Source organism: Grus americana, chromosome 1 (genome assembly GCF_028858705.1).
Source record: "Grus americana isolate bGruAme1 chromosome 1, bGruAme1.mat, whole genome shotgun sequence".
NCBI classification, from domain to species: domain Eukaryota; kingdom Metazoa; phylum Chordata; class Aves; order Gruiformes; family Gruidae; genus Grus; species Grus americana.
Window position 1 is genome coordinate 124818317 of NC_072852.1, and position 139977 is coordinate 124958293.

The following is a 139977-nucleotide window of genomic DNA, read 5'->3' on the forward strand; positions in this document are numbered from 1 at the left end:
CACTTGGGCAAGTCCCGGTGCCCGGCCAGGGCCTGCCTTGGTTTTGTAGGCGCTGATGACACCCACCAAGCACAATACGGTCTGATCTAATACAATTTCACACAAGGAGTCGCTCAGGCTTGCAGTTGTAAAAGACATATAGACAACATCGCCCTTTGACAGTCACTTCATGTTCCCCATCTAACACAATATGGTTAAAAATAAACAAACAAACAATCTGATACTAAACATAAGTAGCTGCAGCAGAATGTATATTTCATTTTTACATTAAAAACTACTTATGATGATAGATGGTAGCACAGTACAATCCAGAAATCAGCTGCCTATATTATGCATTATATCAATATTTATTTTAATTCCGAAGAACTGTCATTTGGGGACTTTTACTAAAATAGACACTGTAAATGGTATCCTGATGGATTACATTTTGCTCAAAAAGTAACTTTACTTGGACACCTCTGAATTCTGTTTGTCACTTGTTCTTCTCTGCGTTTTTCAGCATGCTGAAAAAAGAAACGATAGACTAAAAATAGAGCTAGCTGTGTATCTGTGGTTAGAATTATCTTCCCTGGCAATGGAGCGCAATTGGTCTCCAATCATAATTACTGCCTTTTTATTCTCTAACAATAGATCTGAAATTGTGTTTCAGGGATATGGGGCTTTCCTTTATAGAGCCTTTGGTGTGTAAGTCTCTATGTTAAGGGATCGTGCTTTTTCCCTCCCCCCCTCCCCCTGGCTTAAACCTTTCCCAATACTAGTAACGTACCGCCTAAGCAAATACATATATAGCATATTGCTATATACAGAGCGCATCGCCTAAGCACATAACCCAAGCTGAGGCTCTGCCAGCGCTGCTGACAGTGCTAACTCCACCGGGAGCAAAGGGAGCCAAGGCAGAGCTGAGCCCAGCCAGCAGCAGCCAGAGCCCTGCGTGCCCGGGAGCTCACGCTGGCTCGGAGTGACCCAGCGGTAGCAGTAGCCCGGGGCCAGTTCTCTAGAATAGACAGGGAATCAGAATTTCCAAGCCTCAAAGACCATAAATAAGGGCATTTTGCTCTATTGCTAACCTGCAAGATTTTTACACTGCTCTTTCCTTGCAGAACCAGGAGCGAGTTATGATAGAAAATGCAACTCGAGAGTTATCAAAAAGGAACATGGATCATTTTCATTCCTTGAAAATATGTTTGTATTTTTGCATCTTTTTCAATGCGTAGTCGCCCTTTTTGATGGGCCACGTGGTCAAAATGTGGTGTTCATTACTATTAGAAATTGAAAACAATGAGTTATTTCTCCAGAGCAGCCCTGTTTATTTGCAACCGCTTGATTCCTAGAATGCAGGAGGAATCAAGCAAGATGAGGCAATTTCTTTGCCTACAGCTTCAACTTTTTTTTCTGGAAGCACTTGAACCCCAGAGCACTTTCTCTGAGCATTTTCTCAGGCCTGTTACGAGTGGTCCCATGCTTGCTTGCCAACTTTCCTGAAGCCGTCCGTGTGGTTTCTCTTACCTATCATGCATACAGGCATCTTCTTCTACCTATTTCCATAGCTACCCACTTCAGTTGAATCGATCTCCTAAATGAAAGATGGTGGGTACACACTTCATTTTCCCTATAACTGTATCAGCCAGGTTAATGATAATATCTAAGACGCAGCACGGTGTTAGGGATACTCAAATCAATGATCATTGCCTTGTTATTGCCATTACTGCAATGATCAGGCATCGGTCAGCCTGAATCCTTTCGGGAGACCACTTCAGAGGGAAGCAGCCACTGCCGTATGCTTTACCCAGTCTGTGCTCCCCTCTCTTCTCCAGGATGACTCCTATACACGGTGCAGTGCCAACATCCTCCCTGCTCCTTGCTGAGCCCTTAGACTGCTGCTTCATGGGGAGCTATGGCAAGACCGGGGTATCACCTGCAGCCCCAGCACTGGAGGAGGCAGGGCCCACCACGACAACGGCTGCATTGCCAGGAGATCCCAGGTACTCCTATCGCAGGGAGCGAGTCTGAGGCAGATGCCTGTGGTGAGACACAATTTGACTTTCTTTTGTCTTGGCTAGTTTGCGGCAGGACCAGAACAAGCTCGGACCCTGGTACGAAAGCCGTCATCATCTTCAGACTGCTGGCTCCAGCGATAAGCATTTCTAAAACTCTCGAGTTGAAAAGATGCCTGATCTTCCAGCAAATCTAAGAGAATCAATCTCACCTCAGAAACAAGTTTACTAAAATGTTATGATGCTTTTAGTATTGACATTAAACTCCAGCCAAGTTTCACCGGGAGGTGCTCAGTAGTGATGAGGCTTTTTCTGCACTTGCATTATTTAAAGGTTAACAGTAGAAGGGCATATTACTTAAGATATAGGACAGCATATATATATGTAAAGTTAATGATTCTTCAAATAGTGAGCCCTGAAAAGGACTGTGCAGGTGTAGCCTAAGGAACCACATAAACATCAACCAATTATTTTTATGTTTTTTCTTTCTTAGTCTAAGCTTCAGCAGCTGGGTCCCATATGAATATGTCATGACAGATGACAGTGATATGAGCAGATGAATCCCAAGGCAACCCACTATCCTGTCAAGGAGAGGGCAAAGCTGGGTCCCCTAAATATGCATAGGTTATGTCACTGACAGCAATTTACGGTTGTGGTCAAGCACCTGGAATTTATAGTCTTTCCCAAGAAGCAGGGTTTAAAGTATTTTTAGACATGAATACCATTAAAGTTTGTCTTCAGTAAGAATGACTGACAAAGGAGAGCCCAATCTTCCACAACCTGGTAAAATTTCACATTTTTTTGAATCTGGCATTTAAAATGATGCTTAACTAAGCCCTGCTAGCCTTCTTACCTGTCCTGTACAGTCTAAGGTCTACAGCAACATTAAGCTGTCAAGAGAGAGGAAAAAAGGTTACCGGAATGATTTGTCACAAATGTTTACATTCTTATAATTCCGCTTACACCTGTGTTTTGTCTGGCTCTGGCCACGCGGTTCAAAACACTGAAGATGGTGGCAAATACACAGTGTCTTCCCTTAAGGTGAGGCCACAAACATTTGTAGCATCGGTAAGGTGCGAAAAGAGTGGCTAATCCATTGCCTCCATTAGAGGCTGTATAAACAAACCAGCCACCCTGCGATGCTGGTAACGGACAGCCTGTTGCTCGAAAGCTTGGATCGGTTCCTCTTCTGGCTTGCACCACAAAAAAGGCACGGTGACTGATACAGAGGTGCGTATGACAGTGCAAAGTGAGGGCTGAATCTCGCTCCCGGTGCCTCTGTAATGGGGGGAATGCAGAACCTGGTTTAAATATTAAATCCTTCTTTTTCTACATCCTGTTTTCAGTGATATTCTCCATTTGAAATACCTTCTCTGCTCTCAAGCAGTGACCAAACGCTTTCCGTGGCATTTCAAGGGGATGTCAGTGATTTCTTATGGCAGGGATTCATATTAGGGGAAGCTGGTGTACATACTAGCTAAAATAAACTGTGCTCAATCAAATTAAAAAGAGGATGTCTGTATTGAGGCCATGGTTAAAGCTGGTTTGGAATTTGCAGCCAAACCAGGAATCAAATCCCTCTGTATCAAACTTTCCTGATTGAGCTTAATCTCCAGATTTGAGAGACTAGTTCTTGCATAAGTCAGGGAGGGGTTAACACATTGCTTTCTGGCATATCTACTAATTTCTAAATGATGCTCATTTTCTTTCATATTTATTTCTACATAATTGTAAATACCAGACTTTACAGATGGAAGATGTGATGGTGTTTCAAGGTTTCTGTTGCTTTGTACCTTGGAAATTTCAGGCACCACAAATCATTCCTCCTGTTCCGGGTGGCAGATCCGAGTTATGCGGAGTTTAGCCAACAGGACTGGTTGGGTTTGCCGACAATGTGAGTTTAAAAGCCTTCCACCTCTTGCATTGCTCACACGATAATAGAAATGATGGAGGTGGATTTTCAAGGTAACAGGGGAGTGAGATGAGTGAGGTACGCGTGTGTGCGTGCGCACACAACGTGACGTGCAAGTGGCTGAGCACTGGATGTGTGTAAGTGGTTAAGCCCTGCTAAGCCCCAAGTGCTCCAGTGTCTCTGCAGTAGAGGAGGAAAGGACTAAGCCTGGCCCCAGACCCTGAGGTACTGCACCAGATCAGCAGCACTTGAGCAGCTCTCCTTGCAAATGTCTCACTCCTGTCACCTTCCACTCTTCTGCGCTCAGCTCGTGCCAAAGGAGCTGTGCCTCTGTGCCGGTGCACACCAGCCCTGACTGCACCACAAAGCTGAGGCAAGAGCGAGAGGCTTCCTCTGAGGGCTGCCCCTGCGGGGGTACAGGCTCCTGGGCTTTGAGCCCCCCAGGAACCCAGCCCTGTTTCTGCTCCCCCAGTCTCTCCCCCCAGCATATTGGCGAGCTGCACCACATCAGCTCGGCTGGCAAGGGCAGAGGGGATGCAGCTCAGCTGCAGCAGTGGGGTTGTGTGGGGCAGCGTGGAAAGGAAGGGAAAGCTTAAATGAGAGAAGTTCAGACGAAAAGGGCTGCCCAGGCTTTGTCAGAATGCGGTTCCTCTGTTTGTCCCTGCTCAGGTACAGACTGACTACAGAGCCAGTTTTCTCACATCTCCCTCCCCCTTGGAGCTTGTCAGTCCCGCAAACCCTCAGAGCACATTATAGGCAAGCCCCCACCCACATTTCAATATCTTTACCACCCCTCCTCGTGCTGCCCCTCCTTACTATCCCATACATATCCCCTTTCCCTTCCCTGCTCCCTTGCCACCTTTATTTTTTTCTAGGTGCCCATCTCTCATCTCATATGGCTATATCTCCAGTGATTCTGTATAAAAGAGCAGTGAAAGAGCTGACTGAAGAGTCAGAAAAGAGAAGAAAAGGGTTACTCTGGACTCTAGGAACAACAGAATATAGAATTAATCCAGGGCATGGTCTGGAAAAGGAGACAGAGAAGGGGAGTCAAGTAAAGAGGTCGTACAGAAAGAAAGGTAATATGTGAAGATTTAGGGCTTTGCAAGACACTACGGGAAGAACAGAGATGAACATACACGAGCTACCCATGCCATCTGTCAATGTTTGCAGAGAAATCCCACCAAACCAAAACTATTGTTAAAAATCCGTTAAAGTTGCTCATGGCACATCCCACCAACAAAAACATTAGAAAGCCATGACGTCCCTAGCCAAGCCTTCGCTCGGGTTTTGAAGCCCTTAACCGCAGTTTCACCTTCAGCACGTCACCCCACCAACTTCTAGAACCCACAGGCTTCCTCCCTCCCTTCCCACTCGAAACCTTTAACCTGAACCCTGCACACAAACCTCTCCTGCTGAGAAAACAAAATGCAACACCGTACTTCCTCGGTGCACCGCCTAACTCACACACCAGCACAGGGAGCAGGTGAGAACTTCTCAAAACCATCAACTCTCCTACGACTGATTCCCACTTACAAGCAAACAAATGATTTGCATCATCCACGATCCTCTTACATAGCACCCTTCCACCAGCTGCTAAAATCATACACCCTGAACCCCAGCTGCTTCACAGGACACCGCCGATCCAAACAACTGCTCCTCTTGCAAACCACGTCGCACGGTTTGAGCTTACGGTTATGCAGCTTGTGTGGGGACGGAGGGAGGAGGTGTGTGGGTTGTGGGTGGTGGATGTGGCTGACGTAATGTGGAGAAGGTGAAATCACGCTTGCAGATTGCGAGAGCTGGCTAAGGACTACACTGGCTAAGGACTTCATTGATTATTTCTATGGTTCTGGTAGTGTCTGGTATAGGTGAGACTTCTTTTTGTTTGTTTTCAGTAAATTTTGAGAGAAGGCAAGAGTGGCAGTAAGGAGTGACCACGAAAACATAACAAAATAATATGTTGTTGTCATTCTTTCCAAACTGTTGTTTTGTTGACACCTTAAGATCACAACTATTGGCTTCACTAAGTTTTTCCCCCTCCCACTTCTCATCTTGGTGTGAATACGTAAGAGTCCTTTTATGCCATTACGCTGTGCGTTGGCTAGGTCATGGCCCTATCACCGCACGAAGCTCTGGGCTGCTGCAGGATTGGGTAGGAGGAGAAGATGGCCTGAGAGAGTGCAATGGTTATTTAAACACAAGAAATCAACTGTACTTAGCAAAGGTACCAAAGTAAATTGTTGTAAAATGGATAAACTTATTGTGCAGAAGCAGAAGAAAATATCTTAAAGTGCACCCTCTGCTCACAGTTTTCACCATCCTCCAACACTACTGCACTTAGCCTGCATGTCTTAGCATTTTTATCCATTTTTGGCCAACCAGAATTAAGATAGGAATTTTTTTTAAGTAGCTGCTGATGGTAAGTGCACCTGCTTTTGCATACAGAGCGTAGCTGAGTGCCCCAAAAATAAAGGCTTTCGTAATAAGTGGCTATTTCTCAAAGCATCTCCCATAAGATACCTATCCAGCGCACCGAACTCTTTCTTCAGAGAACTTTACAACGTGGGGAAGGAGCAAGAGCACCATTTTTCTCCTGATGTCAGTATCTGTAATGAGCATCGTGATCCCAGTGGTATCCCAGTTCAAAATGTGCACGACCCCTGCTGACTAGGTGCCAGTTGGTGTGATACAGGCATGAGCGATACCTGTCTTACGCCTGCTGGGAGCTGCCTTGCTGCCTAGCCTTGCTCTGCAATGCCCAGCCTTGCTGCACCTCCACCTCCCCTCTGACTTCCCCAAACTCCCTCCACCGCGGTTCCACTCTTCCTCGGATACCTTCCCTGTCTGAGTAGCAGGAAGCTGCAGGAGCTCTGCACCCTCCATACAACTCTTCCTTCCCCTGGTGGCATGCCAAAGCAGAAGGGATCCCCAAAATACTCAATGTCTGTGGCTTCCGGGAAGCAAATGAGTGAAAGAAGGCTGGGGAGGTTGTTGGGGTAAGCAGTCCTATACCCTGAGGAAAGGCAGGGTAGGAAAAGAAGCCTAGGTCCATCTTGCCTTGGGAGGCAAGCCAAGCCTTTTAACTGAGCTACTTTAATCCCAAGGTGAGATCACATCTAGGAGAGAGTGAAATGGGTAAGTACCTCATCTTCTACCCATAGCCTTCTGTGACTGGAGAGATCGTGATCCTCCTTGCACCACTATAAAAGAATCAAATTATATGATAGATGACTATTTAGTAGGGTACAGTCTTAAATCATTGGCAGCAAACAGAGAGGTCAAGAGCAGAGCTCATTTAAACATTAGGAGCAAAAGACCCTGCATGAAATCCGGCAGCCCTGTTCTTTGCAGCGCGGGCTGGCCAGGCGCTTTCCTCTGGCAGCCAGTTCAATGCTTCCAGCCAGACGCTGCAATCAGAGGAGCGCTTCCCAGCAAATCACAAGGCTCCAAGAGAATCTCCTTGCTCATCAAATACTTGGCTTTTCTGCCAAGGTTGCCCCAAAAGATACCAGTTGTGATTATACTGGCTACCCAGTTCAGCTTAGCTCATTTAACAGAAACCATAAAAAACTTTAAAGTAATCCTGGACATGAAGTTAGTAGTGCACAGGTTAGAAATTACCCTGTGTAAGAGTTGATCTGATAGCCTCTGAATCTTTATAACGTGAATCTTTCCCGGATACTGATTTCCGCAGATTACAGGAAACTTTGGATCAAGCCAAGAAATCCTGCATCTGCTAAATGTTACTTACAAAGTGCCAAGTATTGTCAGGGCAGTGTTGGTGTTACTGGGGCTGGGACCCTACACACGGCACAGGAGGGGTCCACCGTTTTGGGGTCAGCGTTTGACCAGGCTTCCCAATTGCATTGGGCGGGAGGGAGAAACGTGATGGCGATAGAGAACTAGACCACACAAGAGCACTTGAACTAGGTGCCTAGCGTGATTGCTGGTGCAGGGATCACCACTTTACAGGTAAAGTAAAATAAAATAAAAATAAGAACAATAACATAGTGTAAAAATAAAGTTATAACACAAAATAAAATAATAAAATAAAATCTCTTGCGTGCTGGGGGGAGGGGGTTGGGTTCCCTACCGGCAAGAAAACATTTTTCCAACAGGAGGAGCTCTTCGCTTTGGTGAGACGATGTCAAAGGAGTGGCCACAATTTTACTCCAAACCCCCTCCTCCTCCTCCTTCCTCTCCCGCCCCCGTTTTATAGGAGAGCGGCAGCTTAATTGATTTGATAAACAAAATAAACAGCAGCCGAGGGCTGCCCGCGGGAGACGGCAGAGCAAAGTGAAGAATGCCCGTCGTCCAGCCCATCGCGACTTTTCCCCGTCGCCACTCTCCGGCCCCGGGGGAAGCGAGGTGCGAAATGCCCCTGTGCATCCCGGTACTCCGCGGCACACCGCGGGGGCGCAAGCTGCTCCTGGCTCCGCACGGCTTCGCAGCCCGCCGGGAGGGCTGCGGAGCCGGTAGCAAAGCTTTCCCTGCCCTTCCCCCGGAAGAGAAGCGGGGGGATGCCGTGCAAAGGGGATCGAGTCAAGTCCTAGGGCTCCTGAGCGGAGCTCCGAAGGGTCAGACGCTGGGCTTTCCCCCGGCGCTACGTGCGGGTGGTGTTTTAGGGTGCTTGGATCCCCTAGCTGTGCGGAAAGTTCGCGGGGGAGGGAGATAACGGGCAGCGCTGCCCGCACATCTTATTAGTCTGGGGGACGGGGGTCCTCCCGGAGTTCGCAGGGTAACTCTTGCCTTCAGGGAGGTCGCTGCCGTCGCCTTAAACGTCCTAGATGATCCCAAACTCACCGCGGGGAGAAGCTGCCCGCGGGTCACCCGTTAAGCCCCGATCCCTCCAAATACGGGCGCCGTGGGGCTCGCAGCCGGCCTCGCATCTCCCACTTAATTACCCACCCATGCACCAACACCCCCACCCCGCAGAGGCCCCAAGCGATGGCAACTAACTTTGCGGCACATATTAAACTCATCGCCATTAGTGCGCTTCACTATATTTTCGGGAAGTAACGCGCCGAGTGCATTAGGGAAGGCGCCCGCTGCCGCCGAGGGAAACCGCCGCTGGGGCTGAACTTGCCCGCGGGGCGTGTTGTGACGGGGAAAAGCGGTTCCCGAGCAGCCGCAGCAGCAGCAGCAGGAGGAAGAGCTGGCGAAATAACTGCGGTAAACGGCGCTCGGCGGCACCCGTCTCCTCCCGCGGGGACCGTCGGTGACCCTCGCCTCCCGGGGAAACCGCGGGCTGCGCTCGCCCTCCCGGGACGGTCCCCACGCTGGCCCTCGGGAGCCCGTCCCTGCCGCGGGAAGGTCACACCGCGTGTCGTGTGTCCCCCCCCATACCCTCCGGTGTCCCTTGGGCAACCGCAGCGCCGCTTGGAGCCTGATGACCTTGGCCGGGGGCTGTCGGGATCCGCCGCGGCTACCCACGCGTGTGCGCGCCGTCAGGCGTGGCTGCCGGGTGCGGAGTCAGAGGGCAGGGCGGCGGGCGAGGCATTTATTTGCTCTCGCCTGCAGGGATTAGCGCAGCGACGAGCAGCAGCAGCGTGGAGTTTCCAGCGCCTTGTCCGCAGTTTCAGCTTGTTTTTCTTCCTAATTATTTTTTAAAGACTCGATGACTTCTCTGTGTGGGTTTGGTTTTTTTTTGTTGTTGTTGTTGGTTGGGTTTTTTTCTGGTTTTGTCCGCTCTGCGCTGCAATGGGGATTTTGAGCTGTAGAACCCGAAACCAGGAACCGTGACTAATTTAGGGGTGTATTTCTTCAGTGCATTCATTTTAAGAAAGTAAAACTTCAAAGATGGGCTGGAGGGGCTATGAATCTGAGAGAGGTGGGAGTACACTGCTGGGGCTCTGCGTGAAGTTTTAATGCACCCCGAGCCACAGTCCGGTCAGTGTGTGGTGCGGGGGGGGGGGGGGGGGGGGACACGACACACGCAGCAAGTAACAAGAAGATTGCCGTATGATTTAGAGCGATGATGAGGTTTATCATTTGAACACTGATGAATTCAGGGAACATGAGAGCTGCAATCGACATTCCTAAAAACAATTAAATCGGTGGGGAGTACTGCTGGAAAATCGATACGGCCCAATGTAATACTGTTTGACTATAAACAGATTCCTCCTGTAGTAATAAACCACGAAGTGAGTGTGAAGTACCGCGATTCCCCGGCTGAAAAGAGGTCTTTTCCCTTCAGCGCCCCAAAACATATTCCCCCTCGCCCTCGGCAATGCTGCTCGACTCCCGCGGCGTGTCCTGGTGAGCCGAGGCGACGGTACCAAATACCCTTGTGAAATTCTCCAGCAGCAAACGTTCATGTAACCTCGAGGGGAGGTCGGGGGAGGTATTTAAATAGCTTCCCGAATAAGTAGCGAGCGCCTTTGGTCTAGGACGAAAATAAACTGGGAGTTAAGCTTTAAGTATCCTGGCTTGATTTAAGAACGAGATGCACTCCGCTGAGTGCGTTCTCGGAGTGGCCCCCGAGGGGGGGCCAAGGAAGGGAAAAGGGAAATGCGAAGGGAAGGGAGAGAAAAGGAAGGGGAAGGACGCCCGCGGCCCCCGGGCCCCGCTCGGGCTGTGCCGTCCCCGCTGCTCGCCGCTGAGCGCGGCGGGGACGTTTCCTGCGCTCAGAGGAGGCGGCCGGGTCGAAGGAGGGGGGGTAGGGGAGCCCCCCCGCCGTGACGGCCCCGCACTGCGCGGCGGTTTCCAACAGGGGGCGAGGGAAGCCCGGCTGCTGCCCGGCTCCGCGGCCGCGCTGGGAGCCCCCCGCGGGAGTGGGGCTGGCGAGGGGGCCTGGGAAGGACTCGCCTACCCGCCCCCCCCTCCCCCCCCCGCGGCGCCGGCGTCTCCCGCTGGGGAGAGGCCCGCCCTTCCCCGGCGGCTGCAGGGAGGAAAAGGGGAAACCTGCGCCCGGCAAACTCCGGGGGTGTTTGTGGAGCTGGTTTTTATTTTGGCTTTGGCTGGCGAGCAGAGCGCTGCGCCCGAGGCCGCCGAGCCCCGCTGTGGCCGCGGCTTGGCACGGGCAGGCAGCGCCAGCTGCCAGCGCCGCGCCGCCCTCCGAGAGCTGCGATCGTGCGGTTTGTAAAGCAGCGGCTGCACGCCGGGGGCCTTCGCCTGCGGGCGGGAGCCGGGCGGCGGCCAACCCCCCCTCACACCCCCACCCCACCCCCCCCGGCGACGCCTGGCAGGGCCCGGGGGCCGCCGCCGTGCGCCGAGCGGGGGCGGAAAGCGCCCGCTTCCCGCGGAGCTGCCGCTCTCCGCCGGCTGCGAGGGAAACAGGATCCCGCTGCCGTGCGCTGCACGGGAGCCTGTTCCTGGCAGACGCCGGCTTCCCGGTGCCTTCACGGAAGAGGATACAAGTTGAATATTGTTTGTACGGCCGGGACAAAATATCCAGGGCTGGCGGAGGGGGAGGGGGGGAGGGATTGTGTTCGTCCGCCCGTGATGAATAATCCGGGCCGGCCTCCCGGCTGTGGCGGCCAAATCGCTCTCAGATCTGCCAAGAGATCAGCCGCTACCTCTGCCCGCGCCTCGGGCGCTGTTGGCCTTTCCCCGGCTGGCTCTGGCAGCACGCACATCGCAGCCGCCGACCGCACGGCGCTGCCTCCGCCGGGGCCACCCGCCCGCGGGCCGGAGCGCAGCCGTAGCATCAGCCTGGGACGGAGGGATGCGGGGGGAGGATAAAGCGTGGCAGCGAAGGAGCAGCGGGGCGAGGGCATCCTCGAGGTGGGGATGCCCGAGGGCAGGTGGAACCCCCGCCGCTGCCCCGCGCCCCTCGGGCCCTGCGCCCCACGGTGCCCCACGCCCCGGGGCCGTCTGACCTTTCCTCCCCCCGCACGGCCGTCTGGTGGGAACAAACACAAGCTGTGCCGGACCGGGGCCGCGCAGCTGGCCCGGCGGTGGCGGCGGAGCGCTGCCAAAGGGGCCGCAGGGAAGGTCCTCGGGTTTCCCGCAAGCGCACACACGCGGCCGCCCGGGCACGGCGCTGGGGCCGCCCCCGCGGGGCCGCCCGTCGTCCCGGGCGTGAGCGGCGGAGGCTGTTGGGGGGGTGGGGGGAGCGTGTGTGTGTGTGGGCGTGTGCGAGTGGCGACGTGCCCGCGGAACAGCCGGGGACGGCGTGCTGCTCCGTGTGTAGAAGGCGGCGGCGAGTGCCTGCGAGACGATGCGCATGGGGGTTCGGGAGCGTGCTGCGAGGGAGCCGGCGTGCGTGTGCCTGCGTGGGAAACCCTGAGCGTGTGCGATCGCGTGTGCGGGTCAATGTGTGTGTGTGGCTGTGTGACAGAGCCCGGGAATGAGAGAGGGAACGTGTGGTTGCGTGCGAGCTCCTCGGCGTGTGTCCCGGGTGAGAGAGGCGGCGTTCTTCCCCGGGGGAGGCAGTGCCCGTGCAAGGCAGCGACTGTGCGTGGGAATCAATGTGCTGTGACACGGCGCGCGCGAGAAGCGGCAGTGTGTGTGCCACACGGAGCGTGTGCGTGACACGGTGTGCGAGAGGCGGCGTGCCCGTGTGACTCAGCGTGCGTGCGTGTAAGTGCACGCGTGGGCGAGAGCTGCCGAGTGGCGCGGGGGGCGGGCGCGCCGCGGGGCCGAGGACGCCGGGCAGAAACTCTGCCCCGCTGCCGTGCCGGCGCCTTGCCCGGGCGATCCACGTTCCCGGGACCGCCCGCGGAGGCCGCTTCCCGCCGGCGGCCCCGTCCCTTCGCCGGACGGAACCCCCGGGCCCCTCCGCCTCCGCGCACTGCAGCGCGGCCGGCGCCCGCCGTGGGAGGGAGCTCCTGGGGCAAGAGCCGTGGCTGGGCGGGCAGCGGGCCATGGAGGAGGGACCCCACGCCCTTCCCCTCCCGCGTAGCGCCGAGGGCCGCTCTGCCCGTCCCCACCTTGTTTATGTGCGGCAGGAACTGGGATTTTCCATGTGCCTGCTCCGCTGGTCGTGACCTCCGCGTAGGGCTCGCAGCACCAGCCTTCCTGAGCGGGGTCAGGCTGCACGGGTAGCCGGAGCTGCGGAGGAGGCAGGCTGCTCCTCGCACATGCTGCCGGTGTAGAAAAGGGGACGATGGCAACGGCGCGGGGGGAAGGGATGGAGCTGGCGGTGGGAGGCCCTGGAGACCTGCCCTTCCCGGGGAACCATGCCAGTGTTGTCCTGCCTCTGCACGTCCAACTACTTCGACACAAGTTTGCTCTTTCCCTGCCCTGGCCCGATCTCTCCTGCCAGGGACAGCATAGGCCCTTAAAGGGGTTTCGGTTAAAGGGATTTCGGGGTGGGGGATCCCCAGCTTCCCTGCTCTGGGGGGAGTAGGCAACCCCGATGCTGCTGTTGGAACACTGCTGGGAGAAAGGCCTTCAGCGCGGGGGGCTGCTCCTGCTCCGCTCGATCCCAGAAACACGGGCTCCTCCATGGGAGAGACGCTGCGCAGGCGCTGGTTCCCGCTTGCGGCTGTGTGACCCTCGCCGACCGTCGCCCAAGGGGAGGACACGAGTCCTACTTGCCCTGACAGAGGGGGGGGCTACCGGGGGGGGGGGAGGTGCGGGCCGGGGCGTGGTGCGGCCGCGCTGCCCGAGAGCTACGTCCCCGCCGCCACACCGCGACGCCAGCGCCGTGCGGGAGCACCGGGGAGCCGCGCAGCCCCGGTTGCGTCCGGGTCTCGGATCCGGCCGTCATCGCCCGTTGCCGGACACGGGCGAGCCGGCGCTGTCCCGGTGCTAGGCTTGCTCCTGGGGGGGGCGGAGGGGGTCCCTCGGGAAGCGGCCGGGTCGGGCAGGGGGTGCCGGAGGGCTTCGCCTAGAGGCGGCACGGAAGCAGCGCTGCGAGGGAGCAATGGCTCTCCTCCTCCGGCGCTATAAAGCAGAGGCTGGCTCTGTCTGAGCAGCCAGCAGTGATAAGAGCTGATTTACAGGTAGGGGTGAAACGTGCTCTGAAAACCTCGTGACACTTTCCTCCGGTGGATTCAAATAATATATAAAGACCGTGAGGTGGCGATCTCCCGGGTAGCTTCTAGGATGCGTGGCGTTGTTGTTAACACATGTTTCAATTTTGGATTGAGACTGTCAATTACCCGCTGAGCTGCGAGTCTTAGCCTCAGGCGGGCTGGGGAGAGGGGACGGGTGTATTTATTAACCTCTCAAGCCTGGCGGAGCTGCGCTTCCAGCTTCTCCCTCGGGCTTTCTCGCACCTTCCCCCCCCCCCCCCAACCCAGCCGGTGCCACCCGGGCTGCTTCGGCGGCTCCCGCTGCCCGTGGCAGCCGTACTTTGCCTCCTCCGGCCCCTGCGGAGGAGGCTTTCGGTCCTCACGGCAGCCGAGCGCCGCGGTGAGCCCCACAGCGAGCCCCACAGCTGCGAGGGGCAAGGCGGCTCTCCCTGGCCGAGCCGGGAGCGGCTCTCTTGGCCAAAACAGCCCCAGGCGGAGCGGGGAGATGCACGGGCAGCGTTTCCCGGCTTCCCAAACACGCTCGCTGTCTTTCTCGGTCGGAAAAACAGGCCAGCTCTGCTTGGCATAGCCGATTAGGTTTAGGTTGTTTTTTCTTCTCCAAGCGGAAGAGACCCCCGTCTCCCCCGGAGCAGAAGCAAAGAGCTCCGAAAGCCCGTTCCAGAGGCAGAAGCGGAAGGGCTGACAACATTTCATCTGGTAGCAGAGATCTGCAGGCAGATCGCTCAGGAAGCGCATCGCCCCCCTCCCGCGGCGTGCCCTCGCCGCATCGCACGGTGGCCTTAGGAGAGGTTTCTTTCTGGGGGGAACCCGCCCGCTGCCCCCAACCCTGCCTCGCACCGCCCCGGAGACGCTCCGCCAGAGCAGCCCGGGGAGGCCCCCAGCGTCGCGGTTTGCCCTATTTGCGCCTCCGCCGCTTCCCCTCCCGTCACCTGAAAACAAGCCACCCTAACTCGCTAAACGCGGCGCCTCTGCCGCTTGCTTTTCCTTTTCCTTTCCCCCTCCCTCGCTGCCCCGAGCTCCCAAACTTCGCTGGCCGGGGCCGAGCCCGGCGCCCCCCCCCCCCCCGGCCCCGCACGCCTCTCCGTGCTGGGAGCCGCGAGTGTGCCTCTCCGCACCAAGCCTCCGTGACGAGAAAGGCATCGTAGGCAGCCTATAAATAATTTCCATTATGTTCAGCTGACAGCGCGAGGCGATTAATTTTAATAGCTGTATATTTGCCTGTTTCTCCTAATGCTCTGTAATGAGATGAGAAGCCATCCAACCCCAGATGGCTCCAGCCGCCTCGTTATTTATTTATTTTGTGTGTGTGTGTGCAAAAGAGGGGAGAAGGGGAGGGGGGGCAGCGGTTCCTGCGGGGCCGACAGATCCCCCTCCCCGAGCTGCCCGCGTCCCTGCCGCCCCCCGTGCCACCCCCGGTGCTGCCCGCGGGCCGTGGGAGCCATCATGACAATGCACATTCAGCCGCCGGGGACCGGCCACTCGTGCGCACCTCCGCGGCCGCGGGGCCGGGGGAGGCAGGGCCGGGGGTCGCCACCGGCTAGGTATTTCGGGGATATTTATTTATTCTCTCCGGTTGCGCAGAGCGTGACTGCGGGAGCGCCGGGGGGCGATCGGCGCGGGAGTAAATGCAGCGGATCGATGTCGTTCGGGGTGAGGGGAGGGCGAAGGGGACCACGGATCAAAGCCCATCCTATTAACCTAAATTTGGTCTCTGCGTGGCCTGCGGTCCGGGGGCCGGCGGGAGGGGAGCGCTTTGTGGGAGCCGGGAAAGCAAACACGCCGCCCGCCGCCGGCACCAGCCAGCGACGTGGTGGTGTGTGTGGCAGTGTGACAAAGCCTCGCCGCGCTGAGCAAGCTGTCCCTCAGCCCGGGCGGCGGGCGGGGGAAGGGGAGGATGAAGGGAGATTTCGAAATGTAGGAACGCCGGAACGAGTCCCAGATTTGGGGATTACAAAGGTGTGTGTTGGGGGGGGGGGTATTCCCTGGTAGGACGAGGCTGCTTAACCAGGTGGAACAGCACCGAAGCGAGCACCTGTGTCTTTTTCTAAAAGGCGTGTACTGATAATTACGAGAGTTAATTGCATTGCTTTGAAGGTCATTTGAAGTTACGGGGCTGTGTTTTCTTTTCAGGCTAGCAGACCATGCCCGTGCGCTGTTTTAAATGTAAATCAGAGGGTATCCGCATAAACCTGTATTGTAGGATCGAGGCGTAATGGATTCACTCCGGCTGTGCCTGAGCTCGCCACAATACAGCTGAGCCGCCGAGCTGGGAGCGCGCCGGGGTTTCTCTGTGGAAACGCAGTTGCCGAAGAACATGAAAAGCATTAAATCGTGACGGGAAGGGGGCGGCGGCGGCGGGGGATGCGTTTACGCTCGGGGAGGGGGGGGGGGAAGCTCGGGACCGGAGAATGCGTTGCGGCGGCACAGCCACTCGTCGCTATTAGCAGGGAAGTTTGTCATCTCGAAGAGGCACGGGGCTGGCGTGTCACGCACCGGGGCACAGGCGGGGACGGCCCCAGCATCGCTCCTCCCGCGGGCGGAGGGGGCACCGTCCCTTGTGTCCCGCCACCCCCCACCTCGGGCACGGTAGTTCCCAAAGCCTGCTTGGTCCCGGGGGGGGCGGGGGAGAGGGTCTGCTCCCCCGCCTGGCTAGGGGACCTCGTCCCCGCCGTCCCACCCCCTCCCCTGGGGAGGGGCGAGTCCCGGTCCGGCCCGGCCCGATCCGCAGGAATGTGGCACAAGGGGGACCGGCCCGCAGCCCATCCCCGCTGCCTCTGAGCCTTCATTAATCGCACCGCCCGGGGCCCGGGCGTCCCGCCGAGCTGACCTGCCATGCGATTAGCCCGACGCCCCGGGGTACGGCTCTCCCCGGCGGCGCTGCCAGCCAGCCCGGCCCCCGCTGCCCCCGCGCCGGCACCTGCAGGCGGTACCGCCGGAGGCGAGAACGTGCAGCACCGAACCCGCGGAGAGCCTTTCTTCCCTCCCCCTTCCCTTTTCTCCGCTAATAACAGGGCATCGCTCTGAAGACGGTCGCGCCGCACGGAACAAACGCTCATTGATTTCCAGCGCTGGGCTGCGGAGGGACGCAGGGCGCCCGGGGAGCGCGGAGCCGAGCCGAGCTCCCCGCCCCTTACCGGGGGGGGGGGGGAGCACGAACCGGGGATGTACCCGACGGGGGGTGTGCTCCCTCGGGCACACAGCGCACGTCCCCGGGGCCGCCTGTGGGTAGGACGCTCCTCTCCCCCAAGATGTGCCGGTGACTCGGGGTCGCCTCCCGGGCGGGTAGCCAGTCGGAGGGGCCGCGAGGCGAGCGGCGACCACGGGAGAAGCGGCCGGGGGACCGCCGCGGTCTGTCCCTTCCCGCGACGCCGGGCCACCCTCGTGCAGATCGCACCGTGTCACCTCCCTGATGGCAACCACCACCCGCCTCTCCAGAAAAGTCGTCAGCCCGGTACCGCCGCTTCCCCCGTTGTCCACGGCAACCGGCGTATCTGATTGAACCTCGTTGTAGGCAGTGACACCCGCGTAATGGATCATCCTGTCAGTGCTTTTTTATCACAGGCATTTATTTTGGTCACGGCTGGTGATAACTTTGGTGTTTATCCCTTGTGTCGTTACGGGCCCGGCCGCGATCTCCCTTCCGCCTCCCCTCCACGGCAGGCGAACGGGGGGGGGGGGGGGGGGGGGCGCCCCGGTGCGGAGAGGACCGCGGCTCCTTCCGCCCTCCCCCCGGGCTGGCCGGGAGCCGCTGCAAGGGGCGCCCCCGACTTCCTCCCCCCCCCGCCCCGAGCTCCCGCGGCCCCGGTTAGGGACAGATCGATGTGTTTGGTTTGGTTAAGCGCCCTCCCCCGCTCGCCCCGGCCTCCCCGGGGCCGGGTTATCTTGGGTCATGCGGAGCTGGCGCGGAGCGCAGGGTGCGGTAAGAGGCTCCGGCGGAGCCCTGGTGCAGGAGGGAGCCAGGGGAAGAAAAGTGCCGTCCGCAGTTCTCCATCAATCCAGACACTTCAAAAGTAAATAAAGCAGGGCAGGGAAGGGCCTCCGGGGAGGGGAGAGAAGAGGCCTCTGACAGGCGACTGTCCAGGGCGGAGCCAGGGCTATTTCCAGCCCGGGAATAACAACACTTGGGCTGCGGTGGCTCCGACCCGCGTGTCCAGGAAAGACCGGATCGGGGTGTTTGTTTTGCTTTTAATTATTATTTTGACGGCGGGTTGGCGCAGCGCAGGCAAACAATGATCCCAAGCTGTCAGAGAGGGGCACCGGGGGGGCAGCGCCGCCCCAGCCGGGGGGGAAAGGAGCCCAGCGAGGGGGCGAGCGCGGCGCCAGGTTTGCTGCTCCCGCCGGAGGTCGGGGCCGGGGCCCAGAGGCCGGCAGAAGCCCGCTGGGGCTGCAGGCGGCGAACCGGGCCGAAGGCGGCCCCGCAGCCCCGCGGGGAGGCAGCGGGAGGCGGCGCAGCGGGCAGGGAGGGCTGGTGGGAAGCAGGACCGGGGCCTCCGGCGCGCTGGCGGTGGGGGGTGGGAGGGGAGGCCGTCGCGCTTATCTGGGTCACTGGGGTTAGAGGGAGCAGCTGATAGGAACAGAGGAGCTGAGCTCCCGCTGCTGCAGAGATAGAGCCGCGATACGGGCCAGGCAGGCACCGAGCTGGAGGAAGGGCGGGAGGGAGGGAAAGAGGGAGGAGGAGGCGGAGGCGGCAGCTCGTTCCGGCTCCCGAGCCGAGCCCAGGTGCGCTGTGGTTTCCCTGCGCTCAGCGCTGTGCTCGGCAGCCCCCCCTCCTCTCGCTCCCCATCCCCCGTCCTCCCCCCTACCCCGTCCCCCTCCAACGTTTAACCCTTTCCCACCTCCGCGGGGCTGGAGGCTGAGGCGTGCGCTGGCCCGGCCGCGTCCCCTGCGGTTCCCCACTCCCTCCGTGGCAAAGACTGATCGCGGTAGGGGAAAAAACGGGGGCAGGGGGGGGAAGAGAGGCTGGCCTTGTGATGCCGAGCACCGCCCTCGGGCAGCTCCCGGGACCCGGCTTTGTACACACACACACACACCCAGCTGCGCCGAACCGAGCCAGCCCCGGGGCCAGCCCCCGCCTGCTGCCGCCGCCGCTGCTGCTAACGCGGCCGATCTCGGCTACAGTCAGCCACCCAGCGGGGTTTGCTGCTGCAGCCGCCGCCTTCCTCCCCTCCCTGGTCCCCGCCGCCCTTTTCCTTCCTGCTCGGGCTGGGCTGCCCCGGAGCTCCCCCGTCTCGGCGGCGGCGGCTAGTCCCCGCTCCCCGGCCGCTGCCGGCGGGGAGGCGGATGCGGAGCAGCCGGGAAGGGGAAGGGCTCTCCGAGCGCCCCCATCGCGCGCCCAGCCCTTTAATCAATTTCACCCTATTAATTATTAATTTTACGCCAGTCAAGCTTGCCCAGGAGGAGCGAGGAGGGGGGGAGGGGAGGCTGATGTCAGTCGGAGGCGGCGGCGAGGCCGTGTGCCAGGCTCCCCGCTCAGCCCCGGCCCAGCAACTTTCGGCTCCGCTGGCTCGGGCAGCTCCGCTCGCCGAGAGCCGGGGGAGGCGGCGATTCCCATTCCGGTGGATGATGCGCCCCCCCCGCCCCCCCTTCACACACACATCCACACACGCTCTCCCTCTCTCTTTTCCGCTCCCTCCCCTTCTCTCCCCGCCCGCCCCCCGTGTAGACACATCCATACAAGGGCCCATTGCATCGTAGCGATGATGGATCGTGCCTAGCGGGGGTGATTTGGTGTTGATCGCATATTATCACGGGCAGGTTGGACTGGTTGCTGATGGACGGCTTTCTAGCAAGCCGCTCCTTCCGACGCTCGGGGAAGCAGCTCGATCGAAAAAGCAGCTTGCTTTTAACTCCTTCTCTCACCAGCACGCGTAGGGCAAAGCTTAGCATCTGTCACAACAGCTCTCCGGGTAGCACTTTTCCCTCCTCCCACTCCATTTTCGCCTCGGCAGCCCCGCCGCCGGCTGGCTCTCTCCAGCACCGGGCGGGCACCGGGCAGGGCTGGGGGGAGCTGGCGGCGAGGGCCACCCCATCTCTTCCATGGGCAAGCTGCCTGCCGGGCGGTGCGGTGCCTCTGCGGAGGGAGATGCCCGTGGGGGTCCCCACGCCCGCCCGGGGAGAGCCCCCAGTCCGCCGCCCCGACTCGCTCCCCGCCCGGGGAGTGCTGCTCTCTCTCCCTCGCCTCTTCCTCGCCTTTTTTTTTTTTGTGTGTGTAAGTGTATGCAGATACAAAGGCGGTTTCGTAATGCCTCCCGTCTGCAAGAGCCGGGGACCTTGGCTAACCTTTCGAAAAACTGATTGCAAGTGCCTGTTAACAGTCCTTACTGACCGCACGGGGCACCAGGGGAGGGTCATCATTTCAGTGACAGCGAGTTAGCCACGGATCCACGGCGAAAGGCCTGCTCGCAGCCTGCCTCCCCAGAAACGCTTCGTGCGAGCGCTTATTCTCTGGTGAGAGAGGAGGGCGGTGGAGGGGAGGCTTAACCCTTTCGCTCCGCGCCGCCAGCCGCCTCACAGCCGCCCGCCAGCTCCAAACCGCGCCGCGCCGGCCAGCCCGGGGCTCCGGGCAGCTCCCGCCGGGGCCAGGAGCCAGGTCGGGCGCTGGCCCAGGACAAACTGCCCCTTCCCCACGTGATTGTGCATGACGGGGAGCCCCGGTTTGCATTTTCATTTTTCTTTTTTTTTTTTTTTCTTTTTTCTCCTTTACACAGGGCTCTGAAGAGATGGTGCAGGGAGCTGCCTCCTTATCTCGCTCTTCGCGGCCAGTTTAACTCCTTCCTGCAGCCCCAGCACAGGTTCCTCTGGCCGGGGATTGTTTTCTGTTTGGAAACCGGAGAAGGGGGGAGGCTATCGGCAGGGAAGCAATAGCTCGCTCTCTCTGGAGAGCTGCTCTCCAACAGGCAGCGCCTTGAAATCTATTTAAAGAGAGGGAAAGGCGGGGGGGGGGGGGGGGAGAACAAAGGGGGAGGAGGAGGAGGGGGCCGAACCAGAGCCAGCGAGAGAGGGAGAAAGCGATGGATCAGCCGGTTTGCAGTGTACATCAAGCTATCACATCTGTATATGCTCCGATCGATGAAAAGGATGGATAATATTTGTCAGCTGCAGACCTTTTTCTTCTCACTTCCCAGGGAAAGGACGGGCGGGGGGGGGGAGGAAGAGAGGTAAGAGGGAGCTTCAAGGCCAGAGGCACTTCCTGATACAGCCAAATAGAAAAGAAAGGCTGTGGATTATTATTGTTATTAATTATTTTTATTATTCTACAGCCGCCAAAGGGCCGATCAGAGGACCATGCATGCTGCTTGCTTCTTCACGCTCCCACTCCTTTCTCCCCCCCATTTTTTTCTTTCTTTTTTTTTTTTTTTTGAAACTCAGCTTGCATGGTTCCGAAGATTTAACCCTTTGCCCGCGGAGGTTTGAGGTGGGTGAGCACAAAAGCAGATCGTGAAAGCCCTGGACTGGGGGGAAAAAAAAAACCAAAAACAACACGCGCCCAGCGAGAAGTCAGTAAAACGCACCGTTACACACACAGCGACGTGGTTTGGCTTTAGGGAAGACGAGAAAAAAAAAAAAGCGAGAAAGAAACGCAGCCTCTCTCTCCACGCCCCCGGCTCTGCCAGCCCCTCGCCTGGTGCCTGCAGTTGCACTCTGAGTAAATAGTTCCCACACATGGTCCACATTTTGCACAGCAGCAGCGTGTTTCCTCTCGGTCTCTCGTTGCTGCTCTCCGAGCAAAGAAAAAAAAAAAGAGGTTTAGAGGAAGTTAAAAATCAGGCGAGCTGAGAAAAGACTCCGTGTTACACACATCCTGAATGAAAGTGAAAGCCCAGTATTTCGGCCCTGTGAGCGCCAAGCCTTCGCCTCCTTAGTAATGTCACTAACATACATGTTGGACATATCACAGTAATTACTTACACCCGGAGAGACGGGCTCTCGGGCGCTCACAATAGCTGGGCTGGCTACGGAGCCCTCCGGGGGGGAGGCCGGCCGGCCGGCTGCCCGCTCGCTGCCGGCGCGGCGGGCCGGGCTGCAGCTGCCGGGGGGGAGCGCCCCGAGGGAACCGGGCTCCTTCCCCGCCGCCGGGGGATTCCTCGCCCCTGGAGACAGGGGTGCCCGGCAGCCAAGCCGTGTTTGCAGAAACGGCAGTGTCCTAACCCGCCCGGCGTTTGCTCTCCCAGGGCACCGAGCGTTGAAGGGCGGCGGGACGGGGGGAGAAGGGATGCTGGTGTGCCGGGCGTGCTCCCCGGAGGGTCGGGTCTGTCCCCTGTGCCTGGGTTCCCCTCGGGCCTGCGAACCGCTGCCCGCTCCGTGCCTGGGGAGCTAGACGCCGGGATACCGGAGCGGTGTGCGCCGCTGGGAAACCATTATCCGGCGTCCTCCTTTTCTTCTCCAGTCAGGCCTCAGCTCCGTCCCCGCCCGTCCCTGAGCCGGGATCAGCCAGATGATCCTCCGGCCGTCGGCTGAGTGGCAGCCGTTTCGTGGGTAGCATTAGGGCTCGGCCACTCCGCGCTCCCGTGACCCCGCCGCGTCTCTCTCCCTCCATCACGGCCCCTCCGGAGCCCGGTGCCCCATCAGCTCTCGCTGTGTGATATTTAAAAGAAGGGTTGCATTCTCCCCAATAGAAGCCCACTCGTTTCCTTGTTGCCAGGAACAAAGCGTACATTCAGAGGGGTGGCTGTTGACGGCTCCCTCTGTATAGCACTGGAAAGCGGGTGGCCTTTGGTTACTGGCAAGGAAAATTCTAATCAGGGTGCTTGTAAGCGGGGCTTTATAGAAGCTTAGTTACAAAAGGCTTACACCAGAGTAATGCAATAACTATAATAACAGCCAGGGAGCCCTAAAGAGGGTGGAATGTGCTTGTGTCTGGATGATTTTCCCCGCTAGCACAGAGAGGGACTGTTTACCGCGAGTGCCATTAAGTATCGCTGGAAACTCACCAACCGCAGACTTATTTCAATATACTTTATTGTTGTATCTGCTCTAAAAGCAGCTTGCTCCGGACGACTTTTAGATCGTCCTAGAGAAGAAGGGGAGAGAGGCCGCCCTCGGGTGCCGGAGGAGGCTCGGAGCGGAGGGGCAGTACCAAGGGTGAGGGAGCTGCGAGCCGGGGCCCGGCCGGGGCTGGCTGACCGGAGCGCGTCCCGGCGAGCAACGCCGCCGCCGAACAAAGCGGCGAGGAGAAGCGGCCCCCCGCGCCCAGCGGCACAAAGCCGTCGGGCCCCCGCCCCCGGGGGTGGGCAGCGACGTCGCCTCCGCCGCCCTCCTCGGCTGACGCGGCCGATAAGGGCGAGGAGCCCCGGGGGCGGACACCGGGGGGGGGCGGCGGGGAGGCGAGCATCGCCCTCCCGTCGCTCCGGCCGGCGGCCCGGGGCGCCCCGAGCAGCGGTGACCCCGCTGTTCCGGCTCAGGCGGGCTCCGGCTCGGCGCGGCTAATGGGATCAGCCGCTGCCCTCCGCCACCGCCGCCGAGTGTTGATTTTTCCAGCCCGCCGCCTCTCCGCTCGGTCCCGCTGCTCGCCGTCCCCCAGCCAGACCCAGCTACCGCTTAGCCGCCGGCGAGGGGCCGCGGCTCCCGAGGGCAGGAAATGGCTTGGCCGGGGAGCCAGGGCGGTCACTCCGCCCCGCCGCGATCCCGGGGCACGGCGGCAGCCGGCGCGGGACCGGGTTGTGCCGGGAGGCGCCCCGGGAGACCGCGGCGGCCCCGGGCGGGACGCGTGAGGCGGCCACCTTTCCACCCCCACCCCCATCATCCCTCCGCCTCGGCACCCCCGAGCAGACTTTGCAGCGCTTTATTTTAACGGAACAACGGAGCGCGGCGAGCAAACTGCTGCTCCGCGCAGGGCAAGAAAAATGGGTTTTTAATAGGCAAGGTCGGCGTGCTTGGCAGCCGGCCATCGGGGCCGGGGAAATAAACAAACAGAGGAGCTGCGACTTCAGGTCGGAGCAGAAGTTGCGCTCCCGGCGGGAGGAGCCCGCGGCACGATCCGCGGGGCGAACATGCAGCCGCGCACGGAGCCGCCGCGGCGAGCATCTCCTGACACTTCCCCCCCCCCCCTCCGCACCCGGCCCCCCACCTCGCCCCGCTCCGCGGCTCCGGGGGCGGCGCGCCGGCTTCCCGCGGCCCCGGGACAGGAACGGGCCGGGGTTAAGCAGCCGCCGGGCGCTGCCGGGCGCGGTGCCGCCGGGCTGGCAGCGGGCGGAGGGCAGCTGGCCGCCCTTGTTTATCGCGCTCCGGCGCTGCTGCACGCCTAACCGCTGCCGTGCGGCACGGCTATCCCCGGGGAGGCAGGGAGGGAGACGTGGAGGAAGGGGGAGTGGAGCAGCCCCATAGCGAAGCGGCGGGACGGCGTCTGCCGGAGGGTTTCCAGCGTTGCCGGCGGAGCTCCCGCTCCGCCGCCGGGTCGGCAGGGCTCGGCGGTGCCGGCCCCGCCGGCCGCACCGCGGGGGCGCCGCGCTCCCGCTCTCGCCGCGCGTTCCGGGCTCGGTGCCGAGCACTCCCGGCTGCCGCGCATCAGCCTCCCGGCTGCCTCCCGCCACCGCCTCGCTCGCTCCCGGCTCTGCAGGCGGCAGGGCAGCGTGGATCCCGCGGTCTCCCCAGTGGCACTGGCAGCCTTGCGTCTTGCTGCCGCTCGGGGTGCGGGCCTAGGGGGTCAGTTCCCCCACTTGCCAGCCCCTCAGGTCCCTTCCCGAGCTCTCTTTGCCAGCGCTGTTCCCTGCAGGCCCAGGCGGGGCGAAAGGCGGCCCCCACCTGAGCAGGGGCTGTGCAGTCCCTCCGCCTGGGGAGGGTCGGCGGCCACACGCGTCTCTTTAGCACCCAGCGACAAACGGGGACGGAGAAGCCCCGGCGCCCTCGGGGGCGGGGAGAGAATGGCCCGGTGTGCCCTCAGGAGAGGAGGGCGAAGGGAGCCGGGACAGGAGAGCCGAGAGCGAAGTTCAAACCTAGGGAAGCTGGACGAGTGTTCGGGGAGAGGCCGGCAATCCCCACCCCGGCGGTCACAGCACTTTCCCGGCGCAGCGGGGGCAGGGGAGCACGTTTCGCCGCTGCCCTCAGCTCCCACCTGAGCACGGCCCGGGTTGGGGCCCCGCTATGTCGGAGGAGGCACGGGAGCGAGCCGCGCACCCCAAGTTCCCACGGGGCCGCGGCTTGAGCTCCCAGCTCTGCTCCATCATTTCCCGGCCACACCGCGGCAGAGGGCAGAGCCCCCCCGGTCCCGTGTCCCACCCCTCCCCCCAACGCAGGGCTCGCAGCTGGGCGCGGAGACAACGGGGGCTGCGACCGGGACGGGCGCCGGGCAGGGCGGTGGCGGCTGCCAGCGGCGCTCCCGCTCCTCGCCTCCCGGGCAGCTGCCAGCTTTTTGGCTCATCGCTCTGCAGACGTCTCCCAAGGACTCCTGCAAGGGCTGAGAGGGGTCACGGGGAATAGCTGAATAGTGCGAGAGGCCGGGCTAACGGAGGGCAGATCAAGTGAGGCAGGGAGAGCGGGGACCGGCCAGGGTGGGGGGAGAGGTGCAAAGAGCCGGGGGGGACAGGGGGGAGGGTGGTGAGGCGAAGCCACCAGCCTACAAAATGCTGAGTTGGCAGCATACCGAGGAGCTGGGGCACACTGCAGTCCCGAGAGCCAGAGAAGGGGCGATGGAGAAGCAAAGGGGCACAGGCTGTCTCTTACAGACTTGGCGTGACCTATCGCTTAAAAAAATCTGGCTTCCCCTTCTAGTGCCAAGGTGTACCTGCAGGGTAGTCTCTGCCTTTCTGTCTCCCGTCCCATTATTCCAGTACAGTCTAATCCTTGTGTTGTGACCTACAGCAGCGCTCTGATTTATTTTTAATGCATTCCGATTCCTGTTCCGTTGTCAAGAGATGCATTGAGATTCATTTTCCATCCCCTGCTTTTCAGACTTCTGTTCTGCTGGAGGGACCCGCCAATAGAATTTAATTCGATTTGATATGATTTAATGAACACCTTTATCTTTTGTTTTTAGCAGGAGGATAAAGAATACAACCGCATTCAGCTTTTGCTAAATCAGACACGTTTCCCACCGAAATTCTATCTGGTGACACACACTCACTCTAACATTTCATTAACAACCCCCTTGATATATTGATTTTTAATATTTGTATTAAATGTTGTGTAAAATTGAACTCAGGCGTTAGAAGAGATTGTGCAAGTCACAAGACATGACTTCTACTTAATTGTTATTTTTTTCGGTCCTGGAACAACAGTTGGAAAGAGGCCAGCAGGAGGGGGAAAAAAAATTAAAATAAATTCTCCGGGGGGGGGAGAATAAAGGGCAGTGCCCGGGAAAGCGCGGTGGAGATGGAGAGAAAGAGCAGCCCGCCCGGGAGCGTGGGCAGCAGGGCCCGGCCGCCCTCCTCCGTGCCCCCCAGCCCCCGTAGGCCCCACCGGGGCCACCCACACCCACCCCAGCGCCCCGGGCCGCGGCGGCCGCCCGGCTCCCCGCTCCTTCCCATGCTCTCCCGGCTCGCCCGTTCCCCGTCACCTCCCTGCATCCTGCTCCATATGGTTCCTCCCCTCCTCTTCTCCCCCCCCTCCATGTTGTCTCCGTGACTGTCCCCGCTCCATGTTACGCCTCCGGCCCCCGAGGGAGCGTTTCCCCGCCGTGGCGTAGAGGGGCCCCGCACCGCGGCCCGGCCGAAATGCGTGCCGCGCTCAGCCGGGCCAGCACGCAGCGCGGAGGGGCGAGGGGGGGTGGATATCAGGGGAAGACTGGGGGTCAAGAGAGGGACGTGGGGAGAAGTGCCAGCCAAAACTCCCGCCCAGAGAGTTTCCCGGGTGTGTGAGAGAAGAGCTGGAAGAAGTTCATCTCCCCTACGCCTCCTCTCGCTTCTTGTTTTCTATCTTTTCCTCCCCTCCCACCCCCCAGGAATACGAGGCTTTCAGAGATCAACATAATTCACCTGCATCAAAAAAAACCTCGCGAGCTATAAACTAGCGGCTGATCCTCCGCTTAGACTAGTGTTTAGCCGTTCATGCATCATGAGTGTCAAATAAATGCCTGATTGAGGCCCTCAGCGGAGGAATTAGCTTTCCTTGTGCTGGAAATGCATAATAGAGAAAGTGCTGAGGCATCCTCCCCGGAGTTCGCTCGGGCTCCGCTCCCTGCGCTCCTCGTTTCGGGAGCTTTCCCTCCCGCACCCCGGCTCCGTCCCCCTGCCCACCCTTATCAGCGCGCCCAGCTGGCCAGGGGCGAGGGGAGCCCTCCGGGGGGTCCCGGACCGAGGGGGCGGGGATAGGGGAGGAGGGAGCAGTCGAGCATCCCTCCCGGTGACCGGGTCCCCGGCGCTGTCCCGCCGGCACTGCGGGGGCTCCCCGGGGAGTGCTGCCCCCGGCCGAGACAGCAGGAGCGGGCTGCGCCGGGAAGGGGGGGCGGGAGGGGCTCCTCTCAACGAGCTGCTTGTCGCTTGGCCACCCTTCCGCGCCGGGGGCCTCATCCTGCCCGCGGGTACGACCCAGACCTGAAGTTTGGTAACGAAGCGCGGGGGGGGGGGGGGGGAGGGCGGAACCGGGCTGATGCAGCTCTCGGATCCGCCGCCCCGGCCCCTCTCCACGGCTCTGCGCCGGGCTCGCTGCCCGGACGGGGCCGAAGTCCCTCCAGGCAGGGGATGCCGGCGGCGCTGGGCTGGCGGCCGAGGCACACAGGGGTTAACCGCGCCGCGGCCGGGAACAGCAGTTAAAGTGCACGGGCTGCAGATGCTTTTCAGGCCTCAGTGTCTACCGTTTTAAATTAAAAAAATACACCCGGCCCGACCACGCACCAGTGACCTGCAATTTCCCCTTCTTTTCAAACTGAAATATGGCCAAACTATCTTCAAGTTAACTTAGGGGCTGGGGACGGAGGCGGGGGGGGGGGCGGGAGGAAATCGCTCTGGGTTGAGATCTCTGTGTCAAGTTTCATCCCCTCCTGACATTTCTGGCTCCGCGCCAAAGTCCTGAAAATGGAAAATTGGGGAAGGGCGGGAGGTGGGGGGGGGGAGGGGAGCGGGCCAGACCTCTCGGCGGAGCGGCAGTAGCGAGAGGCTCTGGCCAAGAGGGATGCATGAGCGAGCCCGTCTGAGCGGAGAGCGGCGGCATCTTCCGCCATCCATTCCGCCGCCCAGGCGCGTGGAGAGCCGCCGGCCGCTGCCATTGTTACCGGCGGGCGATGCGGGGACTAGAGCCGCCGCTCCGGCGAGAGATAAATAGCCCCTGACAGCGCCTCTTCGCACCCACAGCTCGGCAGATTTCACTCGGCGGACGGCCGCAGGTCTGTGTCGCTCCCGTTCGCGGGAGTCCCTTTAAATCACCGCTTCCCCCCCTCACCTCTCCCGGGGGATGCTGCCGACCTTCCCCCCCACACCCCCCCGGCTCCGCACGCCCTCCCCTGCGCGCTCCCCCTCCCGCAGCCGGCTGCGGCCCCGCTGCCACGGCTCGGCACGGCTCGGAGCCACCGGCACGGCGCGGAACCCCGCCGAGGGGGGAGTAAAGTCTCTGTTGAAATACTTTCAGCAGGCTGCGCCTTTGCCAGGAGGGGTCTTAGCGCCGGGTCTTTTGTCTTGGGGCCTTCGCCTGCGTCCCCTGGGGTGGCTGGAGGCTCTCCTGGGAAGAGCCTCCGGGGAAGGCGCCGGGGCGTCCCGGGCTGCAGCCGCGGGCTGCAGCGCCCCGGCCCCCCGCTACCATCGCCCGGCCGGCACTTCTGGAGGTTCGCCCGCCTCCCGGTTCCCCTCTCCCGCCGCAGGAGCCGGGGGGCTCAGGCTGAGCCCTGCCCCCTCCGGGGCCCCGTTCTTCCCGCGCCTCCCCTTCGCGCGGTGAGCGTGACAGTGGCCCAAGGGGGGGGCCCTCGCCAGCCGGGGTGCTCCCCTCCCACCGGCCATCCCGGAAAGGGGGCCGGGGGGCAACTCCAGTAGCCAAAGCGCTACTTTGTAACTGCACCCCACACCCCCCCGTGTCCGGCGGCAGCGGGGCGAAGCGGCCAGGCACGTGCGCTCTGGAGCCCCTGGCACGTCTCCGGGCTGCCTTCCCCCGGGACACGGGGGAGCGCCACGTCCCCCGCGGGCGCTTGCGAGCGGCTCCAGCGTGAGGCGAGCCCGCACTTTATTTTTTCCAGCATCCTTTTCCTTACCCCTCCGCCCCAGCCGGGGCCGAGCCGGTGTGGGCGTGCGAAGGGAGGTTATCGCCAGCCCGAGTCATTATTTCCAGGCCGGCTGCCGCGGGAGTCTCTCCTAGGTGGAGCCGGTGCGGGCGGCCGGTACCCGGGGAGACAAAGGCGGGAGCCCGGGTTGCGACCGAAGCCCCGCGGCGCGGACAAGTGCGGGCGCTGCCGACTCGGCCGGGCTCGGCTCGCCCCCCCCCCCCCCCGCCAGCGGCGGGGCTCGGCCGGGGCCGCAGGGTGCTGCCGCCGCCCAGGGAAGCGCGGGCTGGGTTTTCCGAGCGCGTCTTTCCAGTTGCATTGAATGCACTTTTAGGCGATTGTTTTCCCTTTCCACTTGTTTGTCTCCTGCTAGCCTCGTAAACTGCCTCATGATTTATTACCTAGGCTAAGTGCTTAATTTGTGAATATGAAACAGATTAAAAGGAGATCGGCGTATTTTAGCAGGCAGGCCAGAGCAAAGCCCGGCAGCTGTTTCGAGTTTGTAGGCATCTCCAACCTCGTGTTAAGCAGGCTAGCCTGCTAGTGATCAAGGGGGTATCCCCGGGCTCTCTCCGAGAGGCCCACCGCCACCGGCTCCCCGTGCGCAACGGCTGGCGTGGACCGACCGCGGGACGGGCGCTGTGGGTTTGGTTTTTTTTTTGGGGGGGGGGGGGAGGGAACACCGATGCCGTCCGTCAAAGCGACACCCGCGGGTGTGGGATTCAGGACCTGCTGAGTCTCCGCCGAAGGCAGGCTCTGACGGCGGAGGGCCCAGCAGGCACGCAGAGGGTTAACGACGACTCTGCCCTCTCCTTCAAAGGACTCACTCGAGATAGAGTAAATACGGTCGGGGCGGGGGGGGGGGGGGTGGGTGCCGCTCAGGCCACATGATGTAAAAGTAAGACAAGCACACTCCGGAGAACAAAGGCTTCCTACCCCCTTCCTCCCCCTCCCTCCAAAATCTGTCTTAATTCTGCAAGTAAACTTGAGCAGCTATAAAACAAAGGGGAACGATGGAAGTTATAGCCAAGGGACAATCAAAATAAATACCTCTGATGCAGTCCAAGCACACACTCGGTATTTTCTGGAGCACCCTCCTACCCTCAGCCAGGTGGGACATCGCGGGCTCTCCCCGTGACAGGGTTGATGTGCACCGCTGAGGTTGTGACTCGGACTGATTTAGGCCATGTCCCATGGTCCAGGGAACACCCACTGCCTGGAGCCAGCATCATCTTGCAGCCCTGGGGGAGGCAGGCCTGGCCCCACCGTGGGGGCCGGGAGCAGCAGCAGTGAGGCAGGGCTGCCAGGGTGTCCCACGGGACCAGCTCGGTGGGAGGACTCCGGAGGCTGGAGATGTCCTGGTGAGCCATGCCCGGGTCCCTGAGGAGGCCATGAAGCATGGTGTGGGGCTGGGAGTGATGTCAGGCTCCACAGTGAGCTGTGCCCTGGCCCCATGGAAGCCCAATGGGAGCCAGCCAGGATGGTTTGCCCCCGACCCGGTGGTGGCCCTGGTCCCAGGTCATGCAAGTGACACCTCCCTGCCCGGGACCCCCTGTTCCCAGCGTTTGCAGAGCTGGCTAGCTACTTTCATGCTTCTCACCAGCACCCTGGGGCAATTCCCAGCCCCAGTGCCCCACCGAGCATACCTGCTCCCTCTGCACCCCCCCTCCTTGGCCCAGAGGAGGTTTTAATGCATTGGGGATGGCAGGGAAAGCGAAGGGGGAAAGCAGCAAGCCAGCAGCCTGTGCAGCCAAGCAGACAGCAAGACCTGCCGAGTACAAAGCACTGCTCTAAGCCAAAAAGTTAGAGAGGCAAAAATCTACAACCTGCCCTGTACCTCTGAGCACTGCTTAAGAGGCAAGAGCACTGTGTCACTTCTGCCAGAGCACAGCAGACAGGGTTGGCTAGGAGGAAAATGACTCATGTGCCCTTGTTGCACCTCAAGTGGTTGCTCTGGTGCTGCAGACGTGGCTGGTGTCGGAGCTGTGGAAGGAGCGGGAGATGGGGACAGACCTTGGGCAGAGCACAGGGACCAGGTGTGTGGTGGCACATGTCTGGGCAGGCTGAGCCCCGGTCTGCCAGGAAGCGGGAGAGCAAAAGACCATGCACATGGCATTCAGAAAGATCCCTATGTGTGTGCGTGCATGAAGATGTCTGAGTAACTCTTGTCTGGGGAAAGCTGTATATAAGCTGTGGCTGGGAATCAGTCTTGTAGATTGAGGTCTTGGGGACACCCCCTCCCACGGCAAGGAAGCACCTGAAGGAAGAGTGCAAGAATGAGACAATAGCGGATATGTGTGTCTACGCAACTGTTTCAGGTTGGCTTGAGACAGGTCCTTCTTCCGTATTTGGGGCAAGGCTTGTGGCAAACCAATGCTGGAACCCATTTCCCAGGGGCCTGATGGGGTTTGGGTGTAGTTGACGGGTCCCTGCCTTGTGACAGGAGATCTATTGAATAGGTATTATACACCATCGCTGTTTCTAGCCCTGGGCCTTGTTCACTGACTGAAGGTAGGACCAAAACTTTTGAGCAACCTGAAAAGCAGTAGGCAAAAATGGCCCCAGGGTCTCCGCACCTTCCTCTAGATCCTGCACAGAGCTGTTCTCTTGCTAGGAACCTCCAGCATTTTGGCAGGGAGAGAAAAACACAGGCTTGTGTCATGATTATAAGATACAGTGCTTTTCTCTTCAAGCAGTATACATAACAAGAAGCCAGAAAAAAAAGACAGTGGCAATCGAAAAGGAAAAAACTCTTTCCAACTTGTTGGTTTGGCCTTTGCAGTCGTCCCTACCTCAGGGAGGGCTATGGCCACAACGTTAAGCCTTGGTTACGCTACTGAAATTCAGCACGCTAAAAGTCACCTGGTCCCTCGAGCACTCTTGTAAAGCAGCCCAGGTCCCCATAGAAAATGGTTTGCGTGTGCTTAAAACTATGTGAATTGGATTTGCTTCCAACAGCGCAGAATGCCAGTTTCAGCCTGATCCTGTCTGGCTTTCACCGAATTAACGCCTGGGTGGATCTAAGTCCAAATGTCTCAGACCAAAGTGGTTCAGATAGTCCTCCTGCTGCTGTCCCCAAAGGCATTTTAAAATCTCCTTGGAAGTGCTCTTATGTGGTGATGCCTAAAACTTGGAAACAAAGCAGTGGAGAACACTACTAAAGCAGAACCGGCAAACCCCGATGGCTTGGAGCAGTCGGCAGGGACACCGAAAGGTATGAAAGCTGCCTCAGTTTGGAGCACACGCGCACCCCAGGCTCCCTGTGTAGCCCCAGCCCTTTCCTGCCAGCAGCAGCAGGCTGCAGGCACCCCGTCCCCGCCAGCCCGCAGGCTTTCTTGCAGCTGGGCTTACACCTTTGACATTCACCCAGTAACAGTTTGTCAAGTTGCAACATTTCTCTTTTTCACCACTTCCTAACACCTCGCCGCCTCCAGAATGCTCCCGAGAAGGGGAGAAGCGATTTCAGAAGTCCCATTGCTGAGAACTCTTAAAGACCTCTACATGACCACCTAAACGATGGCTTCATATTCTTATAGTCTCTGTTTATGCTGTCTGTCTGGGCTGTTTAGATTTCTAGGCTCTTTGGGGTATGACTCTGCCTTGCATCGTCTAATATACTGTGGCTATCATCTAAACACAAAACAGCGAGGTGAAGTTTGGTCTAGGGTAAGGCTCAGGTTGTGTAGAGATAAATGGGGGGATCAACGCACGCTAAATTTCAGTGGTATTTTATCTTTCCAGGTTTGCAAGTATTGTGTTACCTAAGAGCAGCTTCAGTGTGCTGGGCACTCTGTATGCACAGAAGGCAGATTGTTCCTGCCTGCCCAAAAAAGGGAAGCAAAACTGTAAAAACTACAACGGCAGATGACCAGGAGAGCGATGCCAGTGGTACAGGGAGGCAGGCGAGCTCCCGGCTTCAGCCACGGGCTCCTTTGCCACAGCTCTCTGAGGCCACCGCTCCCAAAGCCCGTGTCCCGCAGTTAGAAGAGAACAGTGCGCGTTTGTATGCGTGTGTTCATGTGAATGTAATTTTGTTTCTACATAATGTGGATTATCTTTCTTTTAGCGGCAAATCCGTTCAGGGGTTTAGATAAAAAGAGAAATCCTGCAGCCGTTCCCTCTCTGGGAAAGGGCACGTCTTCTGTCGCTTTCTCTGGTCCTTGTTCCGAGTGGTCCCCAAACACCCTTTTTTCCTAGCTCTGCATCCGATCTCACCTTGAGAGCCTGCCCACTCTCAGGGTGAGGCGCTCTCACATGGGGAACAGAGGGCAAACACAAGGCGTAAGGCACAGCAGGCGAGGTGCTGCTCGGATGACTGGGAGGAGAAGGGAACCGTGGTGTAGGGCGTGGAAGTACTGGTGCAATGCACAGAAGGCTGGTGCAATGTGGGGGTTACACCTCCACAGCTCCCCTGGCACGGAGATCAGGTGTGCCATAGGTGCAGGACACCTAACGGGCTCTCTTCTTCTGAACCACGGTAGGACTGCTTGGCTTTACAGTGTGAAGGCAACCTTGTCGGGAAAGGGAGCTCCATTGATTTAAATGCAAAATTACCCTCCCGCAGTTCTAATTTCCCAGGCGAGGGTTGTGCAGGCTCTGAAAACATGAAAGTTGTTGATGTATTGGTTCAATTAATTTTTAAAATAAGTTTGAATGCCATTTGTTTCAAATTTGATAGGAAAGTGCCGTAGATTTTTGCAAGCAAAGACCGAGGTAAGCGTGAATGGGGTGTGTATTTCACATAGCCTTGAAAAGAGGGCTTAAATGAGGCATTCATTTAGTACCAGGCCTCTGCGCAGCGATGAGTGAGACCCGTGGTGAAAGAAAAAGACCTGAACATCTGTATTTGCTAAGTGGCACCGGCAGCAGTCAGCCAGCTTGCAGAGAAGAGCAGACATGTGGGTGTGAGGCCCAGCAGACACTACTGGGTCCCTGGTGCTTTTTTAAAGGAAATAATAGCTTGTGGGGGAACTCTTTCTGGTGGCCTTGGCTCCCGTGACCCCCCTGTGATGTATGATATTTAAACAAGGAAATGTCAATATTGGTTTTCTACATACAGCCTCGTTCTGCTCTCCATGAAAACTAATGGCAAACCCCTCGGAGAGTTAGAGGAGGACAGACCCCAAAACAGTCGCTCAGACCCAAATACAGTTGGCTGCAGCAGCCTGGAAGGAAGAAAGAGCAGGCTGTCATGAGTGGCGGGGCGATGTGCTCTTGCAGGTAAATTAGAAAGAAGAGAAGCAATCCCATCCTGCGGTACGCAGTGCCTCAAAGCTGCAGGCCTGATGGTTTGAATGATTATTGCTTTTTAAAATTATAAATTGCATCTGGGTACAGCGAGTGAGGATTACTAGAATTAAGTACAACTCAAAGGTGTTTTGTTATAACAAAGGTGACTTCTCTGTGCTCGCTTTTTCATGGTCGAGGCTAATGGGGAATTTGATTTGAACCTGATGGCTATCTAGCAGTGATTTTGGAAAGGAGCGACACCAATTGTATGAGAAGATATCCATAAACTGGGCCATCAGATGTATCTTCTGATATACATGTCCTCTGAGGTAGGAAAGTGTAAGTCATAGGAAGAGAGGGCAAGTGTGTCTGACTCATAGTAAAACGAGGACACGTGGAAAGTACAAACGAAGGGAGGACTGCTACTAGTAGGACATGAAGGCTGTGCCATGTGTCATGGGAACAATATTTTTATTGGGGATAATTTAAGCTTAAAGGGGCAGTTGTGGTGTAAATGCGTGGCACAGAACGTGAGGTGGGGCATACACACAAAAGCAAGTTAACCCTTAATCCTGTGCTGCCCTCGTCTTGGTGTTGGTTTATGCAGGCTGGGCCTCTCCAGGTGTTGCAGTAGCAGCTTCAAGATCCTCTAACATAATGTGAACTTCATCGTAGTTCACCCCAGGGTAAAAAACGTAGCTACACAGGCCTTACTCTGTATTGGCACCATGTCCCTGGAGGCAGTAGTAGAATAAGTGGTGTACAAGTCCCTTAATCAGCTCTGTGCAGATGGAGAATCACTCCCACGTGGGGAACAGCTTTCCTGGGTAGGTTGTAGCTGCTTTTCCACTAGAAGGTGTCGATGGTGCAGGCCCAGTACACTCACCCCGTCTCCAGTATGTGCCATGACCTCTGTTAGGGCGGAGATGTCAGTAGGAACAGCCTGGGGAACTGAGTGAGCTAGAAGACACCATGGGCCGGTATGATTGCCTTTGGTGAGAAATGCACCTTTGGTCTGATGCATGACTGCGACTGTGAATCTCCAGCTGGGACTATGGAAAAAGACATATCATTTGGGAGGACAATAAAGAAAGGAGTGTCGCTCAGGTATGAGTCCTGTTAGGAAGCACAGGGACCATGTATGAAGCAGAGGCCCAGCCATTTCCAAGGCTGTGTCTGCCCTATATGATTTTCTGCTTTTGAGGATACAAATGTTATGGAAAGAGATCTTTGGGACACAGACAGTTTCACCATCATTATATGATGCCCAGCACAATGCAGTCCTAGCTAGAGCTCAGGCTTTTGGCAGTCAATCTCACTCAAATAATCTAGGGCAACTCAGGCCACGTCTCACGCAGAAGAGAGTCCAGGCTTGCCAGTGCAATGGCATTCACTACATGCAGTGTTTCCTGGTGCAGCTCGAGAAGATCAGAGATTGGGAAGATACTGGAGCAGTGTAGTTAATGCTTCTGTAACACATGGACCTTGGTCCTCCAAGATCCTGCAGTTCCACACTGCCTTTGCACAGCAAGGCTATCTCAGAAGCTGAGATAGACTGAAAAATGGATGGGCATCACCAGGATGGGCAGAGGAAGGGCAGCATCTATTTCAGAGGTCATGTTTCATCTGTAATCTAGTGGGACAGCTCTACCCTGCTTATTGACTGTCCTTTGGAGAAGACATTCATGTGCCTCCATGAAGGGGGGCCCAATCTCCTCCCCCCCCCCCCCCCGTGAAGCAGACCGTGTTCCATGGTTGAAGAAGCCCTCATGGAAGCTGTCTGGCGAGGAGTGTTTCAAAACTGAGCCCCACCACGGCCACTGAAAGGACTAAATTACCCTGAGTCTTGCTGGAACTTAACCGGGGCTTTGGAATTGCAGGAGAGGAAGAGGGAAAAGAGGGAATGGTGTAGTGGAGCTCTGTGTATGCGCTTCTTAGCCAGCACCAGTGCCATTGTGAGAATACGCAGCAGTTGGTTCTTACAGACAAAAGAAAAAAAAAAAAAAGAAAAAAGAAGTCCTACTGAAGGCTACGGCTGATGAAGCACTGAAAAAGTCCCAGCTAGAAAAAGTAAGCTAGCTCTGCAGTTTGGTCAAGCGACGCTCAGTGTTGTGAATTTGATGAACAACACTAGTCTGCATGAAGACAGGCGACTTTTTAAATGGGGTTTTAATAAAGTCAGTATTGCTAAGGCTATCTATAAAGGTAATCTGCATAGGGTTTTAAAGAAGTAAACTTAATGATGCCATTAACGCTTCCGACATGAATGAGATTGTTGCTGAAATACTGTGTCCGGCCCTGTTGTGGTGTTTGCATGTTAAAAGTGCATTGGCAAATTAATACAGGATCAGAAAAGAGCCACAAGAGTGATTCAAGGTCTGGGAATCACATCTTATTGCAAAAGACTAAAGAAATCCCATGTATTAATTTATCCAAGAGGAGGCTATGACTTGGTTTGATCATAGTCTTCAAGTGCCCTAAGTGTCTCTATGGGGAGATTTCTGATAGTAGAGATCTCTTTAATGTAGCAGACAAAGGCATAATGAGATCCTACGTTGGAAAATGAAGGTCTATGAATCCTGAGCAGAAATAGGTGCATTTTTTTAAACCAGTGAGGGGACGTAACCACTGGACCAACTGAGGCAAGCAGTGGGTTTTCTGTTACTTAAAAGTCTTCAGAGCAAGACTGGATGCCAGGCTAAAAGCTCAGACAGAATTTATGAGTCTGATACAAAAACGTCTGGCTGAAATTCACTGGCCCATGATATGTAGCAGGTCAGACCAGCTGATCACAATGGTCCGTTCTTGGTTTAAGAAAAATCTATGAATTAGGTATTTCAAGTCCCATGAGACCCGATATTACTGGAGGTCTTGAAGGAATGCACTATAAGCTGTCATCATTTAATTGTAAGCAAGCAAAGGGATTGTCTTTTTTTTTTCATTAATAAAACTTCTTTTCCAAGATCCTGTTAGGGACTGGAGTTAAGCAGCTGTTAACAAACATGACAAGATTTTAAAACCAGTTCAAATAATTCTCCCATTTGCTCAGCTTTGTTTCGCAGCAGCACAGTTTCATTATCACTGTATCTACTGGTGCTTCTTTCGACAAAATCTTAAATCCCAGCAAAATAAAATAACCTACGTATTTTGGTTAACCCCTTTACCCCATGCTCTCCTTCACACGCATCCCTTCGTCTCACAGATACGTTGCAGGCACTGCGTTCTCTCCACACTGTACATGAGCAGAGCAGGGAAGAAGTCCATCCGTTTTCTAGTCCAGGCCCCTCGGATAACTGGGACTCCATTGTCTGTCACAGGACCACTTGGTCTACACAGCTCCTGGCTTGTCTGAATGAGTGGCAGGGAAGGGGGAAAAGGTATTAAGGAGACACCTGGTATTCCTGAAATTATGCAAGCTATTAACCTCCTTGAGGTTTCATAAAATGGCCTCCAGCAAATGGTCAGAATTTTTTTCTTACGCGGGAGGAGTAGTTTTCAAGACAGCACAAACTTTCTTGATCTCTCTTCGAAGGAAAAAAAAAAAAAGATAACAAAAAATGGCAGCCATGGCTCTCGGGAGTCTTGAAAATCATATCCACGCTTGCGTGGACATACTAAACCTGTGATACATTCAGTGCCTCGTTAGTCTCAGTTATCAAAACTGAAACAAGAGGTGGTAAGGAGCGCAACAAAAGATGGAGTTTAAAGTCGCTCGGGGACTGCGCTCCAGTCGGCGGGAGTCCTCACCCCCTCCCTCCGCCTCCGCTTCTAAACCCCGCAAGCGTTTGATATGCAGGCAGTGAATCAGAGGGACGAGGCACCGGGGCTGGGCGAGGTGCTCGGCGGGGCGGCCGGGGCGGGGGGCGCCGCTGCCTCCCGGGGGCGCGGGCGGGGAGGTCGGCGGGGAGCCGAGCAGCGGGGGGAAAGGTGAACGCGGAGCCGAGCGGGGCACAAACCCATTAGTCGCACATAACTTGGGAAGACGCTTGGTCTCGCCATGACAACCGGCGGCCGGGGCTGCTCCCACGTCCCGCCGCCTCCCCCGGGAGCCCCTTTCCTTTCCCTTTCCCGGCGTTTGGGGAATGCGGGGCTGGAGAGACCAGCCCGGTGCGGGTAACAAAAGGGGATGAAAGGAGCTCTGTAGTTCACTTTACACGTCCGAGAGGCATTTTCATGCTCCGTAATGAGAAGGGATCATTCCGAGGAAGTTCAGATCAAAGGGGAGAGCATCCCGGGCATTTGCATAATTGCCGGATTTCGGAGCACGGGCAGGCGAGCGGCGGCTGCCCAACCTGGGCTCCGCACCGGGGACTGCTCCTCGCCTCGCCCGGGGGCCCCGGAGAGGCCCGAGGAGAGGGGAGGCTGGAGACCGTGCCCCCGCGGGGAGGCGGCGAGGCCTGCCCCGGGAGCGGGGATACGGAGGCCGCGGGGCCCCGGGCGGGGTGCTGGGGCACGGCTCCGGTGCCCGACGGCAGGGAGCTCTCGGGGGCTCCGAGGGGCGAGGATCCCCAGGTATGCGATCAAGCGGTGCCCGGGTCCCCGGGGGCCGCCTCCCCCGCTCCGCTGCTGCCGTTGTGAAGGTGGTGCCGGTGCGGATCGGTTCCCTGCTCCCAGCCGGCGACATCTGCGCCGCGGAGCCAGCACGTCGCCTCCCCGGGCGGCTGGCGGGTGGCTCCCCGCCCGGCGGCTCGCACCGCCACCAGCGAGCGGGGATAAAGGGATTAAACGGCACGCTCGCTCCGCCGGGTGGAGGCCACTTGGCCGGTTCCAGCCTACCGCTCCCCTCGCACGCCTCCCCCCGCCGCCTGCACCCCCCGGCCTCGCGGCGCTGCCCCCGGCCGGCCCCGGCAGCGGGGAGGCACCGGGCGCGCCCGTGGTGCCTCATTGTTCCCGTAACCAGCCGGGGCTGCCGCGGTGCTCGGGGCGACGGGGCTCGCCGCTGCTGCTACCGGGGAGGGGATGCCCGGGGACACCCTTTTCAGCCATTTTAAAGCGGGCAAAGCTGGAGTCTCGCCGCGGGTGCCCCGCCCCCCCCCCCAGCCGCGGAGACCACCCCGCGCCCGGGCCGTCGCTCTCGGAGATGCGGGGGTCTCCCCGGGTCCCGAAGCCGACACCGCCCGCAGACATCCCGCACCTGCGGCCCCCGGGTGAAACCCCATCCGCCACTCAGCGGGGACACCGCGCTCTCCCCGCGCTTTGTCCAGGTGATGCGGCCAGCCCTGGACCCTGCTCCCGCTCGGGTGCAGCCAGCTCCTGCCCCAGCCCCGGCTCGGGGTGCAGCCAGAACCAGGCCGGGGGGCAGTCTCCCCGCAGGAGCCTCGGCTTCTCGCATGGCCGGGCCGGCTGGCCGGGCGTCAGGGAGGTGAGGTTAGCTTCGGAGCTGGCTGGTGGATGGCATGTTGTGAAAAGCGAGTGGAGAAGGCAAATAAGAGCATGGCACCGTATAGGCTCGCCACGTGACCGAAATGTGTTTATCTCGCCCCGGAGAAGCCGGGCTGCCTGCGGAGGCCAACCTTGCTTTCATGGCACAGGCACAACTCCCGTGGCTGCGGACGGGGCTGGGCCCTGCGAGAGAGCAGAGACCACTTCTGTTTGCTTTTGCTGTCGCTTCGGCTCTTATCATTTGCCTTGTCATTCATCATCAACCTCTCCCGGTCTCCCTCCCCCTTGCACCCCCCACCCACCTACCCCCCCGCCGCCTCCCCCAGGGTCAGTCGGGAAAAGACTGGGAATCCATCTGAGGAGTGAAACGTGGGAAGAAGGGTCGGATGGAGATGTGGCCGGGGGGGGGGGGTTGGGATAAAAGCAGCTGCATGCAGAACAAAGGTGCTGGAGGGTGGCTTTTGGTGGTGGAGCAGAACCTCGTAAATGGGAGATTTCCGTTCACAAGACTCCGCTTGCACAGTTTCTGTCCTGCCCTTGAACTGACAAGTGAATATCTGCATCGCAACCAGAAAGTAAATCACACCGAGCCTGGCTCGGGGAGGGAGCGCACAACGCTTCAGTCGGTTGCTAAGTACGAAAAAGTGGAAGATTTCAGCTTTCCAGCACAGCCCCGCTTCTCCGATACAATATTTACTTTGGGAGCCCGGCGAAATGCGCTCAGCGTTTATTACGGAGAGTGCCGGAGCAAGCTCGCATTTGCGTGATTAGGAGCAAGCGGAGGAGCGGCCGTGGTGCGGAATATCAAAGCGAGACCGCCTTGGCAGGGCTCCCAGGCAGGGCTTTACTGGCACCCGCAGGATTCCGCGGGGCAGGGCGAGCGCGGTCCGGGCGGCGGCGGCTGCCGCTCCCCGCCGCCCGGGCGCGGGCACGGGGGGAGCCAGCAGCCCTTCGCGGGAGGTCAAAAGCAAACGTCGTTTCTGCCGTGGGCTCCGCGTTAACGAGGCGCAGCGGCTGGGCCGGGCCGGGCTCTGCCCGTGGGCTCGGCGCTTCGTAGCATCAGCTGCGGCCAGCCGGCCGGTAATCTCATTAGTGCCGTCGCGTTTGGGGAGAAAAGCGCCCGCCGTCCCCGCCCGGCCTCAGGAGAGCAGACAAAGGTCTGCGAGGCAAGGCCCCGCGGCCGTGCCACGGCGGGCCGGCCCTGTTAATGTTCAATCGGGAGCGGGAGAGCCGTGCCTCTCCTCCAGGCTCCGCGCCGGGGGGGGGGCGGGGAGCCGACCCCCACCCGCTGCTGCTGGCCGGGCTGCGCAGAGGCCAGTCCAACGCAACGCGCCTCTCCATCTTGCTCCACCGGGATATTTTCTCCTTGGAAGTTATGCTAAAATAACATTTGTGTGCACGTTAATGATTTATTTATGTGGCTAATAACGCTCACATTCTCGCTGATATTTGTCTAGGCCAAAGACCAGCTGCGAAATGCCCCGCAGCTGTAGCCAGTGCTAGAACAGAGTGCCTTGGAGCCAGAAATCAATGCTCCTGAAATGAACAAGTGGACAACTTATTAGGCTCAGTCACTCCACACGCCGTCCCCTGATAACGAATAGATGAAGTAGGCACTGGAGGAAGGACGCGTCTGGGAAGACCACACATGCCCACTCCTTCGCGGCAAGGCCAGGCAATTCCGCAGTGCGCAGATGGCTGCACGGACATCCCCGGGCTGCGCATCACCTACTCGAGGCAAGGGCTGAGACAGGGCACTCGCAGGCGACCTGGGGTTAGGTGGCGATAAATACGGCAAGCACCCAGGAGAATGGCTCCGGGAGTCATTGGTAAAAGGTGTCCGGTTTTCCTGCCGCTCCAGAAAGCACAACCGACAGGTTCAGCGAGATCACATAATTGTGGCGTCTTCTGCCTAGAAACTGTCGCGCTAATTTTGCATTTTTACCATCCACGGTGAGGAAAAATACCTGTCCTCCCGCAATGCAAATCCTTACGCAAATAGATCTGCGGGCGCACAGGGAGCCGCTGCCACCCAGACCTCCTAGCCCGGATTGAGATGGGCCGACTGGCAGCAGCACGCCCCGAAAGCACACGGTATCGTGCAAACTCCTCGGCAGCCCCTTGCAACTCGCTGCTGGCTGAGAAAAGTCCGAGCAGGAGCCTGCGGTTAATCTCCGAGGCCTTCATGCATCCCTGGCGAGCAGTGCCCCAGCGATAAGTGCAATTAACATAACAGACACTAAAATAGGAGAGAGCGGCGCTGAATTTAATTTGCAGGCTTAAAAAAAAAGGGGGGGGGGACACCAACTTAGCACTTGGAACGGTCTAGTGATGAACGCGGGGAGCGAGGGGAAGGCGGCGGAGCAGCCTTCCTGCCTCGGAGAGGGACCGCGGCCGGTCCCGCGGACCCGCTCCGGGAGTCGGGACCACCTTAGTGCGCGCAGCACCGCAAAACATTTCTAGACAGGTAAACTCCTCCGACGGGAATGCCTCCCGCCGCGCCGCCCCAGCGCGGCTCCCCCCTCCCCCCCGCGGGCGCTCCCGCGGCGACGGGGGCAGCCGCAGCGCGACCAGGTCGCCGGCGGGGGCAGGCACCTACCGGAGCCTCTTTCCTGCCCTCCCCCCCCCGACAGGCACACACCTCGATCCGGCTCGCTTTCCTGTCCCCGCTGCCTCGGGGGAGAGGGAGGAAATAGATCGGGGGGGGGGGGAGAAGCGACTCGGTAACCCCTTCCTCGCTTTTCCTCGTAATCCCCCCCTCCGCCTCCTGCAAACTGCCTCCCATTAGCAGCTGAAGTTCACAAGAGAGCGAGACATAAAGAGAGGGAGATCGAGGTTTCCGAGAAAAGGGAGAGGCGAAAATAGCGAGGCAGAGATAAAAAAAAAAAAAATCGTCGCAACCGAGGGACCCACCGATCGGCTGGGAAGCTGGTGGTATCCGGCCGAGGGAGCGGGCAGGAAGGAAGGGAGAAAAAGAGGGCTTTAAAAAACTGGAAGGCAAAAAGCTGTTGGGGAGGAAGTGTAAGCCGAGAGGGAGGCTGGGGGAGGGGAGAGAGCGCCATCTTTTCATGTCACAGTCACAGAGACAGCGCTGGGCTCGGCCACAGCGTCTCGGTTTCTTTTTAACAGCGGAAAACGTGCGATTAGCAGGCAGACGGGCGGAGACTACGAGCCCTGCGCGCACACACGGCCCGCAGCTCTGTCTCCGCGCCGTGTAATCCCAGCGCTCAGCCCTGCTGCACCCCCTCATTAAAAACCCGGAGATTTCCTCCTCCTCCTCCGCTCTCCGAGGAAAACAACGCCTGCCACCGCCTGAACCCGGGCAGCGCCGCCCGCCCCGCAGCGCCCTCCCTGGGGCCGCCCGGGGGCCCCGCGCTCCCCGCCGCCCTGCCCGGCCTTGCCCTGCTCGGCCTTGCCCTGCCCTGCCCGACGGGCTCTGCAGTCCCCGCCGCTCGGCCCCAGCCTCCCTGCGGGAGGCTGATGTTCACCACCCCATCGCAGAGGGCCACCGCCCCCGGGGGGGGTGTACACGCCGGGGAGGGCCTGGCTGTAGCCCCCCCGTCTCCCGTCCTCGGGGTCTGCTGCTTCCCCGCTGCCGGGGCGCCTGCTCGCTGCCTGCCCCCCGCGCCCTCCCTTTATCCATCCGAGGGCGAGGGTGGGGTGCGCCGAGCCGGAGCTTCCCGCGCTGTGGTCGGCGGCGGGGAGCAGCGCCGGGATCCCCCGGGACCCGGCGATCCCGCGGAGGAGCCGGGCACCGCCGCCTACGGCCCCATGAACGGCGCTTTATTCCGCAGCGCTCAAACCCCTCATTGTGTTTGGCAGAATCACCTGCCTCCTCCGGAGCCGGGCGATTAATTTAATGCGATACAGAGCGCGCTCCGTCCCGGTCCCTCCTCGGCGGGGAGATCTCCGCCGGGCGCTCTCCCCGCAGCCGCGGCGCGGAGGAGGGGCACGACACGGAGCGGCACGGCACGGAGCGGCACGGCGAGGCGGGCTGGCAGGCATCCTCTGAGCACCGACTCTCCCGGCGGCACCCGGGGAAACCTTCCCCGCCCGGTAGCGGCAGCTCAGATCGGAGTCGCACAAGCAGCCGCCGCGCAGACCTGCTCGGTGCCCGGGGTGGGGGGGTCTGCGAGGCGGGCGGGGGCCGAGCCGTGCCTGGCGAGGGGATTTGCTGGGTCGTTGGCTGCGCCTGGGGAAAGGCGGGCGGGGGGGGGGATTGGCTGCGCCTAGCGATGGGGGATTTGAGAGGGAAGGGGAGGGGGTGGCTGGGCTCGGTGGAGGGGGGGGGCTGGCTGCCGCGACTGCTGGGGACGGCGGCTGTTGTTATTACTGTTATTGTTATTTTTAGGGGGCGGCGGTGGTGGGAGCGGGGGGGGGTGGGGCGGGCCGAAGTCGGCGGGGGGCGATGTGGAAGGGGGGCCGCCGGCTGCGCCCGCGGAGGGGGCATGAGGTGAGGGCGGTGGGAGAAGCGTCTCCTCTGTTTCTAATAAAGGAAACGACTTTTATTGAACGATAAATGCAGGGGAACGAAAGTCGTGTGGGTGCGCCTGGTGGGGGCGATTGATTTGGCGGAGGGGGGGGAGGAGAGAGGCGCTGCCCGTGCCGGCGCGGGGTGTTTGGGGCTGGGGGCACGCAGCGGCGAGGGGTCGGCTGGCCTCGGCTGCTCCTGCCCGGGGGGTATCTCGGGGAGGGGGCGTTGGCCGCTCCGGTGGAAGGGGGCGAGGGCTGCCCCTGTTCGTGGGGGGGCTGGAGAGGGGGAGAGCGGCATGCTCGCGGTGGGGGGTCCGGAGGGAGGGGGGGCGTAGGCCGTGGGGTGGTGCCGCCTGCCCCTCTCGGGCAGGGGGGGCTGAGGGGGAGGTGTCGGCTGCGCCTTGCCAGTTGGGATTTGATAGGGGCGGTAGGAGACACGTCTCCTGTTTCTAATAAAGGAATCGGCTTTTATTGAAGGATAAATGCAGAGAACCAAAGTCGTGTGGGCTGCAGCCGCCGAGCTTCGTTAGCTGCCGATGTGACTGTGAAGATAAAACGCTCCACAATAACTCGAGCGCGAAGAGCGCCGGGGATGGGGACGCGCACTCCCCGCCTGCCCCGGCCCCCGGCCCGGGCCCTCCCCACCCCCGCTGTGCCCTGCGCCCTCGGCCCCGGGCCCCGCGGCGGAAGGTGCCAGGGGAACCTCAGACCGTGCTAACGGCTCGGCCTTGGGACTTCGCCAAGTTTCTCTGACTTAGGGGAACTCTGGGGATGAGTAATCGCGCCAGGCTAGGGTTTGGGAGGGTGGTTGGTTTTTTTTTTCTCTCTCTCTTTTTTCCCCTTGTCATCAGCTGCTGACCCACTCACTTCGAGAGCACGGTACCGACGGGTTTCTGAGAAGGGCGGCGGGAGGAGACCGGGGATGCGGCGAGCCCGGGGAAGCCCCTCCACCATCTCGGCTCCGCACCGAGCCACCCCGGCTCCGCTCCGGCCCCGAGCACGTCGGGGCCGCGCGGGGTCCTCGCTATCTCGGCTCCCATGCGGGGCCCCTGGATGCGGCTTTGCCGGGAGACGAGGGAACGCACGCACGCCCACGCCACACACACTCCGCTGCCTCGCGTGGAGGCCCGTGCGGAGGTTTCCCAGGGCAGCGAGGACACGCCGCGGCTGCGCCTTGCCCTCGGGGAGGTGTCGGGAAGCCTTTTCTACTCGGCATGTCGGTTTATCGCAGGCGGCGACAGCTCAAGGACGGGAGGGGGAAACTCCGGGCCTGGGGGGAGGCCCCCGGGGACAGGGAAGCAGCGCGTAGTCCTGGCCGTGGCCGTGGCGGGCGTGGGCACGCCGAGCCCCGCTGCCCGGCGGGCGGGGAGGAGCGGCGCTCGCATCCTGCCTGCCGGCCCCGGGGCGGGCGCGGCGGAGCCTTGCCCGGTGCCGCGGAGAGCAGGGCCACCGCTGTGTGCGCCGGGCGCCGTGCCCGCCCGCGGCCTCTGAGTGTGCCTGCCGGGCGGCAGGGCGCGGGGGCGGCCGCGGGGTAGGAAGCGGCTGGGGGGTCTTGGGGGGTGAGGAGAGGAAGCAGAAACGACTCGATGCCGAGCGCGGCCGCCGACAGCGGATCCTGCAGCTTGGCTGGGGGCAGGCCGGGGGGGATGGGAGCATCGCCAACCTCGCCGCCCCGATGCCGTCGGGGGTGCTGCAGCGAAACGATCTGGAAAAGGCAGCCCGGCTCTCGCTCTGCCTCACCCGCCGCCGCATGTGGTGCCGACGTGGGGCTCTCCCCAGCGCAGCTCCCTGCTCGGTTTACGGGCAGCGAGGGGCCGGTAAGGCGGGCCGCGTCCCCCGCCTGCAACGGGGGGCGGCCGGCGGGCACGGCCGGGGAGCGCCGCGGAGCTGGGCGCGCTGCTAATCTCGGCGCCTGGCAGGTTTCAGTCCCCTGATTACCTGCGTGATTTGGCTTCCGAGAGGCGCGCTAGGAAGCGGCTGCTGCCCTGGTTTGGGTACCGCGGCGGGGGGGAGGAGGGGGGAGGACACAACCTAGGGAGATGAAGTGAGGACGGGGTTTTAAATGGCATTTCTGAACGGAAAATACTTTTATTTTCCCTTGGTTTTTTGAAGCTGCTTTCGAAATGAACATTTTCAGCGATAAGAGGTGACCGATCAGAATCGCTGGGGGGAGGTTGTAAGCAGACGTTTTGCCCCAGCTTACTGTTATCTTATCTTTCACACTTGCAGGGCGAAAAAGTGGCTTATCTTTATACCCACCCCCCTCTCGCCTTAATTGCTAAAAACACTGTGAAGTGTTAAGTACAGGACTAAAGAATCTCTCCGCGTGTCTGCCATGCGAGTGAAGGGGGGGGGGGGAAATCTGATTTGAAAAATTAGGGGCTTTTCTCTGGAAAAGTACACACGTGTACACACCGAGAGCCCCTCCCTGCCCCTGCTCCGCTGCCGCTTTGATGTTGCAGGCTCTCATTTCATATGTATGCACCCCGGCGAGCCACCCGACGCTGCCGGGCTTCCAGCCGGGGCGCAAATCCCGCTCCGCACGCCGGCGAGGCCGGGGGCCGCGCTGCGGGGCGCGGGCGCTGAGGGCGGCGGAGGCCTCCGCTGTCACCTCTGGGGCGGAGTGAATAACCCCAGTGTTTATCAACCCGGGCGCGGAATTGGTATTCAGCGCCGAGCCATGGCATCGTCTCCTCGTTTTCTCTCCCCACCCCCTCCGAAACAAAACACAACACAAAAACAAAACCAGAAGGAGGACGGAGGTGATTCATCGACTGTATCCAATTATTAACATACAAGCTGTAGTCTGCACAAACACACCTTCAAACCATGGCGGTTCCCCCGGCCGCCGTATTATATTTAAACTCGGGAGCGTGGTGGCTGCCGTGCCTCCGCCGCTCGCTGCCACTCCTCCCAGGCCGCCGAGGGACGGGGACGGGGCGCAGCCCGCGACCCCCGGGTCTACGGGTCCCCACCGGGAAAAAGGGGTGCAGCCCCCGGCTACCGCGCATCGCCTTCAACGGCGAAGGCTCAACCTCGCTCGCACCGCTCTCCGGCTCGGACCGGGGTTTTGTCTTGCTTCGGTTCCTGTCGTCCCCCGCCGCCTTCCCCGTCGCCCGCCCGCCGAGCCCCGCCGCGCCCCCCGCTGCCCCCCGCCGGGCTGGGGGGGAGGCGAGGAGAGCGACAACCTCGCCGGCGCTATTTTTACTCCTCTCCAGACTTGTGCGGCGCACGCCCCCTCCCCTGCAGGGCCTTGCCTAGCGGCTGCATCTCCCCGCTGACAGGAGCGACCGGGGCTGCCGGCGGCCCTCCTTTCACCTCCTCCTGCCTGGCCGGCCCGCCCGCCCCACCACCGGCAGGGCCCGGCCTCTGCGCCCGGGGCAGCGCCCCGCTGCAGCTCTCTGCCCGAGGGGACAGTGCGGGGGCGAGGGGGGGTGGGACACAGGCGCGCCGCAAGCAGACAAAATGGCCGAGGTATGCAAGTGGGAGAGGTGGAGGGGGCAGCTCGCAGCCAGCTTGCCCTCCTCCTGCAGCGGGGGTGCCGGGGCTGCCGCCCCCCCCCTCCCCCAGCCCGGGGTAGGGGCTGTGCCTCCAGCCCGTTCTCCCGTGGCCGTCCCGGCGGACTCGGCGCCTCGCCTTCCCCATCGAGCTTTGCCCGGGCCCAGCGAGCGCTTCCCCCGGCCGCGGCGGCAGCCGGCCTCGGGCCCCGGGCGGCAGGCCGAGCTTCCCGGCTGGAGGATGGCCGAGACGTGCGTGTGTTCGTGTGCCTCTCCCTCCCGGGCTGTCCGCTCCGAGCGGCAAACGGGACCCGGAGGACCGCGGGCATCTCCGCTCTTTTGTGGAGCGGGGGAAGGGTGCGGAGCAAAGCAAACACAACCGGAGAGATTTGTCATTCGCCTTTGTAAGAAAGATAGCGGCGCTTAGTCCGTGAACCGAGCGCGTCTCGGGCTCTTCTGGGGAGAGGGAGAGAAAATAATGGATCTCCTGTCAACAGAGTAGCCCTGAACTACGAAGTAAAATTATAGTACTTCTGCTATGCAAAACCCCCTTGATTGCACGGGGAGTTTGCATGGCGGTGTAACAATATGCTGGCACCGTGTCAGGTCTGAAAGCGCTGCAGACCCTGTATAACGCCAATTGAGGCTTGTCTTGTTTTGTTATTCAGATTTCTACACTTCCATTAAAAACAGCCTTACAATAAGCAATGATAAAGGTCTGATTTAAGACACACTCAAGCAGGGCAATTCAGAGCTTAGGACAGTGATCTGTTATTTATAGGCTTTTCCTAGCACTCATCACCAGGCTGTCTGAGCACCTCGCTCGCATTAATTCATTTTACCTTCGCTGCGCCCATCTCCCCTCTCTCTTTCATTTCCCGTGCCCGGGAGACACGCGTGCTCCGGTTGCCGTTTGGCGGGCAGGGGAGCGGGGCGTGGAGGGGGACGGAGGCCCGGCCTCGCCGCTCCTGCGGTTTAACCCCCAACTTTCTGAGGTGTGCGGGACGAGGGCGGGGGTGTGGGGGGCTTCCAATTAGAGGCGGCGCTGGAGGTAAATGAGAGCCAGCGTAAAGCCATCCCACTTGGAAACCTCCTGCGAGAAGCCCATTCTGCCATTAACAATGGATTTGTCTTTACGAGGAGGTTAAGTACTTAGCATTATCGGAGCAGCCGTTTCTGCGAGCGCATCCTCGCCCGGCTCCGCGGCGGCAGCAGCGGTAGCGCGGAGCCCCGAGCATCTGTGCGCGGAGCTTCCCCCCCCCCCCGGCTCCCAGGGAGAGAGCAGTGTGCAGCGGCCTGACCCGGGGGTCAGCTCCCTCCGGAGCGTGTGGGAGGGGGGAGGCGGCCCGGTAATCCGCAAAGCAAGAGCATGCTCTGCATTTTCCGGGGTTAGCTCGGCGATGTCCGTCGCACTCGCGGCAGGGGAAGGCGTCGCGGCTCGCAGCCGGGCCGAGCCAGGCCGCGGGAGGAGCGAACTGAAGCCCCAATGTCTTCGCCGGGAGCCGCCAGCCTCCCGCTGCAAAGCTCGGGGACCCGGGGAACAAAAAAGGCACAGAGGCAAACAAGCGCGGGTCTGTTCCTCCCCGTCACGGAGGAAACTGCGTTCACAAAGAAAAAGTTGAACTACGGTTAAAAATAAAAGTGGAGCGAGTTTATCCCGAGATAACTTGAAGTCATTAGTTAAAAAAAAAAATCGAACCCGGCCCCAACCACCCAGCCCCACGCTGTAGGCGCACACATGTGATCAGGAGTTTGCAGCCCGGGGGAAGGGAAGCGGACGACTTTTGTGACGCAAGTGCGGGCCGATGGCACCGCGGATCCAGACCTGCGGGGAGAGACAAAGCCCAGATCAATGCAGCCGGGGAGCCGCGAGTGCGGCCACCACGTCGGGAGATGGGCTAGTTCTGTTTTCGTACCGAAAGAAGCAATTTTAATGAGGTTTTCCCTCGGAAAGGGGGGAAAAAAACCCAACAGAGGCCTTTCCTCCAGCTGCGTGCCTGTAACTCACGTGTGTTCAGTCTAATAACTTTTAATGTCTAGCCCTAAAACATCTTTATAAAAAATAGCTTTACAGCGTAATAGGCCAGGTGTCCTTCTGCTTGTTATCGGAGATTAAAAAAACGTGTGGGAGCCTTTTCAGATGCGTGGCTCGCCGCGCCGGGATCAAAACCAGTCGCTGCCCGGGGCCGTGCGTCCCGCCGTCCGGCACGGCGGGACCGCAGCCCGGCCGCCGTGCTCGGCGGCTCCCCGGGCTCCCCTGCGAGGAAGCCGAGCAGTGCGGCTGGAGTTTCGGGTTTCAGACGGTGGATATTTCACTTCTGCTTTGAGACGGGTGAGTTTTTAAGAGAGACGTGGCAAAAACCCAAAGCCCCGTGATGGCAGTTTCGTGAAATGCCAACCCTCTGGTTGTGACCCGGCTGCGTGTGTATGTGGGGTGTGCACTCCGTGTCCCCCTCCCCGAGCATCTGGCGACTCTCGCGGGTTTTTTTCCAGACGTTGCTTAGATTCTAGATTAAAAACTTCTGGATTTTTTTTGGGAGGGGGGAGGGGGTTGCGCTATGGTAGCTACAACTTTGGGAACTCCTGCTTTTCCATCTTCAGAGATAAGCAGCAGCGGCGGAGAGCAGGCAGGCAGCCCCAGCAGTCCTGCTCTGGCGCTCAATACTCATCGCTTTGCTTGCTGCTTGTGCGCTCTCGGCGAGGAAAGCTCTCGTCTCCGCAGCCTTTTCGCGCAGGGTCTTGGACGTGGCGATTAAAAATCCCCCCCGGGGCGAACTGTCCGCGTTAATCTCCTGGCGTTTGGCTGGCAGTCGCTCCCACACGGAGCGGCGGCGAGAAGGGCTCGATACGGCGCCGGCGGCGCTGAGGTGGCAAAACTCCCGCTTCGCCGGGAAGGCGCCGGGCGGTGCGGGGGAGCTGCGGGGCCGCGGGCACGGTCTGGCCCTGCGGCCCGGGGCCGCCCCGGGAGCCTGTGAGCCGCGGGCTCCACCGGACCAAACCTGGGAGTATCGGCGGGGATGGGCGTTATGAACGTGAAATTTACGAGTCGAGCTCGCCGAGCCAAAAGTTGCCTTGCCAAAGTAAATAGATGCAGCCGATAACTACCAACCCGGAGATTAAAGGGCTCCTCAACCCGGGCAGAAATCTTAAAGCAGCCGTAGAAATGCCAGCGAGTGAAACGGCACTTCAGTCACCACCCCACCCCGGGTTGCCACACAGCTCACACGCGATAAAAACCGCGTAAAGGGCTGCCAAAGCCGGATCAGGCGAAAACGCGCTTTAATAAGGTCCCTCCCGCTCCCCCCCCCCCCCGCTCCGCGCAATGCAGACGTTGACAAACGAGTGGCTTTTTTTCCATCCCGATTCAGAGCTCGGAGAAGGGGACCGGGGGAAAGCGCGGAAATCAGCGCGGCCGAGCCGCGGAACACGCAAAGTTGGGGGCGGCGGGTGGGACCAGAGAGGGGCCCCGGGGCTGGGGGTGGGGGAGAAACCCCCTCCACGCGTGGAAGGGTGCGAACGAGAGGTTCCGTGCGCCCTGTGACCCGTGCGGGGGGTCAGGACGGCTGCGAGCCCTTGGCGGGTCCTGGGGCGGCGGGGATGCCCTTGCGCGACGGGGGGAACCCGGAGCCGGCGGGTCTGGGTGGGGGCGCGATCTGCACCGCCGGGGGGGATCCCGTGCGGCGGGGCGCGCTGGGGGGAGCGGGGCGGGAAGGCTGGGGGCATCCGGCTGAGGGGCCGGGGGCGAACGGGGCGGCGGGGGGTGGGCAGCGCGGCGCAACCCGCCGCGGAGCCTCGCAGCGATGTCTGGCAGCGCCGCCGCCGCCGCCGGGGTTTTGACAGCTTGGCGGAGCGGAGTGAGCGGAGCTTTATGGTAATTGCGGTTCTCCACTGGCCTTCTGGGTAGCGAGTGAGGGGAGTATCGGCGGGGCGGGGGGGCGGCTTTCCTCTCCCTGCCGGCCGGGGAGCGCGGAGTCCCCCCGGGGCGCCGCAGCTTGGCAGCGACCTGTGCCAGCCGGGGGGAACGGGGGAGGCGAGGCGAGGGGCCGGCAGCGCGGCAGGGGAGGGGGGGCAAATCAATTAGTCAGGGCAAGCGGGAGGACCGGGCGAGCGGCCGGGCGAGCCCTGCCTGGGCAGGGAAACGCAGCCAGGGGAGGGGGGAAACTTGCAGAGGGAAAAAGCGGTGGCGGCGCTGCTGCTGCTGCCGCTGCTGCTGGCGGCGGCTCCCTCGGTGCAGCGCCTGCCCGGGGGGAGGGGAAGGGAGGGGAGGCGGCGGCTGGAGGAGGAGGGAGAGAGGGAGGGGGGATGCGAGGGGAGCGCAGCGTGCAGCAGACGGAGCCCGGTCTCCCAGCGGCAAGGTGAGGAAGAGCGGCTTTCCCGGCGGACTAAAGAGGGGGGGGGGGGAGAGGAAGAAAAAGAGAGAGAGAGAGGAGGAGAAGAGGAGGAGGAGAATTAAATCCCCAGCCACACACACACAAAGCCGCGGCGGCCAGGGCACGGGAGACGGCGGCGCGGGCGAGATGTGTGGAGCGCCGCGCTCGCCAGCGCAGGAACTTCGCCCGGAGCAAGCCAGCAACATGGCGCTGCCAAACCAGAGCCGGCAGCCGGAATGAGCATCGCGGGCTGCCGCTCCCGTTCCCGCCGCTGAGCCCAGCCGAACCGAGAAGCAAAGCTTTTCCCGAGGGCACCTGCCCCGTCGGCGCAGGCGACGGCTGCGCTCCTGCCCCAAGCGCCCTGCAGCTCCCTGCCTTCCCATACCCCTTCCCCGGCCCGCCCGCGCCGGGGCAAGCCGCGGCACACGCACCCAAGGAGAGGGGGAGGGGGTTCGGGAAACTTTTCTCGCCCCCCCCCCGTCTCCGACGGGGCTGCCCTTCCCGGGAGAGCAGCAGGGCGAGGCGACGGTGCGGAGACCCGCGGCGCGGACCGCGCACGCCGCAGCCCCGCGGCGCGGCAGGAAGGTCAGTGCTCCGCTCCGCGAACAGCTCCCGTGCGGAAGCGCCGCCGCCGAGTCCCGCGGCGACGGGGCAGCCCCGGGGCTCCCCTCGCCCCATCGTGGGGACGGCAGAGCGGCGACGGCGCCGCGGCCGAAAGTTACGGCGCGGGGCAGCAGGGCTCAGACGGGGGTGGCGGGCGGGCGGCGGCGGGGGGAAGAGGGGTCCCCCGGTACGCCTCCGGGGCTGCGGTGGCGGAGGGGAAGTTTGGAGGCAGTTGCTTGTAGAGATGCCTGTTTGGGGCGGTGGGGGGGGCGAAGAAGCCGCCGGTCTCGCTTTCGGCTACGGTGCGCCTGGTGGGGGTGGTGGTGTTCCCCGTCGTCTCGCAGTCGACGATCGGGAAGGCACCGGGGCAGCGGTGTTGCGGGGCAGCGTCCCGGGGGACGGGGCGAGTAAGGAGCGGCGCTGCCGACCCGGTGAGCGGGGACGGCTCCGGAGCACGGACGGCTCCCGAGCCGGGCGGGCTGGGCTCCGCGCTCCCCGCCGAGAGCAGCGCGGGGTCCGGGGCGGGCGGGCAGGTGAGCAGCGGGGAGAGCCCGCTGCGGGCTGCCTTCTCCTCGCCGGGAGAGCCCGGGGCGCCGCTCCCCCCCTTCCCTCTGCCCCGGCGGGGCGGGAGCCGACGCGCACGTGGGGCAGGGCGGCCCGGGGCTTTCCCGTGCGCGGAGAGCTGTGCTGGCGTGAGGTCCGGCGTGACACGGAAGTTTAGTCAGCCCTAAAATGTAGTTTGGAGTTGGAGAGCGAGCCGGAGGGACGCTCGGGGCTTGCCATCAAAGGGCCGGCCGGAGGGGGACGGCCAGGCAGGGAGGCAGCGGAGGCTGCTTTGTGAAGCCCGGGCCAAGTGGGGCGGCTCTGCGCAGCATATGAGGCATGCATTTGATGTTCGCGGAGCGAGTCCGGGGGCGAGGGCTGCGGATCGTTCACGTTCCTCTTTCTTTCTCGATGTGTGTTGCGTGTGGTTTCCCCCCACCCCCCCCTCTCGTTTCCGCGATGTCTGTCGGATCCCGTGTTTGGTGATCGCGGAGGGGGCGAGGGGGAGACGAAAAGCACCTCCCCCTCTCCCCCGACAAAAAAAGCCCCGACGGTAGTGAGCGGTGTAAAACTGACAAAGTGTGAGGACTGGCTTTAATGGTATCGCCTCGGAGCTCCTCAGAGCATTAATTCCCACTAATGAATCTTTTCCAGAAACTCCGTTCATTGCTTTCATCTGCTCTTTGGAGCCTGCAGCTTTTGTATTCGTATTTGTATTAAGGGGGGGGGCGGGGCGGGGAGATCCCAGCCCGCACCACGTAGCCCCGTAGCAAAGCCCGGATTTTCCAAAGGTTTCTATTAACTTTTTTTTTTCCGCGCCCTCCCCGTTGGCCCTACCGCGGGGGGCGACCGGGGGGGAGCCGTGCCCCGCCAGGGCCGCTTGGGAACAAAGCTGGGGGCGAGAGCGGGCGGGCGGTGCGGGATCTCGGCCCCCGGGACAGCGCCCGCACACCCCGCCGGTGGCTCCGCCGCGCCCGGGTCGCCGCCGCCCGCGCTGCTCCCTCCCCCGCCCGCCCTTCCTTCTCCCGCAGCTTTGTGCGCACCGCTGCCCGCTGAGCCCGGCGTACCGCTTCCTCCGGCCGCCGCTCTCGCCTACTTTCGTCCCCGAGACGCTGGTGCTTGCCTGTCTGGAGCCCGGTGCCGCCGCGCTTGCGACACACCGATTCATTTCCTTTCGGTTCTGCTGTCGGAGCCGCTGTGTGGGTTTTTTTTTCTTCTCTTTTTTTTTTTTTTTCCTTCCCGAGAGGTAGCCAGCGCAGCGCTCACCCTAATTGCTTTTAGGAGGATTAGGAGCAAATTCCTCTCCCCCCCCCGCCGCCTACCCCCGCCGGTTGCCTTCGCGCGCCGGGGTTGCAGTTTATCCCTGGTGCAGTTCTTTGAATTGCTGTCACAAATAGGTGACTCAGAGTTAATTAGGAAGTATGCACCGGATCAATGGGCTGCACAGCTCATTAGTTATTCCCCAGCCTTTTGCAGCGTTGGACCTCCGGCTCCTCGCCCCGTATATACCTCTTTAATACGCAACCCGGAGGGCTGGCAGGGACCAGGGAGCACTTCGGGTGAGGGGGGCTGGGTGTGAAGGGGAGTGATGAATACGGACATTGAAGTTTCCAGGTTGGGAGGTTCCGTGGACTAGCGGCCGGGTCGCTCCTGACGCCCTCCCTCCCCCCCCGCAGCCCCTCCCGCCCCGGCTATCAAACCTGCCTCCCCGCACGGGCGTGGAGGGCCCTCGCCTGCCCCGAGGTCGGAGGGACGAGCCCGGAATGTTACCAAAAACAAACAGGCACCAAAAAAAAAAAAAAAGTGTATGTGTGTTTATTGGAGCGTACGCTGAGAGGGCAGACAAAATCTCATTTGTCAGGCATGAAGGTGGGCTGTGTGGAAGGCTATAAATATACCGGCGAGGATTGTATCGCGGTCACTTTTCTGTTCTTCGCCATTTCTAAGGTGAGTGGCGGAGGCTGAGGGACCGGGCAGGGGCTTCTCCTGGTATTGTTTGTCCGTCTGTGATAGATCGGTCTAGACAGCCGCTCAGGCTCCCTGCGAGCTCAGGAACCGGAGCCTGAAAGGGAGAGTGGGGGAGTCGGAGAGGAAAAGGTCACCGTGATATTTTTTTCTTTTTTCCTTTTTTTTTTTTTTTTTTTTTTTGGTGGTGATGGTTGTTAACCCCTAAAGCCGAGAGGGGATCGCGACAGGCAGCTCCGGCCTGAAAGGATGCGGGAGCAGCAGCAGTCGCAGGGATGCTGCTAAAGCGGGAGGGACAGAGCAGCGAGCCTCGGGCCCCGGCGCTGCCCTGTCCATCTAATGGCTTTATAAGAGCTGTTTCCCACAACAGGAAAAGAGTTCACGAGGCAAGCGCCAGATTATTTAGTTCCCAGGAGTTTCCTCTCTCTGGAAACTCCGAGGAGTGCTTTGGACCCAGGGTCGAGGGCCGTGGGGCCAGGGAAGCCGATGCAGCCCCTCGGGCTCGGGGGTGGCAGGGCCCCTCGGATGGCCGGGTGGGTGAGCCCCGGCAGCGGGGCGTCCCCGTTGGCTCTCTGCCTCCCCCGGCCCCACCGTACCCCCCCCTTCCCGCGGGTTGCAGTGGAAACCCCGCGGCGGAGGTTCCCGACCCTGCGGGGAGAGCGAGTTTCCGTGACCGCCTTCAGGTCCCGTCAACTTCTCCCCTGGCAGCTCGGTGCCTTTCGGCCCATGAGGCCGCGTGTGTTCACAGCGTGGGGCAGCTCTCGGCTCATGTCTGTGCACGCAGAAGCCGGGCGTACCTGCCTCAGGGTGTTTGGAAGCCCACGGGGGCACGCACGCCTCGTGGAGCACAAGGGCAGGTGGAGAGCGGGGGTCTCCATTGGGGCTCGGGTGGGTCGGGGGTTATTTGCAGCTCCTGCGTGCGTGCGTGCTTCCTTTTGTACTGAGACGTCCTCGGTGGATGAGATGCGATCCTGGCGTGCAAGCCTGGGCGGTACAGATTAAAAGCAGTTAAGGCTTTAGAGCGATAGATAAAAGCTGGTTTTGTTGGATTCGCCTGCAGCGCAGACCATTCCCATTCCTCTTTGTCTGAGCCCTGGTTCCGGGCGCTACAGCCTTATTGGAAATGCTCCCGAGCAGTCCACGCAGCCAGGGCAGCAGGCAGCTCAGCGCTTATTTACACGTCACATCTAAATACATCTCTAATTAGATAGAAGCAATGCCGGAAATGGCAGATTTGTTGCATATCTAATAGGGACCAGTGCAAACAGACTCAGCAGGGTTTCCCTCTCTTCCCCCCCCCAAAAAAAAGGACCAGCAATACCAAGCTAGTAATCTGAGACCGAACAGAAATTACTTCTCCCATTTGAGTGCATTATGAACCACATTGGCAAATGTCTCTATTCTAATATTTAAAGCAATACTTAGGATGTGTGAACTGAATGCCCAAATATGGACTGGGTCTTGAAACAATACTGGTGCCTTGGCATTATTCCTGTGCTGGTGGACAATCCAGGCTCCGTGTCACGCACTGTATCTGCCTTTACCAGGATGTGCCAAGAACTGCAGTTTCTCAGGCAATTTGAAATTACCATCCCTTTTCCCTCCTCTTCCACCACCCCATGATAATTCACTTTTTTTAAGGTTGATAAAGAAGCCAAGGTCCCCTAACAGGGATGCCAGAGGCAAGGCGACTGAGCTCCAGGGGCTCCTGTACAGTCTGCGCAAGCAAACTTTGTGGATCTCTGCAGCTGCGAGACCACACAAAGTTGTTGACATGCTTTCGGGTCTCCGTTTGCAGAGAAAATGGACCCAGGCCACCACAGCCCAAAATAATGAGTGCTGCGCATACCAAAGTAGTCTTAGCAGTCTGTGGCTGTCCTTTAAAAGGTCTCTCAACTTTGACCGGTGAGTGGCCCCTGCAAAGACGGGCAAAAGGCCTGCTCCAGCTCAGGTCATAGCTCTAGCAGCCACGTTGCTCTCCGAGTAAATGTGGCTTGGAGTAAATTGGTGCTCAGCATGCAGGAGAAGCGGGCTTTGATTTCTGCATGTCTTGACAAAGGTGTGGGCTCTTGCAGGGACTCTGCAGCATAGTTGGGTTGCACAGGTGATATGCGATACGCTATCTTTCCCCCAAACACCACAATAGATCACGTTTTAGTGCGGGCTTAGAAAGAGCAGCATGAAGCTGAGTTTAATACTTCCTCCTTAGGCTGGTGTCACTTTAGAAATAATTGATGGCCAGAGTGGGCCAGCTCCCCTCTTTCTTGGTTTTGCAGTGACCTGAGCGGCGTTGTCGAGCTGGCTGGCTGGGGAGATCCGGGCTAACCCCTTTTACCGAGCAGCTCTCGCTGGCTGTGTGTCTGCGCGCAGGCAGCACGGAGGCCTGGGCTGCAGGCAGGGGGAGTTCCCCTGGCCGTGAGCAGCTCCCGTTAATCCTCGTGTCCTTTCAGGGAACGGGGCTTACAGCGGACGCTGCTCCGGAGCGACCTTTCCCTCCGACCCGACCCGCTCAGATCCCGAGACTGCGGCGGGCAGGGGCATGTCTCCCAGGGGAGCACGGATTTCGTGGGGGTTTCTCCGGAGTGGGCAGCCAGCGCGCCTTTGAATGGCTGAGCAGGCGAGGTGGGGATGGAAAGGAGGAGGCCAAGAACTCATTGCAAATGTGGATTTAGGAAAGTTCTGCTGCTTTCCAGCAGGGAATTAATTTTTCCTTGTTTGCTGGACAGCAGTTCTTGGCCGAGCAGAGATTTTTTTTTCCCCTCCTCTCTTCCACCGCTGGAAAAGTTAGTGAGTGAGAGCACGCTCCAGTACCTGCCCGCCTATTTTCCTAAACTGTTGTCTGAATTATTTGGGACTCTTTCCCTCCGCATGCAAGTGCTCCTTGCACCCCAAACCTGCCTCGTGAGCTAATAGATTTGGTGCTGTGTGATTAGACATTCAAGGAAGTCCGCTTGGAGAAGATCCTGACAGCATGAAATATAATTTGTGATCTGAAAGACAGTTTCCAGTATAATCTCATTATGCACCACAGACTCCCGGTGTTATTTTGTAGAAGGCGGACAATGATCAATTTACATTGACCTGGGGCTGGGCGAGCTTTTAGATGGTAATTGCCATATTGATTTGCATGCAAAAAGAAGACCTGCTAAAATTAAAGACCGGAAGCTAAATTAAACTAAATTTATTGTCTAGGTGCAAACTAAAAGACTTGTTAAAGTCTAGGGTAGACTTGGAAAGCTGTGAAATTCAGAGAAAAATTATTCCTATCCCGATCGCTCCAGAAAATGAATCTATATGACGGAGACCAGGGCAGCAAAGACCCCATTGTGAGCAGAGGCACACAAGCCCGGGCTGTTCCGTGTAAGCCCCGACTCTCTAAACAATCGGAGAATAAAATATCTCCTCTGTCCAATGAAAATCTCGGCCTGAATGTTGGGATTGTCGTGCTAAGGAAAACAAAGCTTTATTTGGATAAGACAATTAAAGTGGAAAGCGCAGAATCCACCAGCCACACTGGGAATGGCTCGTATAAAGAGCTGAGTGTGTTCAATAGAGCGCTGGGGAAAGGGGGAGGCTTGGGGCTGCGCTCCGTGGCTGAGCCTGCACTAGGAAAGCCTGGCATTGTGCTTCCTCTGCCTGCTCCTCGGCCAGGAGGGGTGAGAGCGCTCCCAGCCAAACGCGCTCTCCTTTCCGTGGCTCCCGCTGCTCTTGAAGCAATCTCCCACAGTCGGGGTTGCTCTCGAAGCAATCTCCCCGCAGCTCTGTGGCGGGGTCGTTCCCTGTGCACTTGCAGATGGCCTGCAGTGGGTTGCAGTACACCAGCGTTGCCAGCCTGCCCGTTCTTTCTCAGAGCGTGTTTCGCTTTTCATTTTCAGCTGGAGTAGCTCTTGCTCTTACCCCAGGTGTTCAGTTAATGCTCTGGAATACCTCACCTAGGGGCCTCAGTATTTGCATATTACAAAACATTTGGGCCTGTATCCTTAGTTATAAAAGTCACATCTCCTCCGCCACGGGACTATCGGAGTAGCTGGTGCCTGGCACAGTTGATAGCAGAGAGAAGTACACCCGTACTTGCACAGGCAGCAGACGCCATGCCTGGGGCAGCCCGGTGGCTGTCCTTGTGCTTGTGTGGACCAGGTGCCGTGGGGCTGCCTGTCCCTCACCCACTGCTGGGTTTCCCCCATGCTCTCCAGGAGTGGGGCAGCACTACAGCCGTGGGTCTCCTGGAAAGGGTGGGAAAGCTTTGCAGGGCTCATTTAGCCACGGCTTGAGTATGGCATGTGTGCATGGTAGCAGGTAGGGACAGAGAAGTGAAATCAAAGCTGGAGGGGTGTATTCTCAGCTCTCCTTGAAATTCACAGATAACTCGCTAATGGCTCAAGAAGGGATGGGCTGAACTCTTTCTAAGTGTAAATTCCCTCCCTGAGCCAAACTTTCTCCATGTGAAAGCTCCTGGCTAGGGAGAGATCCTACAGGGATCCCTGATCCCCGGGGCAATTCCCTTTGCTCCCACGCCCCGGCGTGCTGGGTTGTGCTTTAAGCCTCTTGCCCACAGCAGTAGGAGGCTGGGCTGGGCGTTGGGGAAGCCCTTCCCACAGGCTGTGGTCCCCCTGGCTCACCTTGTTCTGGCCTGGTCATGCTCCCCGTGCGGTGTTTTCCTTTCCTCCCGTTTCAGTAGTCAAGCACAAAGTGGATTAGCAAAGCCCCGTGCAGAATTAAGCAGCCCGGTGTGAAGTTATGCCGAGCTGTGCCTGGGGGACTCGCCTGCCTTCTCGGCAGATGTCCTGTGCCGTGCCGTGTTTTGCCGTGCCAGGGCAGGCCAACGCCAGCGGGCAGGGGCGGATGCTTCCCGGGGTCTCCACGCAGCAGTGGGTGAGGAGAGAAATAGCTCCGGCTAAAGTTGCGAGCAGCAGGGGAAGCCGGAACAATACTCGTGAGCAGGAAGTGATCTCCCGGGGTAAACGTTTTAATGGAAGTGTAACCTGGCGTTGCACAAAAACCCAACCCAGGGCGGCTGCCGCAGGGCTCGGGGAGATGCGTGGGAGGCTGTGCTGTGCTGTGCCGCGCCAGGGGCGCCCACGGCAGAGCTGTGCGTGCAGAGCTGGGGGTGGCTGCGGCGTGGCCTGCCCTGATCAGGCGGCTGAAGGTTGTCTTATTTTAGCTACAGAAATATCTCTCTAGATCCGTTACTGCGAGATCTTGTTTGCAATAAACTGCATTGGCTCTCCTCTTTATACAAATTGCTGGTATGAAAGAAAGCCCAGCCTATATGCATGGAGGCAGGCATGAGCTAGTGAGATCAGGTTTCCTACTGAGCTCCCGGAGGAGAAGTCAGCATTTGATTGAAGCTACACTTGGTTCTGGGTTCCCAGGGGACAGCAGCCCTGAAACACGAGAGCCCTCCCTCCTTTTTTTCCCCCCCTTCTCTCTCTCTCTTCTTCCTCTAAAAGCCTTTGTGCTGAAAGAGCCTCAGTAGGCACGAATCGCCGGTCTCTCACAAGAGTGTGTTGCAGCCTTTGCTGACATTGTTTTGTTAGCAGTGGTTTTTACCAGGCCAGCAGATTTCTGGCTATGTATAGGCAATGAATAGTCGATGATACTGACCCGAGAGTACGTACTGGCATCGTTTGTCAGTGAACCCGATTCGGAAGTCGATTGGAGACGTATCACGTTGGTGTGAAGCATCTTACCTGCCTGGGGAGTGCTGCCCTTTGGCAGGAGTCAGACCAAGACGCGCTTCCAATAAAATCAGCTCTTTCCCCTTGCTAGTGCCGGCTCCCAAACTGCGCGTAAGCACCTAGAAAGTCCGTTTCCGGCTCCCGTGGCCTCTTCAAGAGTTTGCGTGGTACACAAATTTTAGAGAAAGTTGCCCTGTCGTGGTTTTCCTTTAGATGCACGTTTTGGGTAGTACTCGGAGTCAAACTGGGCAAGGAAATGTTTCCTCGAGTTGATTTATTTTTCCCTTGCTTCTCTTCACTAAATTCCACCTCTCCTCTAACTTTGCTGCCGATACAAAACTTAAATAAATGCAGGGAAGGAGGTACAGGGATTTACACTCAAAATTCCAGCTGTGCCCAACAAAAGGCCCGCTGAGAGTGTGCAGCACGCTCCTTTGCTGCCAGGTGGTTGTATCGCAAGCAAAGTTCGACTCGTGTTTTAGGTTAGTGGGGTTTTTCTTTCTTTTTCTTTTTCCTTACGAGGGGAAAGGCTGAAGGTGAAAACGCGTCTCTGCCGGCCGGCTGCGAGCGGCGGGGCCGGGGCCGCCGCGGGCTGCGAGCCGCGGGGTCATCGCCCGGGGCAAGGCCAGCGGGGGCGGCCGGGGGGGCGGAGGGGCCCCTCGGCGGGAGGTTTGCTGCGGTAACAGGTCGGAACGCTGCTGCCGCCGGCCCGGTGCGAGGCGGCAGGGCAGGGGGTGCGGGGGCGGGGAGCCCGGCCTTCCCGGGGAAGGGCTGCTCGGGGACGCGCCGCGCTGCGGGGGCGAGTCCGCCGTGTGCCGCGGAGCGCTGCGCAGCTGCCGGTGTGCCTTTCCCCGCTGCTGCGGGGCTCCCCCTCGCCCTTCCCAAAAGTCAAACCGAGAGCGGAGCTCAACTTCTGCTAAGGCTTTTCTTAGGGCGGGAGCGCGGGTTGGAAACCCCTCCTCGCTGCGAGGAGAGCCCCGCAGCGCTCGGGACCCCGCCGGCATCGGGCAGGCGGAGCAGCCCCCACCCCCGGCCCCGGTCCCACAGCAGCTCCCCGGAGCAGCGAGGCTCCGCCTGACCAACCGCCGGGAACAAGCACGTTTCTGGCCCCGGGGCGGGGGAGGTGGGTAGAGGGTGTTCCTTGTTTCGAGTAAACCAGCTGCAGTAGTTGATGGTAAAGCAGCGAAGGCAGACACAATGCTGCTGTTGTTGGTTTGATCTCTAACTGGGGATTGTTAGTCTGGATTTAACTCTGTGGCGAGGGGGGGAAGGCGAAGGCTGTTTACAGCCAGTGCAAATAATGTGACAGCTGTTGGAGCGCAAAGAGCCCGCGCCTCGCCGGCACTCGCACACAAAAGCTCTCGCTGCGGCCGGAGCAGCCCCGGGGCCGCCCCGCCGCTCCCGGAGGCACCGCCCGCCGCTGCGGAGCCCAGCAGGGCGCCCCGGGGCTCGGCGGGCATCCCGGGCGGCGGCAGGGCGGCGAGCCTTGCTCCCCTGCTGCCGGCGGCATCGCTTAAGCACACGCCGCTAGGCGGGGAGAAGGTGTCCCCCCCCCCCCCCCCGCTTCTCTCCTCCTCCGCTTGATTTACAAGCGCAGGGAGGCTGCGGGAGGAGCGGCCGGCTCCGCGCCCGACCCCGGCCGGCTTCGGCGCTGGGAAATCCCTCCCGGCGGTGGAAGCGACGGCGGGTTTGCGCCCGCTCCGCGGTGACTTTGCGGGAGAGGTGGACGAGGCGTCCCGGCAGCCCCGCGGGAGGAGAGGGCAGCCCCGCTCGGAGCCGCTGCTGGCCTCGGGCAGGGGGCACGGTGCGGTGGCTGGCAGTGCGTGTTTGCCTCCTGAGCACGTGTTGGCAGAGGAGAAGTTGTTATCTCTTGAGATGGCTCCACGCAACCCCTGATAACCTCGCCGTGCAGGCACCCCTGGTCCTTGGTGAAAAAAACTCCTCCTGCGTAAACAGCCCGAGCGGTTATTTTCTCCTCAAAGCCTCTGCATCTGAGCCCCTGGGTTTGCCTTTTGAGTGTAGGATATAAAATGCTGTCTGTTCTTGAAGTTTGCTCCAGTACCCAAAGTGATCTCCCGGCCTCTGTAAAGTCGAGGGAACTTGGAGAACTGGGATCCGGCCTATATTTGTACCTGACATAGTTTTGCTACCTACGAGAATCGCTGTTTTATATAGTAAGTGACCTCCACGTACTATTGTCTTTTTGACGAGGTGGCTCTGGGGCAGAAGAAAGCAGGTAGGAAGGGGAGACGCTTATTTCCTCCCCCACCCCCCTTTTTGTAGTTTTGGTCGATGGGTTGCCTATATATTTCTCTCCAGTCAATCTATTATTTTTTTTGGTCTCTTTTGGCCTTGACTGTCCCCTTGGTCCTTAATGGATTACACTGTGCTATTAGTGGCAAAAGTGCGCCAGCAGTCATTCAACAATTTTAGCATCAATTCCTATAAACTGGTGTTTTCTATGACATGTGCCATTTTTCTGCAAGAATACCGCTTGCGAAACTAGTTTCGCCTTGGAGCAAAGGCGGAAAGATAAACAAGCCTGCATAGCCAAAACACTGGCAATCTCTTCCTCCTTCCAAATCTTTTAAAGTCACGGAGTAATATTTTCAGGATTATGCTGCTGCCTCTGAGGAGGGAATGTCGCTGGTGTTAAAAAAAAAAAAAGAAGAAAAAAAAGCTAATGCAAATTAGAGAAAAATAATTTTCTTTCAGCGATATGCAATGTATTAGTCACTTGTTATCATGCTTAGAGGCAGACCTCATTTGCGCGTCTGCCAACTCGTTCACATCTGCTCAGAGCTGTTCAGGGCATTTTAACCTTGGCGGTGTCGTGTCGTAGTCCCACGGATCAAGAACGAGTAATTAAAGCTCTAAGCAGCAGCAGCAAAAAATTTCATAGCCGCCCATCTGCATCGCAGTTGATTCGCTGCTTTGTTTCGGTGCGGAGCGCCGGGATGGGAAGGCAAGGCCGGGGGCGGCCTCCGCGCTGCCCTTCTCTCCAGGCGGGCATTGCCGCCACCGGCAACTTTATTTCCTTTTTTTTCCCACTTTTCTTCCTTTTTTCTTTCTTTTTAAAATTCGTATCTTCACGGAAAAGCCGAGCGTTGTTGTTGGGTTTCCTTTTTTCCCTGGTGTTTTCCGCACGCTGAGACGGGCGGTGAGGGCACTGGCTGTGCCCGCCCTGGACGTGTGTTTCTTCTAAAGGTCTGGAGAAGGTGATGGAGAAGGGACACAGAGTTGCGGAGACGTTTGCCGAGGTGCTTGTAATGCTGCTTTTGTAACCGAGGGCTTGCCAGTGCTTTCCAGAAGCGCTCGGGAAAGCGTTTCCCATCAAGGAGAAACGTTACTGCTGTAAACCCGACATAAACTTTGGGGCGAGGCTAATTTTTATGCATTGTTTAGCAGAAACCGAGCTGTTTGTTTGTTTGTTGTTGGGAGGAGGAGGGGAAAAAAAAAAAAAAGGAAAAACCCCCAACTTCCCAAGCACTTTTTCTTACATGCGGCCGCTGAAGGTTCCCGTGTACCGGGGGAGGGCGGGGGGGGGGGGGCGGCCCCAGCCCCGCCGCGGCTGTGCAGACAAAGCCCTGCGGGGAGCGGGAGGTTTGCAGGCCGGCCGTGCTAGGTAAAGCGAGAGACGGAGGCACCTAAGTTTAATATTTCGCTGTTGTGCGCCGGCCATTTGCTGCATGAGGCACAGAGCCGCCGCCCGCCCCCCCCCCTCCCCCCCGGGTGGGTGGTTTGGGGGGAAGCAGGGGGAGCCGCTCCCCCATCCATCAGCCCCTCGAAGCTGTTGCTCCGTAAATGAGGGAACCACAGGCCCTGTCAGCCGCAATTATGCAAAATGAAGTCGTCCGTGATCAATATCTCCCAACGTCCCCGACGGATGCGTGGGGGGACCGCCCCCGCCCGGCGTGCCGCGGCGGCTCCGCGCTGGGGAGCGGTGCGCCGGGGTGGCCGGAGGGAAACCAAGGGCGTACGTCCCATTAATCACTACTACCCCCCCCTCGGGGGGGGGTGCGGCGGGGCTGGAGGAAGGAAACGGGGGCCGTGCTCCGGGATTTCTGCAAGGATAACGTTGCGGAAGTGAGCGCAGCTTTTCGCTCAACTCTCTCTCGCAGCAGCACTGGGACTTTTTTATTCGATGGTGGGGGGGTGTCTCCCCCCACAGCCCCATAAGTTTATAAGGATATCGGAGGGGGAGGGGGGCACGGCGGAGCCCGGTGAATGGCGAGCCCGTGGCGCTGCGCTCGCCCAGCCTCTCGCGGCCGAACAATGGGGAACGGGCGGGGGGAAGGGGCTGGCTTGGTGGTATTTTTCTTCTTTTTTTTTTCTTTTTTTCCTCCCTTTTTTCCCTCCCCTCCTTTCTTTCTATCCCCCTCCCTTAAAAGCAAAAGCCACACGGAATAAAGGCAACAATGAAGGGCTCCCGGGATGCCGAGTGCGCGGCGGGTTAATGGGGTGGGGGCGCGCAGGCCTGCGCTCTGCTCTCCCTTTCTCGCGCCGGGAATGCGGCCTTAAATTACCTGAAATGCACATTTCTGCCCGGCCCGCGGTGCGTGGGTGTGCGTGCGTGCGTGTGTGTGTGTGTCTGTCCCTCTCCCGCTGCTGCTGCCGCTGCTCCTCCTTCGCAGCCCGGGCTCGGCTGCTGCCTGTTGTCTCTGGCAGCAGCAACGGAAACCTCGCTCCCGTGCGTGCGTGTGCGTGTGTGTGGGGGTGAGCGTGTGTGTGTGTGTGTGTCTGTCTCTAAAATGGCGCGGACGGCCTGGGTAGGGAGATACCGCGGCGGGTGGGCGAGGGAGGGAGGCCGGGCTCTCGCCGGCGGCCCCGTCTGCCCGCGGGCCCGGGGGTTTCTGCGGCAGAGCCCGGTTTGCGGCTCCCTCCACCGCTGCCTCCTCCGGCAGCCTTGTTCACGGCACGGCCGGAGCGGCGGCAGGCTGAACCGCCGGGTTGCCTGGCGCGGCGTGCACGGGAGGAAACCCCCGCCTCCCCCCCCCCTCCCGGAGAGAGCAGCCTGCCTGCCCGCCGCCGCGGCGTGCGCTGGGGAACGGAGGCATCGCCCGCGCCGGGGGGGCCGGGGAGGGGGGAGGCGGGCGCCGTAGAGGCGGTGCGGGGCTGCCGGTGCGGCGGACGGGGTCGGTGTTTCCCGCGAATCCCCGGGAAATCCTTCATGCAGCAATGCCTCAAAGTTGGGTACCAGCCGCCTCGCCTCCCCCCGGTGTGTGTGTGAGAGAGCGAGCCTTTGCAGCCTATCGCACCCCCGCGATGCGTTTTAACCGGGGGTGGGTGGAAATAGGAGCCAGGGCCCCCGCCCCGCAGATGTCCCGTAACCTTCAGGTATGGGCATCACCGTGTGCCAGGGCAGCTTTGGCTCCCAGGGCTGCCCCAAGGAGGCGTGTGTCTGGGGGTCCGGGTCTTCCCCGGGGCTCCGCGGCAGGCAGCACCCTGTGGGCTCCGGGAAAGGCGGCCAGGGTTATTTGAAGGATCGCCAGCCATTTTAACTTTCCCTTATTGGCCTCCTCCCCCGCCCCCTTCCCTAGTTCGTAGGCTTATCATTAATTGAAAACTTTTTTTTTCTCCCCCTTTTTGGCTGCCGCCGGCGCTGAGAGCGATGCAATGATTCGCCTCGCAGCATATGGGAAAGGGGGAAAGCGCCGCTGCCGCTACGGCGCAGCGACTGTCTGTGTAGGGTCCAAGGCGTGACAGACGGCGCGGGGGGGCGCGGGGACCGCTGCCGCCTCTCCCTTGGGCCGCCTGTGCCGGGGGTTAGGGGGGGGCACCCCCGCCGGTGCCCCGCTGCGGGCGGAGGGGGGGTGGTGGTGTCTCCGCCGGGCCGGAGCCAGGCGCAGCACGGCGAGCAGCCCGGGGCGGCGATGCCCGGCGGTGGGGAGGATGCCCCGGCGGCGCTGGTGCTGGCGCTGGCTCGGAGGCCCCGGCTGCCCTCGGACGGCTCCGCCGCGCCGTGTTTACACGGCAGAAAGCCCGTGTCGCCGTCCGGCACGTGACGGTGTGGGAGCCGCGGGGGGTGGTGGTGGTGGTTGGATGGGGAACGGGGGGGGGCGGCTGCGGCAGGAGCCTTAAAATAGACGCCGACCCCCTTGCGCTGCCTGCACGCTGCCTAAACCGAAATGCACTACTGTCGTGCATGACTCAATATGTATTTTAAATCGGTTTAGCGATCTCGCTGGCGCATTGTGCTTAGCTTTATGGTTAAATGAAATGCCACACGTCCCGGGTAAAGGTCAAACTTCTTCTCTAATCCGCGGATCCGTGCGGCGGCTACTTAGTCTGCAGCTTCCTCCTTTGGTTTACAAAACGTGTCACTAGCGGTGATGCCGTGTGGATATTGCAAAAAATAACCCACGGTATTTTTTTTTTTTTTAAAGCGCAGCCACCCCTGTTCTTTAAACACTTGGCTAATATTAGATCGTTGGCTGCTGCCAGAGCTTTATACGGCGCATTGTAAACGGTGCAGCAATATAGTGTCTTTAAAGTCTCCGTTCTAGCGGTGGCACAGGTCGTTGTTTTTATAACTCGTAAATATGTAAGTCGGACGTACAAGATAAACGAGATACCTAAACACATTCATAAGCAGCTGCCCGTATTTAAGCTTATAAATACCGTACGAGCGCTGCCCTTTAAATCAAACTCCGGATGAACGGTTTGAGGGCTAATCGAAGTAGATCGCTACGAGTCCCCGATTGCTTTTCACTGGTCTCGCAGGGATTTTCACAAATCTTGAAATGATCCTTTCAGTGGTCTGGAACCGGGCGGCGACGGGGGGGGGGGGGGTCAGGCGGGGAGGGCGGGAGATCAGAGCCAGGTAATTTATTGCATCGTTTTTAATTTCCGAAAGGCCGGGTTGTTTGCCGAAGCGCCTACCGCTCCCGTCGGTGCCACCGGCGCTCGCAGCCTTTTTTTTTTTCTTCCCTTTTCCTTTTTTTTTTTTTTTTTTTTTTTTACCCCGCACAGCCCTCCCCGCCGGCTGCCGTTGCGCTGCCGCTGCTGCTGCCGGCTGTGTGGCTTGTGCAGTGGAAACTGGCGGGCTGCCAGGCGGAGCTCGGAGGTGGAAAAGAGTAAAGGCGCCAAAAGGGAACTCGTGCGCCGCTGCAATTCTCCTCCCGCCCCGCTTCCTGGCTCGCTGCAGCCGCCGGCCCCGCCGGGCTTCCTCCACCCATCCCCCTCCCTGCCGAGACTTTCACCTCGCGCACTCGCCACCGGGCACCCTTGGGCGGGAGGGGTGGGGTGGGGTATCGAGCGGAGGCTGCCCCGGCCCGGGCGGCGCTGCCCTCTGCTCCTTTCCCCCGGAGGCACGGGGAAGCGGCGTCGTCTTCCTCCTCCTCCTTCCCCCCCCGCTCCCCGCGGGCATCGGGTTTTTCTCGTTTCCACGCCAGGAGTGTGTTAACAAAACTTTACTGCTGCTGGCGTCAATGGCTGCCAAAAGTCTGTTGACGTTGCGAGGGAGACCCAAACGTTTCCCTTTTTAATCAGCTGCCCAAAACAGCGCGGTGTGTGTCTCTGCCTGCCTCTGCGGCGCGGGGCCGGCGGGGCGCGGGCAGCGCGGGGCGGTGGGTGTTCCCGGCTCGGCTCGGCACGGCGCGGCACGCCGGGGCCCCGGCTCGGCAGCACGCCGGGAGGCAGGTTAGTGCTTGCAAGCGCTTTTCACAACTGGTTTCACACGGCGGCATCGCTGCGGAACCGCGTGTGCGTTGCGCGTCTCGCTCCCCCCCCCCTTCCCTCCCCTCCCTCCCTCCTCCGTGCATCACCATCTATATTTAGCCGCAAATGGCTTTATCGGCCAGACACCTCCCGGAGGAAATGCCGTGCGCTCTCCGGCGGCCGAGCCCCGCTCCGCGCCCCGCCGTGCAGCGGGGGCGGCCGGGGGGGGGCTGCGGCGCCCTGAGGCGCGCTGACAGCGGCGGGGAGCCCGGGGGGGGGGCCCGCGGTGGCCCGGCGAGTGACGGGCAGGGAGGAGGAGGAGGGAGAGAGAGATGTGTCCCCGGTTTCCTCCGCCGCGGCCACCGCTTGGGCGTGTGCTGGGGCGCTCAGCCCGCCGTCGGGGTTACATAACGGGGCCGGCCGCGCCCGCCCCCACGGAAGCTGGGTATAAATAGGAGCGGTACCCCCCCACACCCCTCCCACACCCCTACACCCACCCTCGTCCCCCCATCCCCGCAGCGCTGAGGGCTTGCGGAGCTGCCGGTGTTTGGCCGAGGGGCTGGAGTTCCCTGTGAGCCGCCGGCCCCGACGTGCGGCCGCTTGCAGGGAGAAAGAGAGAGAGAGAGAGGAGGAGGAGGAAGGAAGGAAGGAAGGAAGGAGCGTGCGAAGAGTTAAAAGTCTCCTGTTTGTTGCAATGAAATTATGGCTGGCAGTGGCGCCGCTGCTCGTTCAGCAGACCTCCACTTTCAAACAGTTCACAAGAAGTTCATCAGGGCGGCGATTATAACTGTACACAACGCGCGCCCCCCGGGCTGGCGAGTGCCAAGGGGTGGCTTTTGGGGAAGGGGCCGGCAGCTGGCAGGGCGGGTACTGGGACATCCCGCTGCCTCCCCACGTCCTGCACACTGGTGGGCTTTGCCTGCTCTGGCGGTGGCAGCGGGACGTGGGGCCTCCAGATTACCCGCCGGGGCTGGGAAAACTCTTACCCCCCCCCCCCACTCCCCCATGCAACTTCAGTGTTTTGCTATCTGCACATGTCAGGGGATTGACGGGCTCTAATTCAGGCACCTTATCTTAATGATACACTTCCACCCAGGAAACCAGGCGGGCGCAGGCGGCCCCTCCGAGGAGCAGCGTGGGTCGGCCTTGTGCACCCCCAAAGGAAAAAGCGGGGCGCGGTGAGTGAGGCCGTGCGCCGCCGAGGCCCGTCTCCTCCGAGCCCGCATCCGTTCCTCACGGATGAGACAGCGCACACGGGGCGGCTACTAACCTTATGTAAAACCCTAAATCACTCTCTCCATGCTGCTGCTGCCTCTATTGAAAACATTACGAGCGGCGCATCTGGAAAACAGTAAATCTGTCCAGAAACCGTCTTTCCAGTGAAATAACTCCTTTTGAATGATAGCGCGGTATCTAATCTCCGCGGATTTTTGTTTCCTTGCAGCGATTTTTGCGGACTTCATTAGGGAAAGCTAACTGTTCTGGAGAGAGGAGGGTCAACACGCCGTTTCATTAATATACATTTGTTCCAGACGTGGAGTTTTGCACAAAAGGCCTCTCTGAGGGGAGAAAAAAAGTGTTGGGGAACAAGGCTTTCCTGCCGTTTCAGTTCTTAAACCTCTCTGAACGTGTGTGAAGTATTGTGTTAAAGGCCCAATCTGGGCTTCTTCCCCATTAAATGCCAAAGTGATCATTTGCATATTTTGTAGCCTGACAAAGGAAATGAGTTTGCTGGGGAAGCATGGATGCTTTGGGAGACGTTAGGCATTAAACTCCCAGTGGTCAATCGCCCGTTACTGCCTTGTGTGTGTGTGTAAAAGGAATATCATGCCTCCCGCTTAAAGGCTTCTATTTTTGTGAGAGAGGAAGAGCTGAGGGATATCCTGTGCATTAAAGGCTCCCCCTACTTATTAACCCAGCATTTAGCAGCAGGATGCACGCTGAAGCTCAGTCAAAAGAAACGACTCAACCTCCGAAGAGCAATTAAAATCTTGCACTGGAATAAATCATGCGCCGCGATAATCCTGTTAATAAAACGCAGCTTGTCCTGACACTTCGCTCATGCAGCAAACTAGAATTTAATGCGAGCGGAGGTGGCGTTAGGCAAGGTAGAGGGGAGGAAAAGCCTTTCCACCTCTGCTGCTGGACGCGAAAATGCGGTTACCTTTCACCTGCCTCTCCGGCTGCATACAGCGCTGATCCTCTTGGACTGCTAATACTTCTCCAGCGAGCCCGCTAATGATTTCTTTCCCTGGAGTGAGCAGGCATCATTGAATTACTGAAAGCACTCGCAGCAGCAGCAGCAGCTCCAATGCAGAAGCCACCAGGGCTCGGTGCTTAATCAAATCAAGGGGTGGGGAGCTCGCCAACCCACTTACTATTTTTAACCCCTTTCTCCAAGTTAGTCATGTGCAGACGCTAAAGGGGAGGTTTTTATTTAGATCCCTTCTGTAGCAGCGTCTCTTCAGTTTTAAGTCCTCGCGTGAAAGCTTTATCAGCCATCAGCGTAGCTAATACACACGGTGCGTGGCTGTTCTCGCAACGCACTCCTGCTCCTGTGCGTTCCGAAGGCAGGGCTTTTGTGAGCGCCTGCGGGTAATTTCGCGTGTTCCCCCAGCCCGCAGGGTCCCCGTCCTTGGTTCAGCCTATGCGAGATGAAGGTTTGGGAACTGGTGTGTACTTGGCCGGCTGAGTCATTTCTTGTTCAAATGAAATGCAGTGGAGAAACTTTTATTTGTCGATAGCCTGGAATGATTCTTAATTTTCTGGATGTGCACTGGGGAAAAGATCCATCTCCTCTGACCTATAAATGCCCTCAATTTGCTCCTTTATTGCAGGGTATCTCCCTTAGCGGTTAACGTAGGCAGCTCACTCCCCGCACCAATCCTGCATTCATTATTAATTACCCGGAGGGAGGCTGGCTGCTCCGCCGTGATGTTTGCACTTCCTCCTAGACAAATCTGCTCAACTTTTTTTTTTTCTTTTTTTATGTTTTTTTTTTTTAATAGAATATAAAACCGTGAAGAAAAGCGGCGATTTTTAAGAAGACGTCATGCTTTCTGCAACTCCCCTGTATGGCAACGTTCATAGCTGGATGAGCAATGAAAGGGTCCGCATGTGTGGAATTAATGAAGACAGGTAAATATTTAAGCTTCTGGCAAGTTAAACCACACTGTAATTCTGCAGCGTGAGGTCTCGGAGTTCGCTTGCTTCCCTAATACCAGAGTAGAGAGCTGCCGCCTTGCATCGAGATCAGCCCAGCTTGGATGGGGGGTGGAGGGGGAGAAACAAGACGTGCCTGAGAGTGGTAGAGCAGCCGCTGATTTACTATTTAACAGGCAACCTGGGTCAGTGAAGCGGGGACGCCCTTTAAAGAGATTACTCCCCAAAGCAGCCTTTAAACGCGCTTTTACAATTAATTTACTATTTCGTATTTGTGAAGGGGAATTAAACCAAATAGCGTGCGTGTTCTTGCGGTGACTCTCTGCGGCAGAGGGGCTCCTGCGTGTGACTTGGCGTTCCCTGCCTTCGGACCAACAACTTGTCCTGTGAAATAGGAACAGCGGCCTTTCCGTCTCCCACAAGTGAATGTTTGTTCCTCCCCACCTTTTTTCCTGCTGAATATCATTCATTTGATGATTAAAATTACAGTCTTTAAGAATTTTCAATGGGGTGATGCAAGCACTGGCTGGTGTCCTCTTCCCTTAAACCCCAGCTTTTTAAAAAGCCAAACGACACTGGACAGAAGCTGCAGATGCGCCTGCGGTTCTCTGTGCCAATTTTGTGTGGTTTTAGTGTTTTTCTGTCTTCTCTTTTAGCCTGCGTTCTCACTCTTGTGTGAAAAGCCTCGGAGAAGCTGGAGAAAGTTTTTGGTCTTTGCGGGGAATACTATTTGCAAACATAAGCTGAAGGACAACGGCCAAACGTCTCACTTTGCTTTTGCACCCTCCCTCCCCACTTTCCTCCCAGTTATTTAGGGATAATAATTTTACGTGCTACTTGCAGGAAAGGTGAATCTTTTAAAAACAAATACGTTAAAACCGCATTTAAGGTGATGATGTGCCTTTAAGCACTTTGATTGAAAGAAGTTCTTTTGGGTAATGCTGAAACTTTCCTTCTGCTGCATGTCAGTGATTTTTATCCCTGGGATTTGAAATTTGGCACTAAGGTATATTCTTTATCGGTGCTTTCTGTGATAACAAGTCCCAGTGCTGCAACACTGGTATGGCACAGATGTGCAGCTCCCTCTTTAGCATGGAACAGCTGACGTTTGTATGATATTAGCGTGTGATTTTTAATTTTCTCCTCGGCAGTGTTTATGGATAGTACATGAACAGGGTATGTTTCAAATGGAGTATTCTCCTCTTGTGAAAAAGAAAAGGGCAAGGGGCAAAAGAGGAGACCTTGACAAAAATCACTTGTTTTGGAAGAGGCTGCTCTGAGATGTGCTCAGTGTGTTCTTGCTGTCAAAACCCTTTATGCTCGTTTTCAAATGGTCTTTGCTTTCTAAAGTAGTTGCTGTGTGTCGTTACGCAGAAGGATAAACATGGTATCATACGGGACTTCTCTAGGGGAATCAAAGTATGGAGGCGATACAATCTTGTACTGATCTGAGATGTGCAAGATGTTTTCAAATAGTACGCTTCTGTTTCTTAATAGGAAAATTCCTGTTAACGATGGCGACGCACCGAAAAGCAGACTGGAGTTGAGGGAAGAAAATCACTTGAATCACAGTGTGGTAAGAAGTTCCTAGCCTTATGCTGCAGCTGAACCCGTGCCTGTCCTCCCCACCCTGTCTCCCACCCCTGGGTGTTAGTACACGATCCGTTTGGAGAAATGATTAAACTCCTTTCAATTGCACCTCTAGCCGGGCTTGGGCACATACGAGTTGTTTCTGTGAAACAGTGAAATGGGACTTTATTTATTTCATTAATCTCTTGATGCTGACTTTGTGGGGGTGTGTTGTCTTATGACATCATATTCTTACTTTTGTTCTTTTATGAATAATGTCATGCAGCATACTGGCATGTCTAACAAGAATTCATGTAAGCGTTAAGTACATCAATGTTTCAGCAAAGTTGGTGGGTTTCTTCTTCTTTGAGTGTACGTGGGGAGCAGCTAGCAGGGAAGGAATTTGATGGCAGACTTTTCTTCATGCTGTATCCTCAGACGCCTTGCCCCGTGAATCGTGTGGCGGTGGCGAGCCTCGGAGCAGAGCTGCGGCGGAAGGAGAGGTCCTGGAGGAGGAGGAGGAGGAGAGGTTCTCCATCCTTCCCTTACCGCTCTCCACGTCACCAGCCCACATCCACTTGCTCTGATGGGGCTGGGGCTGAGGAGCTGGTTATTGCATGGAAGTGGTGCCACCGAGCATCGTCTCTGGGCCACTTCTGGCTGCTTGGGCTACGGGTCCTCACGCCTTTGTTTCTAGCAGATGGATTTGGGGTTTGGAGAGTTTTGTACTGAATGTTTGTGGTGATATATATTGCTCCGTAGGTTCCTGTTCTCCCATTCTCCAGCCTGATGAGCCTCTGTACATTTTCACGATGAGCAGTGTGTTTGCATTGGTATTGTTTCTCTTCCAAATGCTGACATGTCTGTAGCTTGAGTGGTAGTCATGTTAATGAAACGTGAAAGTAACATACTTCTTGTTCTGTAAAGGTGGATGCGACTACGGCACATCGCATTGACAGTCTCGCAGCTCTGAGTATGGACAGGTCTGGACTCATGCGAGAAGGACTCAGAGTCCCCAGTAGTATTGTCTATTCCAGCTTGTGTGGACTCGGCTCGGAAAAATCCCGGGATGCTACAAGTTCAATAGCCGGGCTCGGATTTACTCCCGAAAGAAATCCAGAGATACAGTTTAAGTCTAATCCCCCCGAAGCGGTAGAAAACGCAGCTGTCTCTGCAAAAGCCCCGAACGGCTTCAGTGCTATATACAAAACGCCACCTGGAATACAAAAAAATTCTGTCCCGACGGGAGAGACGCTGGGTTTGGACCGAGCTGCGGGTGACAAGCAGAGTCCCCTCGGTGTCAATGGTGCTAGTTACCTAAGGCTCCCCTGGGTAAACCCCTATATGGAGGGCACGACACCCACCATATACCCTTTCCTTGACTCACCAAATAAGTATTCGTTGAACATGTACAAGGCATTGCTACCTCAGCAGTCCACCTACAGCTTACCGCAGCACCTGGCTTACTCGCCCGTCTGTACGAATGGTGAACGTTTTTTATACCTGCCTCCCTCCCACTACGTTGCCCCCCACATCCCTTCGTCGCTGGCATCGCCCATGAGGCTCTCGACTGCTTCGGCTTCACCGGCGATCCCGCCTTTGGTGCACTGTCCAGATAAGAGCTTGTCATGGAAGATGGGTGTCAGCCCCGGCACCCCCGTCGAAACGCATGCCTACCCCCACATCCAGAGCAGCAAGCAGCCCCGGGTCCCCGCTGCCAAGCCAGCCCCCGCCAATATGCCATCGGACCCCGCGCTCCTGCTGCCGCACTCGCCCCGGCCATCCCCCCGTCTCCCCCTGCCCACCCAGGTCGGGGACGCCTACGCCGATTTCCACAAACACTTCCCCAGGATCACCACCTCTCCCTCCTCTGCCGTTACGCTCCCAAAGCCCTACGTGAACGTTGGTGGCGAATTTCCACCCTCCCGCCTCTCCAACGGGAAGCTTCCCAAAGGCAGCGATGCTGGGGAGGCCCCCCCACCGGCCACCCCCCATGCGCGGAAAGCTGGCCACGACCGAAAAGATGGCAGGTCCCCCCCGCTCCTGGAAAAGCAGACCCCGACCAAAGACGTCACCGACAAACCGCTGGACTTGTCGGCGAAAGTCGTCGATACAGAAACCTCCGGCAAGTCGGACCACAGTAAGAAAATGACGCCGACGGTGCTGGTGCATGGCAGGGCGGGAGGGGGGACGCACTTGCCCAGCAGCGACATCGTTCAGAAAGAAACCATTTCTCCTGGGAACGGCTGCCCCATCTACAGGCCTGAAATTATCAGCACAGCTCCCTCCTCCTGGATCGTTCCTGGTCCCAGCCCCGGCGAGGAGAATGGGAAGAGCGTCCAGCTGAAAAACAAGGCGCTGGACTGGGTGATCCCGCAGCAGCGGAGCTCCTCCTGCCCCAGGATGGGCGGCACGGAGGCGGTCGTCGGCAGCGTTTCGGGGACGGTGTCGGTGGGGGGGCGGCCGGCATCAGCGTCGCCGGCTCCCAATGCCAACGTGGATTGCGCCAAGACGGCCAGGAGCTCTGCGGAGAGCACCACCTCAGTCATACAGCATGTCGGGCAGCCCGTTGCTGCCCCCGCGAAACACAGCAATAAGGTGGCTAAATCCTGCAGCCAGGAAGCCAACTTCAAGGCGAGCGAGACCGCCTTGGCCTCCAGCCCCATCTTCCTGCCGCCCAACGAGGCGTTTCGCTCCCCACCTCTACCCTACCCCAGGAGTTACCTCCCGTACCCGGTGCCGGAGGGGATAGCCATCAGCCCTCTCTCCCTCCACGGGAAAGGACACGTGTATCCGCACCCTGTCTTGTTGCCCAACGGCAGCCTCTACCCTGGCCACCTGGCTCCCAAACCTGGCCTCCCCTACAGCCTGCCGGCGGGGCGAGGGGAGTTCATGACCTACCAGGATGCACTGGGGATGGGGATGGTGCACCCCATGCTGCTGCAGCATTCGGCTTTGGAGATCAATAAGGAGGAGAAGGCAGAAAGGAGGTCACGGTCTCATGAGAGGGTCCGCTACGAGGATCCGGCTCTGCGGGGCCGGTTGCCGGAGCTCCTGGAGAGCAGCGGGAAGATGCATTTCGAAGTACCCGGTGACAAGAGCGTGAAATTGCACCAGAGCTCCGGCCATGGTAAAAACTCGGCCAAAAGCGACAAACACCTCTTCCCGGATCTTTTGCGAGACGAGCAAGAGCCTAAAAGTGAAGCAAACGTAACGAAAGCCGGCTTTGCTACCGAAAGCAGTAATCAGGCTAATGACCCTACAAAGCACAAGGTAGAGCAGGCGTCGCAGCACAGAGATTTTATTGTAATGAGAGAGGAGTTTGGAAGAAATAATGATCTTCACGAAACCTATAATTTCAAGCAAGCCCAGAGTTCATCGGTGTTTGGCTTAAGGAAAGAAGATTTATCTGTGAGCCAGCCTAAAGAGAGAGTGACAGTCCAGCCTTCGCCTGCTTTCTTGGAAAGCACTCACGAGAGTGATGCTCCGGCTCTGGCTTTTGGCAAGGTGCAGGAGGACGCAAAAACATTCTGCATGGGGACCACGCCGCCGAGCATCGATGCCAACCAGACCTATACCAAAGACGGAGCCGACGACGTAGACGCTGCCGATGGCAAAATATTGAAACCCAAGCCGTCTAAGTTGGCCAAGAGGATCGCAAACTCTGCCGGTTACGTAGGTGATCGATTCAAGTGTGTGACGACCGAACTGTACGCAGACTCCAGCCAGCTCAGCCGGGAGCAGCGGGCGTTGCAGGTGAGTCCGCGCGGTCCAACGACCGCCGCGCTTTTGGTCGTTATTTCTCTGTTGCAAGTCGCAGTCAAGTATTAAAGTTGAGAGAAGCAACGCAGGTGGGGAAATCAGAAATTTTTTTTGTTAGGGCGTACTCGCCAGAAACGGTTTTAAATAGCAAAGTAAGTTTGTTAATGAGAGCAAGGCGATGTAAAGAATAGTATGTGTGGCATTTACGTATGTACGCGCTAGTAAGCTTGGAAGGGCTTTTACTAAGTTCTGATAAAAATGTTAATGTACGTGTATGAAATGTTTGTGCAGTTACGGAGGGGACTTGGACAGGCATGCATGTTACCTTGGCGCTGGCGCTGGCTGTAATTTCTCAGCTGGCCTGTAGTGCCAGCTAGCAAAGCGTACCCAGAAGTTGTGATTAGTATGCCAAACGTGCCGCTTGACGGAGAGGAGTCGCAGCCATGTATTAGCGGGTCTCAGGCAACGTTTGCGCCAAGCGAACACGTAGGAAAGAGTAGGAAGCGGTATTGAGGTTGATGCTGAGGGTTGACAGACAGATATTGTATAGGAATATCCTTAAGGTATTTTACTTTTAATGAAGGGATGAGTTAAGCCAAATTGTTTTGCATTGTTAAGAAAAGAATTGGTTTATGCTTATAAAAATGGATGAAATTATCTAAATGATCCATTGAGTGCCCATTTTAATTACATAGATGGAAGGATTACAAGAGGACAGTATTTTATGTCTACCTGCTGCTTACTGTGAGGTCAGTTCTTCAAATTTTTATTACTAGACTCTTACATAAACCTTTGAGTTAAATTTCATTTCCAAATACACAAAGGGAAGTTTGTGGGCCATGGTCGTCTTTATTCATTGTACGGTTTTGTGTTTTCTTTTTTTTTTTTCCTTTTGTTTTTGTCTCTTTTTACCTCCAAAACAGAATGTTTTTTGTTTTATATACAGTATACATTTATATATATCTTTTATATATATATTTATATATGAAAGAATTGTGTGGCTATTTGGATATAGATGCTAGAACACTGTTTTACAAGTCAGGTGTGTTAAACTCCTACCCTAGCTATCTATCTCAAACCCTGGTTTTGAGCCGATTTTTCTTTGGAAATGCTTTCATATAAGGTAAGGTAAATGAAGTGGCTTTTATCGCAAGATTTTTTTTTTCATATCAATTCTCTTTCTAGCGTGCAATGATGCGCTTCTCAGAGTTGGAGATGAAAGAGAGAGAAGGCCAAACAGCTACCAAAGACTCAGAGGTCTGCAGATTCAGCCAGGCAGACTGGGAAAACTTGAAAGGAAACAGTGAAAAGAAGCCAAAGTCTGTCGCTCTGGAAGATGCCATTGCTGACCAAAATGACAATGACAGATGTAAGCGAATTTAGATGGCTTTCTAAAGCGCGTACGTGTCTATATGCCGCGGCAGCTTGCAGCAAAGCTGCGCGGGCAGCGTAATCTTTGTGTTCTTGCGGTGTTGCTGGTTAAAGTCAATGACCTCGGCCTCTGCAGGTACAGAGCTGCCGCGGCTGGAGCTCTCCCTGCCTGTTTTGGGGTCTGCAAGTTACCGGTTACGGTTGTACCTGCTTTTCAGGAGACAGTCAACTGTCACCAAAGTTACTGTCTTAAAGAGATCGTCGGTTTAATTGGGGAAGTGCCACATCAGCCGGTAAAAGCAAAGGTCTAAGGTTATGTTTAATACAGAAAGGAGGTGGGGGAAGAGTGAGAGGAGACAAGGAGCTCAGCTTCCTGAAGGTGCTGTAGCGCTGGGAAAATGCCAATATTGTAGCTTCCAGGCAAACCAAGGATGGAGGACGGAAGGGTGATGGGGAGCGGGGAAGGACATGATCTTCTAGGTTGGCTTACCCATAAAAGCTGGCTGTAAAACTCCCGACGATGAGAAACTGGTTTGCCTGGGTGACTTCTTGCTGCATTGGCTTGGGGGGGTGCATGTGGCTGGCTGGCACAGGTCCTCCTGGGCAGGTGGGGGGCTGCAAAATTCCCCACGGGGCTGGCTGCTCCCTCTACGCTGTGGCAAGGTGTCAGAGGACTAGGGAACATGCGTGCTAGCAACATTGTCCTAAAAGTAAGATAAACTTTTAAAAAAAAATGATTGATACTGGGAGATTTGTTACTGTATGCAAGAAAAGCCACTTTTTTTTTGAGTGAACTCTTGGTAAGCATGTGGCTTCCAACAATTTCCCATTATTTTTTTTTTTACCTATATAATTAAGGAATGGATCAGTTCCTCCTGCTGCGACTTTCTTTTTAAAAACTAAGGAAAAAAAATCTATGCTGAAAGTATTACAAAACAAGAGGAAACACACTGCAGACTGCAGCATGCGTGTGCGTGTGTATTGTGTAACTCAGTGGTTAAGTGTGCTCTTCCTTAGGTGGAGATTCATGAGTAGGGCGAGTAGAAAATTTCATTCAGGCAATTTAATAACTTTGAATTATTGTTCTGGTCTTTGGTTAATGCTTTTGGCAGAGAGCATGCTGGTCAATCGTACTTGGTCGGTTACTCACCTAAATCAAGTTACTGTGGTATTGTTGTCACTGAAATAACAACCTCAACAAAAATCAGCCTGGCAAAACAGCAAGGGAAAGTTTTAATTGTGGAAGTGGGGAAGGTACCAAGGTGGGGAGAAGGAAGGCTGAGCCTCTGGAAGCCGAGCGGGCTTTCCTTTCTCCAGGCTATGTCGAGGCAGCTTTGGGGAGGAAGGCACCGCTGCCTTTGCAGTCCCCACGCTAAAGCCGAGAGCTCGGCAGGCTGCCGCCCCGGCTCTCCTCCTTGCAGCCCCCCTTGCTCCTCAGAGGGCTGAGGGTGCCCTGGTGATGTCCTCTGTTAAATCCCACCCTGGATGCACTGAAAAGCGTAAAGACTGGCAGCAGTGGGGTGTCCTGCCAGCTTGCTTTGGCAGCAGGGCAGGATGGGTCTGGCGGGGGGGGGAGAGGGGGGCAGGGGGACGGTTGTCTGCAGGGTCAGGGATGGGCTCAGGGGAAGAAGGGAGGGAGAGCCTGCGGCTCGGGGGTGTGGGGCATGCTACCCCGGGGGGCTGCGGGGAAGAAGAAGAGCATTAGAAGAGCATTAGAGCATCGTTGTTTGCTGAAACACACCCCCTTCCCATCCTTGCAAAAGGCCAATGATACGGTGTGTCCTTAAATTCATCATTTAGTGAGGTCCCTGGCACTTGAATCTGCTGGCTAAAATGTGTTTGAGACTATTAAATGACTGTTGGAAGCAGGGAAAGTATGTTCAGTCTTATGTTAGTTCGTTCCTCTCCTCTTTCTAATTAGCTCTGACTTAACAGGCTATTTCAGAGTTTGGCCGAATGTCTAAACTCCTAAAAGCACAGATCTGTTCTGCTGAAGGAACTCCTCTTCTGTGTGCCTGCCTCTACAGCAGCAAATACTTACCGGTACAGATTCAGGTCTCAGTACAAGTTTTTTATCGTGGTGGTTCACCTCCTGCCCCTCGGGATAACAGCTGATAAATCAGGAAGCCGAGTTGCACACTTCTTGAATGCCTCTAGTGTCGTGGCTTGGGCTCTGGTGGGGCTCGAGCTGCCAGCGGTCTTGATGCATCTCTCACCCAGCGACGGGCAAAGGGGCAATGCGCTCTGCCTGCTCTTCCCTTTTGTTTATCACCAGCGAGAGCCAGGGCTACTCATCTCCCGCCTTCTCTTTCCCTCCAATTTCTAATCACGCTGTCGGCGCGCTTGGCTTTAAAGCTTTCGAATGGGAACTAGCTGATGGTTTGCAACCTCTTCCGTTTTCCTTTCTGCCTCCTGCAAGCGGTGTTGCAGCTGAAAAGATGTTTCCCCTCGTTTTATGTAGTGTTCATCCAATGCTGGCTAAAAGCAAAGCGGCGTGCCTTTATGTGTGCGAGCGGGGGAATTTAGGAGCAAAACCGGCGAGCTGTTAGGCCCGACCCCCGCCGCGAGCACTTCACCTGCCCGGTGTTGGCGGCGAAGAGGAAAACCGCAACTGAAACTGTGATTGTGGGGCGCAGCCGGCTCGCAGGGCTCCTCCGCTGCTGCCTCGACGTGGCTGCAGCCGTGCCTGGTGTGGAGCGCAGGAGCCGATCGGGGCCCTAGCAGCTGCTCGCCCCCTCGGCTCCTCTAAATCTACCGGTGCGACCACAACAGCAACAACAAAAGGCTAAATAACGCAGGCAGGTGATGCTTACAGAGGCATCTGATGGGATGGAAACTCCTTTTTTTAGCTTGCCCTGGGACTTGCTCATTTTCCTGGCTGTATAGCACTTGTACGGACTTTTTTGGAAGCAAATGAAGGCACGATATCTGATTCCTTAAACTTTTCCTCTGACTTGGTGGTGCATGGCTTTGCCGTACCGAGTCTTCTTAAGCTTCATTGTGCATTCTGGAGAAGAGTTAAAAAGGTGTTGGTTTTGTTTGTTGTTTTTTTGTTGTTTTTTTTTTAAAAGGCCCTACTTAAGGGAGGTAGCCATATTAGCTAATTAATGAACAATTAAAGCCAAGGAGTAAAGTAGAAGTGCTTTAATTCTCTCTCATCTCATTTAGGTTTTGCCGGGCATTCTGAGAGCAGCCGCGTAGCTGCTTTGTTGCCAAGGTGACTTGTAAATGTTGCTGAGGCGATGCTGCTCCAGTGCATTTCCATAGCACAAACATGATAAATTATGGGATGCATATGTCATGAGTCATAGGATTGTTCAGAGATCAAGTGATTTAAGCTATTGGCACGGACACGCGCATCAATACGGCATGTGATGTTCGCATGTCGGTTCGTAACAAAGCTCTTCTAGCGGTATTGAAAAATCATACCCAAGTGTGAAAGATTGAATAAATTCTACAAGCTGTGAATTTCTTGATCAAGGAGCGTAATTACCCATTTATCTAATTTTATAGGAGGAAGGCACTGCCAGTTTAAAGCCTTAGCTGGGAAAAATAAAATCCGCTATGTTAAAAACCTGATTGTAAGGCATGAGGTCATGGGGAAAAAGTTATAGCAGTTTCTACGTGTGAAAATAAATGGTATAATGTGCCAAAGCCTTTAGAGCTGATCTTCGGCATTGGAGCGAGGCGCCAGTGTCCCTTTGCGTGGTAATCCCCTGCTTTGCTTTTCTCGTTGGGCTGTGTGTATACCTGAACAAATGAAAAATGGAGACAGTAAACATGTCCTTTGCCCTGGTCAGTTATTACCTTCCCGCGATGGGACATAGTGCAAAAAAAAAAAGGGAAAAAACCAAAAGTCTGCGCAGGGAGAATGGCGGTTGCTCGTTTGTGCAGTGCGGTGGGCTTGGGCAGAAGGAAACAAATGCGGAGGTACTTGGAGGGAAAAGTGAAATCGGCTGGGTTCCCTCTGCCCCATGGGACACTCAGAATTGGATGCTGAAGGTGACTTACGGGAGTTTCTTAATGTTGTTGTGATCTCCGTGCTGAATACTGGGTTTTTAGCATTTGGATAGTCATTACCCTACTCGGGATGAATAAAGGGTGCCTTGCATAAGTGAGCGCAATGAGAGGTTGCTCCAGGGAAGAGGAAAGGCTGTTTTTAGCTGCCATGTTATTTGAACAAAAGAATCACAGCTTAAACACTAAGATGTGTTTCCTTGTTTGCATTGCATGGGAGGGCCTGGTCTAGAGCAGCTGACAGCAACAGGAAAGATGGAAAAACGAAGGAAAGTTGGTTTTTTTTTTTTTGAGTAGCGTGTTTGCGTGCGTGTAACTGTTTCTTGTGAGATTGTAACCCGTGAACTAAGGAGATGCTGCTTCAGGCAGGAACCATATGGGAAGACGCATCTTCTTAATTCTTCCTTGTTTCTAGTTGGGTAGGACAGTGAGAAATGGTTTGAGTTGTTGGTGCTGGTTCTCACAGCTGGTGTGAGACTGGCAAATGCTGGAGGCTTGAGGAAGGAACACGTTCAGGAGTTTAATCTCCTTACTCATAGAGGTGTGTTGCTATGAGAACTCAGCATTTATCCTGTGTTTCTGGCTACCTCGTCACTGTTTGAATAATGATGATACGAAAACACCAAGTATTTTGTTGTTGTTTTCTTCCTTGGGTGGAGAAAAGGATGTTGTAGATACATGGCAGGGGGGAACAAAAGCAAATAAATTCTCCTTGTCCTTGTTGGGCATGCAAGATATGCTTATGTTGCTGTGCCTCATGTTGACATTTATATCTTAATTTGGGGAGACATTGTGTCTGATCCGGGTTGCTTGCAAAACAGTTTGAGGACAGAGTGGAATCCGGTGGTAAAATATTAATAGAGCCTGCGCTCCGTGAGGCGGTCACCGCTGTGCCAAGGGGAAGAACCTCTGGGCGTGCGACGTGTCTTTGCAAGCTGCTTAGAGAGCCTGACAGCCTGTGGGTTATGCTGCGTCCCGAACAGCAGCTGACCTTTGTTCTTTCGCGTTGAAAATCCGGCTGTAGAAGAGGCGGGGAGCGTCGGCAGTGGAGCAGATAGGCAAGGACGCGGCTCCCCGGCTTCGCCGCCGCTGTCCTCCCGTGTCGATGCAGGATGATTACGCAATCTGGATTAACGTGCGGAGATGTCGTTCCTCTAATGGTCTTAACCGCATCTAGCAGGGTGGATTTCAGAGACGTGTGTGTGGTGGGCAGTTCTTGAGAGGGATTTCTGGCTCGGCGGCCAAGGAGACGTAGCTCTGGTCGCCTGAGGGGTCTCCCTTGGATGTGACCGGAGAGTGGAGGCAAAGGTGTCGCAGAGCTGCTGGCAGCGAGAGCTTTTTGGATAAACTTCAATAGGTGCGTGCTGTTACCCGCGCACACACGGAGCCCCAGAGGAATGCCGATGGTGATGAGCTGTTAGCGAGGTTACAGCAAATGTCTCTCCCCTCCTTTTTATTTTTTAGCACAGACGGTCTGAGCGAGCGGCGCTCGGCATCCCTGTGCCAAGTCCTCTTGCAGACAGAGAAGGGATTAATCTGCAGCGGGTCGCTTTCGGTGGTGGCAGGCTGGAATTAGCTTGCTGTTTCCTGCAAGCCCCAAAGATTAAGACCATCAGCCCCCCCCCCCCCGCCCCGCCCCGCTACAGCCTGCTACTTCCTCTGACCCTGCGAAAGCTTCTCCAGGAATTGGTCAGGATGTGCCTGCCTTTTCTCAGGCCAGACAGTGCTAGGAGCAGGAAAGCTGCCCCAATCTAGCAACTCTCAGTGAACCGTGGTGTAGTTGCTGGTACTGCTGGAGACGTGAAGGCTATGAGTGCCCTTACCTGATCTCTTCAGGGAAACTGAGCATGGAAGTATAATGTTTCCTTATGTAAGGGGGAAAAATAGCAGATTGCATTAAAAATGTAAAGTGAAATCTGATAGGAGCATTTCTAAGGTGATACTTAGAACGTGGCTGGTCCAGCTTCTTTTATCCCGTGTGAAACAGGACTGCTGGTGCTGTTGGTGTGGTTATAGGGTACAGCTGTTGGGCAGCATCTTCGTGCCAGATGTGGGAGCACGGGGTGTTGCCAGATACATTCTGGTTTGGGGGGACGCTGGTGATTAGAGGCACAGTTGTAGTAAGCTGAAGTACCTGTTTTCTGGAACATGTCATCATTACTGGCCGAAAGAAATGTGACAAACTGCGTTTTAAAATCTTGAAGGGAGCAAGTGTTGGCCAGACGGCCTTGCGGAGAGGAGCATCGCCAAATAGCAGAATGGCTTGAGTGTCCCGCTCACCTGGAAAAAGTCAACTTTTGTTTTGATTTTTCTTGGCCAAATATCTTCTGCTGTTTTATAAAGCAGCCCTGCAGGCAGCTGCCCAAGCAGTGTAAAAATGATGCTCTGGTGCCTGCAAACGTCTCCAGAGCGCTGGGTGCTTCTTGGAGCCATTTTCAAGTTGTGGTAAAGAAAAATCTCATCAGAGAGGTTTGGGGTTTTTTTCCATCTCAGCCTTCCATTGCTGACGACAGGGATTTCAAGGACAGTCGTGAAGGCAGAAGGTGTTGGCACAGCTGTGGGAAGGTGCTCCCAGGATAAGGCAGGATGCGACTGGGCTGCATCCAGGGGCTGCCAGTGCCTGGACGCTGGTGTGGTGGTGGGTCTCGGAGGGGACAGGAAGGGAGAGGGGGCTGCAGGGGAGCAACGTCTGTCCTGGTGAGGTAGAAGAGCAGAAGCTGAAGGGTGTACGGGGGAGGAGGCTGAGTAAGGATGGGGAGGGTCAGGGGGAGCGAAGAGAAACGGAGCTGTCAGGAGTCCGGGTAGGAAACCAGCAGATGTGTTTGCAGGAAGGGAAGTGGGAGAAGGAGGAAGGGCAAGGAGGAGGAAGAGGAAAAGGGACAGTGAGCCGTGGGAAGGTAGGACAGAGCATACAGACAGTTTGCCAAACAGCAGCAGACGTGCAGAAAGAGTATAGTGGTCAGCCAGGAGGGCTAAAATTTTGAGAAATGAGAAAACCAACTTGTTTGTGAGAGTTGTAAATAGGAAGCCAGTTAACTGTGTTGCAGTCTGTACTGCGAGTCTGCCGAATCAGGCCTTGGCTAGTTTGGTGTAAACCCAAGAAAAAATACCTATTCAAGATGATGATGAAGTGCTGTTTTAAGTCAAGCATCCATTTAAAATTGCTTAAGCTGTCTCCAAATTTGGGGGGAACAGTATCAGGAGAGGGGAAGCTGAAGTTAGAGCAAGCATGGCGATATAGGTGTTTTGGGGCTAGTTTGTCAAACTAGTTTCTGGTAAGCTTTTAAACATTCGCCTGGTTGCTGCTGCTGGAAATATTCCCTGAAAAAAGTGAGGTCTTTTTTAAAAGGAGGTGACAAAGATCATGTGATGTACAGGGGCTGGCTGGTTACTTGAAGTGAGGAAGCCTTTGTATAAGCTTGGATTCAGGTAGTGCTTTTTGCAAAATACCACAGCTATTATTCGTGGTATTCCCATGTACGTATGTGTGTGCTCCATATCCCATTTGTATCTCCAGAAGAAGGGACGAATGTTTCTAAGTCAGACTCTGCAATTTGAGGCGAGGAGTTAGGGAAGGATTAGGAATTAGCGAAAGACTAGTACTTTATTATTATCAGAAGGTATTTTTGAAAAGAAAGTCATTGCAAAGTGAAGCTTGGATTTTTACTTACTATGGTTTTGGGGGGTGAGGTCGCTTTCTGAAAAGGGTCTGTGCTTTCATACCTAAAGATGTTTCTTTAAAAAAAGCACATTGTGATGTTTCTATGGCTACAAGTATTGTGAATGTTGTACTTCTTAAATCGATGTAAAAACAGCACAAAGTATCGTGCTTGTGGAGGGGGAGTTGTACTTAGCTGTTGAGAAAACGGCTGCCTTAGGCTGACCAGAGGAGACTTGTCCTGAAGTCAGATTTTGTGTTTATTTGCATGCCTCATAAGCCATAAGTCATGGTGGAGATCACATTGATCAGAGAGCATAGCTTTCTCACAATGAATTGTTATGTATTTACTGGGTCTTGTGGTGTTTGTTTTTTTTATTTTTAGGTAACTTTACTAGTACAGAAAACAACCAAGGTCACTTTCTTGAAACTCCAGAGGAAAAAGAGCTCTCAAATGAGAAATGTTATTTAGAGAGACATTCTATATATGAAAAAGCAGAAGACCAGCCAACAGAAGATATTGGCCAACATCCATGTCCACGTCTGGACAGGAAGCGTAAACACTCTGGTGAGAGAGTGCAAAATGATGGCAGCCAAAATGAAAACTTTGTGGATGAACTGCAGGATGAGCTTATATCAAAAGCAAAAAAGAAGAAGAACTCCAAAGGTAAGACAGCATTTTGCTTTGGTCTCTCTCAAGGAATGTCTTGTGAAAGGAACGTCCCTTTGGCTTAATGTGTTTCCATTTTTGAACTTGATAGTTACTAATGTGAGCACTGTCATTTCACTTAAAATTATATATATGTATATATATGTATGTATATATATATGTGTGTGTATATATATATATATGTATATATAAAAATCTTGGCATATAAGGGTAAAGCACTAGTCATTGGACACTGTAGCCACAGCAGTGCAAGTTACTGTAGTGCATGTAACCCTTAATGAGCGAACCTTTAAAATGCATAGTGTGGTGGTAAAGCTGAGACTATATGCCCCGAAAGTGAAATGTAGCTTTTGTTTTAAGTTGAGGGGGCTTTTTGATTAATTTTTAGTTATTTTTCCATTAGATGACTGGCCTGAGAGGGAAATGACAAACAATTCCTCTAACCACTTAGAAGAGCCCAATTGTAATGAGGTGACCAACCTGAAGGTGTGCATTGAATTAACAGGGCTCCATCCCAAAAAGCAGCGTCACCTGCAGCATCTTAGGGAACTATGGGAGCAGCAGGTGTCACCAGAGAGATCCCCGTCCGGCAAGTTGGGCCGGCAAAGCAGGAAAGATTTAGCTGAGGCTGTTCAGCCAGAGGCCACTGCAAAGGTCAAAGACTTCACAGAAGAAAGGCACACCAAGAAAAGGTCAGAGGCCAAAAGCAATAGAAGTTGGTCTGAAGAGTCCCTCAAAACAAGTGACAATGAACAAGGTATGCAGAGACTACTAGGGAAACCAGCCGGCTTTAGCATTTACAGTGACGCATGCTGCCACCGATGTTAAGGAATTGTCGAGAGGTTTTTTTTTTTCTTTTCTTAAAATTATATATATATTTCTGTAGATGTCCATTTGTATAAGGACTGACACCTCCTCTTTAAGAATTGCACTGTAGCTGATATTTGGCAGACAAGAAAATGTGTTTGTGTATGTGTGTATAACTATGTGTTTGTGCACGTGCGTGTGTGTGTGTGTGTGTGTGTTTTGGCTTTAAATACTCTTTCATAGATAACGTGAAGATGAAGTTAATGTCTCTAGAGGAGAGCTGGGGGGGACATACAGCGCGGGCATGCTTCTGGGTGAGGGAGGGAGCAAACAGGCTGCTAGTTGGTGTAAGAGTGTTTAACCACACGTAGGATTTGAGGGGCTGTGAACCTCTGAAACAGCGTCAGCACAGCTAGCAGCTCTTGATCTCGGGAATCCAACGCCTCCAGCACCCTCAGCACTGCTGGGTTTCCCTGCCTTTCCCAGGGCATATGTGCAAGAGCAAGGCTCATCTTCCTCCCAAAGAGGATGCCTTGCTGGTTTGTCTCGGGCATGTCCTATAAATCCCTGTGGTCCCACTCCCTGGCCCCTTGGCAGAGATCTTCCTAGTGTCTCTCCTAAGGAGTCGCTTCCTCAAAGCACATCAGCTTTCCTTGACTTGTTTCTCGCTGCTTCTTTTCCCCCTCACATCCTTTCCTCCTTTCCCCTTCTTCTTCCCTTTTTCTGCCCATTTCCTATCCTGGGGGAGAGCCTGTGGAGGCAATCTGCCAAATTTTCCTTCAGATGGGCAGGGCACTCTCCTGTCCCCACTGTCCTCAGCCCCCAGGCACATTGTCTGCTGCCCTTCCCCTTCCCTGTGACGTTTGCTGCCGTAGCTCGGTTTGAGGACCAGTGGGGAACGGCAGCACGCAGCCCATGTGGCCGATCCCCATCGCGCATCCCCTGCACCTTGTCATGAATCCCCATCTCCTCTGGGCACAGCAGGGAGCCCTTGTCTTCTCTTTGGCTTTTCAGGTAAAAGGTTGCAAATTCCTTCCTCTCCTTTTACCTCTCCGAGTCCCCTGCCTGCTTTTGAGGAAAGGCTGCTTCTAGGAGGGGGAGCTCCGAGTTGGATGTTTGGGCTCCTTCTTTCACAGACCTGGGAGCTTCATTCAACTGGTAGATAGTCACCGTCCAACTGGTCTAACCTGTAGTTTAGCTGAGATCTGCCCAAAAGGAAGCACGAGGAGAGCGGCTCCTCTTGTATCATGCCATGGAAAGGACTGAGTCCAGGTCATCGCGTGCCAGTGAGAGTTTTCCTGGGTAGCATCTCCAAAACAGTCACAGGCAAAAGTATCGTCTTTCTTCTGTCCTAAAGCTCCTCACCCATCTTTCTCCTCAGTGGGATGATCTGAGGGCAGAAAACCCCAAACTTTGATGCTTATTGACGGGGAAGGTTCTCCAAAAGGATTCATGGAGCAGGAGATGAAAACTTAGTTTAAAAGGAGCTTTGACTCTTACTCCCTTGCTTTATGCGCTGCCTTGGTGAGCATGGTATCAGCTCAAACATCCCTGCCCATCACCTGCTCCCCTTTGTACTTTCAGAAAGAGATACCTTGTAGAGATTAAACGAGGGTCACTAACAAGAAGCTGCATTGTGTAAGGATGCTCTAGCTTTCCCCTGCAATGTCTCCCGTGGCAGCAACAGGCTTCTCTAACGCATGACCTCAGGAAAGAAAAAGAGGTGGCTCCCGATTTATGCACCGTTCCCAAAGGCGTTCAGATTCAGTCGCCCCATGGCTATGAAAAACCTCTTGGTTTTGGAAGCTGCTATAAAACCATAAACCTGACTAAATTATGCCTCGCCATTCATTGTGCAGACCGTTGGAGATTGTTCAGATCACTTTGCTAATGCTCCTCCAGCCCCGTTGAAGTGTAAACCTTTGAATCTCCTTTTTCTTAGTTCACTAGGATGAGGACATTTTTCCCCATTGTGCAACAGAACATCCTCTGCATGACAGTCACGTGGGAATGGAGAGAGACTTCCAGCTTGTCTTTCTTCCCCTCAAACTTTTCTTAAACAAGCAGATATTGTGAATATACCCTGTCACTTGCAGGGTTTTTTTTTTTCTCTGGGGCTGGTCTGGTGCCCAGGCACTGCCTGTGAACGTGTCGGTCTCCATTGCTGGGAAGCTGGTCATACCCCAAGAAGTGGGCTGTAATGGGGCATCAAGGTCTGCCCCTGCGCCCGTGAAGCCTTAGTCTAACACCAGGATGATTTGCCGCCTGTGCCTACAAATCTCTGGGAAGATGGAGGGTGCTGCCTTCTCAGCTCGTCGCTCCAGTCATTGAACATGACCCAGGATTTTAGTGTGAGAGGAGTCATGCATTGCATTGCAAGCCATCACCAGGCTGTCACCCCTCTGTCCCCTGGTCAGTGCCTGCTGGCTGGATGACCAAGCAGTGGCCACTGGAAATGTTCCCCCGGTGACTTTTGCCTCACTTGTGGGTCAGAACCATGAGAGCTGAGATGCGGCTTGCCAGAAATTATTTGCCCTACTTCATCCCGCTTGTGAGGTGCCATTGCCCGTGATGGCTCTCCAAGGCACAGCGGGTCGGTGAGCATGAGGATGCCAGCAACCTCAGGGCATCATGCCGCTCGCCCAGACCCGTGACCGAGGCAGGAGCCATGGTCTCTGCTGGGGTCCCAGCTGAGCAATAAGCTCCCGGTGCTGCCGGCGGTGTGATAGCCAGCTCTTCTGACAGACCCCGAGGGAGCCGCAGCCGCTCACCCGGCGCGAGGAGAAAACCCGGCGGTCCTCTTAATCGCCACGCTTCCCAGGCAGCGCGGAAACAAAAGCCCCGAGGAGAGGAGCCAGGAGGATCTCGCCCACCAGGAAAGCCGCCGCCTGCCCCTCGGAGCCGCCTCGGGTTGCAGGCAGCGCGGCGGCCGCTGGCTGGGCAGGCGGGAGGAGGCAGCTGCGGGGTGGGAGCTGAACAAGCGAGCATTCAGGTGACGCGGCAGCAGCTGCTTTTCCGCGTGGACCTCTCTGCAGCCCGCTTCTGCGGGGAGGCAGGCATGTCCTGCTCTGAGTCAGACTAGCCACAGCCCACATCAGTCGGAGGCCTGGGTTTTTTTGGGGTTTTGGTTTAGGATTTTTTTTTTTTGTGGATATTTGGGGATATTCCTTCCCACTCTTGTTTTTCTTCTACCTTCATGTATGTAGCAGTCAGAAAGATGGGATGGGATTCCAGGATTAATCGCTTGCCTTTTTTCTGCCCATGTGTCTTTCATTTCCCAGGCTGATACTTGGCTTTTTCTGGATAGTGCTGGCCTCTTGCAACATCATTGATCCTGAAGCTCCTGGGCATAGCTTTGCTACTCTCCGTCTCTTGGCGGCGGTGCCCATTTAGCCTGGTGCCTGCTGTCACCACTGTGGAGGGTCAAAGTGGAGCAACAGAGTTTACGTGGCGCTTGCAGGCTGGAGTACTCATTTTTTGTGGTGATTAAACTTCTGATTTTATTGCCTCGGCAATAAAATGCATGGGAAAAGTCTGCAGTTCTTTGAGATAGGCTTCTCTTCCTGTGTTTTTTTTTACTCCATCCTTTCAGTATTTCTCTTCTTCTCCAGACCTGTGGGGTTTTTTCTTTCTATTCTAGTTTTTCTACATGTGGCAGTTTCTTACTTCCCTTTGCACTCACCAGGCGTCATCACTGCTGCTTTCCATCTTTGCAATTTTTTTAGTAAGTGATTAAGGAGATAATGATGATACTTCTGTATTGGAATTGAGCTTTTCACGTGCTACTCCAATTAGGTTAGTTGGGAACAGGAGAATTAAACGCTCCCTATTTCATGCTGTCTGCAGAGTTGGAAAGACAGCCTTGCATCCGTGGGCTCAGCCTATGACTAGGTGGCTTCCTTCAGGATTGCAAAGCCTAAAAACTTACTGGATTTTTTGCTGAACAATCTGCACATCGTGTGTCCCGTAAATTCCCTGACATCTGCTTGGCAAGCCGCGGTATGCATCTTTTTCTAGAAAGCGGCTCGAAAGAACTGAGGGATTTCTGTTTCCATCTTTAATCTAGAAAGCCTTCTGCAAGTTGCTTTCACAGATCTATTTAAAGGAAGACAAAAGTGTGAAGCTGCCCACCAAGAGGATTCTGGATTTTTTAATTTTTTTTTTTTTTTTACTGACTGGCTCTGGATTGAGTCTCTTTAAATAAAGGTGTCTCTTCTCTGAGCAGCGCCGTGCCTTATTGCTCCTACCATCTCTTCTGTTCTGAAAGTAGCATCACTTCAGAGACTTGTCGGAGCAAAGGAGCGTCTTTCAAGTGCTCGGGGTTTTTTCTGCACCTTCCCTCAGTGGTGCGGTATTGTTTGGCTTAAGTGTCCCTTCCTTTCCAGCAACCTTTAATTCATTTTTCTGCAGAGGAGTTGGTTCTGAGGTCACCTCAATTCTCTTCCCAAGGGAAACTCAGACTATAAAAAGTCAACTTTCCTGTCCTTATTTTGTTGTAAACCTGCTTGCACTCTGGGGGGGGGGGGAAAGACTAACCATGCTTTTTGCATGTGGCCCAGATTGTGGGATCCAGCTTGTTAGAGCTAACCCATGGAGAAAACCCGGCCTTGCCAGTATCCTGCCACGGGCGGCAGAGAGCTGGCCTTAGTTCCCCAGTGTCCCAGGGCTTTCTGCTCTCACAGAAAGACTCACTTCTGGTCGGAGCCCTTGGGAAAACACAGCCGATCGCTTTTCCCGCAAACCCCCCTGCACTTTTTGATAGAGGGTTTGTGCGGGGCTTCTGTAGGGACGGCTCCTTAAGTAGCCTTTCCGCTCTTGCTTTGCTTTTCAAATAAAAACACCGCCAAGATGTTTCCCGTTTCATTGCCATCTCAGGGCTAAGCTCAACGTTCCCCCCCGCCCCGTGCTGTCCCGTTAAGACCTCGTCCATGCTCCTGCCTCTCTTGCTTTCCCCTTCTCCCCCCCGCCATCCCCGTATCTGCCCTGCGACCACACCTTGCCCAGGGTGGACGAGCCCGGCCGGGCCCAGGCTGCCGGAGGAGTTGGTTCCCCTTCAGATAAAACAGTTCCAGGTAAGGAGGCGAGGTTTTTGGTTTTTTGTTTTTTTCTTTCCCCCCCCAGCGAGGCGGTGCAGTGGCAGCTTTCCGCTCTGCCCGTGGTGGCTGGGCTGCGGCAGCGCCAGGCTGGCACGGCACGGCACGGCCTTCGCGGTGCCCCGGCACCCGGCGCGGGGCATTGCATTTAGCGATTTTTATCAGAGCATTATAACTGTTACCGTAACGTTAACTGGCAAGATGCTATTTACAATTTGAATGTGGAACGCTTAAAATATTAATGATTTGAAAATGTAATTGGTAGATCTCTTAAGCAGTCGAGGAGCTTGTGTTAAGTGCTAGCAATGTGTTTTCCTTTTAACACACCATGCAACGTGTAATGCCTTTCCTTCCCATTTAGGCTTGCCCGTATTCCCAGTGTCTCCGCACATGAAGAGCCTTTCATCCACCAATGCAAACAGCAAAAGGCAGGCTCAGCCAAGCTGTACTCCAGCCTCGAGGTTGGCTGCCAAACAGCAGAAAATTAAAGAAAGCCGGAAGACAGATGGGCTGTACACAGACGAAGAGGAGGATTTCCAATGTGCGTCTCTGCTGCAGAAATACAGCGAGTGTGAGAAGCCATCAGGGAAACGTCAGTGTAAAACAAAACACTTGGCACTGCAGGAGAGGAGAAGGAGGTCATCTCTGACAGGGGATGACACCACAGATATCGAAAATGCTGAAGATAAGGTATCTTTATTTAGACTTAATTGTCCACCAGCCTCTCAGAAGGCAGAGCCAGCCTCCTTAAAACTAATGCGCTGTCATGCATGCAGGGTAGCGGGGATTGCATTCAAATTTGTCTGTGGACGCTTCGCACATTTGGTATTTGCTTTTCTTAACCCAACTTAAAGGCACTATTGCAGGGGGCGAGGCGTCTTGCATTTAAAAAATGTAGCAGGACTTTCTTGAAAAATTAAATACGAGTAGAAAAATGTAACTCTGCTGGCAAAATATAATCCCGTCGCTGTGTTGTAAAAATGAGGATTAAAAAACCCCACAATAATGGCTTTGACAGGTCACAGTAACGAGGAAAGTCAGGAAGCGACCAGAGCCTACTTCAGACTGCGACTCCTCGCCAGCCAAGTCGTATGAGCAGAAGCTGTACGATCGCCTGCAGCAGACTCCCTCATTACTACCTGTCTCGCAGCCCTCACAGCTGCCGATCGCAAGCCCCCCTCAGGAGACCACCCCGAGCCGGCCCATGCCGCCCGAAGCGCGGAGGCTTATTGTCAATAAGAACGCGGGGGAAACGCTGCTGCAGCGAGCTGCACGCCTGGGGTACGAGGTAAGGGTCCCTCAACACCCTGCGGGATGATGGCGGTTGTTTTTTTTTTTTAATTTCAAAAGTTAAAACCCTCTTTCCAGATTTATAGATGGAAGTTTTTGCAAAGCAGCAGCTTTGAGTTTGGTCGTTGAAATTTGTGGCCCCCACTCTGGCACACGGGGTCAGGGGGCAGGTCGATGCGGGAACCGGGTCCCCACCGCTGTTGGGTCGGCTGGCGGGATGCAGGGTGAGCAGCATCCTGCGCGAACGAGCAAAGGGTAAAGTTTTATTGGTAGCCCTTGATTCTGTTTAAATATGAGCCATCTGCAAACAGAATGAATGTCGGTTTTTCTTTCTGAAGTAGTCTTTATGGTGATCTTTAATGAGCTGTACAATTTTTGCTTTTGTTATTTGTGAAGAGCGTGTAGTTTAGGAGAAGGGTTTTATTTTTTGTTCTTTTCTCCAAGGAGTATCTTGTATGTGACACAGGATGTAGCGCTTGGAGTGTCCTCTTGCATGATCAGATGCATCGTAGGAGCACTCCGCATGCTTTATGCTCGGAGTCTGGAGCTGCTTGGCGTAGCTGGAACAATGTTGTCTAATGAAACGGCCCCCCTGTTGCTACAAAAATCAGAAACGGATGAATCCCCTAGCTCCACTGTTTTGAAGCACGCTTTTATTGGGGAAATATGGGCATGTAGGTATGAGCGTCGTCATAGCTCGACCTTGGATCTTGTGAAGAGGTGTTTCATTGCAGAGAGCGATTGCTGCCTTCGGCGCGGCTGCGGGGTTCGCCTTGGCGGTGAGGGAATGCTTGGACCTCGGAGCTGGGGTTGAGCCCTGCGCTGGAAGGTGGCATCAGCCCGGGCCCAGGTGGGGCCTGCCCAGCCTCAGGGGTTTGTTGAAGCCTCAAATGCCCTTTGTACGGCTGAAGAGCTTAGTGTGGAGAGAGGCCTTCTTCAGCTCTGGAAGGCACGGTTTGTTGGAAAGGTTTTGTTTACCCTAGACAAAGGCTTCTTCTAACCCAGGGCACTTCAGCTCTAGCTAGGAGGAGGAGAAGTGGTTGTTACAACGTTGCTATGGTAATCTCCATAATTTAAATGGTTTAATTTCCTACAGACCTAAAATTTCTTATGGATCCAAAATCAAAATGTGTTGTAGCATGTGCTCCAAGCTATCGGTGTGTATTTTCTTCCTGCTCAGTGTCTGTCGGGGTGAGCACCGCTCAAGCGTAGCAGGCTGCCGTGGGGTGCTTGTGCACTTTGCTTTCTGCGCGTGGCGTGCTCTCAATGGGAGCAGCTCCGAAACTTAGTGATGGGCTGAGGTCTTGCTCAAGCAGGGGCCGAGGGCTCTCGGTGTGCTTTGCTGATAGCAGGAGCTATCTGCAGTGTTGGCCGGTACTGGGCTGGTTGCAGAATGCCGAGGATGCCTGGGCTCGCCAAGGTGGGGGTCCTTGGGCCCTGGGGTAACGCTGTGTGCTCACCATGCCTTCCCATCATCAGCTGATTGGGGATTTTGATTTTCTGACTTGAATTCACCCAGAAGTTCAAGCGAACACCATGTTTTTAATAGGCTTAAATATTCCGGTCGTTTGACTTGATCATTTGGCTGGTGCTGACAGTGCAGCAGTGGGTCCTGCTGTTGGCTGAGCTCAGGGCAGCAGGAGGGAGAGAAACTGGTCCATGTCACCGAGCTGCCACCGGGATCTGGCATTGGCCGTGTCTTCCAAGGACTGGAGCGGTGGGTGGCTGCATCGTCCTGTCGGAGCTTCATTTGGCCTGCGGTGAGCTGCAGTGGTTTGGTCAGCTGTGGAAGCTCTGTGGCTGTGTTGTTTTCTTCACTAGCGACCAGACTACTGCAGTTAGTAGAAAGCTGAATTCCCTCCATCTCCAGTAAAATTAGAGCGGTCAAGAAGTTACAAATTCCGCCATTTAATTTTAAAAAGAAAAAAAAAATCAAGTCTCGATGGTTGAAACTAATTTGCTGGTTTGTGACCTGTGGCAGCTGCACACGTCTGTTTTCTGCCGTCCCTGTTAGCGGGGCAGCAGCCTTTGGTGGCTGCAGCGTGATGGCCTGGGGCTGATGCTGAAGTGGGAGCACTGGATGCTCACAGGCACGTGAGGGCTTCTCATAGCTGCTGCGGTGGCCACGGGCAGCCTTGTGGCCCCTCACCAGCCCGATGGCAGAGGAGGCGAATGAGTCTGTGCCGCCGGGGCTGTGGCGTGCAGAGGGATGCCAAGTGCTGGTGCAGCACTTGGAGCTGGAAGTAGCTGGCACCATGGGGCACCACCGAGCCCTGATGGTGGTGGGGATGTTGTATTGGGGCAGAGCAGCACCGACAGCTCTGCCCTGAGACTGAGTGAGCTGGTGCCTGCCCTTGGCAGCCTGCCGCCCTGCCTTTGCAGCAGGGATGCCCAGCGGCCGTGCAGGGATCCCACCCCAAACCCAGAGGCAACACTGGCACCTTTGGCATGCAGAGGTGCTGGTGAGCTGTATATATCGCTCCCAGACCCATGGAGAGCCCAAATGCTGCTAGCTCTGGTGCCTCTGCCCCACTCTCAATTGCACACTATGGATGTACCCCAGATAGCAGCGGGTAGGGGGACATGGTTATGATTTTGCGTATAAAAGCTGACGTGAGAGTGAAATCTCGAAGGACAAATGCGGCATGTGTCTGGTCAGATAAATTGCAGGGCTGCAACCAACAAGGGTACTTAAAGACAGTGCGGCAAATGGTCTTCGGCTCTGGAAATCCATACGCTCTGAGCAAAACCCTGCTGAAGCTGGTGGAAAGCTTTGCTTTCTCTTTGCTGGGCTTCCGCATCAGGCCTTCCTGCATCAGGATGTTAGCAACCCATCCCAGGGTATGGGCGCTCTTGAATCCATTCTGTTTTCCCCATTTGAAACAAATGACTTGAGATAATAGTAGTCTTAAAACTGTAATTTACTTTTTGTGAAGAGGGAATTATAGGGAGCGTAAAGTCTTTTTGGGAAAAAAATTACAAAAGGCTTGCGTAATGAATTTGATGGGAGAGGAAACACTGGCTGTCTTTGTGCCGCTTGTTGCTTTTTGGTGTGTGTCTGGACTTGGAAAGTTCTCTAGTGAATTTGGGATTAAATCAGTGGGAATGCAGTGAAATTAGAGAAACGTGTGGTGTGTGATAGGGATGGGGGAAAGATGGTGTTTGTTTCCAGGGGGTTTAAACACTCATGAAGACAGAGATTATCCAGGCAGGGGGAGAGGGTTTGCCCTGGGGATGCCTCACACGACGTTCCAGCCCTGGGTCCCCGGTGGTACCGCTGCAGGAGCAGGAGCTCCTGAGCATCGTCCTACCCTTGCTCCTTGGGGGGTCCCGCACCCTGCCAGGGTACGAGCATCACTTCTGGGGTTTGGCACGGCACGGTGTGGTGCTGCGGGGAAGCGTTACGGCTCAGATTATAATGCTTTGCCCAAGGACCCAATTTCGAGGTTGGGTAGAATGGAATAGTCCTTCTTGGTGGCAGCACGCTTGCACAGGGCTTTGGGGGTGCGCAGGGCGATGCTGACCCCTTCACTTAGAATAGGGGCAGGAGCTGCTGCAGAGCATGAGTGGGAGAGACTAAAGCGAAGGGCACCTCTTTGTAGACGAGGATGGAGCGTGCATATTTGCGTGCACCTTTTAATGTTGCTGTTTGCAATCTGGCTAACAAACTGCAGGCAGCAGAAGCAGCAGTGGCACGTATATATCTTGGCTGGTGATGTGCTAGCTTGAGTCTTTGGATTAACTGCGAGCGATTTTCAGATTGCTGGTTTAAATAGAGCACCTGAGCAGACATTAAATTGCCCCGTGGCACTTTCACAGCCTTTCTCTAACGTTAGCGAGAGATGCTTATGAAACCAAAAATGTGTTTGTGGCACCACATGTTCCTGTATTCGGCAGTGATGGCTAATATTTTTGTAAATTGAATAAATCATGTTAAAAAAGTTAATGAGGCATTTAATTAATTAACAATGTAGAGTTTTATGGTCTTTATGGTTACATTTTGTGGTTAATGACATTCTTCTTATAGCCTCTTAACACAGAATTGCCCAACAAAATTAGCCTTTTCGTCCAGTAGTAGGTATTTTGCCCTAGGACGAGCCTTTCCTTTTTACAAAAATAGATGAAAGGTGTTCCTTTATTTTGAGTCACAGAATCTATTTTAAATGGTAACTGCATGCTAAAAGTGGAGCCGAATACGGCAGCCGCTTCTGCTACCTATATCCATCTGCTAATTTGCCTGGCGGAGTGGTCTGGTTTTGAAGGAAAATTCATACTCTCGGGGGATAATTTTGCACAGCCCTTTCTTACTGGCTTGAGCGAGTGCAGGGTAAAGAGCATCCTTTCTGGACCGATTTTTGGCCTTTGGGCTGATTAGCGGGAACAGTAAGAGGTGCTGTTGGGTGAGAGGTGGGACTGTGGGGATCCCAGGTTAAACTGGCGGGTGCCTCCGGTGTGGGTGGTGGACCGCTCCGTCCTGGCGGCAGGTGAGGGGGATGCTCTGGCGCCTGGGACGGGCAGCTCATTAGCTCCTCGCTTTAGCCTGGTTAGTGAGGGCCTGCTAAAAGAGCAGCTTCATGCTGTATCCTGGATACCGGCTCTCAGGTCAGGTATACCCAGAGCACAGATTATTGCGGGCTTTCCGGCAGATTTTGAAACGGGAGGAATAAATGCATCACACCCGGCTGTTGTTTTATTCTCTTACTTTGACAAAGCAAACACTCGCCCCCTCCACGCTGTATCCCACTTTGCAAGGATGTTGCTCAGCCTTTGAGAGGAGCAGACGCAAAATTAAAGGCTTGCCGCTAATCTGGGTGTGCGGGGAGCTATTTTATACATGCAGCATCACTTAGAAATGTGGGTTGGTTTTTTTTTTCTTTTGCATCTGAGACGAATCGAGGAAGACTTGCACCATCCTAAATTTTTGGTTGAGTGATGGAGCAGTCATTGTTTCAAGGCCGCATGACAGCGTAGAGCTGAGTCTGGCCTAGGCTCTCGACCGTGGTATATTTGACTGCAAGATGAATTGTGTTACATTCACATGGCTTCCCACGGCACCCGGCTCGTTATTGGAACCTGGCGCCTGGCTTTAGTTCTGCATGCAGAAAACGAGGGTGGGTGAAAATGGGATTTCCCTGATCTTGATAGAGCTGGGCTTTTTTTGTTGTTGTTGTTTGCTGATAGCAAACCGTCCTTTGTGTGTCTTAAATGTGTTTTGTTTCGGGTCATGCGCTTTTTCTTTTTAAAATCAAACTGAACGTTGGCTGTGCTGCTGTTGTGCTTGCAGAATTTTCTGCTAAAAAATGCAGATGTAAGAGTAAAAACCTTCCTGATAGCTTTACGCATGGAAGTTTTGAGAAGTGGAAAGCTGTGAGTTTTGTCTGCAAAATTTGCACGTTCCCCTTCTGTGACAATTCCTGATGTTTGGGGCTGTGGGAAGGTCCCTGCGGGGTGCGGAGCTCTCAGTGCTGCTTCGCACAAGCTAGTCTGCTCGTGGGAAGTCGTGGTCTCCACTATGCCTGCTGAAGAAGCAGGACTTTCAATGGCTTCCCCTTTTCTTTTCCTTTTAACTCACCTGTCTCAAAGAGGGTAACTTAGGCATATTGTAGGGGTTTTGTGTCTTGCCCTTTTTCCCCTGCCTTTTCCTTCAAGAAGAGAAATCTCTGCATCTCCGCAGCGCGAAATAACTCAATGTATCTGTTTTTCCTCCTATTTCCAGGAAGTGGTTCTGTACTGTTTGGAAAACAAGGTGTGTGATGTGAATCATCGTGACAACGCAGGTTACTGTGCCCTGCACGAGGCCTGTGCCAGAGGCTGGCTGAGCATTGTGCGGCATCTCCTGGAGTACGGGGCTGACGTCAACTGCAGCGCTCAGGATGGAACCAGGTTAGCAGCACCCCCGGCCCAGCATTCGTGGTCACCACCGCCGGGCAGTAGTTTCTTTGGCCTTGATGATGGGAGGAAGTGCGCCTTCCCTCTCTCTTTATGCCTGTCCTTGGTCCTCCCCTTGTCCTCCCTCCCCATACCTTATTGCTGATCCTTGGGCAGGAGTGTGCAGGACTCGGTGACCTCCTCTGCTCTCTGGTTTATAAAGTGGTGGGGGCACACTTTTATTGTGATTCAGGTTCAGTGTAATTTTTTTTCTTCTGGGAATTTTAATAAGTTGTGTGCTTTCTTTTTTTCTTCTTTCTTGGGTTTTGGGGGGTTTTTTTGGGTTTTTTTTTGGAAGAGTTTGTGAAATTCCCAGCTGCAGGGCAGGAAGGAGTGATACTTGAGCTGCAGCTCTGCTCGTATGTGCTCCAGGTCCTTTGAGTTGTGCCAAAAGAGTGGGTTTTGCCTTGTTAGCATGGTTACTTTTAAGAGCACTTCAGGCTTTTGCGGCGATTGGGTGTGCGAGTCCTATATATATTATATAAAAATGTTGTTTTGCTGAACTGTTAAACTATCTGCTCGTTTGCTATGTTGGATCTTTATTTTAACTCGAATTAGGCTTAGATTTTAGTTTCCTTCACAGAATAGTAGGGGTGCTCAGTTCCTCTGCTCGCAGAATAGATAGTGAGCTTTTCTTTTTTGCTTTGTGGAGATAGAAGTGCTGCTCTGCACCTTTTCTAAGCTTCTTGTGCATCTCCTTAAGTACTTCTTTGACCACCTCCGCGGGGCTGACCTTGGGATAACTTTTCCTCGGCACATGCAGAACATTATCCAGTCCGTGCATTTTGGTGACCGATCCGCTTTGTATTCTGGGAAGCTCCTACAGCTTGTTATCTTAAACCATTGTTATCACTATCACCATCCAAACAGCCAGGGAGGTAAAATTAGCATCGCTAAGAGTCTGCCTCTTTTGTTTTTAAGCTCTTTATTTATTAACTTGGGAAGGGAGGAGTCAGGAAAACAAAAGCCCCAAGAGGGCTGGTTAGGATGGTCCATTAGACGTTCATGATGGTCACTTGTTACCGGCTCATCACGGCCCAAAGGAAACGTTTCTGGAGAAACATTGAAACTCTGGCTGGATTGTCAGGTTCCTTCTCCATCTCTCAGTTTGTAAGAAGTCTGAGCTCTCCAGGCTGACGCACAGCCCCGCATTTTCTGCATCTCCAGCTTTACGCAGCAGCAACGAGTTGCTCTAAAAAGGATCCTATATTATTTTTGTCTCACTCGCCGGAATAACTTATATGGAAAATTAACCCCAGGAAGTTTCTGACCAGTCTTAATCACCCCACAGTTCAGAGTCCACCTTTGATTTCGATTCACAGATGGAGCTGATTTTCAAGAAAGAAACTTGGCTTGTGTACCCTGAAAAGCCGTTTGGGGGAAATTGCATTTTAGAAATGAGCATAATAATGATCTGATCATAGATGGTAATGTCAGAACTCGGCTTGTGGTCCCCTTTCTTTTCTGACGGCAGATTCTTTTTTTTTTGGGGGGTGGGGTAAAAATGCTGCCCAACAGACAGCGTGAATCTGAAACATGTCTAATACACAGATGAAAGATGGCCTGGCTGCCCTGAATTGAGCAGGACAGAGAGCAGAAGCTTCTGTAAGGAACTTGTGATCAGCATTGTCCCCTGCCTTTTGGTCAGTCTCAAAGACTTTACTGTCTGTAGAGTAAATCATGACATTCGTAAGACAAATCCCATTTCTCTCTGGAAGCCTCAATAAGTTTTTCTCCTTTAACTTTTAGGAGGAAAGAACTGTCAGTCTTCCTCAACTGTGTTGCTTTTAAAATTTAAATTCCTGAACACATTCACCCCTTGGAAAGATATTGAAATCTTAAACCCAAACCCATACAAACCCACCATCAAAGACTTCTCCCCCTCCCCTGCTTTTTTAACTACACCGAATGCGCCTTATTGCCTCCTCTGCCACCTCACAAGCCCACTAGCCAAAGATATTTTTGGTCATGCCGGAAGCTCTCAAGTCTCCAGACAGTAACAGTGGATGCATTTAGTTCTGTTCAGACAGTTAAAGTAAATCCACAAAGAGGTGTGATGTAACTGCATGAGCTGTGATGTAACTGCATACACTGTCTTTGTTAGTGTGGCAGCCTGGGGTGTCACTTGGATCCCAGCTGCCTGAAGCTTCCGTCTGTGTTACTTGCTGCCTGCCATTTCTCTGGTCAACTTTTTGGAGGACTCTCTTTGAAAAGTTGTGGAAAGTGAGGACGTGGCTTCAGCCTGAACAAATTGTCCATATGAACGTGAAGGACGTGGGGAAAGTTCTGCATCTCTCCTTTTAATCCTGTCAGAAGTGCTGCAGGTCCTCCGATCAAATGTTGTGGTTTTACATGCATGTGGTTAAGTTTTGACAACGACACAAAGACCTGAACCTCTTTCTTTGGTTTTGCCTTTTATGCACCTACGCAGCCAGTCTGTTGCGAGTTCAGCAGAAAAGGTCAGCTTCCAGCCTCTGGTTCCTGATACTATCAGAAATCTCGGTGAAGCCAAAAAAAAACCCCAAATGAAGCCTCAGACTGCAGTGGCAGGGCAAGGAGGCGGCGGCGTTTGGGGGGTGTAGGGATGGTGCAAAGTCCTTCCCTTCAGCCTCAGCTCGGCGCTGGGGCTCTGCCTGTGCACCCACTGCTGCCTGCGGCGCACAGCGTCCCTCTCTCTGCCCTATTCACAGCGCATCTGGCCGGGCTAAATACATGGTCTATGTTTTTCCCCTTAAACTCCATGCTGGTGATGGCTCTCCAAACGCAGCGCCCACAGACCCTGAATACACAAGCACTCTGCTGCTGAATTACTGGCTAATCAAAGGTTATTGTAGAACGGGGGCGATATCTTTAAGACCTGTCTCAGAGGTGCCGCAGTCACTAAGGGCTCTTAATCGTCTTACCTATAAATAATAATAGACCGTGCTTAAGAGGTGAGCGCTTTCCTTCCCTGACAGGACCCCAGTAAGTGCAGTAGCTCAACAAGGCGCATACCACGACCGGTGCCTGACATTAGCAAGGATGGTTACCGATGTATTTGGCCTTATCTCCTTGTTCTTCTCCTCTTTCCTCAGCAGCATGCCCTAGCTGAACCGGTGCTGCTTTAAAAAACAAAGCCACATGCCAGACATACAGGCATCTCCTGCCTGTTAGCAAGGCCTCTCTGTTGCTTTAGAGTCCGCTCGCTAGATTCACTCTCCGCAGCCAGTTTTGCTTTATCCTTCTCGCTGGCGGCTGATGAGCTCAGCCTTTTTTATTTTTTCCCTGGGAGGACCATGCCAAGATGGCTCTCTTCCTGCGTCCTTTCAGCTGGGCTTGGCAGAGCAATACCCTCCAGCAGCTAATTGCGTTAAAGAAGAGGCAGCCGGCGTAGCTGCCCTCCTGCAACTTGTGCCTTGCCTCTTCCGTGGGGCAGCGTTGCATAATAGAGTAGATGGAAATAAAAATAAAAATGCCGAGATATGGTATTGCTCGGCGAGTTACGAGACCTCTTATTGCAGCGAGGAAAATTTTGATGGTGCCTGAGAGGCTGAGAGCAAACCCTGACTGGTCTAAATAGTTTATAATTTTGGTGGTGGAATGATAAACCCCCAGTGAAATGTTTTCCTAACTCTAGTAGTGGTAAAAATAGTAGGAAGAATTCGACAGTACACAAGAGAAGGTTGAGATGTGTGTCTCCTGTAGGATATTGCAGCTCTCGAATGTCCCCAGATCCTTTTGGGGCCTTTTGAAGGGTATGTTTTAGAAACGAGCTGTACTACCATTAACTGTACCATTAGGAATAGAGAGTGTTTATTTCCACGATGCTCAGGGCGGAAAAGATTATATGGGCAAAGCAGCCCAGGAGAGGACTCTGAGAGGACTCCCAGAGATCTTTTTTTCACATCTGAAAAAGTTGCCAACTCCAGTAGTCACTTTTGCGTCCTACAAAGAGGATGGTTAAACTCTGCCAAGACTGAAAAATACTCTCTCCTCTGCCGGCCCTGGTGGGAGAAGCAAACATGAGTAGCGGTGCCTTTGCACGGTCCTGCTCATAAGCTTGCCAAGAAGCTGTGCTAGCCAGTAAAAGAGTCTGTCAGCGCTCTGTTATTGCCTTTTTTCCCCTGCCTTAGCTATCGGGAATCTCCTTTTTTTTTACCCCTTCCCCGCCAGTGTTTTCTTTCCTTCCTTCGCTTCCTTCTATTTATTGTTCTTCCATGCAGCTTTACTGCGCCTTTCCTTCCCCTTGCCTCTATACAGTCCCCTCTCGAGCCGAGGGCATCCTCCCTGTGCTCTGGTGGGTGACAAAGATGGTGCTGCCTGCCCTGCTGCCTGCCCCATCTGCCTTGCTGCGCCAGGCTGGGCGACCCGTAGAGCGGGTCCCATCCCGGCATTACAGCCCATGCCCTGCAATTTTTCCTTCCTGGGGAAGACCCAGGTGCCCTTTAATAAACTCATCTGGGTGTCGTTAAATCGATTGAAACACTGGGTGGTGATTCAGATGCTGTTTTTAATAAGTTAAGGGATCATCTTGAATTCATTACTGCTTCAAAAGCCACTTAGGTAAGTCAGTTTAAAAAAAAAAAACCAAACAAGAAAACCCACAAACCAATAAACCCACAACACCCTCCACACCCCACCCCCCCCCCAAAACCAGAAAAATCTTAATTCTAAAATAAAATGGAAAACAATTCAAAATTAAAGACTCCAGTAAAGTGAGGGAGTGGGAGAGAAAAAGCGTCCCCAGCATTTGGCGGCAGCCGTAACTCTCATCTGTTCCCGGTGCCTGTTGCCAGACTTTCAGCCAGGGATGCTTCGTGCCCGGTGGGGGACAGGAGGGTTTGCAGCAAGGCTGACCTTTCCCGCTGGAGATGCTCAGAGTGTCATGACCCGACAGCTCGGGCCTCAGATGCTTGCTGACAGCCAGCAACACCTGATACTTCTTCAGCCTCTGTGTCAGCGCCCCTATTATTTGTTACTTCTGGTGTTGTATCGCCTGGGGTGTTTAGCACCGGGCAGATCCTGGATGCGCTGGGTGCTGCGCAGGCACGCGGTGCTGTGGCAGTCCCTGTGCGAAAGCACTGAGTGGAGGTGGGAGGCTGAGGCTTGCGGGGGACCCCGGGAATGCTGGCTTCTCCAGCACCGTCTGTCTCGAGTGTATCAGGTAGTTTCAGTGTTCTGTTAGAGACTTCCCTGAGAAACGGAGAAGGGATATCCTGACCCTTTGCAAGTGATCCTCATGGACTTCTCTGGGCTTAAAATTTGAAAGTGACTTTCCAAAGAGCGGCGTGTCGGGCTTTGAAGGCGTTCATGTGTTGCACTCCCTGGTGCCGGAGGTTTGAGGGGTGGTGTGAGCTGGACTGAAGGTTGTGCAGGAGGCAAGCAGCGCAGGACGAGCTCTCTCTGTAGGGAATGAGCCTCTAAGTGCACCTCCTTGTGTCAATGTAGCGTGCGTATGTCGAAACCAAAACTGCATACAGCTTTCCAGCAAGATGGGGGCAAGCGAGAGTGCTTCACGTGTGACAGATGTTAATTTCCCTAAATCCCGTCCTACTGGAAAGTACTTGGAATAAACACACTTGGAACGTATTTCTTTTTGAGATAGATCAGAGTTCCCCTCCCACCGGCAGTGCTGTGTGATAGACGGGAAAACAGTGGTGTGCCTTCCTCTTCTGACTGGTTTGATCTGCCTCTCCTCTGCCCCGAGCCCGCGTGGATGCCAGTCCGTACCAAAGCAGTGGTGGCATAGAGGGGACATTGCTGCGGGTGGCAGAAGGAGTGGTGGCACCTGGCCTCCTTGCAGGAGGGACTTTCAGCTAAAGTACTTATTTGCTTCTCTTGCCTTTTAATTACATCTGTTTGAGAGCTTGAAAGTCTTGTTGGGGGGCAGCGGTGTTGACAGCCTAAAGGAGGAGTGTAGGTAGGGTTGAGTTGAACTGCCACCATCACTGGCCATTGAATTTGACTCCCCTTTCAATTCCCTCTTCATCGCTCTCCAAGGAAAAGATGGGATTTTAACACATCTTCATTAGTCTGAAGGGTAATATGTTCTACTTCCAGACAACTCTCCGTTACGTATAATCAATTTTAAAGGCAAAAGTTAATGCGATTTATAATTAGTGATAAGAAATGCTAAACCTGGAATTGCAGACGTGTATTAATGAATAATCCTTCTGTAGGCTCACAAAATGTATGTCTGAGCTTGTATAGGTTGCTCGTGCTGCATAAAATGCGTTACGTTCAGGGTGTACTAAACTTAACATGTTTTTCTGTTCTCCGAGTGGACGGGTTGAATTGTGCTGCAAATATATTCGCAAGTACTATTTAAAGAGGGTATAGCGCAGAAGTTTAATTCCCAGCAAATTTTCATAACTTATTTCTGTGTACGTAATTCAGGAGCTTTGGGTAACTGATTTCCGTGCTTGCCCAGAGGCAGGCTGAATGAGCCCTTACTCCACAACACGCTGTTAAATTGGCAGAGATTTGGAACGGTAGAGTGACTTGCAGCAAAATGATGTTTGTGAGGCTTCACGCAAAACCTCCTGCTTTCTGTTACAGCGCTGTAATTATTTTACTGGCCCTCGAAATATGTACGGCAATGAATAGACGTAACAGAAATATCTGCCCCGAGCAGTCTGACTGTGAAAAGACAAGAGAGGAGGGGATGATGTGCAAGTAAAACCAACAATGAGATGATTGGCAGCTGTATTAATAGTGTTATTTTTTATAAATCACTTTGATCTGAAGTCAGAAGTTTCTTGTCAAATACATTTGCATAATACTATTGAATCAAAAATGTAACGCCGTGATCTTTTTTATTTCCATAGACCGATCCATGATGCGGTCGAAAACGATCACTTGGAAATTGTCCGCCTGTTACTGTCTTACGGTGCTGATCCAACGCTTGCGACCTACTCGGGGAGGACCATTGTGAAAATGACCCACAGTGAGCTCATGGAGACCTTCCTCACAGGTGCGTGGCCATGTTGCTGGGGGCTCTGCTGGCTGTGGTGAACAGGGGGACATCTTCTGCCCCCCCCCCGCCAAAGTCCTGCTGCCCAGCAGGGATGGCTCCATGCTGAGGAGCATTAGAGTAGGCTGCAGTAGCTCCCTCTCTGCAAAACCCCAGCAGCTGCAGGTGGGAAGTGTAGCCATGCATGGGGGGCTCCTTCTAATTGAAACTCTTAATTTAAAAGTCATAAGGATGATGCCACTATCAGATTTCATAGGTGGGAGGTCAGCAGGCTGTTTCGGTGCCTTCGGTTTTCTGCTTGCAATGAAAGTAAGAAACTTGCCAGATCAAATAGCTGTTTGTTAAACATAATCATATTTTCCCACGGTCTTGGTTTTTATCCTTCTAGTATTTGTCTTGTTGCAAGTTCTGCCTCATTTTATATCTGAAATGCCGTAAAACTATGTTCAAGACTCTTGTCTTTAAGCATGTCTATGTTCTAACATGGTTTTAGGTTTTTTTCCTATTAGTTTTGGATAAAGATACTTGCGTTCCCTAATAACTTACCTCTGAAAATGTTTATTGCAAATATTATTACGTTATTAGGGAATGCAAGTTCATAGTCAATGAGTTTAAGTACTCATCCACTTACCTGTTTAAATGGTGCCGTGTAGAAAGCACATAGGTGTATCAGGACTCCAGTGAAGTCCAGTATCTTGGACTTCTTAGCGTCTTGAATCTCAGTATCTTTTCATCAACTCAACTAGCAAATCTCCCAAAATTACATCTGTAGGAAAGAATTACATCTTCTAAATGTTATCTGTGTAGAAAAACCTTTTCCATCAGTTTGTTTGGGGCCACTGTTGCACCCCCAAGTTGGTGTCCAGAATAACTGTGCAGGCTAAAAAGTGTGGTACATCCTATCTTTCACAAAAATAAAATGCTGCTCTCAGTTACTGAAGCTTGAGTCTGTCCCTCTCGGACCGTGGGTGATTATTTGATGTGGTGGGTCATTATTTGATGTGATGGGAGAAGGGATGCGGGAGAAAAGTGAATTCTGGGAATATTTGCAAGAGTGGTGTGTGTATGTGCTCTTCTTTGTAGCATGTGCATCAGGAATACAGTGCAGGTTTTTTGATTAAAGGTGTGGAGGATGCATAAGCAAGACTCTGTATGACACACGGTCTGCTAAACTTGCCAGCTTTTTGTTCTCATCAGTATGTTTTTGTTGCTGTTTTTTCCTCTCCAGAGTATTTAACTGACCTGCAAGGTCGAAGTGTTGATGACCCTGGTTTGTACTGGGATTTCTATGGCAGCTCTGTGTGCGGTGAGCAAATGTTACCCTTTATTTCTTTGTATGCGGAGACTTACAAAACATGCGGCACGTGGGGGTGGGGGCTGTCTTATGGTGGAGGAAGCTAGGAAGGAAACAAACTGATTTTATTTACAGATCACGTTATTGGAAGAAAAAGCAAGAGCTGCAACTGTCTCTTCAATGCTGACTTGGCACCTTTATTCAATTTTATTTAGATCCAAAAGATGAATCTGGATTTGACATCCTGGCAAATCCTCCCGGCCCAGGTGATGAAGACGAAGATTGCTATAGCGATGTGTTCGAATTTGAATTTTCGGATGAGCCTCCCTTGCCGTGTTACAACATTCAAGTGTGTCTCTCTCAGGGGTAAGAACAAATACGGGGTTTGGGGTAAAAATAGCTGAGACGATCTGCTTGGGATGGCGGCAGTTGGTGTCCATGGGGAGAAGTGCTTGCATTTATCTAATGTAAATGAGAGAGCGATACCGTAATTGCCGGGCTTTTTAGAAATAAGCTAATAGGAGGTGAGAAGGGGGAAAGGCTGACTTGCCGGCGCTGTGTTTTAAGAGCCGTACTCCCGAGCAGGATGAGTGACATTTCAACACAAATTCCTTCTCTCATCCCAGGCAGGCACCTTGATAGAACATCCCAAAATACACATGCTTCTAGCACTTAAATTTGGAGATCATGTTTGTAAGGTGTTCTTAATTTTATTTAATGGGCTTTTCTGTTTTGCTGAGTGGACATGCTTTTGCGGATGATGAAACGACACCGTTACTGCTCGTCTAGACTTTGCAGCGAAACTGGTTTAAAGCCTTGAATTGTATCAAACAAATAAACGTCTTGCAGAAGATACTATGATACTCGATGATAGCCAAACACCTGGAAAATTTTATTATCTGTTATATTCAAGATATAAATCAGCTTCATAAATAGCTATTGTTTGTCATTTGCACCAGTTTTGATGACAGCTGTGGGAAAAACAGTTTTAAATATCAGTCATGCAGGAGTGTGGGTTTAGTATGTTTACATTATTAGGGTGATGGATATAACAAGTTCTTTGAGGTGGACAAGTACAAAGATTTAATTAAAGAATTATGTTGTTAATCTGAGAACTCCCCCTCTGTCAACTTGTATTTAATATGGGCATCTCTGGAAGTCTGAGGTGCTGAAATTTCTGGTTGTAACTCTAGGCCCTCTCCTAACTTGCTAAATGGGAGTCGGGCTCAGCCAGGTGAACCTTTAACCGTGTGAGCAGCTGTCGGGACGGCTGCTGACCCACGCGCGCGCTCCGGGAGCCCTGGGTTTATGGGCTCTGGTGCCCCTTCGTGCCCAGCGCCCCCCTCCTTCCCCAAAGCTGCGGGCAGCGGTACTATGAGTAAATACGTAGGCACCTGCACATCTGTTACATTCGACCCCCTGGGCGATGGCCTTGATTTCAGGGGGGTGGTTTGTGCAGGTACGGCCAGGGAAGGTTTGTCACACAGCAATATGTGAAGAGCCAAGAAGCTGTGACTTAGTGTCGGTTGTTGAAGCCTCTTTCTCCTTCGCTTCCACAGACCACGGAACTGGCTTTTGCTCTCGGACGTTGTGAAGAGGCTAAAAATGTCATCTCGCATCTTCCGCTGCAACTTCCCCAATCTAGAAGTTGTCACCATCACAGAGGCAGAGTTTTACAAACAGACTTCCCTCAGCCAGTTGTTCTCTTGCGCTACGGACCTTGAAGCTTTTAACCCGGAGAGCAAAGAGCTGTTGGACTTGGTAGAGTTTACAAGCGAACTCAAGACTTTGCTCGGCTCCTCGCTTCACTGGTTGCATCCGCACGAGGACCCTCCCTTCGACATCCTCTGGTGAACCATCAGGCCATTTAATGTACAGTGCTCTATACAGTTACTTCTTTATGTATATGTGTTCAAATGCAATTGTTTCTGTAAAGAAAGGACACTATTAAATATGAAAATATCTTTCCTTTATATAAGAGATCTGAATTCCAGTTGGATGGATTTTGGAAGAATTTTTTTTTAACTTCAATCAGTTTTTACAAAATTGTTATATAATGTTTCTTTAAATGCACACAGGCTTTGGGATAAGTTTGTTATTACTCGGAACACATTTTTTTTTTTAAAAAGAACACACCCACACATTGACTTTGTTTCATACAAAGCACTGATTACACAGAACATACTTTTTCTAGGTGATGTGATCAAAGTCGTGTGGCTTGTTTGGGAGATAGAATTCGGTAAGGCACTTGGTGATATTATTTTTGGTTTTTTGTTTACAGAATTACCTGCTTTGGCCAGGTAAGCACTATTGAATATAATTCAATAGTTTGTAATATAAATTAAACCATATCCATACGCATCAACTAATTGTAAGAACTTTTATATCCTAATTTAAAAGCTGTGAAATTTAGTTTTCACACATCAAACCGGATTGTTTATATATGTTTAAACATTTTATGCTCTTTATTTAAAGAAGACTTTGAACTATTTTTTCTGTACCTTGTAAAATATTGAAAAACTAACATATGTTGAAGTTGCTTGAAACTGTACATAAACTAAATTTTCTGAATTGTGTGTTTATGTTTGAGATCTGTGTTTTAACTTTGTAAGTAAATCTCCTGCCTTTGTATTTATATTTTACAAAAATTTTCTTAAAGGCAATAAAACTGTTGAGAAATGAAGAGGCTAAAGTGACTCCCATTAATTCCGTGCCTGGTTGCGAAATGAGCTCTGACTCATTAATGTTTATGAAAGGAGGCTCTGCGTGCGGTTCCCGAAGCGGAGCAGAGCTGGCACAGGTGCCGGCGAGCAGCTGATGAAATCTGAGGTAGAATCTGCATTGGCTTTCTAAATTCAAGGTTACAAGAAAACATCAGGCGGGCACCTTTTGTGGGACAGGGGTTTAAAAGTGGCATTCACAATACTTTGCGTCGCCTTTTAGTTAAAAAATTGTGAATAGGTTCAGTTATTTCCCCTCCTTTGTCATCTTTTTTAGATTGAATCGACTGAATTCTCTTTTCAGTGATGCCTGCAGAGGGGTGGAAAATAGTACCAGGGTAAATGCTTTAGTTTTAATGCAGAGTGTTAAGGCTGTGAGCACCCTTTGGGGGCATCTAAAGGGACGGTGAACAGAACGTCACTTTTACACAGCTCGGGAACTTGCATCTTAAGAGGCCGGGCTCCCAGGGCTTGGGCAGGCCCTCTCTTAAGGGTCTGGGTCTGCCCTTCTCCTTGTGGAAAGAAGTTCTTGGTGTGAAGCCAAAATCTGGAGTTTTGCTTTGAGACTGTTTTTACCAGTAGCATGTCCTGTCATAGCCAGATGCTTCAGCTGAGACGTTGAAATTGCACTGCTCTTCTGATCAGGGCCAATACACCCACTGAAAGGGTCTCGAGCAGAGAACCTGGTCCATCTAAGGAAAACGTCTGGGAAAAAGTTTCTCTGTCCGTGGAGCAGTGAAGCTCAGAGGTTTTGATTAATGGTCAGCGAACTGCAGGTTAAATCTTGGCTCTTGGGGGTCCTGAAGAAACAGTGTGAATTACCCTCATCCTGAAGGTAAGGCAGAATGACACCTCATTCCTGAAGGTGCCCCAGAAGACAGATGCAGAGCTGATGCCTCCCTCGGTGTGTTGCCATCGAGTCTTTTGCCAAATGTTTGTACCGTGTGGCTTACAGTGGGACTGCTTCGGGGGGTAAGGTGGTTTTGTAGCTGAGTCGAGAGGTGAGAGAGGGGTCCAACAGCTGGCTGCTGTTGGCAGCTGAAGTCCTGTCTCCCCACAGGGCAGAGAATTTTTAGTCCTGATACAACCACCACCATCTTTCTTCAGATTTCAGATAAGGATGATGATGCTCTCTCCTGTATGGCTTACACGGACACCCTGGGTTTCCTTCTAAGCCAGCCTCGAGCTTTGCAAGGAACTGAAATTCAGACATTCCCTCCTCTCCAGTGCTGGGTGCTTTTACCCCCTGATTTTCCCAGAAAGCAGAGGAGGGCCAGAAAAACTAAGGCAAGGGAGAATGTTAAAAGCAATTGTTACAGACACCTTTATCTGATCAGCTGTGTAATGCTTGGATGGTTTGAGCTGAGCATAAATCAGCTTCATACCACTTCCAGGGGTGCGTGGCAGACACCTCGCTTCTCACCATGCCCCGCAGGCAAGGAGAAGATTGATGTGGCTTCCTCTTTTGGCCGGCTCCTCCTCAAACGATCTTGAGCACATGCTTCCCAAATGTCTCCGCTTAGTCAGCTTTCCACTATCTCCAATGAGTACAGTTGGGCCTTCTCCATGCTGGCGCTTGCATCCGTGCTCAAATACAGTAACAGCCTCATGCTGTTGTAATGCAAGCGTGTGCCTGTCCCGGGGCCCGTCTGCACTCTAAAAATAAGGTCGTGGCAGGGAACACCTGATCGCAGCGCTGCCCCTTGACATAACAGAACCATTTTATCTTCTAGGATGTACTTTTTTTAAAGAGACTTTGCTGTGCGAGGGTGCTTGAGAGATCACGGAGGGTTCAGCGAAGGAGCAGGGCAGCGGTCCCTCCTGAGTACACGAGGCTGGCTTGGCTGACCCTGTTCTGGGCCATTTGGGAGAGACTGTCACGGGGGAGGCTGGCTGCAAGCTGAGTTTTGCAGCAGGCAAGCCCAGGGGACAGTTACCTTGGGGAGAGGAGAGATGGCAGCGCGCCAGCAGGGAGCAAACTTGGTCACAGTGAGCGTAGGCAGGGGAGTCAAAACGCCGGCTGCCTTGCCAGCATCGGGACTGGCTGGACCCTGCGTGGCGCAAAGCCGGGGACTGAGCTAGCTCCAGCCAGCACGGCAGGACGGGGCTGGGAGGGGGCTGATGTTCAGCATTTCAGCTTCTGGATTCACGCTGCTCTCCTTTAAAAAACTTTCCTGTGCATCCTCTGTGGGCCAAAGAGACTCATTTCACACCGCTGGCATTGCTCCAGGTTAATAAAAAATAAGGAAACAGAAACACAGCCTTTGGGGATGGTAAAACCCTGCTGATCCTGTGTCCTGCCTTCTGCAAGGTGAAAGAGCAGTGTTGATGCTGTTGGGGCCCAAGCCAAGGTGTTTTCTTGAATTTCCCCTGCTTATCACTTGGATTTGCCCGGTTGGAAGGTTGCGCTGCCCCACGGAGGTGTTGGAGAACCACTGGTAAATCGGGGGAAAAAAAAAACCAACCCAAAAAACCCCATCTTCAGCTAGAGCAGGCAGGTGAGCCTCGCTAACGGGAGTTTCCTTGGTCAGACTTTTACTTGGTGCTGGCTGGGAAATCCCAGGAAATACCCAGCTCCAGGCAGGCTGCCTGGCGGGGATGGGGGGGAAGCCACAGCATGGGCAGTGTTGGGAGGTTCCCCCCAAGATAAGTGATGCTGCTGAGGACCGCAAAATATTGAACTCCTCCTTCGCCTTCTTCCCTTACCCAAGAGGACTGGGTTCTGCACAGCAGGGTCGGCTCTGTTTCCCATTTGGGTTTTTTTCTCCCTCCGGACACGTCTCATTTCTTTCGCTTCACTGTTGTCTCCCCCTTTTGCTCTGGTGGCCTAGCTAGAGACTTACGCCAAAGACACTGATATGGTGAGTGGCGAGCAAGGGCCAGAGGCGTTTGGTCCTTGTGTGTGCTCTTTGGGGAGCAATCTGCTAAAGGGAGAGCCCGGATGCCCGACCCAGCTTCGGGTTTGCAGGATCACAGGAGCAGAATGAAAATTGGCCTAAAAACTGCTCCCAGGGGCCAAGCTCACTCCACGAATCACAGAGTTTGAAGCTGACTCCTCCCTTCATTTCTGTGCTAAATAACCAAACTATAGGTGAGACCCATCGTTTCTGTATTAATATGAACACGGTGTCAGGGAGTGGTAAATGCAGGCAGCTGCCATTCCCGGGCTCTGCGGGGCTGCTGGTAAACAGTCAGCATCATTTCTTCAGTTCCTACAGGAAAAAGGTGCACATTGCTACTTTAAACTTGTACAGATGCAAGCTAACTGAAAAAATAGTATCATATATGTTTAAACTTGTTTGCAGAACACCATATTTTCATTGCAGTGTGGGTCCAGTGTTGGTAGGAGAGAGCTTGGTGCCACTACACAGTACAGAAGAGTTGAATGTCACAATTGTGAAGATGTGTATTAGACTTATATTAGGTCTTTTCTCAATGCACTTATTCACTGTTGCGTTTCTGCTAGGAGGAGGGGCAGGAGCAGAAAGTGTCTGGAATCCAGCAAATTTCACTTTGTGAGCTTGGACTGTTGTCAGGGGGGAAAAAAATCCCCAAATAGATCTGAAGAAGATGAAGTTCTCTTTAAGTATCGCATCTGGATGTCCACACCCTCTTCCCACCTACATGTTCTGCATTTCACCCATTAGTGTGCTTTGCACCAGTTCACCATGACTGCAGAGTGAAGAAATGGTATTTTCCTGCAAGTTAAGTGTGATGGATCATTAGGAGCAACGCTGTTTTCTACCCTTGGGGGTGAAAGCAGCGGGTTGCTTATTTCTGGTTTGCCGGTCCTGAAGCAAACCTTGTCCACACCATGTGCACATTTTGCTTCAGCAGCCTGACGTGACTGTAGACGGCTGCTCTCTTGAGCCAGGTATAAACTACAATTCTGCCACTAAATAGATTTTCCTTTTGTTGTCACATTAATTTGCAACTCATTAATAGTGACAGCAGTGAGGTACTGCACTGATGCAGATTTGCATATTCATGACCAACTTATTATTAAACAAATAAGATTTCCCTAGCTTAGGAAGCACCCAGAGTAATGCCACATTGTGTGTTATATCAGCCTGGATGTTTTATTTTCTCTTTAATATGTTAATAGATGCGAGGGGTGCTCTTTTTTTAAGTAAATGTGCATCAATAAACTAACATGTAATTTAAAATATCAGAATCGTTTAAATAGTAATCCATTAACAAACCTGCCAATAATTGCGCAGGAATACCTATTTAATGTACAAATCAATTAATCAATTCTAACTGCTGGCTTTGTCGCCTGATGACTGTAACGCAGGCGGTACCAGCAAGGCACAACCGAGTCGCTGTACCGGCGAGGCGAGCGAGGGGCAGACAGCTGATCCCGTGTTTTATGGTTCGTTACAGTCAAATTGTTTGGTTTTCATAGTCGCTTGTGTTTCTTCCCCCCCTGGAAGAGTGGTCGGAGAGAAAGTGAAGACTGTGCCCGGCGCATCCTCTCATCTTACTCGCGCCTCTCTGGCGCGGCTGGGGGAATCGTGGCCATCACCACTTGGCAGGGCCCCCCTGCTCCCCCTTATCTCTGCCGGCAGGCGCTCTCCGCGGGTACCGCCTTGACAGCGGCGATGGCTCAGCCCCGGGGAGGAGGAGGGCAGCACTCCGGCCCCCGCCGGTGTCACCGTGGCCTCATGGCAGGGACGTTGGGGTGGTGGCGGGCGGGCGGTGGGCAGTGTGCTCCCAGCCGGTGCAGTGCAGAGGAAACTGCTGGGAAAAGCCCATGGAACTCAATGTCCACTCAAAATCTGCAGTCAGGAGGACCAGGAGACGCAGGGTGCAGGGCTGTCCCGCAGGTGGGCATTTTGGTTCACTTGCTGATAATGGTGAAGGTCCTTTCCCCACAAAGTAGCACAATTTTTTCTATCGGGCTATTCAAGACTAGCCGGTATGCATATCAAAACCGTCTTCAGCTCCCTGCTGCATCCATATTTTTCATTCCTTTCTGGCTCTTTTAACAATTTGTATGGTACTGGGCATAATTACACGTGTGGGAACCAGCTGGTTATTGCAAAGTTCCCCTCAGTCCTCAAGTTATTTTTTTCCTGGCTTTGCTTTCCAGAGAACTTTGACGGTGTTGCCTAACCATGAGGCTGAATGCGGTTCTTACTCCATCCTGCTGTTTCCTTATGAGTCACAAGCCACCTCGTTTGAATCGCTGGCCCGTGCTCCCAGCCTCCCCGGGCTCAGGAGCTCCTGTTGCTGGCTAATTGCAAAGGGTGCACGGCCCTGAAGAGGCACAGCTAAAACTGAGGATGGTGAAACACAGCCGTAAGTCACCCCAAAGATTATATCCCCACAGGGGCAGAGCAGAGTGAGGCTTTTTTTTTAAAAAAAAAGCTGTATACAGCAACCTCCCAGTGCCCTTCTCCAACAGGGGATAATTTCATTTTCTGATGTGGGATCTGTCCTTATCTTCATCTCCTCTCTCAGGTCCTTGCCTGGCACAATGAGGAGTGACAGCAGGGCCGTAGCCTGATTTCCACCGCTCTGTGGCTGCAGCCATTTTCACACGCTGAGGATGTAGAGGGTTAGGCAACGCATATGGCAGGCGATCATGGTGTCAGAGACAGTGGTTAGTATTTGTAGCTGTCGAAATTTCAAGGAAAGGGCTTCCTAATGAAAAACCCCTTTCCGATGTGCCATAAAACTCCTGTTTAAGTAAAGCCCACGCGAAGGCAAGTCCTGACAGGCCTCCTGAAATGAAAAGGGCAGATTATTTAACAGCTGATCAACACTAATAACCCTTGGCAAATACAGTATGCAAATTTAGCACTGGAGCCAACATGCACCAAAGGGACTCTTCTCTAACAGCCTGGCCTGGCTGCTCTGAAACCGCCGCTGTTAATCACAGAGCCCAGCGCTGGGAGCGAGGAGACCTGGGCTGCGACTGCCACGTGTTAGGTCAGTGGTCTGCGGGTGCTTGTTTAGGAGAAGTTCCTCTGCCACCACAGGAATCTAATGGGCATTTGGCGTCTGACCGCTCGATGGGGCCAGGCTCGGGCTGCCTTGCTGAGATGCTGAAACCAGTGACATAAAGCACCGAGGGAACTGAAACAAAAAGGTTGAAGCTGGATATCTTATCTCCCCCCTCCATGACATCTTAGGGGAAATATCAAGTTTGAGTATTTTTGGGATACGTCAGTCTACAAAAAAAAAAAAAAAAAAATCCCCTTTCTCATCCGGGCCAGCCCACGGGCAGAGTTAAGCTGGGCTCTGCTCTGGGTGTCCATGCAGAGGAAAGCATGGGATGGGAGCAGATGCAGAGTGAGGACTTCATCCTTTAGCCCCTTAACTTAATGTCACGAGGGTGGCTTTGTAGCTGCCTGGCTGCCCTGGCCAGGGTTCCCCAGCCCAGGGAGCCTACCCGTGCTACCTGCTGGCTGCTGTGAGCACCTGGGGATTTGGGGGTGCCTCGCTGCAGGGCCAGCTCAGCGGGGCAGTGATTGTGACAGCTACGTGATAGAGGGGGGGGCCCATCTCAGGGATCGCTGCTACTGGATGGGGTGGTCCCAGCTGGGACCCCGGTGAGCTGGTTGCACTCACTAACTCAGCAGCAGCCAGACCCAGGAGACCCTTGGGGTGGGGGGGTGCAGGGTGTGAGTGCACCCCAGCCCCCTGCAAGGGGAGGAGGCAATGCTGCTGGGCCATGGGAGCAGGGCAAGGGGTCAGGGACGGGCAATGAAGCGTTGCCCTTTTGGTGGCAGTGTGGCATTACCTTGGCTCAGAAAGATGGTTGAGCCTGCGCCTCTGGAGCCTGGATGCTCAGCCCCTCCACCAGCTCCCCACGCAGCCGTTAACAGTCTAGTGACCAAAAGTGCCTGGTCCCCAAGGGGTTACCTTGCCTGAAATGGCTGTCATGCCCGAAGAGCCAGTGTGCCTTTGATTACCACAGTTTTCAAAGGCTCAGGAGTGAGCTTGATTAGCAAAGTCAACAAAGAGATGCAAATACACTGCAGCAAAAAAGGTGCCTTGTTAGTCTGGGAGTCAATGCTCTGGGTAGCGGCAACAACTCTTGCTGTTGGGAAACATTCGAGAAGGGAGGGTGTGTTATTCTGGAGAGACCAGTGGCTCAGACCAGCTCGTGGCTCTGTGGACACAAAGCAGTGTCTCTGTCTTCAAGGTTATTTAATAATAAACAAGTGCTGTCAGGAGGAAAGCAACCCACTGCTGCCCAAGCGCTTGGGCTATTTTGTGAGCGCAGCAGGAGCCGTGGCAGGGGCAGCACAGGTTGGAGGAATCCAGAAAGCCCCTTCCCAGGCTTATTTCTACAGCTACAAATCATCTTGTAAACGCAGCCTTGTGCTCAGCCCATGTTTGACTTGCCAGGGCTTCAAACATCCGGCTAAGTTTCTAACAATGTTATAGTCTTTCCCACTCAGTGTTTGCCTTAACTTCGCCTGCGGTAACTCTCGGTGCTCAGCAGGGCCCTCGGCATTGCTTCGGAGGCAGAGCAAGGTGAGCCGGCCCGCTCCTTCACCCAGCTGGAGCTGGAGGAGGAGGAGGAGGAGAGTGGGTCTGCTCGGCAGCTGGTGCAGAATCACAGCAAAAAAGCCCCAAGGACGGTCCCTCTTCTACTGCTGGTGGCTCCTGAGCGCGGAGGAATGCAGTATCCCAGGCAGTCTGTTTGTGAAAGCATCAGGCTTTTTTTTTTAAATACACAACGGAGACTTCTGCAGGGCTCGGTCTTTTTGTAAAGTAAATTTATTTGACAGCTTTATTTCTTTATCAGGTATTTGTCTAACCCTGTGACACTGAGAGAGCTGATTTCCTGGTACAAATGTTAAAATGTAAACTCCCAGAGATGTGTACTGTCACAGCCAGTGTCCAAAATATCCTCACCCCAGATTCATGTTAAGTGTCCTGGAGTGACAGCAGGGGACCCCAGAGATGCTGGATAATCTACACAACGATCACACCAGGCCACCGTGATGTACGAGGAAAAGAGACGGCCCCAGTAATACAACAGGATACAAGCTCTGGCCGGTCCCGGCTGACAGTCTGGATGAGTGGCTGATGGATTCAGGGGTTAAACCCAAGCCTTTTGGAAGTGGTGCCTCATCCGACAGGATGGGGAGATTAGAAACACCTTAAGCGCCTGAAGGTTTTGCAGCACCACTGACTGATCAAATAAAAATACATGAATCATAAATCAATGTAATATAAAACAGATTTATTTAGAAATAGGAGAACGGGCACTAAGGGGCTTATCCAAATCACTCTAGCTTGCCACTAGCCCCCCCCCAACAGTGCGTACTGTCTTGGGTTAGGTGAGGTGGGGGTGCAGATGTGTTGCCTCCCCTTTAAATCAGACCTGGGCAGGGGGCTGAGAGCTGTGACAGGGAGACTGGGGAGGTGCTCAGGGTGAAGCCAGCTGCTGCCCAGCACTGGCCACTGACAGATGACAGCCAGACGGCAGGAGCAGGAGTGCAGTGTGGCTGCAGCTTGACATGAGGTCTCAACACAGCCCAGAGTGTCGGGGACCACAGTCAGTCCCAGCAGCGATGGACACGCTGGGAAGTCCCTTCCCTCGCTCACTCAAATGCTGGCTTAACAGGAAGCCTTTGCTGTGCTCCTGCCATCGTCTGCCGTCTCCCCTCCTCAGCATGCAGCAACCCCGAGCATCCAATGCGGGGAGATGCTGCGGTTGCGTGTGCATGTGCATGTGTGTGCATGTGCAGGGGGTGCTGGCTGCCTGTCCCTAGCCCCAGCTGTGCAGGAGATCACCTTACCTGACCCAGTGCAGGAGCCAGGAGGGGGAAGGTTGGCTCCTTCTTCCCATCAGGCCTGCAGTCACCCTGCAAACACATTAGTTTTCCTAAAAAGGCACCGGAGAGCTTGAACAGCAATACCACTGTGGCATTTATTAATTTTTTAGCATAGCTCTCCCTCCCCCACCCACTGTGATTTGCATACTTGTTAATCCTCTCCCTCCTGCAATAACTCTGTGAAGGATAGGGAAATTATATCTGAGCAATAACTCCTTGACTCTGAAGCTGTGGAAGACCCTGTGTGCCATCATGTTCAGAGCAGAAACTTCCAGCAAGTGGAAGCAGGAGGTTTAACCTCCTAAGAGCTGCATGACACCTGCAAGAGCCAAGGAGAGCTAGCTGTCTTGAGTACATGAAACTCAGCCCTGCCAGTCCCGGATGGCTCTGCCCCCAGGAAAGCCCTTGCCCCTGGCAAAAGTTCGCCTTGAGAAAATTGCTGTTCCCTACCTGCAGTGTCTCCCCTGCAGCAAAGCTGCTTCCCCGGGGGGTGGGGGGGTGGGGGGGGTGGGGGGAGAGGGGAGGAAAGCCCTGTGCCCTGGAGGTTTCATCGCCCCCCCACCCCTGTCTGGGGAGCCAGGAATGCCACCCCTCTTCCTGCATATGCTGGGACTGAGCATCCCACGGCAAGGCTGTGCTGCAGGGCTAGGTCTGACCCCCACCAGCTTCTGATAAGCTCTGCCAGTTTTAGCCAGCAAGACGCTGCTGACAGATGTGTGACCCTAGCAGTTTAATTAATCACTTTCGTTACTGCTGTCTTTATCCTCTTCTGCCTAACTTCTTATTTCATTTGGGTTTGTAGCTGAATGACATCTCTTCCAGTAAAAATCCTAAAGATGGGCCAGTCAGGTCCAGGTCCAGGGAGAGAAAGACAGCAAACGCCTCCAGAAATCCCCGGAAAAGCCCAGCCAGTTTTTCCTGTCCTCCTGCCTCCTTCGTGACCAAGAGGGGATAGGGCAAGCAGGCAGGGAAGGAAGGACAGCAGGGTGATGAGTAGGTGGTGGAGAGCTCTAGGGAGCTCTCTGCCCTTATTTGAAGCCAATGGCGTGGGTGGACAACAGAGGGAAGCACAGGAGAAGAACCGGAAACCAAATTTCAGGAGGAAACTTTTATCACATGGTGATAAGCCCCCCAAACAGCAAGCATCACTCAGTGGGAGAGTGACTAAAACCCCAGTGAGCTGCAGCTCTGTTAAAACTGTGCTATGCTCTGACTCTGCTGGAAAAATAAATAATTTTTAAGGTCTGAAAGCTGCATCTTTGAGGGCTCTGGCATCAACACAGCATCCTTGTGTGCCATGCGTTACCCCTCCTTGCTCCCTGCCCTGGGACAGCTGCATAGACAACATGCAGTGATGACGGAGGTGAGAGAAAAGAGGTGACGCTCACCATTGTATCTGTCCCATGACCCTGAGATACAGCCCCTGCCGCTGCTGCTTTTCGCCAAACGCAGGCAGTAGCTGCTGGACGGGGCATCAGGGGCATCAGGACAGCAAACCTGGCATATGAGCCAGAGTGAAGAAAGTCTATCTGGCTGTCGGCAGGGCTTGCTTCATCAGGCACTGACAGCGAGGTCTAGGAGGTTCCTCTTTCTGGACTTTATTAAGACGCACACAGGGGCTTGAGGGTGGGGGTGAGAGGACAGCAAGAAGTTGTGAAAGAGCAGCACACCGAAACCCGTGAGTAGCTAAGGCCTTTTGGCAGTGTTTCAGAAAATGGGGTGGTCCAGTTAGGGAGTTCAGGAAATTGTCTGAGCTAGATTAAACATTTTCTAAAACCTTCTGGGTGCTTGAGAGCTGACTTGAAAGTTGGCAAAGTTAAATAAAACAAAAGTTAACACATTCCCCTCAATTTATTTTGTTACAGGGCTAGTATAAAGTCAGCCTATTTTTAATTCGTTTCAACATCCCCTTCCATCTGAAGGCAGCAGTATCTGCACAGTAAAATCCTGGGACGCTTGCACAGCCATGCAGGGTGCCGCATGTGACACACAAGAGCTTTAGCACATATTTCAAAAGCCATAAAACACATAATTTTTTTGGCATAAAGCCAGATTTCTCTCTGATTGAAGCCTGGGTGTAGAAGAGTCTCTGTGGGTCTGTGCCTCGCTGGAGTCTCCCTTCAGCCCCAAACCTAGGGAGTGCCCGGCAGCGGGCAGCCTGCCCTGGACGTGCTATGCTGCTTGTTCTCCAGTGGCTGCATGCTGTCCCGTAGGAGACAGGGCTGCCACAGCTTGGGCAAGAGAAGCATCAATTCTCCTCGTCAGATCTCAAATCAGACCCCGTCACTGCACAAAAGTAGCAGTGGAAACAACAGTGGGGTTTCTCTCTGGGGAGGACCGAGGGATGTCGAAACTCATGGTGCCTGAGAAAAGCAAGAGCATCTCTGCCCTCATGCCCATCACGGGCAGCCTCTGAGAGGGCTTGACCTCAAGCTGTGTGTCTTCCCTTTCCTTCGGACAGCAAGCAGTGTACAAGCTGCCTGGAGAAAAGGATTTACACCACTCACATAGGCTGTGTGTGGCCAGGAGCTGCAGAGCAAACTCACACCCTGCACCTACCTATGTCCCCGGTGGAAACTGAGCCCTTGACACAAACCCCTCCACTGCCCTGGGAAATTACCTGCTCCTGTCTCTGGGGAAAAGTTTCTACCAGTGGAATGGGAGGTGGTATCAGGCATAGAGCAGATGTCGGCAGTTTCCTTGCTCCATGGAAATAAGGAAGTAGGGAACCCATTTAGACAAACAGTCCCACATAAATCTTAGCCCGATATTTCTTGCCTGCACCCGATTCCATATGATCTCTGCAAAGGGTAAATTGAACTTGGCTTCATTGATGGAGCCCAGTGCTATTAGTTATATCTGTCTTTAAGGCAGAGCTGCTTTGGGTGAGAAAAGAAAAGCGGTATGGCCCCAGGAGAGGGAGAGAAATCAGAACATAAATGCAGGTATCAAAGCAGAAAAATGCAGAGAGCGGTAGTAGCCCACGGTATGTTGGAGAAGAAAACAAACTCTTATCACAGTAAGAGCAGAGGAAGCCATCCCACTGAAGGGAGGAGACAAGGAGGACAGCCGACATCCTGCAGAGAGGGAATCTAAGGTCTGGGGGAGGGAGAGCACAACCCCAAAGGCATGGCATTGGGAAAGGATGCAGCTCTTAAAGACACAGCTTCACCGAGCGCCTCTGCTGACAGGCAGCTGGAGCCCACCAGCCAAACCAGCAGTGCCCGGGCAGGGAGGGAGGCTGAGGGCAGGTGTGTGAGCACAGGTCTTTTTAAATGGTTAAAGGGTTTACAGGCTCCTTGCCATCCACAAAGTCCCAGGAGAAAGCAGAGGCCTCAACACCCACCCGGAATCTGGTCGGATGAAAATAAATTATTAAAAGAAGTGGAGATTTATTGCCTTTAAAAAATTTATTAACAGGACAAGGAGAACAACTTTCTGCAGGAGCAATGTCGGGAGGCAGGGGCAAGAAACAGAGTTTTGCCTTTGAAGGCGGTCGGCTCCAGGGAGAACCAATCTGAGCATGCAGGGGTCAAAAGCACGCCAGCTGCCACTCAGTGCCCAGCCCGTTTCGGCAGATGCCTAGCATCTGAAGAGCAATACAGAGGGACCAAGTAGAAACACTAAGCACGCTTCCGCTTTCAGTGTCGAAACCTCACGAGTGATGGGAACTTTGGCTAAGCCCTGCGAAAGCCAGGGAAGCTCTGTTTTTGGAAGGAGCAACCACCGACCCGCCCCCCAGCCACTGGATTTCCAAGATGTCCCTTTTTTTATAGCCAGGAATCGAGAAGCATGGTCTGACCTCTAGCAGAGGAGGAGTGACACGGTGGGGATGAGGGAAGGACGAATGATCCAAGAGAGGATTCCCAGCAGTGAGTCAGAGGGGGAAGAGACTGAGGTGGAACTGGTAAAAATAGTTCGGGGAATAGGGACAAATGCTAAAAGAAAACACTCTTTGTGCAAAGAGGATAAAATAAAATCAGAAAGGGCTGGAGCAGCACTATGGAGATAGAGCGGAAACTGAAGACCAGGAAGAAAAGGCAGAAGGGGAACACAAAGAGAAGATCCTGCCAATCATTGCGCTTTATGTAACATTTTAACACCAGGGCTTATTGGCAGGATTGCTATTTCTAGCAATCTGTGAGTGTTGTCTGCGCTGGCAGGTGGGGGTGAAGGCACTTTCCCTCATGACTTCATTATGACGCCAGAAATAAATACAATTTTTCTCCAGAAAAGCTGCCAATTACATTCTTCATGTCCAAAAGAGGGTACTTGAGGAAGAAAAGCTAAAGGAAAACCCTGTCCCCATGTGCAGATACACCCAGCAGACACAGACCCCCACCCTCTCACAGTTTACTTATGGCCGGGTAGAAGATAGAAGATTACCGGTGTAACCTTCAGAAAGCTGATTGCAAGAACATTTTCCCATTAATGCTGCTAGTGGGACTGTGATTGCATTGTTTAAGGTAGCCACAATTGGCCGACAAGCAAAGCTGAACTCTGTACGTGCACTCTGCGCTTCTCTTGCTGCCTGAAACGTAGGTCTTGGTATGAGAGGTGTTGAAGACATCTCAGTGGTTTAGGATCTTGCTCTGCCTGATGACCAAAATTCACCTGTCATGTTCAGTTGCCCGGTGTAAGACTGTACATTCATGTACATCTCTCCATCTCCAACTCGCAGACTGATTACAGACAAGGCACGCGGCAGCACAAAGCAGCCATATTTCCTAAAATGTAACCACTTTGCCCACCTCTGATATTAGTCACACGCCGGTAAGTATTCTCTGGTGAGTTCATGTCATGTTGGAGACGGTAAGGAGTAAAAATTCCTACTGGTGCCCACCCTGCGAAATACCACAAGACAGCAACTCCTCTGCAAATTTGGATTCCGCCCTTCAGTGCCCAAACCTATGAAAATGAATGTAGCCATTTGTCTTGTCATTTCCCCCTCCTTCTCCAGGGGATCTGTCACACGAGCAAATTACCATTACAATGAAAGGGACTAAAGACAGCAGGCTTTAGTCCCACAGATTCATCCCTGCTCCTCATCTGCTGTCCATCTCTGATCATCCACTTCTGTACAGGAAGGGAGAGAGAGCACCCTGCTCTGCCTACGTCTTGCGTTTTCTTTTGAACTTTTATTTTTCCTGCCTGTGGTTGAACATCCTTGCATGCACGTAACACTTCATTCATGTGCGTAACAGTGACGCTGGCCACGGTGTTCTCAATGCAACAGAAGCAATTTGCTCATGTTGATTTACTGTCACAGCTGCTATCTTTTCTTGACCAAGATGTGAACTTTTGCTTATTTTTACTGAAATGCACAAAGATGCGTAATGACATTACAACCCAGAGCTGCGATGCAGTCCAGAGGAAGGCTCCTTGGAGCTCTGACAAAAGCTGCAATGAAAGTCCCCCTCTGATCACCAGGGCTGTGGTTTATAAAGCAGATGGTAACTTTTGTGTATGGATGGCATTTAACCACACTAAGACACATATTTGCAGAAGACCTCACCTGCTGATAGAGACTCTGTATTTGCAAACAAACAAGCTCCTCAAGAAAAAAACTTCCGCTTTAAAGTGTGTTTCACTAGAAACAATACTGAAACCAAGTCCAGCCATTATATTCAAAAAACAAGTAAAGTCTCTCCCCACTCCCCATATCTTGAAAATCCCATTATCTCAGGAACAAAGACTAACAGGGACCAAGCTCTTTGTCAGAGCTGTCCTCTTAGCGCTAAGTCACACAGTATCTGCATCGGGGTGCTTTGTGGGTAGGGGAATACCGCTGTTCTGTACTGGTAAAGCACTTCTACTGTGAATGCAGATGTAGTGGTAAAGCTGGCTAGATAAAACTACAAAACTAGCCCAAAGAGCAAAACCAGTAGCTTCAGCAGCCATCAAGCTAACCGTGACTGGTTGGCTTTACGTGAACGTGCCTGCGTGAGGCAGGATCACACTAACGCTCTCTCACAATTGGTGTGGCAGCAGTGGTGGACGCACTTGGTGCAGAGTTACCTCCCTTATGAAACTCCCACGTGTTATATTATCTCTTGCAATGGTGTGTACAAATACTTATCTGTAAAGTAAGTTAAAATAACAAATTCTGTGGTGATTACTGGACACTTGACCTGAGAAAAGAAAATAGATTTCACTGCTCTTAAAAAAAATAGGACAAGACACTAATTCGTCGATATTCTTATTATGCTAGTTAACCTACCTCAGACAGGTACACAACAAGGCCAAGCAATTGTGGAGTGTGTTTGAGCTGAGAAAGAAAAAAAGGAAAAAAGTTCTCTAAAGGAAAGTTCAGATACATTTCAAAGCATTACAGCTCTAAAAACACCAAAGGAGTTTTATCAAACTTCCCAGAAAAACTTTCCTCTGAGAGGAAATAGGGCAAGTGAGATTTCAAAGGGAAAGGTTCTTTTTTTCCTGGGGTGCAGAGATGATGACTGAAAAAACTCCAATCCTAAGCACCTGAGTGTGTATTTGTCCTGAACTGAACGTAGCACAGCTACTGTCAGGCTGTAATTAAGACAAGAATATGCACTAGGTCCACTAACTAAAGTTCTGGATTAATCTTGGCTATAGTTGGGACCCCAGATTCACCCAAAGCAGCTGAGTTACCACAAAGCACTTATTCACCAACCCTTAAAAAGAGTGCAGCCTTTTTAAATTTTTTTATTATTTAATTCCTCCACTAATTAACAGCAGGTAGTGAATAGAAAAGTGTTTATCCTCCCCCCCTCAGCTCACTACCCTGCTGTGTTATGACAGATGGAATGTTAATTAACATGACCTGGCAGATAATATTTAATTCAAGACAGAGTATCACGGAAACATCTGACTGCCTCAGGGCTGGTCACCTACCAGGTATGCCCTAAAAAAACCCTCCTGTGCACCTTCCTAGGGGCACCAATGGCTTTTAGTTGAGCTAATCCAGAAACAGGCTCAAGCCTGTGCCTGCCCTAGGTTTTCTGGATCCTTTTGCCCTCGCTGCTGCTCTCCCCGGGATGGGGTGCGGGTTAGCTGCCCAGCTTCACCTGCTGCTGCTCCCTGGCCCCTCCAAGCCATGCAGGCCTGGCTGCTGGCTTGTCCAGGCTGCGCGTCTGCCTGAGGGCTCTGGAGTGGCTGGAGCCGCACACTGAGGGCAGAGGTTTGAGGAGCTGCCTCAAGACAGTCAGGCCCTGGGTGACCTCCTCGTTCAACAGCCAGGCGCCTCAGCAGTGGGAGCGCTGTGCCCCTGCTCCACGGCCCGTGAGCCCGGCCTCCTCCTCTCCCTTCTCCGTCGCGCAGGACCAGCACGCCTCCTCCTTCACCAGACGTTTCACTGAGCAAACACCACTTGCTCACCAGTGTGCCCAGTATACCCAGCACACCCGGTGTGCCCAGCCGCAGTCAGCTTATGGCCGGAGGCCAGCCTCCATCTGGCCTCACGACCTACAGGGGCCACAACCCCGGGCACAGGCCCTGCCACCTCGGGACAGATGCCATGACAACCTGCCTGCCACCCCCGCCTCCTCTGCCCACCCCACCCTCCTCCTGATTGGTCCACCCTGAGGTATGAATGGTGTTGCGATTGGCTGGCGGGGCAGTATGTGTGCTACAATTGGATAGCGGTCCTGCCAGGGGCCAGTGCATGTGGCAGGGCCTCCCGCCATGATGGGAGCGGGACGAGGGACGGCGGCACAGGCGGCATGCTGTGGGCATAGGGCTGTGCGGGAGGAGGGAGGTACCTCCTCTGGGGCGAGCAGAGCCGATGCTGTACACGTTCAAATTGACAGGACAAAAAATGTGTATCTTTATGTACCCAGGTGACAGTGCTGTGTACAGCCCTGTCGCACTGACATCAGCACTGCCCATAATGCTGTGGGAACACTTTGCTCACTCCTGCGCAGAGCGTCCCTCCAAGACAGAGCCAGTGCGTACCTACAGCCGTGTCCTCAGACAAAAAACCGCAGGGAGTATTTAAAGAGAAACCACACAGAGTATGACTTTATGAAGCCTCAGACTACTGCCAATACATTCACGTGGTCACAGAGCAAAACAACAAACAAACAAACAAACATTCAGTGGAGGCTTTTTAAAGCTCTGCGTTGCCACAGAAGGACTCGAAAGGGGATTTGACTGAAACTAGCCATGAAGAAAAGCACCTGACTATTCTCACTCGGCGGGCTCCAGCCAAAAGAAGGCAAAGAGGAAGCAAGCGCTGAATTACAGGTTACCGAATTATTTTTGTAATAATTGGTGTATGGTTATAAACACAAGTAAAAGAAGAAACTTGTTTTCTAGGCCTGATGTGGGCACCAGGACGACAGCTGCTTGGAGACTGAGAGGTGCTGAGCCTCTGTGTGTCCCTCGCCTGCAGGGCAACAAGACGAGCTCAGCGGGAGCTGTGAGTATGCGGTGCCCTGCACATCGCACAAGTTTTATACCAGAGTCAAAATCTGAGTGCTTCAACGTGAGGTGCTGAGTCTGAGCAACTCAGCTGTGATTTTAAATTGAGGGCATTCCTTTAAAATACTACTATTCATTTACAAATACAGGAAGATACTGACATGGTGAAGAAGATTTGCAAAGCTCCCACCAGCCCTCTAAGTGAAAGATCGGACTTTCTGTTTTCTTTGAAAATACTAATTTAGCAGATGAGTTACCAGATGCCATCTCTTAAGACATTTGGGCCAGTGATTTCTAATAATTTTAACAAATATAAGCAGTATCATGTGCACGCACATATACACACACACAAACACACGTCTTGAAATGTAGGAATCAAAAAGCTTCTCCGTCTGCAAAAAACTATATACTTTTATTGCCAGGACCAGCCTTTCTGACCATGGATATCTAAAAGACAGAGTGGTCTTTGGGTACTATTTAGTTCCAAAGGGGCTATAAAAGGCAGATGGTCTCATTAGAAACAATTTATGCATATATATTTCTAGGAGTTGAACACTGCCAGAATAGGTTTAGCTCTTTCACCATACCGAGGAAAATATCACCACTTGCAAATGTTTCCAGTTTGCAAAATAATGACCTATCCAAAGTAGCTAAGCAACTAATTACTCAAATACTAGAAGGTTATATGCCAATATTATCACATTGTTGGTCTCCTGGGCAAACAACTTCACATTCCTCAAACTGCCATAGAGTGTCATTAGACTGTGCAGGAAAGTCCTTTCTTAATAGTACAGCAGCAGCAGCCCCAATGCCCCTGTGCTTATGCCATCATTTCAACTATTATTTCCAATCTCCAAGTCAAATCACTTATTAATTAGAGAGGCAACTCTAGCAAACCCAATTACCCGCAGGCAGTTTCTTCCCAGATGTGAAGCCCTTCTTGGAGATGGACCATGATCCCAGTTTCTGGGGAATGTTTGTGATTTTTCTCTCCAACATATCAACCTTTATACTCAGCCCTGGCAATACCTCTCCCAGCCCTTGCCTGCAAGACGTCTGCTGGATGTATTCCTCCCCCAAGCTCCAAATCCTAGAGAATTCAGCCTATATAGCCTCAGGATGTGTGGAGACAGCCATGTGCAGGCATGTGTACTTTTAAGGTCTGTACTCAATGTCTTTGACTGTTTCTTGGGGGTAGAGCAGGCAGAGCACAAAGAAAGCAATGATGAATTGTGTGGAGAAGTGGGGTCGGCTCAGGAAATTGCAAAAGACAGCAGCTCGGAGACTTGGTTTCTGGATTCACTTAAAACAAATAAATACTTTTGATGATGGATTTTTCATCAAAAAGGCAGAGAGAAGCCCTGTTTTGGCGGGAAGAGTGCTTTTGTGGAAGATGTCCAAGGGACTATGTGGAACATGGGGTTTCTGTGCCTTTGTCTCTGCTTTTTAGGATGGTCTGAAGATAGCACACGTAGCAACAAACACGAACCGTTCTCCCCTGTAGATTAGTCACTAGAGGGGCCATCACACATGTTTAGCAAATATGCTCCACATGCAAAGACTCCTTTTGTGGGACTCGTGCATTTGAGTTCTATGGTGGTGTTGGAAGAGTGCATGTGGTGCCTATAGCCTATGGTGTGTCTCATGTTGCATGTAGAGTGCCAAAGGAGGAGAGAGCTTTTTGGCAAATCCCGCGTCTGTCCCTCAGAATAGTTGAGGAACTAATAAGTACTTGGATCTGTATAAAAGGGGTTGCAAATGGGATATGGGGATGGAGAAAGAGAACAGGTAGGGGGATTAGAAGGATGCGCCTGTTTTCTTCAGATAACCTTCTCATGATATTGTGTCTTCAGGATGGCTGTATTCCAGTTCAGACACTCCCTTGGGAGACGGTCACTGGCGCTAATTATGCCCATACAGAACAGAAGTGTCCTTAAGACATGAAACTATAGAAAAATCTGTGTCAGCATGAGCAGTTGCAAATTATGTTCTAGCTTCCTGAAAATAGCCTTGCTTTTGCCAGGCATTTGTATGGTACCCATCCTCACAGCATCCAACAGCCTTGCTTTGTAATATATGTCTATATCACCCCAGAACTGTAACAAAATACTTTGCCATCGCCTTCTCTCCCACACACACTTCAGGAACTGTCCTAGTCATTTTCTGCTCGCCCCGCTGCCGTGGGCCTGCAGCCTCCCTTGTAAAGGAGTCGGGATTACCCAACTGAGGCCACGTGCCTTCATTCTTCTCACCTTGCCCTGAGAGACAGGGTGATGCTCTTTTACAGTCTGCGAACTCAAGCGCAGAGGCTAGTAGCCATATTCTAGTATATTTACGCATCAGTGTCACATGGAAAATCTGCAGCAAGCAGGGACTCGAATCCATATCTCCTAAATCCAAGGTTAGTAGATTAATCATTTCCTTTCAGCCATCTGTCCAACAGCAAAGTATTTCTGAATTTGTATTGGATTTCTCCAGGAGGAATTAACCACTGACATACTTTTACCTTACAGGTGATGTAAAAATAAAAAAAAATTGAAAAAAAAAAAAGAGAAAAGAAGAAGAAAGTACTTAATTACTTCATAGATAAATATAGCTTAAACCCTTGGCTTAATCTGACTTCTCCAGGACTGAATCTCAATTTGCTGCAAGTTGTATTTGCTGGAAGAAAACAAAACGTATGGCACCACTGAAAATAAGTAACTAACTTATGAAAAAGTTACCCTCACCAAACCATACAGGAAAATATAGGAAAAAAGGGATGTAAATTGAAGCAAGCTCTCCCTATGTTTATGAGTCAGCCTACTGGATTTCTGGGAGCAATTTCCAATTGTACAGCACCATTGAATAGGCGCAGCATAAAGCACCCAGTATATCTTTATGTACTGGTTCATGCTCTCACCCATGTGAGGTGATCCCCATAGCAACATACTGCCACGGCAATACAGAGCCTCTAAAGGTCAGCCTAGAAAACAACAACAGTATTTCACAAAATCTCTAAAACAAATACTATTTTATTTCAGCAACGTGGAAATTAAACACACTCTAAATTCTATCAGACCAAGGACGTTCAGGCCTCTTTTCAAAGCCTGACAAGGTAAGCTCACTAGCCTTTCTGTACGATGAAGAATCCACCTGATAGACATAACCTGCCAGTGAAATTTCTGATAAAAAAATAATTGGACAGAGCATAATTCTGTCCTTCTTGCATAGGAGTAAAAGCTGCAGGTCTAACTTTTACAGCTTATCATACTTGATGAAATAAAAGATTTATGCAGAAGATCTTCACCTACAGTTCTGCAAGCAGTTACTACTTATCCACAGGGAGGCCAGTAGTGGCAACCACAAAACACAAACATACGGATCCTTTCTCTGGCACTGAGCACATCAAGGAAGGCACAAAATCCTTATCTAAAACTGGGAAACCACCTAAGTAGCATTTATTCCAACAACTATAAAACGCTGCCATTTGCAGAAAGTTCATACCTCTTTCAGCAACTGTGCCAGGATGGCTTTTTAGTTGTTAATGGGCCATCAGTCCTTGCAGCTCAGATACTTGAATGATTGGGAAGGCCCAGGTGTGGGCACAGGCACTACAAACTAACCTCACATGATTGTTGTGTCTTAGGAGCGGGGAACAGAAACTTTCAACCTTTCATTCACAGAAGAAACCTCTCCTGGCCTCTTTGGCCCATGTTCAACCATTCATACACCCCACAGAGTTGCCCTCCCCTTCACAGCCATCCTCTGCTGCTGTGGCTGGTCAGGGTAGGGAAAGTCAGGCATGAAGAGCTATGGGAAGACCTATAGCATCTCTTGGTGTTAGCTCCATCTAGCAAACCAGCTGTAAGCAGTTAAGGAGAGAGGTTCTGAAAGTCAGTGTGCTTAGCTCTTGGAAAGAGTGCGCTCCGGAGGGAGAGATCATTGCTCCCCCGTGCCCCAGAAGATGGAAAGATTCACACACCTATTTTACACTGGAGGGTTATCTCTGGAAAGGTCTCCTTTCCCTGTTCTTTCTGTTCCTGTCAGATCTGCCTCTGTTAAATCAACATTACTGGCTCAGGACATGAGCTACAGCCAGAGGCAGGGGCAGCCAAACCAGGTTAGGACAAAGCAAAGTTAGGTCTCAGCCAAAAAGAAAAAAAAAAAAAAAAAAAGAGAAAAAGAAAGGAAACTGCATTTCAGTGCTTTGAGCACAAAGTATTCAAGGGGAAGATTCTTTCCCTTTCCTTTTCTTTAGCCCTGTATTCTGCTTGGGTGTGCAGGGGCTGTGAAAACTGCAAAACCAGACATTGGGCGCTCCCCCAGTTAGGACATTATAGCAGGACACTATGGCCCAAGTTGCTCTTCTTTTTTCCTCTTCATCCACAAGGCCCAGGAGTACTTTGGGACAGAGGAGTTTCTGCAGGGCAAAGTGCAAGGTGCCTGGGGAATGAAAGCCCCCTTTATATTGGAGCAACTGATTTCTGTCAGGGGGCCGTGTGGGATCAGAAGGGTGCAAACCTCTCTTTGTCCCCTCCTTCACTTCAACCGTGTGTCCTTTTCTGCCACTCCCAAAGTCAGAGAAGAGAATTTTGGCCCAAGCCTTTACAGAAGATAAAGTCTAAATGTCAGGTGTCTCCCTAGGCAAGCAGCAAACACTCCTTTCACCACAGAGCACTAGAGGATGAAAAATTAAATCCAAAAGAAAGCATGAACCGTCCATATATCACTCCCTAGGCTTCGCAGTACTAACCTCTTACCAGTGCAACAAACATCCTGTGCTCAATCTGAGAAACAGTCAAAACACTAAAACATTTAAAAGGCAATAAACCAGGTCAAGAAAAACAACCTTGACCACAGCAGGTCACTTGTAAGGAAGTGACCTGACCTTGTGACAACGAAAAGGGCATAAAGTGGGGTGAAATCTCACCAAAGGCACTACCCATGGCCAGAAACTGGAGATGGATGCCAGGAAAAACCAAGGCAGAGCTGATTACGCCACCAGTGTGACAGAGAGAAAAAACCTGGTTTTTTTTCTAGCGTCCAAAGTGGAGGAAGGCATAAAGGAGCCCACTGCGGTGTTAAGAATGATAAGAGATTTTGAAAGTAAATTCATGTGGTAAGGCAGGAGGAGAGAAAACAGCTCTGCATAATGCCAACATCTCTAGTGCTTACTGGTTGTTGTGTCTTCTCGCTTACTTAGGATATATTCTGTTTGGCACGAGGGTCAGTTCTTGATCTATTTTCACACAGCATCAGACACAATGGGATCCTGAAGTATGTTTTGCTGCAAAAATGGAGATAAATATTACAATGGCTTTTTGCTAATTCCTTAAATACAAGTGGACAAATGAATAAGCTGAATAAAAGCCCTAAGCAATCTGAGTCTCCATTCTGGGCAGACCGCATCTACCTCTAAGGAAGATCTAAGGGATCTGTTTCTTCATTTGGCAACCACGATGTAACTTGCCCTGCCAGTAGAGCTCTATTGACTTGGGTAACTTGAAAATCCATATGGGATGTGTGGATGTACTCATGGTGCCTAAGTTGCACAGAGAGTTTGGGAAGTCATTCCTGTGGAAGTGTAGGGACTATATTTGGGGTACTCATAGACAGTATGTCTGTAAGGTATACGGATAGGTATAGGGAGTGCTTGGGAGATATGCAGCGCAGCCATGGAGCCAGTACTTGTGTGTTTGCATATGCGGAGCAAGATTGGTGGAGAGATGTATTTGATTCAGAGTGTTTGTTTCTGCCATAGAGTTTGTCCATTATAGCAGTGTTTGAGAACAGCCTGGATGATAAATATCAGTGGGGTATGGGCAAGTGGTGAGCACAGATGAAGAGCTTGTGACAGTGTATAATGGAGCTGGCGTGTGACTGAGGTGAATGCAGTTGCAAAAGTGGTAATAACATTTCCTCAAAGGTAGCACGCTGGCTTGTGACTGGGTTTTTAGGCCTCCCTCCACTAATGGTCCGATTACACCGCCTTGCTGTCTTTGCACTCACTCTCCTGCCTGTAAAAGATGGACTGTATGTATCTCTGCTGTTAGTGCTTGTGGATCTACTGGTGTGTGCACGCTTCAGCTGTGCGTGGCTATATTCGGGAGCAAAGGGGTCTATGTAGGGTGTGGAGTAAGTCTGGTATGCAAAGGAGGCCAGAAGAGAGGAAACCCTTTGCACGGCATGAGGTGCTGTCTTTGGCAGTGTGTAGCTGAAGGGTATGTGTTGTTTATATTCTGGCGAGGCTTGCAGAAGCTGGCCCTCATGTAAAGGATTGCCTGAGCCCTGCGTGTGAGGCGGCGTGCGAAGGCAAGAGGGCACACAGGAGGCTGCAGAGGGGCTGTGGGTGAGGGAAGGGGTGTGCAGAGGTGGGTGCTGCTGGGCCATGTGGCCAGGTGGGGTGTGCCCATGGCTGCGAGACGTGATGGGGTGCGTGGAAAGGTGTATAACCCTGACTCTGTGTGTGTGTGTGTATCAGCAGCAGCGGCAGGCACTTGGGAAGTGCTGACCCTGGAGGAGTCGTTGGGGCTGGCTGGGGGGAACAGAAGGCAGTGGGGGGCTCTCTGGGAGCCTCTGGGGGGGCGAGGGAGCAGCATTGCCAGGGGAAACAGTTTCACAGGCAGACCCTGGGGAGCAGGGCAGTGTGAGTGGGGTGCGGGCAGCATGGGCAGGGCAGGCAGTGAGGCAGCGTGGGCAGCAGCACGGCACAGGCAGGCCAGGCAGGGTGTGGGCCGGTCCAGGCTGCACTGAGCCTGAGCACTGTGCTTATGGCAGCGGTGACTGAGCCTGCCGACCGCCCTGGCTCTGCAGCCACCCGGAGCTGTGTGGGCAGGGTTGGGCTGCCTGCAGGGGCACTGCCCTACCCGGGAGCAGTTGTGCAGCTCAGCCCTGTTTGGAGAGGTGCCTTGCCAAGGAGGGGTGTCCGTGCCTTGTGCCACGCATCGCTGCAATACTTGGTGGTGCTGTAATTGCCACCTCTGGAGGCTGTGTCCCATCTCTGGCAGGAGTGTAGGAGACTTGGCAAGCCAAGGAGAGTAGTCACTGTTATGCATCTAGGAATACAACCCTCACCTCCTTCATGTCGTGTGCATTAATCCTCATAGCTATCCCCATTAAGCGCTGTTCCCCTTTCATAAAGGAGAACTGGAAGCTTGGGAAGATCGAATGATTTGTTCAAACTGTTGGGCAAAGCTGGGAATGGAACCTAAATCTTCGGGGGCCTCCTGCTGTGGTTTAGCCACGAAAGGAATCCATCCCTTCCCGGTATGCTTGTGCAATCCATTGTTTTTAAATTATGTCCTTACAAGGTTGCACAGATGTTGCTGGGGGTTGCATTAGCCCTCTAGAGTGATCGCTAATGGGGAAGATGTGGAGAAAGGACACAATGCAACTTGGGTCTCCAAGACTCAATGTGTCTGCAGGAGTATGAAGTGGAATCATCATATAAATGCACTGGGTATGTTTTGGATTTGCGTGGCAAGGTTTTGGTAGCGGAGGGGGGCTACAGGGGTGGCTTCTGCGAGAAGCTACTAGAAGCTTCCCCTAGGTCTGACAGAACCAATGCCAGCCAGTTCCAAGATGGACCCGCCACTGGCCAAGGCTGAGTCCATCAGCGACGGTGGTAGCACCTCTGGGATAATGTAGTTAAGAAGGGAAAAAAAAAAGGAGCAGCAGCTTTTGCAGCCAGAGCGAGAAGATGTGAGAAACTTTGCAGACACCAAGGTCAGTGAAGAAGGAGGGGGAGGAGGTGCTCCAGGCACCAGAGCAGAGATTCCCCTGCAGCCCATGGAGAAGACCATGGTGAAGCAGGCTGTCCCCCTGCAGCCCGTGGAGGAAGGATGAGGGGGTGTAGAGATTCCACCTGCAGCCCATGGAGAACCCTATGCTGGAGCAGGTGGAGGCACCTGAAGGAGGCTGTGACCCCGTGGGACGCCCACGCTGGAGCAGGCTCCTGGCAGGACCTGTGGACCCATGGAGAGAGGAGCCCAGGCTGGAGCAGGTTTGCTGGCAGGACTTGTGACCCCGTGGGGGACCCACGCTGGAGCAGTCTGTTCCTGAAGGTCTGCACCCCGTGGGAGGGACCCACGTTGGAGCAATTCATGAAGAACTGCAGCCCATGGGAAGGACTCACGTTGGAGAAGTTTGTGAAGAACTGTCTCCCATGGGAGGGACTCCATGCTGGAGCAGGGGAAGAGTGTGAGGAGTCCTCCCCCTGAGGAGGAAGGAGTGACAGAGACAACGTGTGATGAACTGACCACAACCCCCATTCCCCGTCCCCCTGTGCCACTGCGGGGGAGGAGGTAGAGAAATCGGGAGTAAAGTTAAGCCTGGGAAGAAGGGAGGGGTGAGGGGAAATGTTTTAAGATTTGGTTTTATTTCTCATTACTCTGTTTTGCTTGGCAATAAATCAGATTAATTTTTTCTAAGTTGAGTCTGTTTTGCCTGTGACAGTTATTGGTGAAAATCTCTCCCTGTCCTTATCTCGACCCACAAGCCTTTTGTTATATTTTCTCTCCCCTGTAGAGCTGAGGAGGGGAGTGATATAGTGGCTTTGGTGGGTACCTGGCCTCCTGCCAGGGTCAACCCACCACAGGGTGCTAGACTCTTCCCCTAGGAGTAAACTAAAGCATAGAGAAGCCCCGTATGATTTTACATCATACTGAAAATCTGTGCCAGAGATTAAAGCAAAATCTGCTGCTGCTGATGCCCAGTCATACATCACAAGCCCACCTTCTTCCTCAGGTAGTTTACTCTCTGTAAAGAGACACAGTCCCTTTGTCTGCCACACAAGAACGTCCCCCTCTGCTACACACTGATTGTCCCTCGCTGTCCACAGGCTCATTGGGAGTTTCCACTGGGAAAGTGGTGTCGGTAGAAAGACACTTTGCCTGGTTGTTATGTCTTTCTCAACTGACTTCTCCCCTTTACGTGGACATTAACTCATCATGAACAAAACTGTATGTTCTCCCCCACCAAAAGAAAAGAGAAAGGAGGCTTAAAGAATACAGGACAAAAAAAATAATGATTATGGAATAAAACAAATAGAAAAAGGGTCTGGGGTGAGGGTGAAGACATCCATACTATAACAATAGGATGTTAGCTTAGGGGGATGCAGAGCAGATGACTTGTGTCAGCACTGTCATTCTCTAAAAGGGTCGAAGGGTCTGTAAGGTGCCCAGTGGTGCAAGCACTGTGAGCTGCTGGAGACGTGACTGGCAAGAGAATAGATGGGGACTTTCAGCAAGATTTCTTCTGCTAGTGTTGCGGAAGGCCTTCATTTGGCTTAGTGGAGGATGGGGAGAAGATCCTGCAACTGTTTACACTTGAGGTGAGAATACTCCCCCTCTTTCCTCATCGATGTTACTTGCTCTTAGGTTTATGGCTTTTCTTGGGCAGTACCACAGCAGAATATAGTAGCACAGCAGAACATTCCCCTGAGGAGTACTGACTTTCCCCAGCAGATTGTTCAAGTGTGGTGGAAAGGGATGATCCTGAACTTGTCCTTGTAACGAGCAGCGTTCCCGGCCATCTGTGAACCTCAGCCCAGTTCCAGCAAGGCACACAGGGCCTTGGGCCTTGGCGCACAGCATCCCTGGGCTGCTGGATCTTGGCTTGCTCAAAGTAGCTGCTCTCGCAGACCGATGACCCTGTGGCCATGACAAACTGCAGCCCAGCCCAAGAAGAACAAACTTAGCCTCAAGCCTTGCCTGGCTGCTCTGCTTTCCATGGCCCCACATGATGACTCAGACTTCCCCACTACCAATGCCTGCATAGGGAAATTGAGACCAAGGGCTGGCTTGAAAGGGCCCTTGGCCTGACCTGCTCCAATAGCCATTTATGTTCTTACATGCAGCATTAAAGCACTGGTACCAGGTCTCTTGCAAAGACTTCTTCTACGCTTGACATTTTTTGATCTGTAGTTTCCAAGGCACAGAAAGCAATTGCAGCCTTTCTCTTGCCATTACCACTCATTCTGGTCTAGTTATTTCTAGTGTCATGGTACTGGAGCACTATGGAGCCCCTCCTCTTTAGATGAAATTTGTGACTTGTCTTCTTTCAGGCAACACCTGGACAAGAGAATGGAAAGACAAGAGATCAAAACATTTTTTGGTCTGTTAAGTTTGTGGGAAAGTGAGAAGATGAGGTCCAAACCCTACGCTTTTTGTAGTCCATTTTGGTTTTGACTTCAAGACCTGTTTGAAATCCTCTCACAGAAAGATATATCTTCCAAGGAACTCCAGTATCTTGAACAAGGAGAAAAACCTTGGTATTCCCCATTCCCTACTCCACCCTCTGTCAGTAAAATCTGTGGGTACAGAGCAGTAATCAGGGAGGTTTTTCTTTGGGGTAGAGGGTGCATAAAGCATGCAAGATCAGAAGGCTTTCTTAATGTTGAATTTGAAGTTTGGCTCTGTGGTAAAGTAAAAGAGAGCTGCCACCCAAAGAAAAGCGGATAAAGAAACCAGCATTTGTCTAGTGTGTTGGTCTTTACAACTCATGAGTTCAACACTAATGAGTTATGGGTTGGCCCATGAAAACATAATGTGTAAATTAGGAATTTAATGATGTGTAAGATTAAAAGCTGTGCGGGGTTGCATTTATTTAAGGCTGCCATCTTGTGTTCAAAGAGGAATTACTTTATCAGACAATGTCCCTTTCACTAGGTTTAAATTGATTCCGTTATGCATGTTATGGAGGGTACTCAAGTGCCCGAGACTGCCAGCTGACAATATTTCCCACTAAATGCCCTTTCTGTAGCTCTGTTTGCAGCTTCATAATAGCAAACATACTGTGCAAGCCATAATGACTTCATCTTAACTTCCAGAAATAAATAAGTGCAGATTTCCCTCCCCACATCCCTTACCATAAATTTAGTTGCAGGAAAGCTGGGATTCAAGGCAAGAGATGTAAAAACTGAAGTCCTTACTGCTTCTCTATTTGACTTACTTTCCTGATACTTCATTGCTAAGTCTTCTACACTTACCCCAAACCTCTTCCTTTTAAAAAACAAACCAAACCAAAATGCAAACCATATTAACCAGTGAGGAGGACCTTTACATGTCCGTTTTTGTGGCAATGTGTGTAGTTAACTTCTAGCTACTTGCTGGATGGCATCATGGCAGTATTTTGCAAACCAGGAATCCTAGTTGTCAAGTCATGTTTTGCTGACATTGGTAACCGACATGAACTCTTTTAGGGGCTTGACACTGAGCCAAGCATGCATGCTACAGCTTCCTGGGATGGCTAAGGGACACTCTGTGGGAAGGACTTGGTCTGTTTGTATGCCCTGATCAGCACAGTTTAAAGTTGCATAACTCCTTCTTGATGCAGCAAAGAAAAAGAAAGATGATGGTTGAGTGTCCTGCTCATCTGCAGAGCCTTGATGGAGACCAGCTCCGGTCTGATTTGGTTCACATATGTAGCAAAGTCTTAAAATAAGACCCAAATCAGCTAAGGCATTCAGGCATCTAGTTAGGTATGCTGAGAGGCCCACATTCCCTACTTAGCTACTTCCTGAGCTTGTGGGCAAGTTCCACCCATCATCCACTGGTTAGAGCAATCTCTTAACAGATGGAAAACCTGTTTTCAGAGCCTCGCCCTGCCTAATTTGGGAGATCTAAGCGCTTCTCCTAGCAAAGTGGCCTGACCATCAAGCTATTGAATATTCCAATTAGAGCCCATCACAACTGTATAGACTGATGAAATGTTAGAGCTAAGATGGTTGCTAACTCTGTGATCTTGTGGCTAGGGCATCTCCTTGAGCTATAGCAGAACAAGATACCGGTCTCTACTCCAAGGAAACATGAAATGAAACAGCAGCATGAGGAGAGGTTGCACCCATAGAGGCTTAATCTGGGCCAAGTGGAGTTTTGAGACAAGGACACCCTATCAATGAGTGTCCTGAACTCATGGCTATTGAGGAAGATAATGATGGATGGTTAATGACGAGGCAGTGGAGCGGAGCAACGAGTCTCTAGAGAGGATAAGCTTCTGTTGGCAGTCTGAAGTTGGGAGGTTGTTGCCATACAAAGGATGTGGTTTAAGTCTTACCACCTTTCATTAGCGTTTCCTCCTGACTAGCAGAGGGGGCTTCGTATTTAGCATTTGAGCTATTGTGAATGCCCTTTTCAAGCCATGTATGTTTTCAAAGT

The 139977-nt window shown here is 54.1% G+C and overlaps 2 protein-coding genes across 8 annotated transcripts; one reads left to right on the plus strand and one right to left on the minus strand.

Moving 5' to 3' along the window:
* The first annotated feature begins 27842 nt into the window (after nucleotides 1-27842).
* BCOR (BCL6 corepressor) lies at nucleotides 27843-110605 on the plus strand. Of its 7 annotated transcripts, none has more exons than XM_054808940.1 (15): nucleotides 27843-28086; nucleotides 71358-71487; nucleotides 73009-73087; nucleotides 74008-76836; nucleotides 77538-77591; nucleotides 78028-78211; nucleotides 86274-86555; nucleotides 86962-87315; nucleotides 92820-93148; nucleotides 93477-93746; nucleotides 99465-99631; nucleotides 106483-106628; nucleotides 107857-107934; nucleotides 108138-108288; nucleotides 109482-110605. In XM_054808940.1, exons 2-15 carry the CDS (start codon nucleotides 71402-71404, stop codon nucleotides 109774-109776), a joined length of 5304 nt encoding a protein of 1767 aa, XP_054664915.1. In that variant the 5' UTR covers nucleotides 27843-28086; nucleotides 71358-71401; the 3' UTR covers nucleotides 109777-110605. The 7 variants fall into 7 exon arrangements, with proteins under 7 accessions (XP_054664915.1, XP_054665003.1, XP_054665094.1 ...); XM_054809028.1 differs by lacking the exon at nucleotides 27843-28086 and adding an exon at nucleotides 51835-51886; XM_054808849.1 differs by lacking the exon at nucleotides 27843-28086 and adding an exon at nucleotides 51902-52486.
* LOC129204144 (translation initiation factor IF-2-like) lies at nucleotides 64138-68378 on the minus strand. Its single transcript, XM_054819590.1, has 3 exons — nucleotides 68371-68378; nucleotides 65217-65939; nucleotides 64138-64754 (listed from the first exon to the last, which is right to left on the minus strand). Exons 1-3 carry the CDS (start codon nucleotides 68376-68378, stop codon nucleotides 64526-64528), a joined length of 960 nt encoding a protein of 319 aa, XP_054675565.1. The 3' UTR covers nucleotides 64138-64525.
* Nucleotides 110606-139977: the final 29372 nt, after the last annotated feature.

Excerpts from the sequence above, each read along its gene's own strand:
- LOC129204144 (XM_054819590.1), bottom strand. Across the intron at positions 64,755-65,216 it reads GGCAGAAATGTGCATTTCAG|AAATCCCGGAGCACGGCCCC; the intron begins GTAATTTAAGGC and ends TTATCCTTGCAG.
- BCOR (XM_054808940.1), top strand. The coding sequence starts at position 71,402 with ATGCTTTCTGCAACTCCCCTGTATGGCAACGTTCATAGCTGGATGAGC. Across the intron at positions 73,088-74,007 it reads ATCACTTGAATCACAGTGTG|GTGGATGCGACTACGGCACA; the intron begins GTAAGAAGTTCC and ends TGTTCTGTAAAG. Across the intron at positions 93,149-93,476 it reads TCGAAAATGCTGAAGATAAG|GTCACAGTAACGAGGAAAGT; the intron begins GTATCTTTATTT and ends TGGCTTTGACAG.